Source organism: Rhamphochromis longiceps, linkage group LG15 (assembly GCF_057381845.1).
Source record: "Rhamphochromis longiceps isolate RC_006_pf linkage group LG15, R_longiceps_female_GT1.1, whole genome shotgun sequence".
In the NCBI taxonomy this organism is placed as follows: domain Eukaryota; kingdom Metazoa; phylum Chordata; class Actinopteri; order Cichliformes; family Cichlidae; genus Rhamphochromis; species Rhamphochromis longiceps.
Genome location: NC_140571.1, coordinates 34,092,962 through 34,237,140, shown reverse-complemented (window position 1 = coordinate 34,237,140; position 144,179 = coordinate 34,092,962). Strand labels below are relative to the sequence as shown.

Below are 144,179 nucleotides of genomic sequence, written 5' to 3'. Positions count from 1 at the left end.
CCAAGCTTTTAACAAAAACTATATCTTAAAAATTAAATATATATGATAGGTTTGTGGCATAAACCCTATTCGCTGGAACGTTGAAGACAATATAATTACACTGCAAAGCAAGACTCTCCTAGGGAGTATGTGATTTATACCAAGGACACTCTAGAAGAACGGATGCACTCCCTAACACACAGAGCTGTTACTTTAGGATGAAACATCCTTTCAATCCACCAATGATTATATACACTTCTAAGCATATATGAGTAAATATTTCTAAGCATAAATGACAATCAACAATACAAATCTAACATTTCCCCCCTTTTTGACCTTTATGCTTGAAAAGTTCCCAGTTATGAATACCTCATGTCTGACAGTTTCAATGCAAACATTGTTATATTCAGCATATGTCAAATCACCCTAAATTACTGAAAAAATACACAGTTTAACAAATGTATTAGCAGTTATCTCATTCCTCATTGATCTCATCTCATGGCAAACTGCATCCTACAAGCAAACAAAGAAATTGTTAATTTAATAGTGAAAATAAGAAAGTAACATTTTCAAAAACATCTCAGCTTGGTGATGCTTCCTCCGGGTGTGCAAATCACATGTCTCTCTGCAGGGTGGTTTGAGCTCTGCAGGGCGTCATGAATGTCTCTTCCAGATGTTTCCATCATTGTCCATAGGACCAGAGTCCAAACGTATGTAGAATAAACATTCAAACATACCAGTTGGTTTTGTTGTTTGTCAACATGGGTCTCAGCTATTTCCAAAGCTGCAGACCTCTCAGCACTCTAGTTTTATGGCCTCTCATTACCCCATTCAAGCCTTCGTCCTGCGAGGGGGATATTTATGACTCCTTAATTGTCCACGCTCTGCAGAGAAACACCTCTGTGGAAAGGGTGCAGGGTTGTCTTACTGCTGTTATGATCCCAGCAGCCTTCAGAGTGTCATCGTATGCACAGTACAGTGGCACATTAGGTGATGTTCATAGTAAACTGCTGTCATCACCACCATAGTTTCTGGTTCCTGTGCTTTCACAGAATCATGATGTCATCCTCGAACTCCTTCTGCGCTGTCGGTGGAGCTTGGCACGCTCCTCATCCCTCGAGTTTTCGTGTTCCAACGCTGCTGAAGGTTTAAGGCAGAGCACGTCGTACACCTTAGTTGTCTTCCTCAGCGTCAATATTGAATCTTTCATTTTATTTAAAATCTTGCTGTGGGAAGTCTCCTCTTGATCTCCTGGAAGCTTAGTAGCACAGCTCTCTGTGTCCTGTCTGCTGTGCTGAAGATGATCTCTGATCCTCCTGAAGTCTCTCTCCCATCTTGTGGACGATCCTCTCCTCTATTTTGCAGGCAGTTTCATGGTCCTTGCTGTGGCTCCAAGGTCTGATTTCATGATGGGCCCCAACCAGCTTGATCTTTGACCTCAACCACTGCCTGGGCTGTCCGCTATGCCTGGAATGTTTCTCCTCACTGCTGCACCACTATATTTCAAAAAAACTTCTATTTGGAGAGCATGTCAACAATCATCAAACCACATTCTTTAGTTCAGTGAACTTCACTTATAGGCCATCGAAGCCTCATCTGAACATGGATGCACCACTTGCATAGATTTAATACTTGTAAATAAACAGCTAATCACACAAATCACTGCAACAATAATAGTAAACATTGTTTAATATTAATTCTGGACCCCACCTCTTGACGCATGGACACGCTCATGCGTCAACTCACCAAACCTGGATCCCTGTCTTAAAAACTGGCTCCACCAGGAGCCTGCATACACAAGATCTGGAAATAAAATCAACCTTCACACGTATAAACAATTATATCAAAAGAGTAGTAAGCATTCAGCACGGGCAAGACAAGTGTCATGTGCATGTTTTCTCAAATCATTAAATCACTATCATTACCATAATTCGCCCCAAACATGGATCATCCCATGTGCTCAGTTAACATTAACGTAATCGGTGACTTCTCTTAAGCAAAGTCACTCCACTCACATATTATTATTATGGGCTCAAAGTGGCCAGCAAAGAGCCCATAATAAACTATTCCATAAATACCGCAATCTCTTATTTGTTTTACTCATGTCACTTGTCCGTTTCAGCTGAATCCTCCACAGCATTCTCAAAGAAACAAACATTAGCAATACACATTGACTGTGGGCAGACGGAGGTCAGACACAGGTCAACAGGTTCCAGAGGTGCCATAAAAAAAAGACCATAAAATCAACCCTAGCTGTGGAAAGAATGTCAGTCACATGTAAACCCAGAAATCCTATAGTAGAAAAACATCAACCAGTTGTCCTGGTATAAATCATGTGATCAAACCACATGAAAAACTGTAATGCTGTAGAAAAAAAAAAATGCAATGTTAGCGCTGCGCAGATGTATACAATTTCTCACAGTTTCTTTTACCAATCAGTCAGCTTCCCTTTTTATTTCCATTCATTCATGCTTTCTTTGCTGATAGTGGAATCGATTGTCGCATTTAGTTTCCACTCTCAGCAAAATGACGTCATTTCAAAAAGAAAAAGAACTTTTGATAGGATTACATCGCTGAATCCGGTTTTGGACAGGGACTTTCATTTAATAATTGTCCCAAATGAGTGGCTTTCTCGATCGGTCGCATAGCACTTTCAATTCCCGACGTGCAGATCTGCTTTAAAGAAAAGAAATAAACAAACAAAATCAGTGCCTGTTCAAAAGATAAAAATGAAAAATAACAAATTATCAAACCAAACTTTCAGTGCACTGTAAAAGTATCAAAATAAAAAGGCCTTGTTAAGTCATGACACAAACTCCTCACCTCAGGTAAATCATACCATTAGCATGGTTCATGGCATCATACCATCATACTAATCGGCAGGCTCGACTTCACAACAGAAGAAAAATCATCAGCTAGATTCACTCCAAATCAATCATCAGCTGCACAAAACACAACATAACCCTAATGTCATATTAGCTATGAGTTTAATCACCAAGTCTGTGCTCGTCACTCATTTAGGCCACAGATCTATTCTATTCAATTTTCCTTTTTCCTTCATCATAAAACATGTAACATGTTGTCATGCACTTCACAAAAAATGTTTGTTCTGACGTATTCAGAGTTGTATATCTAGATACAGAATTCACTCGCACATCAAACAGGAAACTCAGTGTTATAGGGTCTCCACTCAACACAACAAACTCCAACACATCTCATTCACTCGTGCTAAAATTCAGTCACCTTTCATTAATCTAAGAACCAATCAACTAATTTGCATATCAGTTATTAACCCACTAAGTTGACAGGACGACAGAAATGCATGTTCAAAATATTATCACAAAAGACAATTTCCCTCATACAGTAAATTACTTGCTGCATCAATCAAGCAGGAAGCTTCTCCCAATTTACCATTTTAACACTAAATTTATTGTCTGATCGCTGGTTAGTCAAACCAGGATTGTTTTCCACAAAAGTTAAATTGTTGTCCTGCAACTTGGACAGTCAATTTTTTTTAGGATAAATTCAGTATTTGATAACAAGTGTCTGCTAAATTGACACTATTTTACACTGATGAAAGATAACAAGCTAATTTTCATTGCATGTGTGTGGAGCTGTATATCCAGCAGAGCATGCAATGTGCTATGAGTTTCACTGGTCTTTACATCACACGAGGTGACTTGGACAAGATAATAAACAGACTCACACACTTAAAATGTTGTCTAATCTTCATAAGCTATTTTGTGTTTGGAATTGTTAGTAGGGTTAATATATGTTCTGTTTTTATGTATCTTCTGAAACAGGTTACCATCGGCAACCACACTGTGTGTTGTTAACCCCTTCTACAAATACCCTCTTTTAATGTGTAACACTTTGTGTATGGTCTTGTGTTATCTCTGGTGGATATTAGCTGCATGTGTGGTGTCACCTTTCCATTTTCTAACAGCACACTTGCATACCTCAGTGCTTGTCCCCTTCCCCCTTTTGTGGTGGTCTGGACACTGTGTCAATCCTCCACTTCCAGGCAGTCGCTTGTCTCCCCGAATTCCTTAACCTAATTTGATTGGCCACACTAAAACAGCAGCCTCAGTCCTCCTCTGCTCCTCTCCTTCTCTCCCACTTTTCAGTCCAATGGCAGTCAGCTTTTTTTCCAGCTTTGTCCCGTGTCTCTCTTTGTCCCACTGTCTCTTTCATTGCCATCTCACTCCAAACATGGCAAATGTCAAACTCAGACAGTCTTCTCAAAAGTCCTTCACACACAGTGAGGTTGCAGCTGGCTGGAAACGCATCTCCATCCATCCAATCTAGATGATGGTTCTTCTCTTTCTGATGCCGTTTGCCCACAGCGCTGCTGGACCTCTCTGCTCAGATTGTCTCTTGGACTCCTGTCCACTGTTAAATGTTCATGCTCGTGCTTCTGAAACTGCACTCGGTGTCTTCAGGGAGAGATTCGTTTCCTTGGATCTTGCTTGTTCAGGATGAGGACGGGAAGCTGCAAAACAATTCAGCCAAAAATTCTGGCTGAGTGTTTCTAATTTTTCTAATGATTTCAACCTATAATTTTCTTACGACTGCTGCCCGTGTAGGATTGATCCAGGTCCGTTCCCCACCTGTAAACGACAGACTGAGAGACTTTCATTATTATCATCACTGCTTAATCATCACACATCTCTCTGTCTGTGTTTGTGTGAACAATCCTTTCTTAAAAGCAGAAAATGACATTGTAGTTGTTTTTCGGCTGATCAACACAAAACCTTTTTCCTATGATTATTTTTCTTCGTCTACAATGTAATTTGTCTCTTTTTCACTCTTTTTTTTTTTCCCTTCACAATAGCTTGTGATCTGCAAAATCACTGCTCTCACTCACAATCAAAGGCAATTACTTTTGCACAGTGCACAAAAACACTGTGATGTCAGACACATTCACACTCACTTTTTCATCTACATAAATAAACCATATGGCTGGAGATATGCGCCATGGTGATCCATAGGCATGATCACCAGTTTATTTAATTATTTTTAATCCAACAAAACAAATAAACAAAAACTGATGCTACACACACACGAGTCAAGGTGCAGAAAAACTGCTCATGGAAACGCTGCACACTCTCTGTTTCCCTCTCTTTGAGCAGCTCTCAGACAGCTCTTGATCTGATAATGTGTAGCTTGCTCATCAGCTCAAAAAACAAAAACAAAACTGCAACGCGACATCACACAGTAGTTGCAGCATATTAGTTGTTTTCACAGGCGTGCTGTATATCTCAACAATGGCTCATAATAAGACGACAGTCTTTCACACAGGTCAAGTGCCTCTATGCACTTCATTAGTTTAAATATTTACCTATATCACTTCACCTCACATGTCATTGTACTGAATTTAAGCAACCACAAGCTTAATGTAGATTACTTTTAACAACTATCCACCTCAATTACGTCCATGGTCTGGCACACAGGCTGTTAACATTTTGTGTCAGGAAGGGGTGGGGGGAAAGCCACCCACCAGAGCACAGCTGCTGATGTGGGCTGGCCTTTTCCACACACTCTTCAAGGCTGGTGTGTTTTCTGAAAACTTCTAACATTTGAATCTCTTCCATTTATAAGCCTGCGATTAACCGCACGGCTCAGGTCCGCGTGAAACCCGCGCGACCGCATTCGCGTGCACCCACGCAGCTGTGGAGCCTTCGCTCTCTCTCTTTTATACATAAATACTTTGTGCTGCCAGGAGCAAAGTCCAGCACAAACGTCTTTCTCCCTCTAACTCACTCTTGGTTGCTTAGAAACCATAATAACAACAACAACTGCTGACGTCACACACCACGCGTTCTGCTCCGCACACACTCACACACAACAACAACAACGAGACGACGACGAAAATGACAATAACACAAAATAGGCCTACTCCGGACTCACACCGGACCGCTCGGGACCCTGACCCAGCTGTGGGACGCTCACCCACTCGCGCGACAAAACCCAATGAAGGGACGCTCGGGACACACACCCAGGGCGATTTCAAAACCGGACACACACCGGACGCTTGGGACCCTTGGGCGATTTAACCAAAACTTCTTTTTCGGGACACTAACCCAGTTATCGCTCCACAAAGCAGCGAACTTCTCAACGCCTCACAAAATGGCAGAGACTGCACAACGACACGGTTATAGAGTCGGCCTCTTTAAACTTACTTGGCGTTGCTTAGCGTGTAATATCAGCCTGAATCCCGCCGATCGCCATTCATCGAGGAGAAGGACAGACAGCGAATCCACAGGAACTTCCTGGCTGACGTCAGTCTTTCAGCGTGCCTCTCCCCCCCCCCCCTCGGTGAATGCGATCCCAGGGAGCCGGCATCGAAGGACCAATTAATGATAGGTTTGTGGCATAAACCCTATTCGCTGGAACGTTGAAGACAATATAATTACACTGCAAAGCAAGACACAAGGTTCTGGTTTACTCATGCATGAGGGAGGTGTCTGGCTGGAGCCAAGTGTCGTCCCACCACTTGACCTCCGTCAGAGACTCTCAGCCAGGCTCCCCATAGCACTCCTTTTATTGTGGTTACATGAATATGCATAGGTTCATTAACATATGACGTCTTACATAGGTATACATGTGAACAAAGAATACTGTGTGTGTGTGTGTGTGTGTGTGTGTGTGTATGTAGGTGTGTGTGTGTGTGTATGTAGGTCAAGATGTGACCCTGTGAAGCCTCCCTAAAGCTAGTGCCAGGATGTCTGAGTCCATCTAACAAAAGGCTCTTATACTTAAACAGATATACATGTGCTTGCTATACCATAAATCAACAAGAAAAGATAAACTCTCCTAGGGAGTATGTGATTTATACCAAGGACACTCTAGAAGAACGGATGCACTCCCTAACACACAGAGCTGTTACTTTAGGATGAAACATCCTTTCAATCCACCAATGATTATATACACTTCTAAGCATATATGAGTAAATATTTCTAAGCATAAATGACAATCAACAATACAAATCTAACAATATATCTGTAAATCTTAATCTTGTTTCTTCTGTGTACTTAATGCTCCTAAATAGAGTAAGGTGAAATAAATGCTGAGGCCATTTTTTCTAAAGCCTAACTAATGTAGGCCTGTTAGTGTAGGCCAGGGTTTTGGGTGAGCTCATTGTGAAACCTGGCCCCACCTTATCATGCGAATTCCTGAGGTCAGATGGCCCAGGATGTGAGTGGCTGGTTGGGACCCACACCCAGTTTCACACCTTGGCTCAGGCGATTAGAGGATAATCAGGGGTCCTTTTGTCCCTCTGTGGGGGGATACTCCCACTAGGTTTATATCTGGGACTCCCCACCATTTGACCTTAGAACTGAAGAAGCTTCTCGGATGAGAGGTGAAACGTCTTCAAGCAACTAAAGAAGTCCAGACGCTTTTCTTTGCAAGCTCCTTTGACTTTAAGGTCTCTCCTGTTTCTCCATGTAAAATAAACAGCTTTTGTTTTAATTGGCATTTGTGTTCCTCTGCCTTTTTTTGTCATGACTGTGTGGTCTGCTTTGTGACATCTAAATCTGCATTGGTTGTTTGTTTGTTTTTGTTTTTTTCTGTGTCCAGGGCCCTGTTTCAGGAAGCCGGTTTAGTGGAAAAACTGAGTAAGTATACCCTGAGTTAACGAAAACTCTGGGTTTTCGGTTTCACAAAGCGAGTTCAGATGAAGCCTCAGTGAGTCACTATGACGACACACTCCGTGAAGCTAACCTGCCCCCTAGCAGGTTTACTACAACTAACCCTGACTGTCTCCGCCCCTTTGTCGGAAACCTGACAGTAGGAAGTGTCGGACATGGCGTGCCCCTTCCTTGAAGAGCCAGTAGATCGTGAAGCCCAAATTCTCCGCAGAGCTCACCGCCGGGAGAGAGTGATTAGAGCGCGTTTGGACATTTTATCATTTCCTGATGATTTTCTGTGTGAACGTTACCGTTTCTCAGCACAATCTATAAGTTATTTGGATAACATCCTCAGGCCATATATTACGCATGTGACACATCGTGGACATTCTCTCAGTTCTGTACATATTATTTGTATTGCACTTCGGTTTTTTGCAAACGGGAGCTTTCTGTATAATATTGGTGACGCTGAGCACGTTTCCAAGGCTACCGTCTGTCGGGCAGTCAGGAATGTTACAGTTGCACTGAAACGTCTCCTGTACTGGTTTGTGGTGTTCCCCGGTCATAGACCCACAAGATTTATCAAAGAGGGATGCCACAAAATTGCAGGTATCAGGATGAACAAAACTTAATTCATGATGTGGTGATACTTGGACTACTACTTAAATTTTACATTTATTTTCACGGTTCCCAGGCATGATTGGCTATACAGATGGCACTCACATTCCAATCATTGCTCCTTCAGTAAATGAAGGAGACTATGTGAACAGGAAGTCTTTCCACAGCATTAATGTGCAGGTACATAGTTCCCTGTAGCATTTCAAACTAACAAATTATTTCATTATAGTAATGGATGCTAATTTGTGTTCTCTGCACTGTGAAGATCATATGTGATGCTGCCAACATTATCACAAATGTGGAAGCCAAGTGGCCAGGCTCTGTCCATGACTCACAAATATTCCGTGAATGTACACTGAGCACAAAATTTGGACATGGTGAGTTGAGAATACTGTAAAATATATAAAGACCAATTGCTTCAGGGACATTTGAACTGAAGTGTATCCTTCTGTCTTAGGAGAGTTCACTGGCTACTTGCTTGGTGATAGGGGGTATCCATGTTTACCCTATTTGCTTACCCCTAACCCTGACCCTGAACCGGGCCCACAGCAGCGATATAATCTGGCTAATTGCAGGACAAGAGCCAGAATTGAAATGACTATCGGAATGCTTAAGGCCCGGTTCCAGTGCCTGCAAAGACTCAGGGTCACCCCAGAAAGGGCATGTGACATTATTGTGGCATGTGTGATTCTTCACAACATTGCCACAATTAGAGGAGAACACTGTCCTTCTGAACCAAACATCAGCAGTGATCCAAACCATGAACATCCTGACCCTCCCACGGACATACAAGATGGAAGCGCAGTCAGAGACACCATATGTCACAATCATTTCCTTTGACCCATCACCTCAACATGTTGAAAGAAGATTAAACAGATTTTTTGTTCAACTGGCTTTATTGGTCGCCTGTGTTTCCTGTACACAAAGTATTAAAAGATGTAAACCTCATAAAGTGTCTCTGTTGCTTCCTCCTCTGTAACAGCTGTCAATGTTTCTTCATTATTTTTCCTGTAGTAAAGAAGTTAACAACATTGCTGTTCTACTGTAAACTCATATAATCTGTGGAGTATTACTCACAACTGCATGTTGGTCTGGCTCAACAGGAGGCTGCACCAGATGCAGTACACCACCACCATCAACTGATAGAATATGAGGTTTATACAGGTCACTTATAACTTACAAGGGACCAAATGGCAATTAACAAACATACCAATCACCTTACACTTCATTGTCATTATGCTCTCAAAGACAACCAAGACTGAGGGAAGGCAAAATCAGTAGGAAAATAACTTCACTACAAAATAATCCATTATGGTAAAGAGTTTATCAAATGAATGAGTAGCACTGCAAAGGTGACTGTGAAGAAAGGATGTATGCACATCATGTATTATTTTGAATTTACCCCCTATGTAGGCACTTGTGTCTTGCGGGGTTATTGACTCAGAGGATGTCCCCGCAGAGATGCCTTCGGCCACAGGGCGCCCACTGTTTTGGCTGAGGGCCAACTGCTCAGCCTCTGTGAGTGGTGGAGGACCCCCACCTGTTTTTCGGGCCTCCGCTTTTTTTCTGTTGGCTATAACGGGGTCACATTTGAGCATACAGAGTAAGCAAATATGTACTTGTAATGTGCTCAGATAATTTCAATAAGTGCTTACAGAAAGAAAATTAATGTAGCCTCTAACTGCAATTGATTTACATCGGACAAACAGACCAAGCACTATGGCTCATAATACAATTACACCTTACCTGTTTGGACTATATTTTTATATTTCATTTTTACTTGCTGCCAGGAACGTTTGGGGCCTGTTGGGTTGCACCTGCGCTCACATCACATCACAAAATAAAATGTATAAAATAACAAATAAAATAACATATGATAAAATAACATATGATAAAATAACGTGTTAAATGGGTGAAAATCCCTAGATCAATGTTTATATTAACACTCACGCATTGACTCTATCGGCTATGTTTTGCCATGCATGCTCCCTTTGTTTTGCAGCTGAGGCTGTGTTACTTTTTTTCTGAGAAATTTGCATGTTATCGGCATATGCTGCCATCAGAATTTCGGCCTCAAGCGCTGTGAAATACATTGACCGCGCCTTCTTTCCCTCCGTCTCCATGGTGACTCGCTTAATCTGTGCTCCGCTTATCAGGGCTTTATGTATCCTCGTGCGTGCGCTTCTCTTGGGGTTAAAGCAACTCCGCGTTGATTGAACTAATTGTTATCAGCCTTTCTGAAACCGAATATTCCGAGTTGGACAGTTCGGGGTTACTCAACCCTGCGTATCATTTTTAACTCTGAGTTTTCTAAACCGGCTTCCTGAAATAGGGCCCAGTTGTTGCCAGGGTATTAGGCTTTCTGAGAGGAATACAATGTGGAATATTTTTGCTGTAATCTGTGTCCAGGTTACAATTGTATTTTTGGATTTGTTTTGGTTAATGTAACAGAAAGGACTTGATGCACACAGTGTTGCCAGACAAGAAAATGTTTATTTGCAGTGTTTCTTTGATCTCTCTGCTTTTTTAGCTTTTGAGATCCCTTATTTCAGTGAGGTCCTCGGCATCCCACCCAGATAGGGGAGGCATGATTATATGATGAAGATTGATTGATTGATTGATTGATTGATTGATTGATATAGTGCCTCAAGGCACTTATATTGTAAGGTAGACCATACAATAATACAGCAGAGAAAACCCAACAATCATATGACCCCCCTATGAGCAAGTACTTTAGTGACAGTGGGAAGGAAAAACTCCCTTTTACCCAGAAGAAACCCTTCTACAGAACCAGGCTCGAGAGGGGTGGCCAAGTTTTAAGCCTTATCTTACAAGTATAGATAGTGTCTGTCTCCTGAATCCAAACTGGAAACTGGTTTTCACAGAAGAGGGGCCTGAAAACTGAAGGCTCTGCCTCCCATTCTACTTTTAAATACTCTAGGAACAACAAGGAAGCCTGGAGTGTAAGAGCGAAGTGCTTTAATGGGGTGATATGGTACTATAAGGCTATTAAGATAATATGCGGCCTGGTTATTTAAGACTTGTATGTGAGGAACAAGATTTTGAATTCTGGATTTAACAGGGAGCCAATGAAGGGAAGCCAATACAGGAGAAATCTGCTCTCTCTTTCTAGTCCCTGTCAGTACTCTTGCAGCAGCATTTTGGATTAACTGAAGTCTTTTCTGGTAGTTTTTAGGACATCCTGATAGTGGTCCAGCCTTGAAGTAATAAAAGCATGAAGTTTTTCAGCATCACTCTGAGACAGCATATTTCTAATTTTAGAGATATTGCGCAAATGGAAAAAAAAGCAATCCTACATATTTGTTTAATATGTGCATTGAAGGACATATCCTGGTCAAAAATGACTCCAAGGTTCCTCACAGTGTTACTGGAGGCCAAGGTACTGCCATCCAGAGTAAGAATCTGGTTAGTCAAAGGAGCTTGCAAAGAAAAGCGTCTGGACTTCTTTAAGTTACTTGAAGACGTTTCACCTCTCATCCGAGAAGCTTCTTCAGTTCTAAGGTCAAATGGTGGAGAGTCCCAGATATAAACCTAGTGGGAGTATCCCCCCACAGAGGGACAAAAGGACCCCTGATTATCCTCTAATCGCCTGAGCTAAGATGTGAAACTGGGTGTGGGTCCCAATCAGCCAGAGTTTTGGGTGAGTTCATTGTGAAACCTGGCCCCACCTTATCATGCGAATTCCTGAGGTCAGATGGCCCAGGATGTGAGTGGGCGTTAAGGCGTCTGGGGAGGGAACTCAAAACTGGATTATAGATGGCAGACAGTTGGTGTCGTAAACCACCGCCTCTGTTCAAAGATGGTCGCTCACAGTGGACATAGATGGCTTCTTTCACTCCTCTTTCAAACCATCTGTCCTCTCTGTTCAAAATGTGAACATTGGCATCCTCGAAAGAGTGTCCTTTATCCTTAAGATGCAGATGGACAGCTGAGTCTTGTCCTGTGGAGGTGGCTCTTCTATGTTGTGCCATGCGCTTGTGAAGTGGCTGTTTGGTCTCTCCAATGTGCATTCCTCGCTGGTCCAGACCAAAAAGGCTAGGCAGCACCTGTATCACCTACGACAACTGAGGAAGTTCAGGGTCTCTCCAAAGATCCTCAGGATTTTCTATACAGGCGCTGTGGAGAGCATCCTCACACAGAACATGACATCGTGGTTCGGGAACAGCTGTGTGAAGGACCAAAAAGCTCTCCAGAGAGTGATCCGTACAGCAGAACGCTGCTGCAGGATTGCTCTCCCCCCGCTTCAGGACACCTACACCAGGAGATACCGGACTAGAGCAGCGCAGATACTGAAGGACCCGTCCCATCCTGGCAACAAACTGTTCCAACTTCTGCAATCTGGTAGAAGGTTCCGCATCTTCCGGGCAAGGACAGAGAGACTCAAGAGGAGCTTCTATCCCCAAGCCATCCGTGCCCTAAACACACACACCCGCCCTCTCACATCATCTATAATTGACTGAGACAGGACTCTTCCAGACACTAAACCAAGGCACAATGTACATTTCAATTCCTTTAATTTTAAATATGTTTATATTGTCTATCCTGTAAAATAGTCAGATGTCTATTCATATTAATGTACAGAATTCACCTGCTTGCTGCACCCAGTGTATATATTATATATATATATATATATATATATATATATATATGTTCTTCCCCCCCCCCAATTTTTGCACATGTCGAGGAGCGTGTCAGGCTACATTTCACTGTGTGTTATACTTGTATAACTATGCATGTGACAAATAATAAAGAACCTAGAACCTGCACTGTACAGCATACACCACATTGTTAAGTCTGTGTTTTGGAGTTTTGTCTTTCGGGTGAACCAGTTTTTGTCTGAGCGTGTTGCTGGGTCTGAAATGCACCGGGATGTCATGCTTGGAGAAAACCCTCCTGAGTTTTTCTGATACACCGGCTACATAGGGGATGACAATGTTGTTGCGTCTGTCCTTCTTATCCTCCCTCGCTGGTGTCTGATCTTCTTTTCTGTGCCTCTTTGCTGACTTTAAGAATGCCCATTTAGGATAATCTGGTTAGATACCATATTACTAAGATTTTCTGGGCTGAGTACTATAACCTCAGTTTTATCTGAATTTAGAAACAGAAAATTAGAGGTCATCCAGGTCTTCCACCCTGCAGTTTAAGTAATTGGTGTGTGTTATCTGGCGTCATGGATAGATAAAGTTGTGTGTCATCTGTATATCTGTGAAAATTGATGCTATGCCTTCTGACGGTACTGGAAGCATGTATAATGTAAACAGAATTGGTCCTAGCACAGAACCCTGTTAACTCCATAATTAACCTTAGTGTGTGAAGAGGACTCTCCATTTGTCCTCATTTTTGTGCAATTAGCACTAGACATTAGGCCTTCAGTGTTACAACCGAGAGGGCCAGGCTGTGGGTGTGGACTCAAATGCAGACACAGCTTTATTTACAGTGCCTAGTTAACTTACAAAGCAGGAAACTATGAATGCTATGAACGGAGAATGCTATGAACCGTGGAAGCTATGAACTGAGAACTATGAGGTCAAACTATGAACATGAAACTCTGAGTGCTATGACTAGGTGATAGATTTCACGGGTGGATCCTGGGAATGGAAAAAGGTGCAGCGGCTTGGATGGAGGTACGCAGTCACTATAATGAGAGGAGAAGAGTAGTCAGTGGCAGTCTAGTGAATCACAGCTGAAGGATTAGACTATGGTAGTTAGGGCTTACGTGTTGCAGGTTAAAGAGTCATGCGAGGAGGGGGTGTCCAAGGGGTTCCGGGTGAGGAGTGTCCAGAGAGGGTCCAGAATATACTTGGAGTGAGGGACTTGGCAGGGAGGCAGGCAGGTGTAGTCCAATGATGGAAAGGAAGCAACCAGATGACAGAACCAGCGTCCAGGTTCTGGATGTGAGTAGTTTAGCTTGGGAAGTGCGACTGCCAGGTGGGTCCTATGACAAAGAAAACACGGTGAGGAGAAAAGCAGTAGTTAAGGGCTCTCACAAGGGCTTGGCGGCCTAGCACTAACGTGAGTTAGCAGAAGATCTGGCAGAGGTCTGTTGTGAATGCTTTTCTTATATGCTGGTGACTTGATTGGAACCAGGTGTGGAAGCTGATTGGAGTCTCTGCCTGAAGGTGGAGCCCAGCAGAGTGGAAAAACCCCGTACTCACCCGGACCATGACATTCAGACCACCATCATGAAGTCTTTTTCTGATTGAGATGGACCACTTGTACAGAATCTGTAGGGTACAGGTCTTGTCTCTGACTATCAGTTGTAACGCTGGTCATAGCCAAATCAAAAGACACGAGGGAAAAAGATGTCAGTGGCCTCTGTCCACATTTGCAATCTGTTCACTTTGCACTGTAATATGCCCTAAAATGTCCTGTTAACTGGGCCTCTCCTACTGTCTCAAGATGGTTTGAACTTATAATCACATTTGTATAGTTTACACAGAGCCCTGGGAGTCTACTGATTTATAAAGCTGTACTTAATGATAGTGCCATCCATTCATCCATCCATCTTCATCCGCTTTATCCGAGGCCGGGTCGCGGGGGCAGCAGCCTAAGCAAAGAGGCCCAGACCTCCCTCTCCCCAGCCACCTCCTCCAGCTTATCCGGGGGAATACCAAGGCCTTCCCAGGCCAGCCGAGAGATAGAATCTCTCCAGCGTGTCCTGGGTCTGCCCCGGGGCCTCCTCCTGGTGGGACATGCCTGGAACACCTCACCCAGGAGGTGCCCAGGGGGCATCCTTGTCAGATGCCCGAACCACCTCAGCTGGCTCCTTTCGATGTGGAGCAGCAGCTGCTCTACTCTGAGCCCCTCCCGGATGGCCGAACTTCTCACCCTATCTCTAAGGGAGAGGCCAGCCACCCTTCGGAGGAAGCTCATTTCTGCCGCTTGTATCCGCGATCTCGTTCTTTCGGTCACTACCCACAGCTCATGGCCATAGGTGAGGGTAGAGACGTAGATCGACCGGTAAATTGAGAGCTTCGCTTTTACACTCAGCTCCCTCTTCACCACGACGGACCGGTGCAGCGTCTGCATTACTGCAGCTGCAGCCCCAATCCGTCTGTCGATCTCCGACTCCCTTCTCCCATCACTCGCGAACAAGACCCCGAGATACTTGAACTCCTCCACTTGGGGCAGGAACTCATCCCCGACCCGGAGTGGGTACTCCACCCTTTTCCGGCTGAAAACCATGGCCTCAGATTTGGAGGTGCTGATCCTCATTTCCGCTGCTTCACACTCGGCTGCAAACCGTTCCAGTGCGAGCTGGAGGCCCTCACCCGATGAAGCCAACAGAACCACATCATCCGCAAAAATCAGAGATGAGATTCTGAGGCCACCAAAGCGAAAGCCCTCCGCCACTTGGCTGCGCCTAGAAATCCTGTCCATAAAAATTATGAACAGAACCGGAGACAAAGGACAGCCCTGGCGGAGCCCATCACCCACCGGAAACGAGTCCGACTTATTGCCGGCAATGCGAACCAAGCTCTTGCAACGGTTGTATAGGGATCGAATGGCCCGTAGCAATGGGCCAGACACCCCATACTCCCACAACACCTCCCACAGGACACCCCGAGGGACACGGTCGAATGCCTTCTCCGAGTCCACAAAACACATGTAGACTGGTTGGGCAGACCAGTCTACATGATAGTGCCAGTGTTGTCATATTATGTTTACCTGGGAATGATAACCGTAGTCATTGGACTAAGTAAGAATACTTGCATACTAATTCATGTAATGGTTGATAAAGTACTTTTCATTTATCGGTCAAAGAACCAGTAATGGCTTAAAACTAATGGTCCAACTCCAGTTTTTCAGATATGGCCTGCATTTCTATAGCGCTTTACTCAGTCCCTAAGAACCCCAAAGCGCTTTACACTACATTTAGTCATTCACCCATTCACACACACATTCACACACTGGTGACGGCAAGCTACATTGTAGCCACAGCTGCCCTGGGGCGCACTGACAGAGGCAAGGCTGCCGGACACTGGCGCCACCGGGCCCTCTGGCCACCACCAGTAGGCAAACACGGGGTTAGTATCTTGCCCAAGGATATTTGGCATGCAGCCAGGAGGCAGCCTGGGATCGAACCACTGACCTTCTGGTTAGTGGCTGACCTGCTCTGCCACCTGAGCTACAGCCACCCTAGTGGATATGGTTGAAACATACTTAGTTCATTTGTAAATTGCCACTAAGAATGGCAAGGGTTTTAAGGCTCTGAACAGCTAAAATGGACAATGTAGAATGAGTCATTTTTCCAGGCATAAAAAAAAAAAGATATTAGATAATTATTCACCTACAGGAGTGTTGGAATATTTTAACAATACCTTCTCAGGGATTATTTGACCAGGTCTCAGGTGTTCACTTATTACTTTTTTCTTGCGTTTCTGTGTATTCCATTCAGCCTGGCCTATTTCATCCCCACTTTAAGTTAAAATCAAACCACACACCGAGCACTCTTAATTATACTGAATATATCAACACAATAACTATTTAGTTTTTCTAACTGTCAGTGTCTTACTGCCATCCCGTAATCTGTGGAACTTTTCCAAATATTGCTCCATGGTACTACAAAAGTCAATTAGTCATTAAATCAGATCATTAATACAGACTGCTGCCATGCAAGCTGTTGGAAAAGAACAAAGATGAAAGCAGTCGACAAGGACTGGTGTACATGCTGACAATACATCTAGACTTAATGTTCAATTGGTCTCACTGCTAATTTGCACTAATGTCTTTGCCTTTAGAGGCCCTCAATATTGTTATTTTGTGGTGCTATTCCTCTGCTAAAACACTTTTGCTTTATTTCATGTGACTCCTTTTAGTGTTGCTTGAGTGGCCTCCAACAAAAAGAAACTTTGGTTTCCACAGAAGAAATTAAAGTTTCCTTTGTTTTCTTTTTGTTTTCTTTTTTAAGAATGAGCCTTTATGAATCTGGAAACAGAGTAGCTCTTTTGTAATTGTTGTAGTGGTGGCCTCTTATGACTAAGGGTTGAGATGAGGTTTTGAGCAGGAAATCAAGCTCACTGCTGCTCTCAGCAAACAGTGAGCAAATGGCAGTAGCACCATCACTCATTCTGCTCCACTGTGTCTTTGAAGAAACCATTGTATCTGCCAAATCCATCAACCTTTCCCACAAAGGCATTTGCCAGCCTGTGAAACTGATCATCTACCTAGGGGATTGCGGCCCACAGCTGGGGGAGCCATATTTTACTGCCTCCCTACTTAATGCAGGAAGGTGCCATAGGCCTGATTATAAAAAAAGAATTCCATGAATCCACAGGGCTAGGCCACTCTCAATCAGCCAAAAGTGTCTTGAGACACTCTCAATGCAGACATTTGATTAATCTGACTCCAAATGCAACACTTAATCAGGATCAGGATTTCTTTGGGTGTTTTTCTTTTTCATTTTTTTCAGTAGAAAAGTTGGGTACAAACTTAGTTTTCTTTAAGGTAAGAAGCTCAGAGTTGCAGTAGAAACACATTAACATTTGACTTGAGAGAAACAAATGTCATCAACTTGTCAACAACTTGTGAAATTTACTCATGGGAAACAATTGTGTTACTGTAGATGGATACACATAGACTTTATTTACATGATCATTATCATGACTTACATGTATTCACCAATCAATTCTTTACCAAATTCAAAAAGAGAAAAAAAGTTTCCCTGCAACTGAAATAGTTTAAGATAAATTAATGAAGACATTTTAAAAGTATACCTGGTCCTTAAACAAGAAACTTGCTGTATGTTGTTCTTATTTGTAATAGCAGTGCCAGAGGTTGTGTGTGGAGGCGTGGAAGAGATGACCCAAACGCAGGACTCACAGTGCAGAAATGAAGAGGATTTATTGGAGCGGGTGAATGAACAAAGCAGGAACGATGAAGTGGCTGGCTGGCTGAAAGACTGGATGAATGGCTGACTAACTGAACATACAGACGGAGAGACGACATTAACATCAATGACACGACCAAGAACTGGTGAAACCGAGGAACTTAAATACACAGGTTGAATGATGACAATGATTGGAAACAGGTGAGTACAGGGCTGAACATAATCTGACTAATGACACGAGAGACAAGCTGACACGGGGAAAAAACAGGAAGTGAAACATTAATGTGGCGAACTAAACTGAACATGAACAAACTGAAATCACTGGGTCAACGACCCAGGAACCCTGACAAAGGCCGGCACCTGATGGCCGAAAGAAAGGAAAACCAGACCAGGGCGGGCGGAGGGGGCCCAGGACGGAGGGACTGAGTTCAAACAGAGACAGTTCAGGTGGGCGGCCAGGCGGCCAGTGGCTGAGCCCAAACAGTTCAGGTGGGCGGCCAAGTGGCCGGCAGTGACGCTGAAGTCGATCCGGTGGGCAGCCATGAGGAAGACGGCGGCGGACGCTGAGCCGATCCGGTGGGCAGCCACGAGGAAGACGGCGGCGGCCGCTCAGCCGGTCCGGTGGTCAACCACGCCGGCGACGAGGAGAAGGCGGCTGAGGAGCAGCTGCAGGAGGCGGCGCGGGAACCTGCGGAGACTGAGGAGCAGCTGTAGGACGAGGCGAAGCAGAAGCCGAAGCTGAGTCTGAGGCCGGACCAGGCGAAGCAGAAGCCGAAGCTGAGTCTGAGGCCGAACCAGGCGAAGCAGAAGCTGAGGCTGGACCAGGCGAAGCAGAGGCTGAGGCTGGACCAGGCGAAGCAGAAGCTGAAGCGGAGGCTGGACCAGGCGAAGCAGAAGCTGAGGCTGGACCAGGCGAAGCAGAGGCTGAGGCTGGACCAGGCGAACTGAGGCTGAGGCTGCGGCTGGACCAGGCGAAGCTGAGGCTGGGTCTGATGCTGGACCAGGCGAGGCAGAGGCTGAGTCTGATGCTCGACCAGGCGACGGCAGGGGAGCCGGGGGTGACGGAGCCACAGCTGTAGGGCCAGTAGGCGCGGAAGCCTCTGGCTGGAGAGAGGCAGGGCCAGTAGGCGCGGAAACCCCTGGCTGAGGAGCGGCCGGGCCAGTGGAAGCAGAAACCCCTGGCTGAGGAGCGGCCGGGCCAGCGGGTGCGGAAACCACTGGCTGAGGAGCGGGAGAGCTCGCAGCCGGCCCTGGATGCTGTGGCTGCAGGTCCGGGAACTGAACAGGAGATTTGGCAACGGGCGACTGGACTACAGGGCACTGGACGACAGACTGGACTATGGGCAGGCTGGAGGACGGGCGACTGGGGGACAGGAGCAGGCTGGAAAGGAGCAGGCTGGACAGGAGCAGGCTGGACAGGAGCAGGCTGGACTGACTGGACAGGGGACTGAGCTACAGGAGACTGGAGGACAGTAGGAGACTGAACTACAGGTGACTGAAGTGACGGGGCTGGAAGCTGAACAGCAGGCGTGTGAGCTGACGGTGCTGTAAGCTGAACAGCAGGTGAGTGAACTGACTGGACTGAGGAGACTAATGGATAAGCAGAGGTCGGTGAGGCTAATGGCTGAGCTAAAGACTGAGCTAGTGAAGGGGACAAAACTGCAGCCTGGGCTAATAAAGCTGGTGCCTGAGCAGGGGACACCTCAGCTAGCTTTACCAGTGATAGTGCGAGGGCGTGAAAAACTGGATCAGGAGGTAGATGAAGGGGTGAAGTAGCAGATGGACCGGTTAGCTCCCAAGCCTCTAGGGAGGTCAGGCTGGGTTCTGGCTGCCCTCAGCCTGGGCGCTGGGACAGGCACGGAAGGTGGCTGTCAGTCACCCCCACCCGAGAAACAGGAGCGGATGTGGAGGTAGACTGGGTCGCAGCTGCCCTCCTCCTGGGAGCTGGCACTGGTGTGGGTGTAGGCTGGGCCCTAGTCATCTGAGGAGGTGAAACGGCTGAAGAGGAAGGCCGAATCTGGGCCGCTGCGCTGGTAGGAAAAGGCTGAGTGATGGGTGTGGAAATGGTGACTGGGTGTGTGATACTGGAAGGTTTCTCTGGGATTATTCTGGTCCTCCTGCCACCACTATTTACAGTCTTTAATTGAACGGTCTTCGAGGGTGTTGAAGTGCGGATATTGTCCTTAATAAATCCCAGCTCAGAGGGAGCAGAGCTGAAAAGTTCTTCCCAGTCCACATCCTCCTCCAGGAGGGAAACACCCCACGGATCAGAGATAAGTTTGTTATTTGTTTTAAGTGAAGAGTCGAATGTGGAGGGTGGAAGACAGTCACTGGAACTCACCACCTGAAAATAGTCCATGTTATGGTGGCGTGTGCGCCGCTTTCTCCGGGAAGAGACAGCGGGCGGGGTACACAGCCGAGCCTCTGGCACGGGAGCCTCCATTGAGCCGAGGTGGGAGGCAGAGCCGCTGGGCCATGGCGAGGTTGAAGGTCCGGTGAGTAAAACGGCTGGCGGGCGAGCGAGGAGCGGAGCAGCGGGAGAGCGAGTGGCCGAAGCTTGGCCTGTGACGCCCACTCTCTGTGGCGAATGCTCCGATGCAGGTGAGGCAGCAAGTGGAGGACCGCGGCGTCTCCGAGGCCCGCCCAGAGCCAGACGGGTCCCCTCAAAGACGTGCTCCCTCTCTGAGAAGAGCCGCTGTTTCCACCTGAGCTTCTCCGCCCAAATGGAGAGCGCTGCGTCCTGCCGCTCGAAAAGGTCCGAGTCCGCTGGGTCAAAAGCGTGTCTTCTTGGCACGGGTCGTGTCATTCTGTCAGAGGTTGTGTGTGGAGGCGTGGAAGAGATGACCCAAACGCAGGACTCACGGTGCAGAAATGAAGAGGATTTATTGGAGCGGGTGAATGAACAAAGCAGGAACGATGGAGTGGCTGGCTGGCTGAAAGACTGGATGAATGGCTGACTAACTGAACATACAGACGGAGAGACGACATTAACATCAATGACACGACCAAGAACTGGTGAAACCGAGGAACTTAAATACTCAGGTTGAATGATGACAATGACTGGAAACATGACACGAGAGACAAGCTGACACGGGGAAAAAACAGTAAGTGAAACATTAATGTGGCGAACTAAACTGAACATGAACAAACTGAAATCACTGGGTCAACGACCCAGGAACCCTGACAAGCAGCATAGTCAGGGCTGGACTGGGACAAAAAATCGGCCCGGGCATTTTGACTAGAGACTGGCCCACCAGGTATTATAGGAAAAAAACATAAAGCCTTTGAATGAAAACAAACACTGTTGTGACAGTGATGTACACTGTCTTGTTGGTATATGAATGATTTCTATACATTTTACATCAGATAAAAATTTTGGTTGTAAGATTCAGATAATTATTTAATAAAAGCTAGACATTTTAAATGAGAATAAGAAAGAAAAGTATTTCTTTGTGCCCCCCTTTCCCTGTTAATGCCCTACCTGGCCCCCTGGCAAAACTTTGCTAGACCCGCCCCTGCACAGTTACCAGCTGTCAGCTACATAGAAAAGGATCCTGGTGTTATTTGTCTCTCAGAAACAGTTCATAACTTCCCTTCAACTCATTCATGTCACTTAAAATGTAAACCTGTTTCTCCATCACCTGTTCAGCTTTGATGATTCAGTAAGGGCATCTCCTGGTTTCATCTTCATGTTTCCCTCTCACCACATATCCAAACCGGCATCATGACCAGCAGCTTTACAGCTGTGGCTCCAGCAAACACCAGCTGATACTAGAAATTAATAATAAATAAATTCTAACAACAGCTGATCAAGCTTAAACGTGCTGCTGTTGTTTAGCGTGACATTCACTGGTTTCCTCTTTCTGGTGCAAAGTGGGCAATAAAAAAACGAGAAAAGCCGATCAGCTGATCATTGATCAGTTTCATGATTGAATGAGAGAAGAAGAGGCAGCTGACAGTGTAAAGACACAGAATAAATCCACCTTTGTGTCTTTTTTTCCATTCTAGCTGAAGTACGGGACAAACTGTGCTCCTTTTCACCTCAATACGATTCCATTTTTTAGGGGATGGTTGGCATCTCTACTAACTAACCTTATGAATAAAATAAAGTTCACTATCAGTAACATCATAACAACCGAACAGCTGTATAGAAACTCCGTCATGCTAGCTAGTACGCAGTACGAGTTATTGTAACTGACGGTAAAAAGTCAGCACAACAAAAATAAACTCCACCTAAACTTGGTTTATATCTGACCCAGATAGACTGCAGGTCATAACTTCTTACCTGAAGTTCAGTTCACCTGACACTCGGACCGGTGGCTGCCTCGGGTCTCTGATCCTCCTGCCTCCCCTTTCCCTCATCCACCTGGCCTCTTGTGGCAGCTCTGCCAAAGCCACCACCAAACAACTGAGTTATTTTTACACATGGGCCAGCATCTGGCCAATCCACCACCTTTCATTGTTTATACTGTTATAAAAATAATAATAATAAAAAACAATCATCTGCCCATAAAAACGAAAAATCACCATCGGCCCACCGGGCAAATGCCCGGTATGCCCGATGGCCAGTCCAGCTATGAGCATAGTCGAAAAGGCATTATACTCAAGCCATGGGTTTAGTTAGTAAAAGGTAAGTCTTACCACACCTATCTGATTATCAGTCTAATCTAATCTAATCTAATTCCACGTAAAAATAAGAATAAATAAATAAAATAATTGGAAAATCTCAAAATACAGGTACTTTTTACCATATGATCCGTATAGTATTGGTTGTCCAGACAATAAAATATAGCAATTTTCTATTTATTAGAAATAATTTCATAGCTTATGTGGTAACTGATAACTTCTTTTTGCAAGACTGTATTTGATGATGTGTCTCCAATGCTCATTATTCACTCAGTTTTTCTTAATTTCAATTAAATTTATTTATACAGCGCCAAATCACAACAACAGTCACCTCAAGGTGCTTTATATAGTAAGGTAGACCCTACAATAATAAAAGCAGTTGCTGCTCAGGTGGTCTTCAAGCTGTTACTCAGGCTGGTTAGTCACCTCCAAAATAAATGTTTATCCCAATTTGTTGATCAGGAGCAGTTTCAGAGAGATACTCCTCAAAGTTTCAGAGAAATGTACTTTTTGATGAAACTGTTTACCCTTTAAATCAGGGTTCTCAAACTTAAATGAGCTGTGGGCCACTGCAAACACTGTCATCTCATTGGAGGGCCACTTTAGTGTTCAAGTAATACAAAACCAGAAAGAAGATTCAAATGAGACAGTATGTTTGCTTGTCAGACTATTTTTTGACATCTGATACTGAGTACTTGAGTAGCTCTTTAATCAGTATCACTTATACTGCCATTAAAAAGTATTCCTGATTTCTTAGTTTATCGCATATTTGTCACACAGATCATCAAACAATATATTATTTTAATATTTAATATTAGGCAACGGTAACCCGAGTAAATGCAAAATGCATTTTTAAATAATGATTTAATTTATTAAGGGAAAAAAGTTAACCAAAGCATCCTGGCCATGTGACAAAAAAAAGGTAATTACCCTGTAAGGTGTATAGCTTTTTTTTTTTTTTTTTTTTTTTTTTTTGCCTGTCCCGTTTGGCACTTTTGCCATCAGAATTATTGTCTAAAGGCAAAGAAAGATGCCCAACAGATTTACTTTACCAAATTGACCATCCCAGCCTTGCCGTAATGGTCCATTTGATTCACCTTTTATTGTTTATTTTATTTTCACTTGCTGAATACGGGACAGACTTGACTGGAGGAAAGAAGGGGAGAAAGAAAGAGGGAAAGAGAAACAGCTGAGAAGAGGGACGGGGGAGAAGGGCAAAAAACAAAAACCAACAGAATGGGCAGGAAAAAAAATGCATCTATCGATCACGTGGGGCCTGTTCTTCGTACCTCGCTAAGTAAGTTAGCTGGATTAGATTGTTGACGATTTTGCGTGATCCTGGATCGTTCGGTTCCCCGAAGCTCATCCGGGACTTGCTGTCATAGCAACAGAGCCGTAAGCGTAAACCTGCTCGGGAGCAGGTTTACTTTATGTAAACAGGATTAGATCGCGGCCACGCAGGTATGTCCGCTTCATTTATACGAAAGCAACAGCGATATTCCACCACTGTTTCACCATAAATAAATAACATCAATGTAACTAAAGATAATGCAGCACTTGATCCTTTTATTGATGTCACACAGATACATACAGGTCATTTCCTAAAAAAGGGAAATGTACTATTAACATTCTATTACATGTATGTGATTATTACAGATGTAATTCATATTTCAGAGTAGTAATTGTAAATTACTTCGTGTAATCAAGATGGGAGACCACGGCTATAAAAGCGAAGGTGGATTTGGGAAGCCTGTCGCAGCCATGTCCTGTCCGTATACGCGACCAACCCATTGCGGAAGGTGCAAGATTGATAAGGAGAGTCCTCAGAATTCAGCGTATATTGCGGGATAGACAGGATCCTTTAGCTCAGCGCGACAGTGTGCTCATTGAGAGATATCGATATTCCCGTGAGGGTATTATTTACTTAACCAACTTGTTGACGAGGGGGTGCAGGACCACCACCTGTCTTTTTTTCCTCTGCCCTTTTCTTGGTTGCTGTTATGAACAAACTAACAGAGTATTACAGGCCAGTATTACCTTGCCAAGAGACGAAAAGCAATCTAAGAGATAAATATTACCATTCTGTAGAATACTCCTGTATTCCACTTTTACTTGTTCCCATGTTCTTGTGGGTTCTGTTGTGGCTCTAATGTGAAAGGGGATATAATATAACATATTATAATATAATATAATGCCATATGATATTGGACAATATAGTGTCATATGATAGATCTACCCTACCGCCTACTGGTGTTGGCCAGAGGGGCCGATGGCGCGATATGGCAGCCTGGCTACAACCGTAGCTGCCTCCACCAGTGTGTGAATGTGGGAGTGAATGAATAGTGGTATCGTACAGCGCTTTGGGTGCCTTGGAAAGCGCTATATAAACCCAATCCATTATTATTATTATTATTAAATTACCTACGAGTTTGATTTGTCAGCAACTTTCTGCCAGCCCCTCTCTCCTTGCTTTTGCAGCCTTTGCAGTGTTCTCTTGCGTTTTAATTAAACTCTGAAACTCCTGAAATCCCTCAATCAAGAGTTCTTGCTCTGCTGCCGGAAAATACCGTGCACGCCCCTTCGACATTTTCGCCGACCAATCAGCGGGTTGCCGATCAATGTTTCTACTATCGATGCGTAGCCCCTTTTACGACACCCAGTGATGTCACATTACTGCGTCCAGCTGTACTAATCGTCAACAGCAGGTGTGTTCGGGGAACCGGATTAGCGAGCTCACGGTTAGCGCGATAGTTTGGTCTTGGATGTGTCATTTGATCTTGGATGTAGTAAGCGACGTACGAAGAACAGGCCCCTGGATCACCTGTTGAGAAAGAAAAAAGAAAACAAGCAGAAGAGAACAAGAGTTATAGAATAAACAACATCACAATGATATATGGGAATATGACAGTAAATACTAAATATTAAACATTATTGTGCAGCACATAAGATCAACAGAACACAGTGTGCTTTGAGGTAGGAGCCAAAAAGGATGTAGTTTGTGGGTGTGATCACCCGTGTGTACACCTGTGAGCAAGGATGCGCTTGTTTTTTTTTTTTTTTTAAAGGTTCCTTCATGTAATGATCTGCTAGAGGGTGTGGGGGGGCCACAGCCCCGTCCTCCAGGGCATGAAGCAGGTATGGAGGAGATCAAAACTCCAGACATCCAGAGGCCCCCAGAACACAAGAGACCAAGGAAGGTGTATAGCTGACCGTGCCAAAATCATTGTCCAGCTGCAAAACTCAAATGTGCTTGAGTCTCAAGCACATTTGAGTTTCATATTGTTTTGATTTGTTCTTTTTTTATATTTTACTATGTGCACTACATGATGTTGTGCTATACTATGATACCGTGACAAGTCCGATTTCTCTATATAGATTTGCTCTTAGAGTTGTATGGTGAGGATGGTGAGGATGCATTTTTCTTATCTGAAAAGTATTTCCAATGTGGTCTGATCAGCAAAATCACTTTCTACATAATACAAATGAACATAATGAGAATGGAGTGATCTTTTCCTAGTGCTAAGGTCATGAATAAACTTTGATGAAGTACTCACTTTTTTAGGAAACAGGGCACCTTTCCCAGAAATTACCTCAATTTTTCTTCAAGAAAAGAGCAGCAAATTAGGCATGAGAAGTCTATGTTGTTGCATCTGTAAATACCACATAATATTTCCCTAAAGGCTATACCTAAACTGTGAAAAGCAAAGCTTATGTTTTGCAAATGGTTTGTGATGTATTATCCTTGTGGAGTCCAGCAGGTAAACCATAAGGCAGGCCTGCACTTTCATCCTCTAATCAATTTATACAGTTTAAGACCATTCATCACCATATCCACGTTTGACTTCTATATTAGATGCAAAATGTCAGATACTGTAATAATGATGAAGCTGAGCTCAGGAATATTGCAGAATTGCCAAATACAAAACATTTCTTACGGTCTTATCTTTCTCTGGCTGTCTGCCAGTTTCCTCCATTTCTTTATGGCAGTATGTCAGTGTATTGAGAAATGTAGATAAAGACATTTTGTAGTCTGAAATATAAAGATTCAATATATCATGCATTATAGGGGTGACTATGATCTGAGTGGACCTCATCCCTCCCCCCATAAAGCACCAGGTTTAGCACAGCAGTGGCATTGGGAGTGTTGGTGACACAATAGCTCACCACCCCACACCAATGTCACAGTCACCATGAGCATATGGTTTCTTTGGTTAGTGCTATTCTTCAATTCTCATTTTTTTGGTTATTTGAATCTGTTTCTCATTGTACATTATTTTATGTCATTGATAACTTACAAGACAGATCCAAATTGGCTTCACCCAAGCTGTAGCTTGTCAGCCATTAAACTGTCCCTGAAAGTTTTAGACAGTGGAAAAAAATGAGAAGAGTGGGACTACTGACCAAAGTGACTCCCATTTGATCACAGATGATGAATACGTCTTTTATCCACTAAAGTATTCGTCTTTAGATTTTCTTCTCTCCACATTTCTAAAAATGACCTAAACACTGAAGCTGAATAACATTCATGGGAACTGAAAAATAGCCACACACAAAAAACACCAAGAGGCATGCTAAAATCATATGAAATCCAGACTTGTACCTCACAGACACAGGCGAGCAGGCTTGGAGACAGCATGGTGAGCCACTACTGGACTTAACAAAATAAATACTAGAACTGCTGAAGATGTGATCAGAAGAAAGCCATTCAATCTCCTTTAAAGAACTAGAATTTATGGAAGATTATGATACAAAAAAGGAATGTTTTCAGCAATGTTTGGAGAATTTTGCCTGTCTTATCATGTATGCATATACAAACGAGTTTGCAAGTGTGTCTACACTGTTTCTCAACCTATCTTACACACACAAATCAAAGTGGTTGATAAGTATGAACAGATTTGCTGTTTCTGACTTTTTGGACCAATAACAAGTATTTCTGTCTTGCCTCTGTTCATTTCTAAAATGTTTTGAGAGATCCAGCAGTTAATGTTATCAATACAGTTTATGATATAATCCGAGGAAAGAGATAAGTACGCCTGTGTACCATCTGCACAAGTATGCTAAGTTATATTATGATTCTTTATGACAGTATGTGGGAGCATGTTGATGTTATACAGGGAGTGCAGAATTATTAGGCAAATGAGTATTTTGTCCACATCATCCTCTTCATGCATGTTGTCTTACTCCAAGCTGTATAGGCTTGAAAGCCTACTACCAATTAAGCATATTAGGTGATGTGCATCTCTGTAATGAGAAGGGGTGGGGTCTAATGACATCAACACCCTATATCAGGTGTGCATAATTATTAGGCAACGTCCTTTCCTTTGGCAAAATGGGTCAAAATAAGGACTTGACAGGCTCAGAAAAGTCAAAAATAGTGAGATATCTTGCAGAGGGATGCAGCAGTCTCAAAATTGCAAAGCTTCTGAAGCGTGATCATAGAACAATCAAGCATTTCATTCAAAATAGTCAACAGGGTCGCAAGAAGCGTGTGGAAAAACCAAGGCGCAAAATAACTGCCCATGAACTGAGAAAAGTCAAGCGTGCAGCTGCCAAGATGCCACTTGCCACCAGTTTGGCCATATTTCAGAGCTGCAACATCACTGGAGTGCCCAAAAGCACAAGGTGTGCAATACTCAGAGACATGGCCAAGGTAAGAAAGGCTGAAAGACGACCACCACTGAACAAGACACACAAGCTGAAACGTCAAGACTGGGCCAAGAAATATCTCAAGACTGATTTTCTAAGGTTTTATGGACTGATGAAATGAGAGTGAGTCTTGATGGGCCAGATGGATGGGCCCGTGGCTGGATTGGTAAAGGGCTTAGAGCTCCAGTCCGACTCAGACGCCAGCAAGGTGGAGGTGGAGTACTGGTTTGGGCTGGTATCATCAAAGATGAGCTTGTGGGGCCTTTTCGGGTTGAGGATGGAGTCAAGCTCAACTCCCAGTCCTACTGCCAGTTTCTGGAAGACACCTTCTTCAAGCAGTGGTACAGGAAGAAGTCTGCATCCTTCAAGAAAAACATGATTTTCATGCAGGACAATGCTCCATCACACGCGTCCAAGTACTCCACAGCGTGGCTGGCAAGAAAGGGTATAAAAGAAGAAAAACTAATGACATGGCCACCTTGTTCACCTGATCTGAACCCCATTGAGAACCTGTGGTCCATCATCAAATGTGAGATTTACAAGGAGGGAAAACAGTACACCTCTCTGAACAGTGTCTGGGAGGCTGTGGTTGCTGCTGCACGCAATGTTGATGGTGAACAGATCAAAACACTGACAGAATCCATGGATGGCAGGCTTTTGAGTGTCCTTGCAAAGAAAGGTGGCTATATTGGTCGCTGATTTGTTTTTGTTTTGTTTTTGAATGTCAGAAACGTATATTTGTGAATGTGGAGATGTTATATTGGTTTCACTGGTAAAAATAAATAATTGAAATGGGTATATATTTGTTTTTTGTTAAGTTGCCTAATAATTATGCACAGTAATAGTCACCTGCACACACAGATATCCCCCTAAAATAGCTAAAACTAAAAACAAACTAAAAAGTACTTCCAAAAACATTCAGCTTTGATATTAATGAGTTTTTTGGGTTCATTGAGAACATGTCACGGCGAGTGAGATGAGCCGTATAAAAATAATAAATGAGGATCCAATTGCAGGCAGTAGTGGAGGAGTGAAGGTGGTTTATTGGACACGAAATAAATATAGACAAACAGCAAATGGAGCACGAACTAAACTAGACTGGAGACAACTAAACTACTGAATACAAACCGGAACTCAAACATGAAGCAAGGTGGACGACGGTACAAGATGGTGACGGCAGGGAAACACACAGATGACGCAGGGTGGAAACACAGACGGACCAGCAACAACAATGACGGAAGACATGACTTAAATACACAGAGAACCACAGGGGAATTACACACAGGTGGTGGACACAGCTGGGAATAATCAACAAGACGAGACAAAGGTAAAACTGAACACACTCACATGAGACGCAGACCTTCACAATAAAACAGGAAACAAAACACACTTTACTAAGACACAGACTAGACAGAGACAGACTTGAAATGACATATGAAACTAAACCCACATCTTAAACCCAGATAAACAGAAACATGGAACTCTAATAATAGACATAAACATTACCATAACACGACAAGAGAACAAGAACACAATCCCTGATGCAAACTTAAATCAAAACACAATAAACTCAAAATACTTGGTCCAACGGACCCAGAACCGTGACAGAACATGGTTGTTGTTCAATAATAAAATTATTCCTCAAAAATACAACTTGCCTAATAATTCTGCACTCCCTGTACAGTAATAGACCAAGGATTGACCCTTGAGGAACCCCGATTACATTTTTATTTGTGCAGATCTAAAACTGCTAATTGAAACATTCAAACTTCTACCCCTTAGATACAATGACAGCCGGTCAAGAATCTAACCTGTTGAACCAACTGTGTCACAAAGCCTTTGTATTAGAATGTCATGGTCAACAGTGTTAAAATCAGCAGTGAGGTCAAGCACTGAAACTCAAACTCTCTGTGGCTCACTGTTGGATGACTTTAGTAAGAGCTGTTTCTGTGCTATGGTTGGTTTTGAACCCTGACTGGTGTATATATATATCAGTGATTTATTAGTGATTTCTAAAACAAAGAGATACAGTTTAAATAGTTTGGTGGGGATCAGGGTTACAAGACTTTAACTGATAAATAACGTCTTCCAGATATTTTGAAATTACAGGTGAGAATATGGACATTGTAATTTGATCATTATGTGAGGTTATGTGCTAGATCGATTTCTAGTAGACTACTTAAGCTAAGATATTACATCCAATATTAGAAACTTTGCTCTTTTTGAAAGATGCTCATTCATTACACTTAGTTGCTCAGACTGAAATTCAAATTTTATGGTTTTGGAGAGATTAAATACTTTGTGAATGGATAAAAACAAAAAAGTTGAATTAGACTGGTTATTGTTGATCAGTTGGGAGATGTCTGGATGATTGCATTTTTGGACCAGTAAATGTACATGTTTATACATTTCAAAATGAATTTGTAGTTTATTTTTGTAGTGTCTTTTTGCCACCTTTACCATATTGCTGTTTCTCCAGAGTGCTTTTGGTGGACGGCGTACATTAATAGTTTTAACAGGAGCAATGTGATCAATAATTTCATCACATGATGACAATAATGGTAGTGTACACGTTGAAAACTTTATATTTTATCTTTATATTTTTATCTTCATGACTTTATAATGATAGTGGGGATCAATTAGGTCAAGGACCCAGGTGATGTCAGTAGTAGCTGAACTGATTTCACCTGCTGCAATGAGAGTAGCAGAATGGAAAATGGCATAGGAAATGTTTGTGGAAAGAAGTTTTGTTCCAAGTTCATTTGGATCTGATTAGTTGACTGTGTTCCCAATAGAATGAAATTGATGATGAAGGAGACACTGTGGGCAGAAGGGGAGGGATGAGACCAGACACGGAAATGTGACCCACAGGTCTATTTAGTGAGCAGAATAAGTGTTCAAAGTCTCTTTTGAGTTGCTCTGATTGGTGTTTCTGGACATCTTGAGCTCTTTTGTGATGTCTGGCTACTTACCAAGAAGTCCAGGATAATTTTCTTCCCCATCTCCTCTCCCCTTGGACAACAATCGAGGGTTTGGCAGGAGCTAGCAGGGAGCAGGCTTGTACTTTAGGCTTGGCTTTGAGCCTGGGCTTCAGAGGCTGGGTCCTCATCGTGGATCGAGGCTACCATGGCTGGCTGCGGGTGTAAGTTTGCCTTAGATCCAAGTCACAGGAGGCACAACCTCTGCTGGACTTTCTTCTAGACAGAATCTACATGTGAGCACCACTTGAAATCCTGTGAAAAGGTGGATCCCAGGAATCTAAAGTGATCTAGAGTAGGTACTGTATTGTTGAGGATAGTGGGAGGGGGATAGTGGGAGGGCATCTCCACAATCTTAAGCGGATTATGCTCCAGGTGATTCTTACTGCACCAGTGGACAAGTTGGTCAACCTCCTGTCTGTATGCAAACTCGTCATTGTTCTGTATCAGACTGTGGTGTCATCCGTGAACTTCAGGGATTTCATAGATGATTCTCCTGAGGTGCAGTCATTAGTGTAGAGGGAGGGGAGCAGCAAGGAGAACACAGATGTCAGAGTGACAGGCCTGTAATCATTTAATCCTGTGATGGGGGGCAGTTGGTCAGCACAGACTTTCAGGCAGGAGGGACACAGAATATAAATTTCTGAATTTACCTCTGCTTTTTAAATAGGGGACTATTATTAGACTAATAAATTAATCAAGTAATATTATGACTCCCAGTCTTGGAGTGGCTGTAGCTCAGGAGAAAGACTAGTCATCTACTAATCAGAAGGTTGGTGGTTTGGTCTGCATACCAAATATCCTTGGGCAAGACACTAACCCCAAGTTGCTCTCCAATGTATCTATTAGAGAGTGAATGTAGATAGAAAGCACTTACCTAGAGAAAGTACAGAAAAAGGGCACAGAGTGTGAATGGATGACTTAGGCAAGTTTTATAAAGCACTCTGAGTGCTCAAAGTAGAAAAGCGCTTTGTAAGAACCAGTCCATTCACCATTTACTTGGAGACACCAGGTACTCTGCATGTTGATAGCTATCTAGTAGGGGTGCAACGATATTTGTATCGATATTGAACCGTTCGATACAGTGCTTTCGGTTCGGTACGCATATGTATGAACAATACAACATTTGTAATTTATTTTATCAACTTTCCTTCTGACGATGCTGTCTGTGTTGAGCGCTCAGTGAATCTGCGTTCGACTAGGCTGCACTGTCAAGCGCAGATCCACTGAGCGCTCAACACAGACAGCATAGTCAGAAGGAAGAGCGCAGGGCAAGCTAGCAAGACAGAAGTTAAGCTCTCCTTGCAACATGGACCTCCCCCACTCTCATTCAGATCTGGCGTTTGGAATTATTTTGGTTTTCATGTGACGTATGACCCTGAAGGTAAGCGAGTCATGGACTAAAGTAAAACAGTATGTTGGATGTGCCATGCAATGCTCAATTACATAGGTGGGAACTAGTGTGTTAGCGCAGTTAGCTCGTTAACGTGTTGGCCGTCTAGCCCCATGCACAGGGCGATCGGCGGTAGCTCGTTAACGGAGATTTGCCGTGTTGTGGCGTTAAGGTCATTTCAACGAGATTAACCTGAAAGCACTAGTGGGAACACAACGAATATGACTGCACATTTACATCATCCTAGTGCAAAGACAAAAACAACAAGCATGCTACTAACTTTAGCCGAGTCATTTAGACAGCTGTTAGCACATGATTCTCCTTATGCTGCTGAGAATATAGCCCAGAAGAAGCGGATAGTATAGCTTTTATTTTGGAAAGAGGCATTTCTCTGTAATAAACTCTCTTTTCCAAAGATCATTGATTCCTCAATCAGATACAGGGCTCGCAAAATCGCTAGCCCGACGTCCTGGGGCTAGCGATTTTTTTCAGACAGGCTACCCTGCCCGTCGGGCTATTGTAGGAAGGAAAAATCTATGTCAATGCTTTTGCATTCTTTCAGAAATGTAGCTGGGTAATTATGTCATTGGCATCGGTGAGCCACTGCCAATATGTGACATATTGAAATCGCGTTTGAATTTGCGCTTGTTTTTTTGCTTTCACTTTGCAATCGCGCGAACTGTGTATAGAGAGCGACAGCACTGATTGGTGAGTGATGATAATTTGCGCACCAATTCCTCTGACGTTGTCTTATCAATCGTTAGCTTACTATGCAAACATGACAAGTGAAATCTCCCGCAGCAAGCTTAAACATGTGAGAGGTTGATCATGCAGAGAATCGCTGAGCATTATGTGAGTGCGTGTGTAAAAGCAGCAGGATATATATTGTAGCGGATCAGGGCTGTTCGGGGTTCTGTTTGTACAGTTATGTTTTGTTTATGTTGCCATAGTGACGGGTGACGCCCTCTCGCTGCGACGGTGTGTCCTTCCGGGGTCAGAGGGCGCCCTGTGTGGTGTTGTTGTTGTTGCTGTGCTGTTGCCGCGCTGAGCAGTTAGCTAGCGGCAGTGTTGTTCTGCAGATGTCAATAAACGGCTGTGCTCCCTGGCTAGCTCACGGGAAGCAAGACCAAACGATACCTCCGTCTCCTCCTTGTCTGAGCTCGCCACATTGGTGTCAGAAGTGGGATGATGGTGGCACCCCATGTTCTGACCCGAGTGACTTTTACCCCGCCGGTCGTGACCGGCCGGTGCGCCAAAAGAAGGCACCTGGACATTTGCAGGACTTTGTGTGGGGTAATGGGGTCGTCGGGGACGACTGACCCCTTAGGTGGGGGCTATGTAGCGGGTCAGGGCTGTTCGGGGTTCTGTTTGTACAGTTATGTTGTGTTTATGTTGCCATAGTGACGGGTGACGCCCTCTCGCTGCGACGGTGTGTCCTTCCGGGGTCAGAGGGCGCCCTGTATGGTGGTGGTGTTGTTGTTGTTGTTGCTGTGCTGTTGCCGCGCTGAGCAGTTAGCTAGCGGCAGTGTTGTTCTGCAGATGTCAATAAACGGCTGTGCTCCCTGGCTAGCTCACGGGAAGCAAGACCAAACGATACCTCCGTCTCCTCCTTGTCTGAGCTCGCCACAATATCTTAGTTCTGCTGAGCCAAATAAGACAGGTCAGGGTGAAGAAGTGACAGCCAAAGAAAAACTTACCACAAAACGGAAAAGTTATGACAAATCAGACTATAAGGCAAAAAGAAAGTGCAGCTTTATGGTTTCATGGACAAAAGAATTTCTGTGGCTGCAATATGACAAGCGAAATAACCAGGGCTGCACATAAGTGGTCCGCAGGTGCGCATTCGCTGTCAAAATAAAAAACGGGCACAAGATATGAAGTTGCAATGCGTGTTTGCATACATAAGATTTTCAGGAGGAGGACAGACATTTATTTAGAACTCTTAAAGATGTCGAAGAAGCTCCTTTAAGCAATTACTGTGATGTTCCTCCACCTCCAAAGAAATGTCAGAAGGAGTCCGAACCACAAAAGAAGCACGTATTCTCGGAAAAGTAGTTGCAGGAGGTGAGCTGGCTTCAAACAAATGATGAACGCACAGAGATGTGGTGCGGACCCAGATAGCAAGGAGACATTGAACAGATGTTGATTTTCCATCTGAACCATCAGAATCGTCAGGATTGAAATGTCAACACAAAACCAATATTGAAACAACATTGAAATACTGATGAAACCTTACACTGACATTGAAATAACATTGATTCACTGTTGTTCTGTCATCGTTGATTGTTGATCTATTTATAGTTGACAAGGTGACAACAATCACGTTGAAAAACCATCGATTTATGGTTGAGCGGGAAATTAAAGCTGCTACCACTTGGACTATTCCGCAGCACCCCTATCACATTGGTACATCCCTCCAGGTAACCATTGTCTTGTACAGTAGAGCAGGACATTAGATTTACTCTCAGCGGAATTGACCGGAGAAGAATGTGCCGTGAAAATTTAATAAATGACAAATTAAAAAGGCATGAACATTTTTTTTGTATCGAAAAAATATCGAACCGTGACACCAAAGTATCGAACCGAACCGTGAATTTTGTGTATTGTTGCACCCCTACTATCTAGCATAAAACTGGATGAGAATGTGCAAAGGAGATGGTAGTGGGCACATGAACCACAGAACATGCATAGAGAAGCTTCCCCTTTGTTTATTTGAGAAGTCCCGCAATTGTGATGATCACAACAATGGGCTACAGTGTTACTGCATCTATCCATCTATGATATTCAGGGATTTCTATTGATATATGACTGACTATTTTGCATGTGCCAACAAGCATTAATGATAAAAGGAGGGAACTAGTTTATTAAACTATGACTTCAAGTGGCCCATGTCAGATACTGTAATGTTTGATTTCAGCTTGATTTGATTCAATTTAATTAAATTCAGTTAAATAGGACCAATTCATAGGAACAATCTTGTCAAAGCATTTTATAGTGTTGGGTAAAGATACTCTATTATTAGAGAAAGAAACACAAATACAAAAAGTTTTCAAGTGAATTAAAAGTCAGTCTAGGTGTCACGGTTCTGGGTCCGTTGGACCCAGTTTTTTGAGTTTATTATGTTTTGGTTTATTTTTGCATTATGGATTGTTTTCTGATGTTCTGGTGCTTTGTTTATTATTATCATTATAGATCTGTTTCTGTTATTCTTGGTGAGGGATTAGTTCTTAGGTTTTGGGTTCTCATGTGTATTGCAGTTCTGTTCAGTGTCTAGTCTGTCTCTCAGTTTCATGTCTGCATCTTGTTTAGTAATTCTTGTTTCCTGTCTTATTGTGAAAGTCTTTGTCTTATGTTAGTGTGTGCAGCTTAGCTCCCCTGTCTCGTCAGTTCTGATTTCCCCCAGCTGTGCTCTCCTTCTGTGTCTCATTCCCCTCGTTACTTCCCAGTGTATTTAAACTCTGTGTTTCTCTGAGTCAGTGTCGTGTCATCCCTCATGCTGTGTGGATCTCCCTGTGAGTTTTAGTTTGTTGTTTCCCTAGTTTAGTTTGTATGTTTTTTCCCTGCCAGCAAATAAAGCCGTGATTTTGAGTTCACCCCCTGAGTCTGTGAGTCCTGCATTTTGGGTCCAACTCCTGCCTGCCGCACAACGATCCATGACACTAGGTCTTTCTTTAATTGACAAGCTAGAGAGTAAGATTGCAGGAACTCCTTGGCATGTGCTTCGAGTATTCTGATAGAGGGTGTTGATTCATTTAAAGTAATATATTCATCCTCCTCTAACCAGGCGAGGCAAACTAAACCATAATGCTGATCAGTTATTAAACTTGTTACTGAGACAGACCGACCTATTGTCCCAAATTTAACTGATTTGCTTGTATGTGCAGTTGAGAGTGTTATATTATGCTTTCTTTGTGAGTTTTTATAATTAAACCGTGTTTTATAGATTTTTATTTTTTATTTTATTTTTGTTATTTGGTTGTTGGTGGCATGGGAGCAGAAAGACTCTGGAAGGATGGAATTTTGGATGATCATCTGTAACCATGGTTTATATGCAACTACCACAAACTTTTTTTGTAACGGAATATTTAGTTTTCTGAACTAATATTAGGAAATGTAGACTAGTTGAACCTGAACACAAGATATTTCATAATGATACCCTTACCTTTGTCCTACTTCAAAGAGAAATATGCACAGATATTATAGTGAGAATTATCAAAAAAATAGCTTTGGATGGATCCAGAGTTTTGGAAAACTGATGCGTCTGTCAGAAGGGTTGCAATAACACACTTTTCAAGGCCTGTAACCAGCTGTACCCTCTGGCCTTTTTAGCGAAATCAGAGAAGGAAAAAGTTTGTGTTTAGACTCAGCGTGTAGTGTGCTGGACAAGACCTGTGTGGGAATGTAATTCTGAAGCAGGACTGGGAAGGTTCAATACCTGTTGCACTTAATTTCATATTGACAAATATAACTTTTCAAAAAGTTCAGAGAAGTCTTTCTATATATTCCGTGGAAAATTCGTGAGTGCCCCCCACCCGAACCCCTAAAAATCAGTAGATCTTTTTGAACAATATCTTTTGAAAATTTGTTCCCATCATTTTTGATCCTTGGAAACTGCAAGTGCAGGAACCATGTGACATTTTCAGAGCCAAAATACATACTTTTTTTTTTTATTACTAGATTAAATATTAGCTTTACACTTTTTTTTAAAGGCTCCCTATGGTCAATATGATGGCGTAGAGGTTAGCACTATAGACTAATAGTAAAGAGGTTCTGGGTTCAAACTTTACTGGGGTCATTGACTGTTGTCTCTTGATGTTGATCAAACGTCAATGAAATCTTGAGTGGTCTGTAAAATCACAGAGGAGATTGAAATAGTTTTCTTTCATTTTGTTATACTCTCTCTGTGTATACCCATGACAGGAGATATCCCTAATATTGTCATTTCAGGCTAACAGCTGTGGCTTTGGAGGAGAAGTTTGTGACTGGAAGTTTGAAGGAAGAACTAAAAAACACTGTCTTAGCCAGAGTACAAAGAGAAGAGCTGCACAAAGCCACTTTAAGATGAGATCCTTGTTCTTTAAGTAAAACAAGACTACAAATGCCTGGGCCCTATTTCAGGAAGCCGGTTTAGTGCAAACTCTGAGTAAGTATACCCTGAGTTAACGAAAACTCTGGGTTTTCGGTTTCACAAAGCGAGTTTAGATTAATTCTGAGCGAGTTACTATGACAACACACTCCGTGAAGCTAACCTGCCCCCTAGCAGGTTTACTTCAACTAACCCTGACGTTCTCCGCCTCTTTGTCAGAAACCTGACTGTAGGAAGTGTCAGACATGGCGTGTCCCTTCCTTGAAGAGCCAGTAGATGTTGAAGCCCAAATTCTCCGCAGAGCTCTCCGCCGGGAGAGAGTGATTAGAGCGCGTTTGGACATTTTATCATTTCCTGATGATTTCCTGTGTGAACGTTACCGTTTTTCAGCACAATCTACAATTTATTTGAAGAACATCCTCAGGCCTAATATTGCTCATGTGACACATCGTGGACATCCTCTCAGTTCTGTACATATTATTTGTATCGCACTTCGCTTTTTTGCAAACGGGAGCTTTCTGTATAATATTGGTGACGCTGAGCACGTTTCCAAGGCTACCGTCTGTCGGGCAGTCAGGAATGTTACAGTTGCACTGAAACGTCTCCTGTACTCGTCTGTGGTGTTCCCCGGTCATAGACCCACAAGATTTATCAAAGAGGGATGCCACAAAATTGCAGGTATCAGGATGAACGAAACTTAATTCATGATGTGGTGATATTTGAACTACTTAAATTTTACATTTATTTTCACGGTTCCCAGGCGTGATTGGCTGTATAGATGGCACTCACATTCCAATCATTGCTCCTTCAGTAAATGAAGGAGACTATGTGAACAGGAAGTCTTTCCACAGCATTAATGTACAGGTACATAGTTCCCTGTAGCATTTCAAACTAACAAATTATTTCATTATTAGTAATGGATGCTAATTTGTGTTCTCTGCACTGTGAAGATCATATGTGATGCTGCCAACATTATCACAAATGTGGAAGCCAAGTGGCCAGGCTCTGTGAGTGGTGGTGGTGGAGGACCCCCACCTGTTTTTCGGGCCTCCGCTTTTTTTCTAGTGGCCATAACGGGTCACATTTGAGCATACAGAGTAAGCAAATATGTACTTGTAATGCTCAGATAATTTCAATAAGTGCTTACAGAGGGGAAATTAATGTAGCCTCTAACTGCAATTGATTTACATCAGACAAACAGACCAAGCACTATGGCTCATAATACAATTACACCTTACCTGTTTGGACTATATTTTTATATTTCATTTTTACTTGCTGCCAGGAACGTTTGGGGCCTGTTGGGTTGCACCTGCGCTCACATCACATCACAAAATAAAATGTATGAAATAAAAAATAAAATAAAATATAATAAAATAACGTGTTAAATGGGTGGAAATCCCTAGATCAATGTTTAAATTAACACTCACGCATTGACTCTGTCGGCTATGTTTTGCCATGCATGCTCCCTTTCTTTTGCAGCTGAGGCTGTGTTACTTTTTTTTCTGCAAAATTTGCATGTTATCGGCATATACTGCCATCAGAATTTCGGCCTCAAGCGCTGTAAAATACATTGACCGCGCTTTCTTTCCCTCCGTCTCCATGGTGACTCGCTTAATCTGTGCTCCACTAATCAGGGCTTTATGTATCCTCGTGCGTGCGCTTAACTTGGGGTTAAAGCAACTCCGCGTTGATTGAACTAATTGTTATCAGCCTTTCTGAAACCGAATATTCCGAGTTGGACAGTTCGGGGTTACTCAACCCTGAGTATCGTTTTTCACTCTGAGTTTTCTAAACCGGCTTCCTGAAATAGGGCCCTGGTGTTTCCAATCAAATAAAGACTCAACAGAGAACACCCATATGGAAAAGAAATAGTAAAAACTTATGTGATTACTCATGAAAGTGGCCACTTTCTCATTACTTTCATACATTGTTTTAGTAAGTATCCAAAACATACAAGTTTTATTATATAATTTTTCAAGGGATCTTATATCTGTTTTCACTCTTATATGCTTTTCATACAAGTTTCACAAAAGACACATACAAAATTTATAAGATTTATATATATCTTTTCCATATGGGCAATGATGTTGAATACCTGTGTCCACAACTAAAAATGGCAAAAAAAACATAACACAGGATAGGATAAACGGCGTATAAAGAAAAAAAAAACACTGCAAAGGAGACTTGAAAATTATATAGATTGTATTATATTTCCAAAAATATATGTACAGTCTATTACAAAGGTTACAAAGCAAAAAGAATTGTCTATGTAACAAGAAACTGTCTAATTAAATGATCTTACAGTTCTGCTTTTGGGGAAAATACTTTTGACCAGTGAATATTCTCAGTACTCTGATCACAGAAAAATAAATAATGAATCAACATTTATATTACTGTACAATAAACTAGAAGGCAAAATCAAAACAGTCAAAGGAAAGATGGGAATCCTATTAGCTGTCTTTGGTCCTAAATGAACAAAATATGTACAACTGAAATCTTGTGGGTGACAATAGTTCATCTGTGAAATAGAAAAATATAGTGCATTTTCAATGTATCCAGAGCTCTCTACTGAGTAATATGTGTAAAAAAAAAAAAAAAAAAAAAAAAAAAACCCAAAGAAAATCAATATAAATAAAATGTACAAGTTTTACAATTAGACCATATACAAAGATGTCCTCAAACCCCAGCTCTTTCTCAAACAGTTGACAGTGCTGCACTCTTTGGAAGCATCCACCACCTTGCCAAAGTGGAGAAACAAATTTCCAACTGCTGAACCACAAGATTTAAAAAATATGTTTGTATTCTATCTGCTACTCCTAAATTTCAGCCAGCACTCTATACCCTGCAGGTTCCTTTTATTTTATTTTATTTTTTGCCTTTTTTCATTTAAACTTTTTTTTTCTCCATGAAACAGAGTCACAACTAAACTTTTTTTCTCCTGTTTTTTCCAGAGTTGAGCAACCTGAAGTTCAGCATGATTCAAGTTGAAACATTGTATTGATTGCATCCTGGCCTTAATCTCAGTTTGGCTCAAACTGCTGTCTTCCCAGAACAGAAAGAAAAGAGGGACAGAGGCATCCTACAGTAGGTGTGAGGGGCCTTCTCCAGGGGTCTGCTTTGAAAATCAGAGCAGGGTGTAGGGAGTTGATGGTGAGAGACAGAGCGCTGCCTGTGAACTGGGGAGTTTTGTGCTGACTGAATGACTTTATGCCAGTATTCAATTCAAAGGCCCAATTGCTGAGGTCTGCTGTATGGATAAAGGGAGGTTGTGTATGACATAATGGGCTGGTCAGGGCTAATTTTGGGCGTCTCATCCCAAGATGAATCCCACTGTGAAAATGGATTTAAACAGTGCATCCACACTAAGCCAGATGACGTTGTTCATTTTAGGACAAAACTGCATGTTTTTCAAACTGAGAAGGAATTTTTCATCCACACAAGCATGGTTTAAATATGTCAAACTAACAGGTGGCAATACAGCAAACGGTTGAGAAAGTACAGAAAAAATGTGACTTTGAAATGACTTAATTGATTACAGAAGCTGAAGTTCTAAACCCTGTGTGTTGTCCATTGTCAAGACTATATCTTAGCCTTTTTTGGTGAGGCTCAGGATTCAATAATGTCTGTGGAGGCCTTTTTTGTTGTCTTTTCTAGATTTTTGAACCAATTTCGGTCACAGGCTTAGGGTGGACAAAAGGTAAAAAAAGAACCCTTTTTTAGTGCTTGTGGCCCAATGTGGACATTTCAAAGATGACAGAGGAAAAAATGAAGAAAGCTTCAGTTGGTTTTACTGGCTGTTAGCGAGCTCCAGGTTGATTCCTGATTTGGTTGTACTTTTTTCTATGGTGAGAAAATAAGTAAAGCTTTGAAAACACAGAGTTATGTTTAAGGTCGCAGCAGCAGTGAGAGAAGAACACCACTTCCCTTTATGTGACAGCTGAATACCTACATTTTCGTATCAAAGGACAGTGCAGTAAAACAAATTCAACATTGAAACTTTTCCTTTTTTTGGGAGTCTTGTTTGTTTGTTTGTTTGTTTGTTTTTGAAGTGGAGACAGATGGCACCAAATAGGTTGATTGGCTTTTAGCACATCCTCTGCACAGCCCCCTCTTCTCTGTTCTCCATAGAAAGCCATATGGAAGAAAAGAAGAGGAATCTTAAGAAACACTTTAATGCATGTTCTGTCACATCTGCTCCTGTGAGTGATGAGCTGCAAAGACGCATGAATAAACAAGGAGGCTGCATGGCTGCCTGCAGAGCCGGGACGGAGGGATTTAACAACACAGTCCGTGTCTGAGAGGAGCTCCATGGTTTGGTCTGGCATTTTCATACCTAGACCCTGAAGGGGCTTGTTGATTTTTTTTTTTTTTTTTTTTGTTAGAAAATGATGTCAGCATGGCTAATTGGCACCATTTAAGTGTTTTATCTCTGCAGTCACTCAATTCAACATTTTCATGCCACGTTAGAGTCTCATCACATGTTTAACATATCATAGCGGCAAAATACAACATGATTATTTCATTTGATGAGTTGGCATGGTATTTTTTCCAAACCATTTCAGGTCAAAGAGGTACATTTGTTTCCTTTTGCAGCAGTGACTGAATCTTTCCAAAGGTTTTGTCTCAGAATAGCACACCCATGCTTTCTATGTCATCTAGCACCTTAAAAAGTCCCAGTCGAGGACAATTTCTACCTGGTAATTATTGCTCTTTTTAGTCCAACTCTTTCTCACTGACTGTGTCACTTGTGGCATAAAACAGAGTCTGTGCACACAAGTTCAAGATAAAAAGACATCATGCTAAAAACAAACACACAAAAAAAGGAAGTAGTACAACACTGAAATGAGCCACAGAAAGCAATGCCATTGAAGTGCCTAAAATAGTGGCAATACTTAAACACATTTTAAGGCAGTATTACGTCTCGTCAATTCTTGAACGCACTCGCAGCTAAACAATTCTTCAAAACAACCACTATGTAAAACATTTTAGGCAAAATGATGGCAAAGCACAGCTGCAACTCCAATACAATCTTTCAAACGTGCTGACACATCAACCATACACATACACATACAACCAAGTGTATCCCATAGTGAACACTAAGGGAAGGATAGATGAAGGATATTGCTACTCTGATAGAAAAAAATTCTGGTGATTTAAAGAACAGTTTGCTTCCTGCATCTCCATCTGTGCTGCACTCATCAGAAAATTGTTTGCTAAAAAATGCTGAAAATTTGAAACCAGGTCAAGAACCCACTCCAACAGGCTGCAAAACAAGCGTGTGAGGATAATATTTTCACTTCAACAGCACATGAAGGAAAACAAAAGTCATTGCAAACAGTCCAGTACAAAAAGTACTTTGAAATCTGCACCTAAAAAGTTCTGTCTCTGTTTGGATAAAAGAGTTACCCTGTTGTCACATCCAAAGAGGAGAGGAAAAAGAACTTTTATATGTGCCAAAACGTGTCATCGTGGCAGACACAAAGAAAAACGAAAAAAAACAAACAACTAAAACCGCTTCAAGGTGTTGTAGTTCGTATAAAGGAAATCCTTAGACAACGTGTGCACATAAAGAGAAATATAAGCGGCAAACTCCTTTCCAATGCGCTGTTTGATATGTGGTTTAGTTTGTACGCGCTTCTACAAAAAGAAGGGAAAAATACATTTGTCTCATCCAGGTAGTTTCTTTTTTGTTGCCGTTTTTTGCCCTTTTCCTCTCTTTAGTGCCCTTTAAAGAGGCGGACCACAATCATTCACTGAGAAACAAAGGAATGATTTCACTCCAGGCACAGCCAGAAGAGTCAGACATCATACGTCTGTTTGCTTTGACAATTATTCCATTTATGTCCCAAGTCAAGTTTTGTTCTCGCCCTCTCCGAAGGCAGCCTGTCAGAGATCGTCACACCTGGACACCTGTGCCGTGGAGGTGCAGCATCTGGGCTCTCATAGTCTGTATGCTGCTCATGATCTTTTTCTGATGGCCCACCAGAGTGATCCCCAAGCTCATCACATCCCTGGAAAAGAGGACAACATTATGAGTCAGTGCACCATCACAGCCTCAGCTTTTCCATTATTGTGAGTATACAGCTAAACACAGCAGGCTTGTTTATGAATCTTAATAATGAATTTTCACAAGGTGAGATAGCAAAACCCATAATCTAAAGTAGTCTTTTTTTTTCCCCCTTTGGGAAGTTTGGAGCTCTTTTTATCGAAATATACTTGGTAATGAGTTTATCAAGATCACAGGTAAACAATATGGAAACAAAAAAATAGGCTTATTCCCAAGACAATGTGGTTCAGAAAAAGAACTGTTTTTTCTTGGTGAAATAAAAGCTAGTATTAGCCACTTTATGGTGGGTTACAGAAACTCAAAACACATTCTAGCAACAATTCTACTTCTGAATACAGCTGAAGCTTTTACTCAAGGACAAGTAATAAAGTGTAGAGGAGAGCACAGTTTAAGCATAGTTGGTTTTAATGTTCCCTACTAATGCTTAAACCCCTTCGGGTTTCCTATCTACTCACTCGATTGACATCCTGGCCACAGATTCCAAGGAACTGTAGCCAGCTGCTGTGAAGTTGTCTCTGTATCGCTCCATCTTGATGGCTTCCAGCCACTCTCCCACTGAGCGGAAAGAAGTGAAGTCTGGTGTGCTCTGATCTAACAGGGGACTAATTGGTCTGTGGGATGAGCACAGAAAAATGGTTAAGTCTTATGCAAAAAGGAAACGTTAGGCTGAAAACACAATCAAACAAGAGATGAGACAGAGCGGTGACCAAAGGCATCCAGCAGTGCGGTAAATTATAAGCAGGGGAAAAACTTGCTGATTGGAGGCTTTGGTCGATAAGAATATCACAAATAGATGTTGCATTCCATGCTCTGCTTCTGAAAAATGTTTTTGTCAATATCCTTTCGATTTGAATACATTCCCAGGAACATACCCCGTACAGTCTCTGTACAGAAAATGCTTTTTAACCAGTTATAACCTCTGAGCCTCATCTCACAGTGGAAAGCATGTTCTGACTGCGAGAAGAATTCATTTGACAAACGTCAGAGTGAGCTCCGGAGTTCCCACTGCACTCCAAAGTACTAGAAACTCATTATAGAGATTGATTTAAAAGCCCTGCTATTGACCATAAAGGCATGAAAGCTGCTTTGGGCTATCGATCCCCTTGGATTTATCTTTCATCTTTGAACTTGAGAGGCTAAATCATCCACTGGACACTCTAGATCATCTACCAGTGTGATAAGTTGAAGTTCTATAGCTTATGAAGCCTACATTTTATAATAAATCATTAGGGGTCTTATTTCCATACCTTGTACACGTTCCCACTGGGGTTTTCAGTGTGTTAGGGTTACGTATCATCTTATCAAGGATGCCAACTATTTGATCAAATTTGGGGCGTTCGGCTCGGTCTTTCTGCCAGCAGTCCAGCATTAGCTGATGTAAACCCGGCGGACAGTCCATGGGGGCTGGAAGACGGTATCCTTCCTCTATTGCCTTAATGACCTGTAAAATTTAAAACAGACGAAGAAAGTAGCATCAGCCTTTGGTATCATCCTAAATCCAAACAAAAAACAAAAAACCTCTAACCCATACCTCAAACCCTTCAGTCTCAGCCTAGCTTTTTGCCATTTAACACCAGCTTTTAGCATCAACCTAATCCCAACCTCCTGCCCTGTACTCTCACTAACAGCGTTGACTATCATTTGAAACCCTTCAGAGTCCAGTTTTAGTTTCACGTTAACTCTAAACCCTAACCCACAACCCTTTAGCATTAGTCTATAGTATAATATTACCACAAGCCAAGCTCACTAAGCTCTTGGTATATAGCAGTATTGTACCTTAATTATGTCATGGTTACCTAAAACACTTAGACCTGAGAAAAAATTGTCTATCATGTGCCAGCTTTGTTACAGTCAATGGGATCATGAGGATTTAATGCAGAACAATTTAGAGTAGCTATAAGCAGCATCATTCTGCTATATAACCTCTTTCTGGAATGGTTAATGATCTCAAATTCTATCTGTGGCCAAGTGTTTTCAATTTATGTGCAGAAGATTGTCACCCAGCTTGAGAGCTAAGATACCGTAAACTTAAAGCAAAGATTTTTAAAGCAATGGGCATCTTGTAGATAGACTTGACCTTTACCAAATTTGCTACATAATTAGTATGTGTATTACTAAGAGATATTTGCATGTAACTTTTTGTAGGACCTGGGATATCTTGGCCTTTAAAGCATCAATGAAGATTATCTTTATTTCAGTCTGTCTCCCCCTCGACTTTATGGAAGTGTAATACTAAACTCACTAATTACCCACTGAATAAAGTTGGCCTTATCTTGGTCACATTTTTCACCAGTTTGAACTGTGGACACAATGGCACCCATACTAAACAACTATTTAATGTATAATTCAAGCACACACACAGATTGGGTTTAGATTAGGGTGGGTGGGGAGTGCTGGATAATTTTATTCAACTCATGAGTACTATTCCTCATATGTCTAAACAAAGACCTCTTGTACAGTATATACCAATAAACAGAAAAGAACTTCTGCAACGTTTTTTGACCTAATTTACACATATCGTTTTATGCAGAGTTAATAAAAATTCAAGGTTTTTAAAAATTGTAGGTGCAACAGGAACATTATGCAACAAGCTCTCCTTCCTTTAATGTGTTGAGATGTTTATATCTCTGCATATATTCATCAGCTATTCTTGTCAGGACTGCTTAGACAAGAATGAGTCATGGAGGGAACCAGTGTCAAAACACTGAAACCGTTGGGAAAAATGCAAATAATGTTCTTCCTGTATCCCTGGAGGATGTTTGCTGACATCTTGACAAAGTGAAAAAATTTCTGACATTGATGTCTGTCAAGCAGCAGACGGTCAAAACACCACATATCCCACTTTCACGCCCAACCATCTTGTTTAGCATTTCTAACATCTGATTGTTCAATCAGCAGGCCTCTGCTTTGGAACGCAGGAGAATATTAATCATATTTAGCTACGATGCTGTGGGTGCTAAAACAGGAAGCCATATAGGAATCTTAAAGCCAGAACTCACTCGCCTTTCACTATCAATCAAAATGTGTCAAGTGTCTGAGAATAAGGAACAGCTTCAAATGGTCTGGCACTGTTGGATTATCTCAGTGGGAGTTGGCAGGAAAGAAGGCAACAGCACTCAGAGAGCTGCGGGTGAGTCAGTCATTATAGCAATTTGTGACATTTGTAAAGTGAAGAGCGGGATTGAAAAAACCCCCACATTTGTTCATAAAGGTAGAAAAATGTGGGTAATGTCCAGAGTCAGGAAGATGACTTTGAATTTACTTGATGGTGAGGCTGCAAGATGGGTAAAAGAATGAATCATGATTACAAGTCTGTGGTTCATGAGTCAAGTAAGTGGTATTCCTCTGCACTTTAACCTCTGGGTGGTCTTGGGTCGATTTGTGCCATTTTTCATTGTTCGTATACACGCCATTTGCACTGTGTTGAACGGAATATAGCCAACTTTTCCAAAAAAAAGTCTGGTTACATATATTTCAAAATTCCAGTCTGACTCCCTTAAATTAGCTTCAGTGGCTGAGCTACAGATAAACTTACACTATTGGTCCTAGTGGTCGATTTGTGCCCCATTGAAACCCATTATAAACGCTATTTCCCATTCCACGGTCATTACAACCAAATAATGGGCCATCTTCCGAATGTTGGTGGTACTCGGGAGTCCGGGCCTTGGAATTGTATCTTTTGGGAAATATTTGATTTCTTTGTTTTTTGGGGCTAAAAAAAACAGTGCGGCCATGTGACGAAACCGGGATATAAAGGGTTAAAATCCGCGAAATGTAATTAAAACTTGATATGAATATTTCAAGGTCTAAAAGATTGGCTAATTTAAAGTGGAAAAAAATATTAATATATAGATATTTTATGGCACTTTTCATGGCGTGGTCGATTTGTGGCTCTAAGCCCAATAGTGTATGCATTTTTCTAGGACCCCCCCAGAGGTTAAAAACACATGTGTTAGGAGTACCCTACAGAGCTTTGCGATCTTTAGCTCTGAGACACTGAGTTGAATTACATTAGCCTTTGTTTTAGACTGCAGTTCTTGTGGCTTCAGCACAGGGAAATCTTTTTACTCTACTTCCTCTTTTACTTTGGGATGCTTACAAATGTGTTTATGTTCACATTTATTTGATTTAAAAAAAGGTACAGTGATCATTTAGTAATTAATGAGGACACTAGTGCATCATATAAATGTGCTTTGATTTAACCTTATAGGTTAATTTTCATCAGTTTTTCCTGGTTGCTCCATAACATTTGAAACATTCAAAGGAAACTTAGATGGGAAAGTATTTCTGCTTGGATTAAAAAACTTAAACAAATAAGGGTCAAAAATAATTACATAACATAACATAACAATTACAAACAAACATTAACTACATTACAAAGTTCAGAAGAACAGTCAAAACCACATTATTAGAATACGAAGTGATTGATAAACAGGCACTACTTCAGGTTATGAAAGCACACTTGACTGTCCAGCAGCAGCTGTTTTACGCATTTGATGTTGCTGTTCCTTAGTTCCTTTTGTCACCGTGTTCTAGGCATACACTGATCTACGAAGCTTGGAAAGAAAAGCGTCCGGACTTCTTTAGGTTTCTTGAAGACGTTTGATGTTTCATCTGAGAACAGTCTTCAGTTCTAAGAGCAAATGATGGAGAGTCCCAGATTTTAAGCCCTATGGGAGTGTCCGCCAAGAAGGTCACGGACCCCCCCCCCTCCCGTCTTCAAGAAACTTAAAGAAGTCCAGACGCTTTTCTTTCCAAGCTCCTTAGACTACGATGACCTGGATGACTGAGAACCTTCATAGACATAGGCATGCACTGCTTGATGAGAAAAGGCCGGCTTAGTGGTTGTTATATTCCATTGCATTAACTTTTTATCTAAAAATCATGGCGTCAATAGATAAATTGATCCTTAATTGATCTTGTGTAAGTGTATTCACAAGTTTTAAAACTTGTGTAGTATTGACTGCCAGAGTCACAGACACTCAATGTCTGGGGTGACAAGGTACTAAACCCTGAGTTGCTCATGACTGGAGTGTGAGCAGGTGATAGATGTAGAAAGACCATGCTTACTTGAATGAGACATGTTATATAAAGCACATTGAGTGCTTAAGTCGAGTAGAAAAGTGCTATATAAGAATCAGTGTGTGTTGTGAATTTATTATTATGCCAATATTTTTCTATTCACTCACTAATAAGTCATCATCTTACTACAAAAACTAACTTACAGAGTTTGCAGTATAATATAACCAGGGGACTTAGGAAAGCTAGACAGATAACTGATTGTATAACTTCCACCAGGTCACCAGCAAACCACTTAGTTGGTTGGTTCTATTTTAGCCACACACTTCTCAAGTACAGAAGATATTACATTTCAGCTCAGCTCTCTTACTTGAAATTACTTGTTGGCACCTACAAGGCACAAACTACCCGAGTATTGCTGCAAAGAGAATACAACAGTTTTCACAGTAGTTGCAATACTGCTGAGATGCATAGGCATTAGGGGTGCAACGATACACAAAATTCACAGTTCGGTTCGGTTCGATACTTTGGTGTCACGGTTCGATATTTTTTCGATACAAAAAAAATGTTCATGCCTTTTTAATTTGTCATTTATTAAAATTATAAATATATATTTTAACTCAAAAGTACAGTTTTTAAATTTAACCCTAACCCTTGTGCGTGTTTTTTATTTTGACAGCGAATGCGCACCTGCGGACCACTTATGTGCAGCCCTGGTTATTTAGCTCGTCATATTGCAGCCACAGAAATTATTTTGTCCATGAAACCATAAAGCTGCACTTTCTTTTTGCCTTATAGTCTGATTTGTCATAACTTCTCCGTTTTGTGGTAAGCTTTTCTTTGGCTGTCACTTCTTCACCCTGACCTGTCTTATTTGGCTCAGCAGAACTAAAATATATATCGTGCTGCTTTTACACACACACTCACATAAGCTCAGCAATTCTCTGCACGATCAACCTCTCACATGTTTAAGCTGCGGGAGATTTCACTTGTCATGTTTGCATAGTAAGCTAACGATTAATAAGACGATGTCAGAGGAATTGGTGCACAAATTATCATCACTCACAGATCAGTGCTGTCGCTCTCTATACACAGTTAGCACGATTGCAAAGTGAAAGCAAAAAAACAAGCGCAAATTCAAACTGATTTCAATATGTCACATATTGACAGTGGCTCACCGATGCCAATGACATAATTACCCAGCTACATTTCCGAAAGAATGCAAAAGCATTGACATATATTTTTCCTTCCTACAATAGCCCGACGGGCAGGGAAGAGATAGATTTTGGTAGCCCGACTGAAAAAATTGCTAGCCCCGGGACGTCGGGCTAGCGATATTGCAAGCCCTGTATCTGATTGAGGAATCACTCATCTTTGGAAAAGAGAGTTTATTACAGAGAAATGTCTCTTTCCAAAATAAAAGCTATACTATCCGCTTCTTCTGGGCTATATTCTCAGCAGCATAAGGAGAATCATGTGCTAACAGCTGTCTAAATGACTCGGCTAAAGTTAGTAGCATGCTTGTTGTTTTTGTCTTTGCACTAGGATGATGTCGGCGTAAATGTGCAGTCATATTCGTTGTGTTCCCACTAGTGCTTTCAGGTTGATCTCGTTGAAATGACCTTAACGCCACAACACGGCAAATCTCCGTTAACGAGCTACCGCCGATCGCCCCGTGCATGGGGCTAGACGGCCTACACGTTAACGAGCTAACTGCGCTAACACACTAGTTCCCACCCATGTAATTGAGCATTGCATGGCACATCCAACATACTGTTTTACTTTAGTTCATGACTCGCTTACCTTCAGGGTCATACGTCACATGAAAACCAAAATAATTCCAAACGCCAGATCTGAATGTTGCAAGGAGAGCTTAACTTCTGTCTTGCTAGCTTGCCCTGCGCTCTTCCTTCTGACTATGCTGTCTGTGTTGAGCGCTCAGTGGATCTGCGCTCGACAGTGCAGCCTAGGCGGAGTAGTCGAACGCAGATTCACTGAGCGCTCAACACAGACAGCATCGTCAGAAGGAAAGTTGATAAAATAAATTACAAATTTTGTATTGTTCAATACATATGCGTACCGAACCGAAAGCACTGTATCGAACGGTTCAATATCGATACGAATATCGTTGCACCCCTAATAGGCATTTATGTTTTTGCAGGAGTTCTTTAAAATTTAAGCAAAGCAAATGTCTTTGCTCTCATTGCTGACTTGTTTGCAGTGTAATTGGTTCAACACTGCTAGTCACATTGGTTCCCATTACCATAAGTCATTATAAACTTTTAAAGACGTTTGAATCAAAAGCATTCTGCATGACAAGTGTTTTCCACTCCTGTTATTTATATTAATAACACTACCAAATCCATGCTCTCAGGGCTTCATTTCAATGCATGTCCCACTTCAGGCTTGTTTCTCCTTCAAATGGATTCAAGCAGCATGATTATAGCAAGACTTCTTGAACTAATTAAGCCCAAGGTTACTGTCATCGCAGAGCTGCTCTCATGAGGATCTTGTAAGAAACCTCAAAAAAGAATTGCGAACCAGAATTTCTGTCTGTGATTTTTTTCAATGTTTTAATGGGAGGACTTTATTAGTCATAATTAAGGGTGAACTTCTGGGGAAATTGTCATACTCTGACAACTCGTGTCTGGCTTCAGATAATATTTTGTGAAATAGTAGTTTTCATTCAAGAATCTGATTGGAAGTAATGCACAGACTTCAGTGCACTGAGACCCTTAACACTGGTTTATAATTTGGGTCACTTACATTAATAAGATCTAATTGTGACTATCATTATTATTGTTATTACAAGTGTTGAAACCAGTGAATGTGTTTTCCTGTCAGTCATGTTATGAACGTACATCCAGAAGTAACTTACATCTTGGTTGGACATGTCCCAGTAAGGCCGTTCTCCATACGACATAACCTCCCACATGACAACACCGTAACTCCACACGTCACTTGCAGAGGTGAATTTACGGTACTGAATAGCTTCTGGTGCAGTCCACCGGACAGGGATTTTTCCACCCTGTTCAGTAAAACAGTATCAAACGATTTTTATGCATTTTTCAGTTATATGCAAAAATACACATAAGACACAAAACAGCTTTAGCAGACTTTTACCGACTTTTAGTTATTAGCTATAAGATTTAATAGCTACTAAATCCTTTATCAATGTCATAAAGCTTAGTGTAAATAGTTGGCTGGTCTTGCTCTTTTGCTTCTGAGAACCTTGACGAAAGTGCATCCATTCTTCTTTTTACAATGTAAAAAAATGTAATGCAAACTTAATGTTTTACCATTTTTACTGTTTTGCTGCTCACAAAACCGATATCAGCTGAAAGACTACACACTTGAAGTACTGGCTTGGTATTTTGTGGAGTTGCAATTGAATGTCCATCATATATTCGAACCACCCTAAATATTACATTACACATTTTTATCTTTTTCTTGAGGACATTTCCAGTCCTTCCCTTCACCATAATGCTAATGAGTAAAATCCATTTTTAGTGTTGCCATTTTACAATTTTACAAATTAATCTGATTCACTTTAAGGGTCTCTTGATTATTGAAGAATTCAGGTTGTTCCCTGTTGTGAATTCGCCAGATGGCCACTAATAACAGCATTTAAAATTCCAGACATTTTAATGATTTTCATTTATATAACAATTATAATTGAACTCTAAAGCATTATTAAATATTCGATTTTAATGACTTACACCTTTAAAGCATTCCAAAAGACCGTCCTGTTAGGAAGTTGTGGTAAAATACACAGTTTCACATACTAAAAATGGTGTAGAGTAGGCTGGTGCTCACTCTAACATTCACAAGCAGTGACTTGATTAGAGAATTCAGACAGGGCTCTTGGTGGGGAGAGCAAGTGCTTTAATTGACTCACGGTTGTTGTGTAGACAGCCTCGGGATCGTCGTCTATCACCCTCGACAGGCCGAAGTCAGACACTTTACACACGAGATTGCAGTTGACCAGGATATTCCGTGCAGCCAGATCACGATGGACATATCCCATATCGGAAAGGTATCTCATTCCCGCTGCTATACCCCGCAACATTCCCACCAGCTGGATGACTGTGAACTGGCCATCGTGTTTCTGCATGGCACAGTAAAACACAGACAGGTCAGCCATTTTCACTGACCATGATGGAAATGTAGGTCACAGCACTGCAGCAGCTTCAGCACAAGATTTATGATATTTATGCACTGCACAAATTCTGCTGCAGACTCCCCACTCTCTGAGACATTTTCCAGCAAACTGCAGGGAAAAGTTACAAAAGATGCCGCTCAGAGCCTCCTGCACATCGAAGGTTATACTTACCCTGAGGAAAGCATCTAATGAGCCGTTCTCCATGTACTCGATGACAATCATGACTGGTTTTCCTGGAGAAATAAAAAAGAAAGGGGATTATTAATTAACACCTACATTTTATTTGCTCACAAAGTACTCCCTAATAAAAAGCAGTTATTTTTAACCATACATTTCATTGCATTTAATTAAAGCTCACCATCTGCTCCTTTTATTACTGCATCTAAATGAGGAAATGCGACTAATTTCATGTGGTACGTCAGTCGAACTTTGCCAGCTAAATCTATTCTGATAATGCAGGTCTTACAGAATGTTTGAACTCCTTCATTTAGAGTTTTAAACATTGTGTTTACCTCTCGTCACGACTCCCTCCAGATGAACGACATTAGGATGGTCAAATTGTCCCATAATGCTGGCTTCACACAGGAAGTCACGCCTCTGCTTCTCAGTGTATCCCACTTTGAGTGTCTTGATGGCAACTGACACATCCCGTTTTCCAGGCAGCTTCAGTCGGCCACTGCACACCTCTCCAAACTCTCCTGCGTGAGGTGAAACTTCATGAGTGAGGTGGAGAGTGGGTACAAAAAAACGAAGAAGCAGCACTTCAAGATGACAAATTTATTAGTGTATTTTGAGACAAAGCAGCTGTGCAGAGCAGGAATACAAATTGGAGTGTGACACCTTGTTATACTCAGGGGAATGCAGCCCACACCTATAATAAGACATGCTAGAGATGCATAGATACTGTCATTGACCGCCTCTGTAAAACCCATGTGGCAGCAATTTTTCAGCTGTGGGTAGCGCTGTGATTGCCTCTACCAAATGTAGCCCACACATTAATTGCAATGAACTTTTTTCCCCTCTTTGCAATTGCTCCATCAATACACGATGCATAAAGCTGTGTCCCCATTCAAGGTGTAAATATTTGGTTGTCAGTGTGATATACGAGAGCACCGACTGACTAAACACAAAGAGCTGAGAGACATGGGATGGGCTCACCTGCTCCAATAACCCGCTCGATTTTAATGCAAGAGGCATCCAGCTCCTTGGCAAATTGATGGACAGCCCTGTTCGGGTCCTCGTAGGTTTCGGGGTCAATGTAGGTTTTGGTGCCTGGAAATTTAACTGTAGAAAGGTAAGAGGATTACTGTTAATGATTAAATATGCACACTGCGCACCAGCGGGTGCTTGACAGGCAAACGATTGGTAAGGCCAGTGAGTCAGAGGGAATTGCTGAGCAGTCAGCGGCTGGTGTCAAAAAAGGGAAGCTAAGATTTGAGTAACCTGTGCGTTGTGCTTTTTATGAGGTTGTTGGTTACATTTCACCTCTTTGCAGAGACCGGCTGTATTCAACTCGGTGCTTTTCTATCCATGATATCATTCTATGGATAGCGGGGTATTTTTATGTGTGATTGAGTGGGTGCGGGGCTATCCCACTCTTAAATCTCCTATCAGTTTGCTCATAACAATAAGCTTTATAGCCAACAGTGAGCACGTTTTGTTTTGGGGGGTTTTGCATGTATTTGAATTTTTTGACTCATTTTTGAAGTTCTGCAGTTGCTAAATGACATTGGTTTTCAGGGTTCAGGAATTTATCAAAGAAATTTAAGTGTCTTTATTTTGGACTGTATAATTTTCAGACTGATAAGCAAAGGTGTTTATTTATGTATTTATTTTATTTATAAGGAACCCCATTAGCTTCCACAATAGTGGTCTTTCTGGGGCCCAAGCGATGAAGTATGATCTAATACAGCATTACACAGTAAAAAAGTAGATTAAAAAAATATCCACATCATTTGGCTCTTACAGCCACAGTGAGGTTTTGTAATTGTAAAAATATATGTTACAATGTTATTGATATTAGGCACAATACACAAGAATAAAAAACAGGTCACAACACTGGCCTCTTACAATATTTACAATAATTAAAAACTGTGTAAATAGACTTTATTTTATTTTTTTACATTAGGAATAGTAGCTTGTTCTCTAATTGCATAAGCCAGTTTATTCCACGTAAAAGATGCTCTAAATATCACAGTTTTTCAAAACGTTACTTTTGGCTTGAGGAATTACTATATTGCGCTTTTGTTAAAAATCATATATTTCATCTGGATACTGCAGCTGAGCAGAGAAAAAATGTGGTGTGTTTAACAGTGTTGCTTTCTTTATAAATAAAAGTAAGCCGTAGTGTAATTTAGCTTGTACTGGAAGCAAAAAAAGTTTATTATGCATTTGATCCAATACTGGTATAGCATGAACATCCTAACACTAATCTGGCTGCCTTACTCTGGACTAACTGAAGTCTGTTAAAGTCGGTCTTATTAGCTGCTGACACTTCTGTTTAGACCTATCACAGTCCTAATGCTGATATCCATGTTAAAACGTTTAATCTTTAATTATGATGGATCTCAATTTTGTAAATTTTTGAACGACATCTTATTGACTTTACCCACGACCAAATGGATTTAAAACTGAGGTCTAGATTTAGCACTACATATCTCTATTATAGCCCTAATCCCTAAACACCCTTAAAGGCCAAAAACTGCATATTCTAACACAAGTTAAGGATTTGGGATTAGGGCCATCATTGATAATTAGAGTAACAGTAAACTTACCAAACCATATGTTAGAAATGTAAAGGATGTTTTGTAAACAAATGTAAATAAATTTGTTTTTGTGGTAAATTTATTAAACAATTTTTTAGAGAAGTACTTCGGTTTAGAGGTACGTCAGGTGATTAAGGAACTTGGATGATATCCCAAATCTAAACCCTTACCACCAGGACTTAAAGAATATACTTAGGTAAGTTACTGAAACTGGACCACTTGAAATAAATATCTGGGTCTTCAAGTAGGTCAAATCAAACTACATATAATGTGTTGTTTCAAACTAGCTTGCTATGAGCTGCCTAATTTCATATAAAGTTCCCATTTCAAATGCAACTATACCATATAAAGGTCACCCAAACCAAAAATAGACATACAAAGACGTATTAATATTCTGGAATGAGTCTGCCCACCTGTAGAGATCTTCTAACAGTATGAAAATTGTTGAAATATATATATTTTTAAAATGCTCATCACCTTTTGCTTACATAGTCTCTCCCTATAACAGTCTTAATGAATTTTTGCTGCTACCCTGACAACTTGTCTCTAGGCTGGAAAATCAGTCGATCAATTTTTTTTTGATTTGACAATGCACAATGACATGCTTTGAAAAAGACAATAGAAAAGAACATCAAGGAAAGATGAGATGGTAAAGAACTGATGCAAATGAAACATTTTCCATCATAAGAAATGAATGAAGCTAAATGAGATTTTGAGACAGGTTTGCTACTTTTGTTAGACTCTGGCACCCTAGGCATTTGGGAACGTCTTAAAATTAACTCTGTGCAATTCCCAACATCAGTGATAAGGGAACGGTTCATGAATATCCATTACGTAAGACCAAAAACAGTTTGTTGGAAATAAATCAAACAAAACAAGGTTAGGGAGAGGACGGGGGCAGGGAGGGGGTTACTATTTCAAACAGCTCTCCAAATTAACAGTAAATTACAATATTATGCACTATTAGGTTAACAGACCACTTTTGGGGGTTGTTACAGTGTGTATTTGAAATTTATGCTGATAACAACATAACCTGTCAACTTAAAAAATTTAATGAGACACTACAGCTATAAGACTCTGGTCAAAAACAACACAACAGCACAACGAGCACATTCAATCGGAGAGACAATTATTCTCTGAAAAGCAGTCTATTCAATGCACCAGTGTAAATACAGCTAAAGCATTGTGCTCCGGCAAGGGGACACCAGCAGCTGAGATTTCCCTCGACTTGCTCGGATAATTGCTTCGTCCATCCAAGACGTCTGGGATCTGATAGGAGATGTCTTATCATGACTTCCTCGCCTCTTCATGGCAGACAAATTGGGTCTACATGTTGGATTTATGTGCTATCTAGCTTCTCTGTCACCCTGGAAGTCTCCCGTCATTTGATATTGCACAGATCTTGTCCATTAAGCCCAAATCTAGCATTGTTTGTATTTTCTCCCAGTGCTTTTTCCCCTGGCAGGTTGGGTTGAGCTGTGATCTGTTCAGGTGGATCTATCAGATACTTAGCAGTAGCCAACCTAGAACTGCTTCTGCTCTAGCAATGCACTTAGTGACACCCCTGACCCTTTGTTTCCAAATCAGCAGTTTGCCTACAGCGCAGATCATTATGGTTCCACTTGGGAAAGCTGTCTGCAGCTGGAGCTCCAGGGTTATTATTAGGGGTGGTGTATCAGTTTTAAAAAAAATACCTAAATGATAAAAGCAGCAGCTACAACTGTATGCACACCAAAAACCCTGTCAACCACTAAAACCACCTGCCTTATGGTTACATTTTTAAAGGACTCCCTTTTGTATGCTTGTCAGTCCTTTTATCCCTGCCTGGCAGCTGTCAGATTCATGTGTTTTTGGCCCCTGACTTCTTTATCTCAACAGGCTGAGTCTGGCAAATCAGCAACAGATTTTGCTTGATAGATGAGTTGGGATGAAACAGACATGCCTCGAAGTGCTAAAAGATTTTAAGGCCTAGACATTGATGCAATATTTGTACGTGCGTGTGTGTATACCATCTACATACAGGTGCTGTAAGTGTGTTTGCGGATAAGGAATGCAGGCACTCACACTGGAAGTAGAGCTCCTCATCTCCCTCCTGATCAGCTTTGCTGTACCCGCAGTGCCTGTACAAGCGGAAGACGAAGAGAGCAGCAGAATCAACTGATTGTGCAGAGGAAATAAATGCCCTAATTTACAAGAATTTTAATGCAAGACAAATCCCTCAAGAAACCCAGCTGAGCAGCAGGAGCTGTGAACCCAACAGCCTCAACTAGGAAAAGTAGCTCAAGCATCTAATCATGTAAGATATCCAATAATACATGCACTGTAAAGTACTTTTCAACACGTCTTGCAATATTAACGTGTTGAAGGTTCCCTTAAGCAAGTGATTTGCTGGACAAGGCTGGTCTTTGTGAAAAAAGGTGAATGACATAGGAAGATTAAATAAGCCACAAATGATGGACATGCACTTACTGTGGATGAAAATGCTCACGTATGTAGCAAAGCATGTCTCCTTTGTTTCTACTACATGTTTTAAGATTCGAGAATTTTTTTCTGTCTAAAGTGAAGTATTTTGGTTCGTCCGTCTCCAAATTCAAGGAAGACTTCTGATCTTTTTGACATGCTTTATCCAGAAATGGAGTATGCTACTCAGAAATGGTGTTAGATGGTCTTATTCACGTTATGTATGTTGTGAGTAGGTTTAAGTGGAAATTATTTGTCACACATACATAGTAGGACATATGTTGATGGGACATTCTGAGCCTTAGCAGTCTCATAAAGCTTGTATTGTTTGTTGCTTTTTTGAGACAAGAGATATTGAAGGAGCTTACACAGAACATCCCAAAGTAAAAGTACCAATTTATGTTGTGCACATGCCATGTTCAGCAGAATCCTGTGGAGACTTCACTACTTAACATTCCACATCCACATCATGTCTTTTATCCTGCCTTCCTTCTCTCTCCCTAACTGGGCATGGCAGATAGCTGCCCCTCTCTGAGCCTGGTTCTGCCGGAGGTTTCTTCCTGTTAAAAGGGAGTTTTTCCTTCCCACTGCCGCCAAAGGGCTTGCTCATTGGGGGTCATATGATCGCTTGAGGCGACTGTTGTTGTGATTTGGCGCTGTATAAATAAAATTGAATTGAATTGAATTGAATTAGCATTTAACAGCAAACCTCTTAGGCCTAGCGGTCAGGCTGCATTTCAGGCAACTACTAAAAAAATCAACACAATTTCCAAAACAACAGTTACAGCTCCAACACATAAACATTGGTACCTTTTAAATCAAGTTTCAGAGACTTGGAGGTAGGGACCTATGTTACTATCTGCTCCTCAAATAGTTCAAAATTTAAATAATTCATTAATTGCAACAACTCTATAATGATATTTTAGGTAGCATGTGGCAAAGACACAACTCTGAAGATGGTGTTTTATACAGTGACCTGAAGCAGCGATTATTTATGTATTTATTTTATTTTTTATGCTTTTTCTTATACAAGCAAAAGGAAAAAATAATTATGCTCTGTATCTTGTAAAACACATATTTCTAACAATGTGACTTACTCATCGGTATGTTTTCATATATTGTATATAGTTAAAATAATGACATATGACTCGACTGAAGATGTATGAACTAACTAACTTCATTAGTACTTAATAGTATGACCAACAAAGTTATAATAATTAAAAAAATATTTTAAAAAGAAACCTTTAGTTTTGCAAGCAATGGGGGATGCTCTCATGAATATCATTTAACGGTTTAATTCATTTGCATCACTAATGTGATGCACACAGAAAGGGTGATGTTACCACAGTCAGAGCTCACTTTATTAATGTCATGTAAAATCATGCTGATTCTACCTGTGAGCGCTGAGCCACTTTTTTTTTGACACAAAAAGCCCACCTTGGATTAGAATGCTCCAATTCTGATGAATCCATCATGAATCATGGATGAAATTCCACTTGTATAGATGAAAACAGATAAAATGTGTGAGGGAATGGTGATAATGACAGTGGACTGGGTGCTTTGTGATGGTGGAAAAAAACATCAGCACCATACTTCATTTTGCCCTCAGGATTTTTCATACACTCACACACAGGAATGCAGAGCCAAAGCTTTCTCATTGTTGAGTGCTTGTTTCATAATGGTACTGCAAAAAATAGCTTAAATTTTGTTTAGAGTGGAAAAAAAAGAAAAATGATGCCTCATAGCCCATTAGCACAGCATGCCACAAGATGACGGGTGGATGTGTGTGTATGCGTGTGCACTGTGTGTGCGTGCGTGAGTGAGTGACGACTCCACTGGCGTGGAGGTCTTGTGAGTGACAGAAAAGCTAATTGACAAGCGCAGACTCACAGGAGCGGAGAGTCAATGGGGCCCGCGAGAGCGTACCTTCTCCCGATGATGAAGCCAAACACCATGAACACCAGTATGATGGTCCCCGCCACGGCCACCACTGCAATGATGATGACGGGGTTCTGCTCACTAGAGACGATTGCAGCTGATGAAATGGACACACACACCAAAGAAAAACGGAAACACTTTGAGTGAACTTCAGCACATCAGACTACAATCTGCAGGACATTTGGTAATTGAGCCCATTGAGTAGCATGGAGATTGATAACGTGCCCCACCCCCCACCCTTTTCCTAACCTCTGAGAGAGTGGAAGAGGGACGTTTCTATTTTTGAGCTGTCCTTATACACACGGCTCTACTGTTTCAGAAAGTGGGCTTAATAGTCCCAGACGGCGACAGCGATGCCCTTCATCTCAAACAAAGACACATTCAGGTTGAATTGTTTCCCATGCACAGCTCTCACTGTGCTCAGACAGTTTGCACTGACAAACTGGTGAGTGCAATCGTAAAAAGAGGATACTTGTGCATTTCAGATCAAGTGGGTCCGCACTGTGTAAATACTGAGAAATGCAGTATCAGGAAAAAAGTGGAAGCTATAAAAAAAATCTGTCATGTGCCTTTTGTCCAATCAAAAATCAATATTAGCAATCATCTATTTGGAGAAGAATTTTACTGTCATATTACACACTTGCAGGTTTTCCTCTGGAAGCTGTGGTTCACTGTCTCGGTCAAGGACATTATCACAACCATGCCTAGACTGCAAACTTCTAACCTTGATACAGGACACACTCGGCATGTGGTTATGAGTAATTAACGTGTCCTTTTATGCAGAAATGTTGGATGTAAAATGGGCAAGGGTGTAATTTTGGGTGAACAGGCTGGATGGTAGATCTCAAAACTAAAGAGAAATTAATGCAAACAGAGGATTAAATGCGGAAAAAACTGAAACTTTGTTTTTGGGTACTTTTTAAAAAAAAAGAAAAAAAAAAGGAAAAAAAAGAAGAAGAAACAATTCAAGCTTTATTAATGCTAAAAAAAATAAAATAAATATTTACATACTCCAACATTTTGGGTTGCCAAGAAAATCCCTTTGGCAGTTACAGAAAGAGCAGTGTGCCTGCTTAATTTCGGAAAACACGTTAAAGATCCAATATCCATTTATTGTGTTATTCCGTAACAACTCCTTCATTAAAGATTTATTCAAATTCATAACCGCTAATAACTTCCAAACTATTGCTGCTGCTGTTTAAAAAGCATATCATTTGTTCTTTAATATTATAGTAAATTTATAAATATCACAAAAAAAAAAAAAAGGGCATTAACAGTAACCCGGCAATGTTTCTATGTCAACAGAAGGGATTGCGACCTTACCTCGTGTATGTCTTTCACAAAATTGTATAACGCCAGACTTTCAATAACACACTTTAAAACTCAGGGCTGAGCTAATGTAATGTGTTTATCCTCTCGACACTACAGCAGTTTGTCCTTGTGCTTAGCGATTTTTCCCACGATGTGTTGTCAGCATAAAGTCAAAGCAATTTGTGTTTGCATTGCTTGAAAGCAACTAATTTCCCTGGGCTATTACTACAGTAGAAGGAAATATTAACAAGTTGTGCCTAAATATTTGAGTGGGGAAAACTGTGTTACAGCCACAGAGTCCCATCTTATAAAGCTCATGCTGAATATTTTCGTCATTAGGTGTTTTGAAATAGGTTTGTTCGACACACCCAAAACATCTTTTTTGACTCTAATACGGATCTCAGACTTAATCAGAGAAAATCATAAACTCACCATGAAACTAGAGATTAAAGGGTGCTGGGGGTCATTTTTACTATAGAATTCCATACAATCTGTATAACATTACCAAAACAAAAAGACAGGAGTTGCCCCCTGCTGGCCGTTAGAGAGAATGCAGGTTTCACACACTTCCGTAGCGCCTTCACTTCAGACTGAAAATCTATCTTTTGTTTACAGTTAGTGCACTGCTGTGGCCCAGCATCAGTTAAACTGGAGTCATACTGCTGCGCCTAACTAAACCACATACTGCTTCCGCCCACATGGATCGATGCTTAACCACAATTAAGTGTAAATTTATTAATTAATTATTTTTAATATTTGATTTTTTTTTACCTTTGTTATACAGGAAAGGAGGGCTGACAGAGAAAGAATGTGGGTGACTGACACATGCTTAAACCCAGGCCTCTGCAGTAATTGTTGGTATGTAGGTCACCTAATCAACCAGGTGAGCTACTGTGGCACCCTATGTGGTTCATTTTGATCTAAAATAAAGTAATAAATTGTGCAAACCTAATTGCCATTTATCACATTCTTATATCACCCTATAAATGTTGCTAAAGTAACACAGAGAAGATGAGAGTCCTCATTGGTGAGGGCCCTAAAGCTAAATCTATGCTATCAGAATATGTAGTTTTTGTGTTTTTTATTGTATAATTGCTCTTCCAACTCTTGGCAATCAGGGAAAAATAGCCAGTGATACAAACATCACCAACTATTTAAATCAGGGGTGTCAAACTCAAATACACAGTGGGCCAAAATTCAAAACTGGAACAAAGTCGCAGGCTAACATTAATATTTATTGAAATATATTTATTCCTCCAGATATAAGAATGAATCTTTTCTTATGGACTCAAACACGTTTTGCTGAAAAACTGAATATGGAACAAGCAAAGCTTAATACTAAACAATATATATATTAGCTGTATAATACCAGTAGGCCAGCTCTAATAGTAATTTGGTATGGCTTCATGGGCCAAATGTAATTAGTCTGTGGGCCAAATTTGGCCCGCGGGCCAGAGTTTGACACCTATGATTTAAATTGTTTCCAAAAGGAAAAAAGTCATGTTTACTTGTCTCCAAAATATTGGTGTAGTCTTATAGTGAGGATTTATCCTTCAGGGTGAAAACTTCACCATAGCTTTATCATAATCGCAAACTCCACCACAACTTAACGTGATGTGCACCCCCCGATTAATGTACTAACTAACTAACTACGACATAAACAATCATAAACAAAGATTGGGGACCCAGGCAGGAAAAAAGTCCAAGCATTATATTTGTTTCAGTACATAAAATACCAGGACAAGACCATGACTAGGCCGCTTACATAAATTAGGTCATAGACTCTATAAAGATTCACTGCCTTGGAGTGTTAGTCCTTGTGATGACTTGATTAAGCAATGGGCAGTCTTACCAACTAGAAAAAAAAGTTATCAACTGCCAGAAAGTTTTATTCTAAGTTTTAAAGTCAGGTACTCTAAATTGCTACACTTGAGTATCGCAAAAAGTGAAATATGGTCAGCATTAATACTTCAGGAATATGGTGAAATCTAAGGAAGTTATAGAGGACAGGCTTTATTTCTACTTGCAATGATTATTACAACAATGCATAAAACTGTAAAGCATGGTGACAGAAACACTAAGCCCTACCTGTGGCCTCTTCCTTGGTGGTTATCTCTAGTCTAGGCCCAAAGGTGCCATATCCTGCTTCTGTGAAAGCCCTAATCTGGAACACATAGGCTGTGCTGGGCTTTAGGTTGTTCACCGTAGCTGATGTGGACTTTGACCTCACAGTAGAGTAAATCCGGTCCTTCTGATCCTGCACAGGAAAAAAAAAGGTAATTTTACCCATTTTATATAGTATAAGTTGTCTTTATTAGCATTTTGAAATGCTTTCACATTACTGCTGATGACATTTACATTCAAATTTACGTGAGTCACAACTTTTTAAAATGACAAAGTTAAGGCAAATGAAGCTTATTAATAAGAATAATCAGTGACTGAGTTATATCACTGTAGTTTTAGCCTGGCCTTTGTTACGACTTTCAGAATTTATGTCACGAAAATGGTGAACATCACATTTTTCTGATTGTAGATTCTAGAAGACAAAAAGTTCTAACTGAAATCATTATCTACCATTAGGCAGCATGCCTCGAGGAGAACATAAAGGCATCTGAAAATATCTTTTCCATCAAGGAATACATTTGGATTCACAGGCTGCACGCGCTGTGTGCTTTGCTGAGCAAAACATTTACAGATCAACAGCAAAAGCCCAAATGGAATGCCAGGCTCTGTTACGGGTGCGGTCATTTCTTCCAACTTTCCACTTTTACAGCTGGGCAGACCACAGCCATAGTACGTGACACAGAAGACTGATTCGTCAGTGTACACAAGAGACTGCGGCCAGCAGGACTGACATCAGCACTCTGCTACTCTGCCTTTGATTTGCTGGGTTAAATTCGCTTCGTTAAACCTCGCAGCAAAAAGCTGATGCGCTCAGACTTGAAACACAGTGAAACAGTAGCATAATCTATGCAGAACGGGAAAGGAGATAACAGTAACAGATTACTAATTCTAGCAGAGCAGCAGCCATGGATTGCGCGTGTGCTAACATGTGTGTGGGGGTGGCTGTGAAGGACTATAGCCTGATTAAAATCTTATGAGCATCTCATTCATTATTGCAATTATGAGACAAAGAAGGTACTTGCAGAATCTTGTGCATTCCACTCACAGCCACGTGCAAACAGAATGCAAAATGAGTTGGAGTGGGCAAAAAAAGAAATGGTGCTTCGGGAAGAGACACAGACAAACAAATGTAGCGCAAACTTACTTTTTCATAATATTTGATCTCATATTCTGTGATGACACCGTTGGGTTGCTGGGGCTCCTGCCAGGAGAGGTGGACGCTGTGCTGCTGCACTCTCTCTTTGATGACCTCGCTGACCTGGGACGGAGCTGTTTAGAGAAGAACATGTCAATAAGTGCAGGGCAAACCCTCTCAGCATGCACAGGCATAAGGCCAGCCGCAAATGAGCCGCACCAGCTCCTCCACCAACACTCGCAGGCCCTCTGTACATGATGAATATTCACATGGACGCTTCTAAATGTTTACACCTCATGATCAAAATTTCAATTACACCACCAACAGCAGAAGGTGGCATTATTCCAGCCAGGAGAAAACCAAGATTTGTAGCTTGTGAATGACAGTTTAGTTCAATTACTCCCAACATTTCTAGTGGAACAAGCAGACACTTACTATCCCTCATGACAGAGCTGTTCAGAAAGCCTCTCAGAGGGAGAGGGGTGTACCTGTAACCTCCTGACACCAGTCATATGCACACCAATTATCTCGGGCTCTTTGCATGACTTATTTTAAGTGTCTGGCTGTCACTTACTGCTGCTACATTTAGTTTTGCTAAACAGTGCACAGAGATTTTTTCAGTTGTTCATGCCAGTAACAAAGGATAAATGATACACACATATGTAGACAGATTTTAAGCTAACTTTTGGGCCGTGTATTTGCTGTACTCCTGCTCTTTCTATATAGTAATGCTGTGGCCTCATCTACAGCTATTGTCCTTCAGGTTTAAAATTCATAAAACCATAGCTCAAACCAGTCAGCTGAAATGTAGCATAAAAAACCAAAAGGGTTTGGGTCAGGTTTTGGAACCGTCATTTCATTAGATCTGTTGATGGGTAAAATATGCTGTGCAAGATGTATCAACACACGCTGACCACTTCACCTTTTCCTTGTCTGGTATTAAAGTGCAGTAGAATCAGCTTTTGAACAAAGTTTTCTGTAACGCCGAACGTCTTCTAGCTCAGCAGCTGTGTTTGCAGCTTCTCCTACAGCTTCCATTACCTTTACAGTACATCATTATCATCATTTTGATTATAATCACCGTAATTTTACAGCACTTTTCATAAAGACCCCAGTGAGGAAAAAAGAGGGCAAGCTTTTTGGATTAGCAAGCTTCACCCGGAGGAGATGATGCTTTCAAAAAATATGCTTTCTGCAAATCTGCACTCTAAACAGCCCCAAAATCCTTTCTGTAAACATACGGTAAAATCTTGATGACTCACACTCCTCTAGGGGCAAAACATATTAATTAACACATCTTTTCAAGTTTGAGAAAGCTGCCCTGGGGAAGATTTGAACTGTAAGGTAAAAGCCACCTGTCAAAAGCTGTGGTTGGATTTCTTTGCCTGGTCTTTAGATCAGCAACAAGCTTTGAAATGAAGGAAAAGTGTATGAATGAAGAACAAAGATACAAACTGAAATGTACTTATTGACTTAATTTTTTATTTATGTACAAATGTAACGAAAAACAACAACTGCCTTGCCTTTTGGCTGTTTGTAATATGTAAAAAATGCGTCAACCCAGTAGAGACAGTCTCTTCCTGTGAACAAACAGAAGCTGCTAAGTGTCTCTGTCATGCTCAGTGACCCCATGGGAGTTGAACCTCTCTACCTTTAATACAGTCTGACCTTAGATTGTTTTAAGATGACCTGCCACTAATGACTCTTGGTGGATTAAAACCTCATTAGGCCTCATCAGTGCTCCTAACAGTAATGCACAAGACAGCAAACACCCGAGACCTTGTCAAAAACCTGCTGTTGTGACATGTTCCCTCATAATCCACCCAAAACAGAGAAACGATGTGTCTTTTCTCAGCACAGTTAGCCAGTCAAAGGGATGACTGAGCTCTCTCTTACAAGTCACAACAAGCAGTTACTGCTGCCTTGGCTGCTTTCTCTCCCCCCATTCCAATTCTGGTTCAGGTGTATAGGTCTAAAACTATGTTTCTTGCCTGTTTGATTCATCCCCAAGTGTTTTAAGTCTTTATTTTTGACATATTTCAAGTGCCTCTAGTAGCGCTTATTTCTTTCTATGATATTTTGAAATGTAACACTATCTGTGACTTTTGTTTTACTTTTATGTTTAAATGCAATCAATAACAAAGAAAAAATGCAATTTGGAGAAATAAACTGGAAAATGAGCAATGATCCATGACTGTATTGCAGGTGGCATGCTGCTGTATGGCTTCCAAATATAGAGAAAACTTTTTGTTGGATGATAATACATCCATCACTCTACAGTGATAAAAATTGGAGAGGCAAAAGAATGTTATTCTTTTGAAAAGAATGTTAAAAGGTTGTTATTCCCTAAACCTCTGTCCAAAGACGTCAGACCTAATAACTCCCATGATACACTAGTTACACCACAGAGACCGGGTGTCTTAAATGTTTAAACTCTGTGCTTTGAATATCCTGAGATATCCTTTTGAGGTAAACTTAAAAATAAATTGGAATCCCTTAATTCCCAGTGTTTATTACACAACTTCACTTGAAAGGGCCAAACAGATGTGCTATTGCAGAGTTTCTTCACTCGTATTCTACAAGTTGGTTGGACTTATGAAATGTCAAAAGGTCAGGAAAGGTCAGGAAAATGGTGACAAGCTGGATCTAATTGGTTGCCTGCAAAGGATATCACCTATAAAGACTCACATGTGACTCGGGTTAGGGTTAACCACAAATGACCTTATTAATACATACACTCTGCGCATTAATTCCTGTCCTAGTTACATCCATCATCAACACCCATTTGTGTGGATCTTTTTCGTCCATCGTTTGGTAGGAGGAGCTAAAATGGCTCTTTTGATGTTGAAGGTTGTCGACCCCTGGGATAGTTCAACCGTGTGCAAAACTCAGATTTGTTCCAAGGATAGACTGGGCCTCTCTTAATATCAGATGTTATTTACTTTCCCTCTTCTAAAGGGATATTCTCTAAAATGCACTTTTCCTTATGCAGCTTTATAATGGTTTTGGTTATGCAAACCAGGCTCTTGTCCGAGGGTACAAAATATGTAATATGTAACCAAAATATCAAACATGTGCTTAAGTTTTTAAAATATACAGTTCTTGCTGAGAGACAAAGCATTCTTCTCTTCTTCAACTGTGTACTTGTATGAGAGCTGTTATTCTCATGCAAAGGCAGTAATACTGCCTGATCTACAAAGTTAACATAAAGCATGATGAGCTACTTTCCCTCACAGCTTCTTCTCCCTCCAGTATGTGATGTGAGCTCAGGCACTAGATCTGCCCCATTTAGCCCTGTTGGCCTGTGGATGTATTAGCAATTGCTCAGGTCAAGCCCACCTCCTCCTTTACCCTTTCATGGGTGACAGAGAGCTGGGGCCTTATGTTTCCTGAGAGATCATGAGATCAGTGAACAGTATTAGCAAATGTGATGTTCCATGGGCTAAAGGTAATCATTCCACCAGGGTGATTTTCTGAATGATAAAAGAAGTCATTCTGCATTTCTCAGGGATATGAATCCAGACCACAGTTGAACGTTAATTCTAAAGGAAAAAAACATGTTCCTCGGGCTCTGTCTGCCTCCCCCGCGAATCAGTCAGGCGGCACTGTGTGACAGCCATTAATGACTGACTTGATGTCATGGAGACTCAAACCAGCCAGCCACTCTCACACTTTTAGCCTACCTGTGCTGCTTAGCACAGTGGAAAATTGTATAATTGTCATGCCAGTCTTAAAGAGACCATTTTGAAAAGCATTTGTGCATTTATTTTGCAATATTAGAAAATGTGTTAGTGACCCTGAACACCTTCTGAGAAGGTAACTGAACCAGAAGCCAGTCACCACCATGCTCTGAATTTGAATCATCTTATGAATACATTAGACATTGCATTTCTAATATCCTCTTCTTTCATTCCACTATCTAACTTTGAATCTGATGCAAAGAGCAGAGTGGAGGTAGTTCATTACATAAGCGTCTTTATCTGCCTCTATGCTTGCCTCATGGACCATAGCAATCCTAAAAACTCATATATTAATTACTGCCATTTTCAAGATGTGCTTGTGTATCTTAACGCCTACGGCACCATCTGTGTTGAAATGCAAGAGATTGTTGGTGTTTAGCAGTGTTTAAAAGTTTACAGCAGGTTTTTCTTTTTTTTTAACTGGATATTCTAATGTTGTCTGAAGGGAAAAAGTATTTTCCTGATTCCACAGAAGACAGGGCAGCACGGTGGCACGGTGGTTAGCACTGTTGCCTCACAGCAAGAAGGTCCTGAGTTCAATTCCGCCATCAGGCCGGGGTCTTTCTGTGTGGAGTTTGCATGTTCTCCCCGTGTTTGCGTGGGTTCCCTCCGGGTACTCCGGCTTCCTCCCACCGTCCAAAGACATGAGCTTGTGGGGATAGGTTAATTGGAAAATCCAAATTGTCACTAGGTGTGAATGTGCGAGTGAATGTGAGTGTGAATGGTTGTCTGTCTCTGTGTGTTAGCCCTGCGACAGACTGGCGACCTGTCCAGGGTGTACCCCGCCTTTCGCCCTATGACAGCTGGGATAGGCTCCAGCGCCCCCCGCGACCCTGAAAAGGATAAGCGGATGGATGGATGGATGGACTTTTTTTTTTTTTAACTTTGTGCACCAACTAATGCTAAATAAAAGCATTTACACATGGGTAAAGTTATTTTTTCATCCTTGAAATCTTAGGAAATCTTAGGAATCAATGTCTCCCCCTTCCTCTTCACCCTCTACACCACAGACTTCAGCCACTGCACAGAGACCTGCCATCTTCAGAAGTTTTCTGATGACTCTGCGGTGGTTGGATGCATCAGCAGGGATGATGAGACAGAGTACCGGGCTGTGGTCGACTCCTTTGTCACGTGGTGTGAGCAGAATCATCTGCAGCTCAACGTGGCAAAGACCAAGGAACTGATCGTGGACTTCAGGAAGACCAGGAAACACTTGACCCCTGTTTCAATCCAGGGGGTCAGTGTTGACATTGTGGAGGACTATAAATACCTTGGAGTACACATTGACAATAAACTGGACTGGGCTAAAAACACCACAGCACTTTACAGGAAGGGCCAGAGTCGTCTCTATTTTTTGAGGCGACTGAGGTCCTTCAACATCTGCCAGAAAATGCTGAGGATTTTCTATGAGTCTGTTGTGGCCAGTGCGATCCTCTATGCTGTTGCATGCTGGGGGAGCAGGCTGAGGGTCGCAGATGCCAACAGACTTAATAAACTGATCCGTAAGGCCAGCAATGTTGTGGGGATGGAGCTGGACTCCCTCAAGGTGGTGTCGGAGAGGCGGATGCTGTCCAAGATAAAGACAATGTTGGATAACACCTCCCACCCACTCCATGACATGTTGGTCAGTCACAGGAGCACGTTCAGTGAGAGACTGAGATTACCGAAAAGCACCACTGAACGACACAGGAAATCATTCCTGCCTGTGGCCATCTCCCTGTACAACGCATCCACTTAACATTGATCTCCACTGATTTTTTTAATGCAGCAACTTGAAAAAGTTAAGTTGGACTTAAAGTCCAAAGAGTAAGCTCATCAGAAACAGCCTGTCAGTGCTAAGCTCAGCTGAAGGAATGTTATTCTGATGTTAGTATGACATTCTTATTTTTACAAACTTACAACCAAAGCCAATTTATATGGACTCTCCATCAGTCTATTCTCAGTCTATTCTTAATTTGGACTTTTTAGACAAATCTTAAGTATTTGATTGGTTGACTTGTCTGACTTTTTCCCCTCTGTACTTAACTAACAGTCTTCAACATATCACTCAGTACAACTCATAGGTCTTCATGTGTTATTTTGTCTGTTTGTAACTAAACAAACTAAGATCAATCTGATCCCTATAAACAGTTAGCTGTTTATGAATATCTGTGGGTAAGTTAGTTTTTACCAGATGTCAACATACTAGTTAGAATGAGATAGGAGCCTTTTTTAAAAATATAGTGGAATTCTCCTTGAAGGTCAGAGCTAAACCTTCTGGTCAAGTTGTCTTCTTGGTTAAATCTGGCATCTGGCTGCACAAAAAATGGTTGCATCGATTGAGAATAGTACGCGGGTCACTGAAAGAGGGCCCCAATTTCTGCCGATCTGTTTTTCCATCAGCCTTCTGCCACTTGCTCCTGGCTGTGTCCTCTCCTGGTGGACAATGTCTGCCTCTCCCTGAGAAAAGTTCACAATTTGAATTTTGCCTAATTTCATGCGACCCCAGCTGATGACATCGTCAGCTACCCAATGTTGTAATGTTGCAACTGCCTACAGACTTGCCCTGCTGTAGTACTTTCTACAGCGCCTCCATCTTACAACAAAACTCACTGCAGACGCAGTCCCTGGTGTGGCGTGGACAGCACCACCTCTGGTCCACCATAGGAGTCAGTTTCACCAGCTGCTGCCAAGTCACTTCTCCATAGACTAACTTATCAGATGATTTTCCTGTTTCTGTTTTTTGCAACTGCTTAGCATACACAAGACCACAGATAAACCACATAGTGGTGGAGTTAGAATACTCTACAGATTTAGGGGAGAATAATGTGGTTTAGAGGTAGTGCCAACAATAACTTCAGAAACTCAAGTTGAATGAATGGTATGCCAAAAAAGCCCACAAAAAACAAATGAAATCATCAGCATCTAAATCAAATCACACTGCTGAGCACCTTATTGATGTTTAAAGGTTAAATGGTAACTGGAATCTTTTATTCCATCTCATTATCCTAATTTCGGCTCCCTATCATCGATCATCTGGATTTTGGTCTGACATAATTAAAGTTGCAGCATGGTTACTCATCACTGGCTAACCATAATATTTCGGGAACATGTTGATGGTCCAATCATTCCTATTCACTGCAGATGGTAAGGTGTAAAAATGTACCCTTCAATCGAATGCGTTTGAAAGCACTTTTAAAGAGGACGGAGTGTTCCCTGCATAACAATGCTGGCTGACGTAGGGACACCTTTTAGTGACCATGCTGGGAGGTCAAAGGATGCTCCGTTTGAAAGCAGTTAGTTTGGCCTGATGTGAAAGAGACCTAGGCTCTGACAGCTCTGACAGAGAGGGATTATTAGCAATGGGAACATCAGATGAATTCCCTGCTGATAGTCCAAGTAACCATCGTGATATTGACCTGCACAATTATTTCCCAGTTCAAGGAGCCACTATCATATTCACAGCTATGTTTTTTCTTAAAAGTAACAGACAGAGCTGATGTGAAATGATGTTGGGTGTGTTTGACCATCAAGTGAGCACTTTTGTTTTAAATGAGAAGTTATTCACTTAATAGAATCCCTCCTTGAATTCTCTCTGCACTCAGGCATTTTTCTTTCTTTTTTTTTTTAAGTGTGTGAGTCACTGAGTGCATCACACACCCCTAACAGCTTAAGTATAGCCCTATGTGCTGCTGTGAAGCCAAGAATCGGAATTGCAGTGGAAGGTCAGTGGGGGAAATTGCATTCATGCTACACTGACATGCACACACAAGGCACACTGTGCATGATTACCCCTCCAGTGCCTCCTGACAGGGAGTTCATTTTTACCCACAGTGGAGTTTCATGCTGCTCACTCTCATATAATATCAAAATGCCATTCAGTAGTGTAACAGATGCAGAAATCATTGGTCAGCTTTGTTACATAATTGTTAAACCAGCAGGGACCCCGCTTATTGAAGAAGCACTCAGCTTCCCTGTGTCAGTGTCCAAATTAGGGAGCAAGGCTGGCAGCCTATCATCAGCAGCTCACAGCACTTGATGATTTCTTCAAGTCAGCTAGAATCCGGTTTGCAAGAGCCATATTTATTTTTGCTCATGCAAGGCAAAAATAGTGTCATTTTCACTCCAGTGTGTTGTGTATGGAATTTGCATGAGCGTACATTTGCAATGGTGAAATGGCAAACTTAGCCACATGGTGTGATCCTTTTACAAGCCCACATACACACTGGGCTTAAATCGTACTGTAAATAAGACTAGATAAGATCATTGTTTTAAAAGAATATTTTGCATTACAGCCAGAACCCAATCAATATTTAAGTCTAAAAAAACCTTAGCTACTAATAATGAGACTGTTATTTAATATGATGCATGGGCCTGATAATTACAGCTAAAAAACGACAAGTCCTGCCATCCTCAGTGGTTTGACTACATTTTGGTGGTAAAAGTCAATACATAATGGAATCTGCACTGCACTGCACTGCACTGCACTGTTCACAATACACACACACACACACACACACACACACACACACATATATATATATATATATATATATATATATATACACACACACACACACACACACACACACACAGACACACACACACACATACACAGGGAGTGCAGAATTATTAGGCAAGTTGTATTTTTGAGGAATAATTTTATTATTGAACAACAACCATGTTCTCAATGAACCCAAAAAACTCATTAATATCAAAGCTGAATGTTTTTGGAAGTAGTTTTTAGTTTGTTTTTAGTTTTAGCTATTTTAGGGGGATATCTGTGTGTGCAGGTGACTATTGCTGTGCATAATTATTAGGCAACTTAACAAAAAACAAATATATACCCATTTCAATTATTTATTTTTACCAGTGAAACCAATATAACATCTCCACATTCACAAATATACATTTCTGACATTCAAAAACAAAACAAAAACAAATCAGCGACCAATATAGCCACCTTTCTTTGCAAGGACACTCAAAAGCCTGCCATCCATGGATTCTGTCAGTGTTTTGATCTGTTCACCATCAACATTGCGTGCAGCAGCAACCACAGCCTCCCAGACACTGTTCAGAGAGGTGTACTGTTTTCCCTCCTTGTAAATCTCACATTTGATGATGGACCACAGGTTCTCAATGGGGTTCAGATCAGGTGAACAAGGTGGCCATGTCATTCGTTTTTCTTCTTTTATACCCTTTCTTGCCAGCCACGCTGTGGAGTACTTGGACACGTGTGATGGAGCATTGTCCTGAATGAAAATCATGTTTCTTGAAGGATGCAGACTTCTTCCTGTACCACTGCTTGAAGAAGGTGTCTTCCAGAAACTGGCAGTAGGACTGGGAGTTGAGCTTGACTCCATCCCACACAAGCTCATCTTTGATGATACCAGCCCAAACCAGTACTCCACCTCCACCTTGCTGGCGTCTGAGTCGGACTGGAGCTCTCTGCCCTTTACCAATCCAGCCACGGGCCCATCCATCTGGCCCATCAAGACTCACTCTCATTTCATCAGTCCATAAAACCTTAGAAAATCAGTCTTGAGATATTTCTTGGCCCAGTCTTGATGTTTCAGCTTGTGTGTCTTGTTCAGTGGTGGTCGTCTTTCAGCCTTTCTTACCTTGGCCATGTCTCTGAGTATTGCACACCTTGTGCTTTTGGGCACTCCAGTGATGTTGCAGCTCTGAAATATGGCCAAACTGGTGGCAAGTGGCATCTTGGCAGCTGCACGCTTGACTTTTCTCAGTTCATGGGCAGTTATTTTGCGCCTTGGTTTTTCCACACGCTTCTTGCGACCCTGTTGACTATTTTGAATGAAACGCTTGATTGTTCGATGATCACGCTTCAGAAGCTTTGCAATTTTGAGACTGCTGCATCCCTCTGCAAGATATCTCACTGTTTTTGACTTTTCTGAGCCTGTCAAGTCCTTCTTTTGACCCATTTTGTCAAAGGAAAGGACGTTGCCTAATAATTATGCACACCTGATATAGGGTGTTGATGTCATTAGACCACACCCCTTCTCATTACAGAGATGCACATCACCTAATATGCTTAATTGGTAGTAGGCTTTCGAGCCTATACAGCTTGGAGTAAGACAACATGCATGAAGAGGATGATGTGGACAAAATACTCATTTGCCTAACAATTCTGCACTCCCTGTATGTATGTATGTATGTATGTATGTATGTGTGTATATATATATATATATATATATATATATATATATATATATATATATATATATATATATATATATATATATATGACATGTATAATATAATAATATAATTAATATAGCTATTAAACAGCTAACTATAAACAGAGCTTTAAACTCTGTAAAGATGACAGGTTTTGATTGTCAAAGTGGAAGTAGCCTCAGCTTGTTTCTGGTGTTTACATGAGGGTCAAGAAAACTTCAAACGGTACTTCGAGTGGCAGTGGCAGAAAATAAAGTTCAAAGTGAAAAACAAACCAGTGAGTCAGAAACCTCTCCTCTCATGCCTCATAGCTGTAATCTCACTGGACTAATTCAGATTCAAAGGCTGAGGCCAAATTCTCAGGGACACATATGACCAGATTTAGCAAAGCCAAAGCAATCCTCTCTGCAACTACAAGTGTGCATTTCCTTTCTTTTTCCCCATAAGTTCCTATATAAAATATAGGCAGTGAAGCAGATATGATCGCATGCAATCAAATCAAGACTTGTTTTAATAATGCCAGGTGTGAACAGTAATTTCCTCCTCTGCCTCACAGAAATCAGGTCATGTTTAGAAAGCCATAACGATTAGCTGGAAAGAAAAAAAACGGCAGTGTGACTCAGAGAACACTGACATGGAACATAAACTAAATGTGTACTGCAGCTTGATTGTGCCAAAACCATGTATTTACCACAGGCATAAAACTGTGCTGCTTGATTTCAAATCCTTAGCCGCTCACATGAGAATCACAGGGACCGGTCGTTTGTAATAACTGTCCCCGGCTGCCAAATACGAATGTTTGTTGACTTATTTTGGCAATTGCAATTATCGTGACATTACACAACAGGCTCGCATGTGTGTGCTGGATGTAATGTGACGTAACGTGAGGTGGCGAGGAGTGTTAGGATGCAAACGAACACTCAAGATACGCAGGCTTGTTTCTCGGAGGATGCTGGAAAGACACGACACGGTCAAAAACAGAAGGAAACGCTCAGAGTTTTGTTTCCATCTGAAACCACTTAATCAGTACAAATCCCCAGGAACTGCCTGGCTGCGTGATGTAGAGCCTGATATTCTCATTCTTAATTGTTGAATTTCCTGAGATCAGCAGAATTCATTGCCCAGACAGCCTGATGAAGTCATGAAAATATGCCACGCTTGTCTAAATCCCTTTTTGCTGGTAAGCTGTGTTATAATGATGCTATCTAACTCCAGCCCAGTACATGGACTGTCAGTGAGAATATACGGTAAAACAAACAGGCACAGGCCAGATGAGAAATGAAAGCACTGGTACTCGTTATAATGTACAAGCTTGGCTTTGCTTTTCCGCTGCCTCGCTGACCTTTCTGCTACAAGCGGCTGGAAGGCATGTCTTTTCAAATACATGACCAGGCTAAACAGAAATCCACGTTAGCATACGCAGTATTTTTATCATTTATCTTAATGAAACAAAGGCTACTGAGGGAAAAAGACAGCGTGGTGAATCTGGATGCTTACTGGAGCTGCTAAGCAGCCAAACGGCCTTCCACCTCTTTGCCTTGCTTAAATGTCAAAGCACAGCCTGAGGGCCCTGCGCTCCAATCTGAAAGCCTGATTGGACATCTGAGCTCCACAGGAATTGATAAGTGAGATAAATTACAAAAAAAAGTGGTGCTGTGGACTGATGGCACTCACCGGGTCAGAATCCTGAGGCTGTGCTATTATTTTGAGGTTGCAACCCCTATAGTCACTTATCAGTGGTTTCACACAGAGGCAGCTGCTCCTAACGCTGCTTTCATTTCCTTATCATCTACAAATAAACCAAATGTTTGGCATCCAGAATGAGAAATATTAAAATTTCAAATTAGACCCACAGCTGCTGTTTTGCAAAATGGGGGGGACATATGATCGCTCAGGGCTGGCACCATAAACATCCATCTATTATAGAAATACATCTGTCATTAGGAAAATGATCATATTAATCAGTGCTCATGTGCTCTTTAATCACAGTCTTGGACAGGCACCATCTGAGGGAAATCACATCCAAGGCCCCTCCAGCCACCTCTGTAATTTTTATATGGCGCTCTCTCACCCTACACACTGCTGATTGCCAGTGGAGCTAGTCCAGGTCTGCAGTTCCTCAAGACACCACACAATTAAATTAGCATGCAGCGCAATAGAAGTGAAAATGATCCTGCTCCCCTGTTATGGACAGCGATGGAGGGTGTATGTGTGCTCCCCTGGTGCAAGAACCTTAAGTTCAGCACTCCACGAGATGAAGTGACAGATGCATAGTTTATGTCTGGGTATTTCAGCACTGGACTTCTGTTTGGATATTTCATTTTGCAAGAGTACAGAAAAACAATGTGCCACACAGCAAGTGGAACAAATCTACATGAGTGCTAATGCATGTCATTCAAAGGGGATCACCTTCATTGTGAGAAAAAAACCCAAAAAACAACCAGGACAAATAGAAAAAATAGGCAAATCCTAAATTCTTTAACTCCACCAACGCCTCAGCTCAAGCTCTGCAATCAAGCTTATACAAATGTCTCATATTTTCTTTGAATATCTCAATGATACCATATATTACAGTGTGGATATAAAGGGAATGTGTCTGCACATTTCCATTTAATTGAATGTTTTTTTGTTGTCAACCAAGTAACTATGACATATCTAGCTTTGAGACTTATCTTTCTAAATTATTAAGTGTTGTTCAGTAAACATGAAATATTGATGCTTTTAGTTTACATTTTCAGGCTTTTTGCTCTTAATTTAAAAGGCAGGAGCACGACAGGCATCAAGTCCTCATCTGGGATCAGCTGCTCATCCCACACTGTCCCAAATGTGACTATGCGCACCCCTCCCAAAAATCTAACCACTGGTTCCAGCTTTGAAAAAGATGAAACTGCCATTGCTCACCCAATCCACAAAGCAGAGAGAGAGAGGTGAAGCAATACGAGGAGAAACGGTAATGCAAAGCCAAGCTGGACTGCCCATAGATGTTTTGTTAAAGACAGTGTTAAAGGGTATCAAAGTACAGTAACTGCCAAGTCGCCAATGATGGTGCGAAGTGAAGTACGACAAGCACTGCTGTTGTCAGGTCTTGCTGATAAGCTAAGGTTTGTATTGCAAGGAGAGAAAATAATAATAGTAGTAGTAATAATAATAGTAAATGGTTGAATATTTCAGTACAGATTGGAAAAACACAAAAACAGAGCTTTAGGTTCTTAAAACAACACAAACTATGTAAAAGCTGCGGAGCTCTGCAGCTTATTTCTCAGTTCTTTTTTCATGTGAAGGTGAAAATAGGGCTTAGATTATTTGATAGATACTGATGTATACATATATGATCAATATGTTGGAGATGATCTGAATTTCCGGTTCTTATGTATATATGACTCCCAGGTCTACAAGCTGTTCCTTCTCGTTTTTGGGCTCCACCCTCCCTCCCTTTTTGCAATTCTTACACTTCTTCCCTTTTCATTACTACATGGGGATCTGCCAGGCCCAGGACCCGGCGCCAATCCCCTCCGAGGCCTTCCCCAAACCGCAGCTCAATTCATGCTTAAGGCATTCGCCTTTATCTGTCAAACCTAAAACGAGGATGTGAGCCCAGCTAGTGAGTACACATATACATATTGATCCATATATGCAACCCTCCAAAGTATGTATTCCATTTCACACACTGTGCTCACAAGGATATGGAATATATTTGAATTAGCCAGTCAATGTGGAGCAGAATTATTGAAAAGCCTTGAGGGTAAAAAAAAAAAAGTAGATCCTAAATGATAACAAATTAGTAGAAACTGACATTTCTAACGATGCAGTGACTCCTGATGCCCGTGTCACTGACGTCTCTATTTTAGAACTACCTTGTGTCTGAAGTTATTTCTGCATAGATGCCACATTTAATATGCCAGTAGGTGCATTTAATGTTAACGTAATCCAGTCTACATCTGCCGTGTCTGTGTAGCGCCATCTAATTCTGTGTGAGCAACCAGACACTGGATGCTGGCAACAACCTTACGTGGAAAATGCAGAACTCATTTGCCTGCACACGCAGTTTCAGTCAAGCAAGTGCATCTAAAGGAAACCGAGTGGTGCAAAGCCTGCATAAATGCACCTGGTGATAAAGGGATAAGACTGGAACACCCAACCGAGTCAGCAGCAGCCCTGTAATCAAGGGGACGGCCTGATGCTGGCAGCTACACTCATGATGAGTAACCCCCGGGCCAGACACTCTACACAGGCCTCCAGCCAGACAGCATGTGGGAGAAAGAAAAAAATAAGATTGCACAAAGGCCTACTTAGCAGTTGACTACAGTTTTAGGGACTGGCTTTTTGTGTCTGTCATCGGGATGAGCTGTTCTATCACTCAACTGTCTGCTATGAGCTCACTTGATGTCTTCTTTATGCTCAGACAAAAACCAAATGACAGGATGTTAAGGGAACCAGACGGCAGCGCACGAATCCTTACAGCTGGGCGTGTCACTTTGTGCTCAACAAAAATGCATGCCAAGTATATTTGTCCAGAAAGAGTCATTTCTGAACCAATTGCTCATGTGCAACAGCGCACAGAACGAGCTGATCTTTTCAATGGCTGACCTCCTGAGCAACTTTTCTTTTACATTTTATGTTATCTTATGAAAACGGCCAATTCATTATGATTGATGACTTCTAAGAACAGAGACAGACACTATATGTGGGTGTGTTTTCATGCTTTTAAAGCAATTTAAAAGTTTGTTTTAATCAAATTTATAACTGTGATTTATCATCAAGTGTCATGTTAAAGCCATTCATGCTACTAAAAGGTTGCAAAGTCTAAGAAGAGCTGAATATTCCCAGACTGCCCTCTACCCTGAACATTCGAACAGCTTTCAACCAAAACTGCGCTGAGTGATCGGCTGCTTGTGGAAACAAAGCCAGCTCTCAGGTTGCCCAGCTGAACTGGGCACAGATCTGCCCCCAGCTTCTCTGTCTTTGCCTTTCAAAGGCATGGACACTGTCCTTTGTCCCATCTACATCAGCCTTATGTGCAGGAGAGACTGCTTATGCAAAGGGGCCCCAGCTATTTTGATAAATTGCAAGCCATACTATATCAAAATCCTTACAGGCAAATTTTGTGATACTGTAGTCCTTTTGATGAGACCATGCACCTTTATAAAAACTGAGAAAGACCCTAACCAATGAATGTATAACCAGTCAAGTGTGTTTTAAAGATGTGTTTTATTTGTGTTCTTTACCAAGGATAAAATTTAAAAAGCTTTTTTAATCCCATAGGATTATTGCTACTACATATGAGCAATGTTTCACAACACTAACAAGCTCGCATTAAGTAGCTGCATATCGCGCTTGCTCTAGTCCCACAAACTGTGACAGATCAACATCATGACCTTGGGGTGGGAGGGGAAACCGAGGAGACTTCACGCTTATTAGAGCAGCACAACTGATCAAATTTTAATCGCAATCATGATTTTGGCTTCTCATAATAAACGAACACGATCAACCAATACTGAAAACGTGTGCTTCGCCAATGGAATGAAAAGCAAAAGTAAATCAAGTGCTCCCTAAATCACTGCCTTGCATCCCTCAGTGTGAAGATTACTTAATGTAGTCTGAACCACACAAAGATTATTTATATGAATTGTCCACCATCAATTCAGACATCCATAAAAGTAATCCTGTACAGGACACAGATATGTCTGATAACGACGGTGAACAGAAGTGGGAAGTCCAAATAGTTTGTTACTGTACCTAAGTGGAATTTTCAGCTATCTGTACTTGAGTATGTACTAGTGCTGTCAGCGTTAATCTCGTTAAAATGACGTTAATACCATAACCTTATTAACACGGCAAATCTCCGTTAGCGAGTTAACGCGGAACGCCTGTGCAAGGGGCTGCACAGCGCTAACGCATTAATGAGCTCATATCTATATATATATACACAAATACACAAATATATATATATATATATATATATATATAACATTACATTACAAACTGGCAATGAGACTGTAAACAAAAAAGCAAACCGTTTACTTAGAAAAATTTCTTGTTTCATGTCAAGTTTCATAAATGTGGATCTAGAAGTCATGTCCAACTCTAATACAGTTTATGGTCAGTGAATATGGGGGTTAAGGGGGGACATATTAGAACAAATTCCATTTCCCCATTTATTTCTTTTCAGGACACTTCAAGTGGCTTGTCTCTAGGAAAATTTGTGTTCCGGTAGTTCCATGGCTTATTTTCTTATTCAAACAGAATACAGTGGTCTAGTATGCACCTTACCAAATAACTGTTTCACTATTCCGCAATGGAATAGGCAGTGGATGCCAGTCTCCCCAGCCACAAAAGAATACAAGAATCTTTCAGTCACTTTTCAGTTGCGGTCGTGACTCTTACGTTGTCTTGACTTTCTTTCCACCTGTGCACAAAACCTGCAGCTGACAACAAAAAAGTTCTCACAAGCTCTCAGTGAGCTGTCAAAAAGTCTGGGAAGTGAAGTTAACTACTAGTCTGAGCCATGTCCAAAAAACCAAAAAGTGGTGAATATTTTCTAATGTCAAAATTTAGAAATCAGTTTTTTTTTCAGTCATTATCTGTTTAATGATATGGTTTCAGCAGACTAAATCTCTTGTGCATGGAAGTATGAGTAAGTATTGTGCGAGCAAAGCTCCATTCTTCAACAGCCTGAGCCCTGGCTTCCCATCATTTTAATGATGTCATTATTGCAAGATAATTAGCCTTGAAAATGTATCTTGGGAAACAATCTCATAGTTTGTACTTTCTCCTTCAAGCAAAGTCTCCCTGTTTGCTGCCAACTGTATATTGGACTTGATAATGACTCTCTTCTTCTTTGGATGGTTACAGAAATTTAATTCACAATTTCCACCACAATTTCTCAGTGAGGGTAATACAAATAACAGACAATCTAATGGGATGTCAGAGATCATCAGTGAAGCTGGGAAGAAAATAACAGTGATATTGAAAAGGACTTCAAAACACTACGATGAGCTAAGCAACATAATGCTCCCAGTGCACTCAAGGTGGCACCTCATGGCATTAAGCAATCCAGCGAGGTAGTTTTTCCAACAGCTCTATTAGCTGTATAATGTTTTCTCAATTTGGCTGTTCCGTGGCTTTGTGGTAAGCTCAGCTGCTTAAGACGATAGAAGCAGGGAATGGCCACATAAAAACTGAGAGCAGACAAATTGCTCTCCCTACTGGGTGGAGAAGTCTGCGTGGAAAGCACTGTACCTCCTTGAAGTCGGCGCACTGATTAAGGTTTGAAGATTGGCCAGACACAAAGAAAAAAAAGAGCTCAGTCTGCACCCTAACTGCTTTCTTTCTTTTGCTGGTAATCTTATTTCTGTTTTAGTTGAAAGGGAGAAAAGAAACAGGTACAGGGTAAAGAGATGCTGTCAGAGCAGATCTATGCACAAAAGAAAAAGAAAGGTATTTCTTAATCTGTCCCCGCAGTAAAAAAAAAAAAAAAAGTGCGCCGGTCACATAAATATCTCAGCCTCCACATGGAAATAATCAGCAGTCAATTCCATGAACGCACTGTGTTGTCTCTCAAAATGCCTGGCCTAATACAACTCCTATTAGTCACACAGAGACAATTAAAGAAGCTGGCCCAGCTTTGTAATCTGCCTGAATTGCCTTAATCCTTCACTATTAAACTCAAGAATAAATGGTGAGATCATTTATATCTATATGGGGCGGCTGAGCCGTGCCGTAGCTTAGTGGAGACGTGTGGATTCAAACTCAGAAAGCAGCAGCAGGGGGCGGTGGGGGTGGTGGGAGTGGGGGTGCGGCATGCTTGCTGTTTGTGATGCAGATTCCCTGCTAGAGAAGGACCACCGGCAGTGTAGAGCGCAAACACGCAGACAACACGCCACAGCTCATACAGTATGCCGTTTTATCCCGTGGCCTTGTACTATAAGTCGTACATCAGCCAGCCGATGTGATGGAAGGAGGTTTAGTGTTTTAGCGAACTGCAGAGATGCCAATCTGCCTCAGCCTGCATTAACAAAGTTATGAGAGGGCTGAGTGAATCTTGCTGTAAATTTAGATGGGCCATCGGTGCTCAGAATGGAATCTGTACAAAATGAATCTATCATTTCCTGGTCAAATTCATAAGCCTCCATTCTTTCTTTGACCAACTGAAATAATACGTTTAACAATTTTGGACAGTTTAACTGAGACAACGTCTGACATGTGACACGTACTGCACATCTTGATAAATGATAAGTCGTTTAAATTAGACCCAATCCTCTGTTTTTGGTCCATTCAAGGCCATTATCACTTAAAACCCATCAGCTGCCAAGCCTGTATGATTTAGAGAGAAACCAAAAACCTTTTTATGGAAAAACTGTCAATACTTTTTTGATGTCAGTTCAGTTGCTTATTGTATGCATGTATAAAAGTTCTATTTAAACTATATTTTCACCCTAAAATGTTATGAATTTCATTACACTAAACCTCACTCACCCTATACCCTAATCCTTAATATACCTTAACCTAGGACCTGGCGTCCACATATGTGGACATCACATTTTGGGTTATTTAGACCAAAACACTCAATTTTGCTCTACAAGGGCCTGATAGTCACTTACGAGGATATTATAGAAACTAAAATTAGGTTAAAAAAAACCCCTCCTAATTCTTTGTTTTTACATTTATCAGGCCCCAATCAGCCCAAATATCAAAAAGAAATTAAAAATGCATGCTGTGGAAGAGTTCGGGCCTTAGGAGGTTAAAATACTTTCCCCAAAGTATTTAACATTAAGCCCAATAATAATAATACTAATAATAATACTTGGCAGCAAACTTAGGAACAAAAGTGTCAAGAGAAAAAAAAAGTTTTTAACATGACACGTACACAATCAGAGTTAATAGCTGTGAATACACAAAGCCATACTGTCTTTAGGGCAGTTTCTCTCTTAACAAAGCCCAGAGAAGATAATAGGTCCATGTGAAATTGGGCCAAAGCAGCTTAAAGTCACACAGGAAAGCAAGTGGCAGAGGCCCTGCAAATTGAGAGATGAAGCCTGACATGTTGATTAAGGCCAGCAAGGTGTCACATCATTGTCAGCTTTTGTGTATCGGCTGCTGGATTTGCCATTACTGTAATTGGTGATTTCTGTGTGATAGGGAGGCCAGGGAGACGAGGCTTAAGACTTAGTGGGAGGGTCTGGTAAGAGTTTGCTTTTCAGGGTGCCGAGCTTCTCCCAGACCCCCAACCCAATTACTCCTGGGACAATGCGAGACTGCAAAGGCTTTTGCCTCTTTGTCTCAGACATCCGGCATGTTTACTTAGGGATCCTCCACCCACGCTGTCCACAGTTAATTGGAGAGTTAATGAGTTATTCCAAAATAGATGCCATCGCGTTCATACAATTAAAAGCGAGCCACCTTTAGCTAGCTTAAGGTGGCCAAAAAAAACTGTGTTAGCAGTGTTGGGAATAAGTCTTCCCCTACAGCAGCACACAATGCGTGTACTCGCTCGGTACGTGGGGTGCTTGCACTTGTCTACAGTGGCTGTCAGATGCTGTACACTTTCAGAGCTTCCAGACTGAATTCATCTCATGTTATCAACAGCGATTTCATTTCAGCTAGAAAGCAGAGGATGTTATCTGTAATATGTCAGATTAACAACCCCATACAGCTGAAATACATCAACTCAATGCATTAAATCAGTGGATCTCACAAGCTCGATGTAATTTAATTTTGCAAAGCAGGCTAAATCAAATAATGCCATGACATTAATAAGCGAGTATCTCTCTTCTTAAGGAGTCGTTTTATAAAAGCCAAACCTGCTGAAAAAACAGGGGTCTCTGCAGGCCGTTAATTTCATCTCTCATCTAAATATCTTCTGCCAGTATACTGGTCTTAACACATTGTGACACGCTTTTTGGCAGCATCGAGTTACCAGCGTGATAGGGAGATGATTTGGGAGGAATTTACAAATTTAATTAGCTCAGTCTCTGAGGATACAGGCTCTTCGAACTTTCATTTAGATGTAATCTTTCTTCTGAGAATACACTTCAGCACACAGTTGTCACAGAAGAAGAGCTCTTCTCTGTCTTTACTACCCGATGACAAGAAATAGAACGTGGCTTCTCACTTCCTGAGAGTGTAAATGCAACATAAAGAAAGCTTTCTGCCAGGCGGGCTGTCGAGGCATGTGTGCATTGTTGAAAGGGTGTATTTTAACCCAGTGCATCTTCAAAACCCCTAAACAAGTGGATGTTGGAGTGTGAATGTAACTTAAATAAGATAAAACAATAAAAAGGAAATGTTACAGAATACGTTTCGTGATGATATTCAACATTTATGGTTTGTGGAGAGCGTGCTAACAGAATGGGCAACACTCTTCATTTTTCACAGACAGTTGTTATTTCACCAAAAACTTCAGTTAATTGGCAAAAAAAAGACAAGAAAAAAAACAGAGTGTTGCATGATTAAAACACATGGCTTTCTAATATACATTTATCAGTGATTTTCTTTATTTTGCTCTTCTGTACAACAAAAAAGCCAAATACATTCAGTTTACTATGAAATCAAAAGAAAATAGCAGATGATTGCATTTTGCAGATTTAGAGAAAAGGACTTGACGACAATGAATCCATTTTTCAATTTATTGCCTAATTATTTTCTGTCGATTGACTAATCTGTTCATTAACTAATAACTGCAGCTCTACTGTGTTCTACAAGTGCTAAGAAATTGGCCTAATTAGAGTGTATTGGGCTCACTTGACAGTAATTATTTGCTTCAGAGGGTGTAGTGAACCAAGAAAAAGTCTGCCACACTGAATGTCTTGCACTGACGAATGCTTACACCGTTCCACCCCTAAATAAATCTTCATTAAAAGATAAATATACTTCTGAAGGTTTAACATGGTTAAAAACAGGCCTGGCTGCCCTCGTCCCTTTTTATTTAGTGCTCTATTTTTCTTATCCTTAAAAATAAATAACCAACCATACAATTACACAAGAAAATGCTTCAGTAATCTCAAACATAAACCCTAAAAACCAAATTATGATCAACAAAAGGTGCGCGGGGGGTTTCTAGACTCGTCATTCAATTTTATGGGAAGAAATCCAAGAACAGCAGAAACTAGAATCTATTTCTACACTCATTATAGCCTTAATAGATCATTAAACTACACACCAAATTAAGTGTGGTGGGAAGATAGGAATACATTAAATGAGGTAAAAGTAAAAAAGCAGGTTAAAGAAAAGAGCCAATAAGTATTACAAATAGCAAAGATGTAGCCCTGGGAAAATGTCCAAATGTATTATAAGCAAATATTCTGCCTAAACACCTGCCCGTGTGCTGTTTCTCTGAAGGTGACTGATCTGTTTCAATCTCTGAAATCACAAGGCTGAATGAGCAATTATTTTCTCCCAGCACTATGACTTCTGTCTCAGGCAGAGCCAAAGACTTCTCACAAAGTCTTTGTCTCAGCTGTCCAAGGAAGTAGGAAATCATCTGAGTCAAAGGCACTGGGAAGCTCTTGGACACAACATCCCTCTTGCCCTCGCTTACTTCCCATAGCCCAGATGTGAAGCCCAAGCATCCTTTCAAATCCTCAGCTGCCATAATCTTTTTTCCTGTTGTTTTATATAAATAATTAAAAGCAGCCTGCCAGATGGCTGTCACACACTTCCTCTGCTTTGATAACAAAAAGGTTTTGGTACAGCTCTGGTTTAAAGGCGTACGACCGCAGACAAGGAAGCTAGCAGGTGTGCAGGTCCACAACTTTTTTGGTCGGGGCCTGAAAGAATTCGAGACGACAGCTTCGGAGGGTTGAAAGGTTGCCTGTAATTGCCGGCAGCTTGTTTGAGCGAAGGCAAATGGACTTTTCGGAATTTTCCCCCTCTTCCTTTCTAAAAGGCAAAGTGGTCTGACACAAACTCATTATGATTTCCAAGTGTGATGATCTGAATAAAAGGGGAGGGGGGTGAAGCAGGGGTTGAAGACATAATTAGTTTTCCTCACTGCAGGAGACAGTATGCTGATGAGACAATGAAAGACGGAAAAAAGCCGAGCTGTCAGTCTCCCACCATTCTTTTTTTATCTCACAAAGCACCAGTGAGCAATGCTCACAGACCCCCCAAAAAAGTCCTCACACACCCACCCTGCAACCACAATGCACGACTGTGTTACACAATGCCGACCTCTGCCAGCACTGCAACCGCAAACTATTTCATAGACTTTATGAAAGAAGGAAAAACAAGCATGTTGAAGGGAGTCAACACAAATATAAATGCATCTCAAAATAATATCAACTGATTCTACAAAGGTTATGTTTATTCATTCCTACTTACAGACCCAAACGAGTGCTCCACTATTTATTCCTATCCTATTGTCTCTTTCATTGTTTCAGTGACATATTATTCTTCAGCTATTCACATAACATTTATTTTTAACATATTCCAAAATGTTTCCGAATGCTCTATAGCTGGATTATTACTGTAACGCCATACTTTGAAAATAAATGTAAAAATATGCTCAAGTGGATTCTCTATTATTGTTATGGAACCCAAAACACTGACATTTACAGAGGTTCTTGTTTCTCTGCCACAGCTGTGATGCCTACAGGTGATAAATAACTCTGTTCAAAGTAAGCCAGACAAACGACAAACTGCATGCTTTGTTCAGCAACACATCTTGGTAATAAATATATCACTCTTCAGGTGTTAAATGTGCCATCTTCTTCTGCCAGCCTTTATAGTAGGGGGATAATGTACAGTAGAGAATCAAAAGAATGATTATGATCAAAGTTTAGCTGTTGATGAAAGATTCCTGCTGTGTGTTTGTCCAGTAAGGAGAATTCTCTGCTATGGGCACCTACGGCATGCAATCCCACTTGGCTTTTATTACCCTTGGAAGTCCTTTTAACTCCTTCGGCAGGAAATGAAACACTCAAATGGCTCTATCGCAAAGTGCCGAAGCCATTTGCAGCCAGGGCTGTGACATTCCTGAGCATGTGTTCCATATAAAGAGAGGCTCGAGGAGTCACAGGTGCACGCTGACTGGGTGTGTGTGATAGGTTTGTGCACTTCAGCAAGAATACATATGAGAGAACAGACAGAGTGCAAGCAAGTGAGTAGATAAAGAAAGACAAAGAGGGAAAGTTGGGAAGTTACCGAGGCATTACGGCAACCCACGGGCACTAAACAGAGGGCAGCTGCATTCCACAGTCAAAGCAGGCTGCCTTCACTGGCTGATCAGCACTCGAAAACACAGACGCTTTAAATATAGAAACTCCAGTTCACATTTTTAAAACTGGTTGGCTGCACCATTGCCAGTAACCAATCAAATTCTTTCCTGATTACTTGATGAACTGTTTAGTCTATAAAGCCTCAATCATAGGTTGATTCAGCCTAGAGTGAGCTACAAATTGATTGCTGCATGCGGCCGTGGGGTAAACACTGAAGATATGCTTCACTATAAAATCAAAGAGAAGGAAAGCAGTGAATCAACACGTCTTCCAGAACTAGGCTTTGCTCAAATGTTTAATATGTTATCAGAATTAATTTAAAATATTGTTAGAACTGTAATGTTAGAACTTGCAGTATCTGTAACTTTCTATAAAAAATAATGCACACAGCAACCGGCCAGCGCTGCAACCGCAGCCAGCATTGTCTGAAAGTGAATTTCCATGAATTTCCCATCTCTTTTCTTTAATTCCGATGTGTCAGCATCTCAGATTTGAAACCACATTAAAGCAGCTAAATCTCATCACAATAAAGGAAATAACAGTAACACGTGGTAGCAATACAACTCTTTAATAAGAGAGGAAAAACAATAATGGTCGTAAAAAATGAAAACATCTAACAAAGACCGACGTTTTAAGACAGATTATGAATATCAGGTGTGTTGCTCCACCACAGGAAAAGGCTTTTTTTGTCAGCCTGAACACTGTGCTCTGGGTGCTTCATAGCTCTGCTAAATATGTATAGTCTCATCACAGCTCTTTTGTTCTCAGGTCACACTGTTATTTGTCCCACGCCTCATCTGCTGCACCAGACTGACTGCCTTAATTAGTTGCACTCACTGAGAGACATTAATAAGTGTCCAACAAACCTGTGATGGAATATATTAGAGTTCCATTTTTGTCGACAGTGACATTTCTCATCAGCTGCCCCTCAGGTCTGTAATTTCACAGAGAGAATACTCTGCTCGTGATCTGTCACCACAGAGGTGGAGGTGGCACAGACAGGGCCGAGGTGACTTAATCTGGAAAATTCAGGCTGAAACATATTTCTGTTGCTCTTATATAAGCTTAAAGAAGCCTTATTTAGATAAGGCTTCTTTAAGCTTGTTTAAATGAATTACTTACTTTACACTTTAATGAAGCATTATATTAAAAATCAGTTTTCTTATGCATCCCCAAAAAAGGTGAACTGGATATTGTCATCCTCACAGCCTTAACAGTAACATAGTCCCCCATAAATTCAGAGTTTTCTAAGGCTACTTCCAGTGATGGTACGACCGGTCTGTACAATCTCTCAGTATGGCTGCTATCACTCCCATGTACCATGTACTTTCATTTGATAAAAATGCCCGGCAAACACTGAATTCAACAAGAAATCATAGCTTCCATGTCATATGCCAAATCTGCCTCTTCCCTGGAATAAATATATATAAACAGATAGTTTTCCCACAAATAAGGTAATATTATCAACTTCCTTTATCAACTAATTGTTTGCAATTAAAATACCAAAAACGTCGCATCTCACATGCAAAAACAAAGCCAAAGAATCTTTCTTTTCCCATGAGAAGATTAGATTTGCTTGACATAAAGACAGAGCTACTGACACAGCGACCATAACAATCTGAGCCTTGCTGACACTTTGAATACTTTGCCTCAATTATCCACAGCAAGAGAGCAGATTAACCGTTAAAGACACTTCAAGAGAATATTCTGCGACTTGGATTCACAACCTTTAACTTTGGGGCCTGTCATTTGGCCAGCCCGTCGCCAGAATATAAATGTGCAGCCGAGTCTAGTCAAACACGTCCACGTCCAAACTTCCTGCTTTATGCAGCCAGATAAATCTTTGTTTGCACAAGAGTTTAAGATATCATAGACTACAGAAGCAAAAACGTAATGCTCCCTAAATATTGATAAGTGCGAGTGTACAGAAAGTTGTTTAGTGGCCAAGAAAGACCTGTCAAATGTTTCAGCGGATAAATGAGAGCAGCCGCCATCTGTGAGAAGAAAAGAAGTGATTCCAGAAAGGTGAGGGTCTAACTGAAAGTCGTGGAAGGTAAACGCAGATAGACTGCCAAAAAATAAACACAAAAACATTGCCTCAATCTCTTTCTGGTGCCTTGCATAGCCCTGAATAATTTAAGGTGTTTCTGTGTCTGCTCCAGGGGAAAGGACCCTATAGGATGAAAATGAATGTGAATCAGCACTCCAGCTAAACCTAAAACATCAGAATTTTCAGGATGAAGTCATTGCTCTCCCTGCAAATGTACCAAATTAATAATGCTGCATTCAAAAGTAGACAGAAAAGCAGACAGAGCATGTATGGAAACAAAATCGATAGAAAGTAATAACATTTCAAAGAAAAACATACTGAAATTTCCTTTCTGTATAGAAAGGAAATTTCAGTATGTTTTTCTTTGAAATGTTATTATAACAGAGAATGTAGAAAATGATAGGACATTAGCCAGGAATAGAAGCGGACACCTAGAACTTATATTTAAGTTCTAGTCACTCCCCAAAATTCAGCGTTTCTCTAAAATTCACTAATGTTCCCCAAGGAATAAAGCCTCTCTATTTCAGACTCTCTGTGACCTTTCCTCTAATGATGCTGTCAAACCAAAACATCCACTTTAACTGGGAAGACTTTTTCTAACTCGGGGTAAAGTTTTGAGAAAAAAGCATTAAAAGACAACCACTGCATGCCAGGCCTCACCTCCAATAATCTGAGACCCATGAGCCAGCTTTTATAGAGAGATTTCTATATATTCAGCTGATTCCTTGTTTTAGCCTTGCTCTCAATGCATTACATTTCCTGAGTCCACCATTGCTTTAAATGCCTGGGTACCACCAATAGAAGAAAAACATTGCAGGAACTACTTTTGGCTGCACAAGAATCTATATTTGGTGATTAAGTGGATACTTAAAGCTGTGTGAGACATAGTCCATATCGAGTGCAATTTGTGCATTCGAGGTAATGTAGAAAGATGCTGCCATGATTTGGTTTTATTCGTTTTAGACAAAAGTGAAATTCTGTCACACACAGAAGGAAGATTTAGGAGACTTGTTAAAAGGGTATATTCATTGTTGGGAGTTTTCACGCAATTTGTTGACGGATCCTGAATACCAACATAAAATTGAATCGGCTCACTAAATCCGTTGTGACTGTGGCCAGTTCTTTCCTGCAGCCCTGCATGGATGTGTCTGTTTGTGTCCTTTCCAAGGTGGCGAAACAGCCAGTTGCTCTGACAGGCCGCCTGCACCGAAAGAAAGAACTGTCCAATGCTTCCGATAGGGACCAAGTGAAGGGGAAAGAGGCGACGCCAGCTTCTGTGAGGGAGGGCTCATTCAAGCACAGCAGATTCGGGGGGGATTTAGGGAGCTCGTCTGCCAGCAATAAAAGGCTGAAACAGGATACTCGGTGAGATTAATTACGTAGATAGGCCACGATAATGCCATTTAAAATGGGAAAGTAATTAAAGTGCACCTTCCATGAAAATTATTCATTGCTGACGGATTGGGTGACAGACAAATCAGGAGGCATTTACAGAAAAGCTACAGGTTAAGTGCTCTGAGCTGCTGCATTGAGACCACCGCAGTTTTATTGCAGCTGTTGAATCTTAGTGCTTTGCCTGGCTCTCATCAAATTACTGCAAGCATGTTGGATGCTGGGGGGCGGGGGCAGGGGCCGTGTTTAAAAAGAATGGGTTCCCAGGTAACGTAAAACCGGGGACAAATGCTACAAAGGGGGATCCGCTTAACTAGAAAATTACACTGGCTGGCACTGGTCAGTGGGGACTCCTCAGAATCAATCAATCCTTCTGTTTAAGGCCACCACGGCAGATTAGAACACAGAAAGGGATAAATCAATGCTCTTATTGTTCCCCAAGTGTTACTTTCTCAAATGCGCTGAACAATATCCTTTTAGTGATGATTGAATGCATATAAAATGGACATATAGGTTACCATTGAGTATCGATTCCTTGCACACGAAGCATCCCTCGTAGCTGTAAACAATTATCAAACCATGTATAAAACAACGCTATCGTCCTTTCTAAACTGCTGGAGGACAGTGAATCAGAAAACGGCCAAACTAAATGGGAATATTTGCTTCTCACGCAGTGCAAAGGCACAAAGCCTTTTCAGATCAAAGTAAAATGCTCTGCTTACATTCTTATGTGCCTCTTTGCAATTCTTCTTCTTTTTCCTTCTGTGCTGAGAGACTGTACTAAAGGGAATAGCCTGTTGTTCTCTCTGAATGTTTAAGTAGGTTTGTACATGAGGGGGACTATAACATCATCCTACATTCACACAGTGTTGCACAACAAATGAACTGAAGAATGGCTAAAAATAAACAGAAGATAACCCAGCTTCTCGTGTAATGAGAAAAGTGTGATTGTTGTAAAAGTTAAGAGTCAGTCTCATCCGATGTCTTGCAATGATGATCATAATATTCTAGGGATTTAAAGTCAATCTCAAAGTTCCTTTAAGGCATTCAAGCAACAACAACAGCAATAATAATAATAATAATAATTATTATTATTATTATTATTATTGATTACAAAACAGAAAAATAAGCACAGTTAAAACAAATTAAAAACAATGAGTCAAGCATGGCGAGCGGAAAGTCAAAATCCTCAGTGTCACAAAGCCTTCAGTCCCTTCACCCTGCTATATCACTGTGGCAACCCATGCTTAATGCACAGCCGAACCAGGCCAGGCTCCGAGCCACAGCCCCAAAAAGTGTCATCCACCCATCAATTCTTCCACTTACTGGAGCAAATCCCATGCATTGTGCCCAGCTGCAAAGCTATAACAGTGCAAATTGTGCACTGCACAGTCACTAGAATTCACATTTAGTTTGTATTTAGTTCGTAATGTAGAAAACACCCAGATGTTTTCATGCTTCGTCCCAATGCTGCCAGAACTACAGTCACTAGAGCACAGAGCAGAAATCCCATCACCTGCACCTCATTACAGGCCATTTTTGACATGGAATTAGTAGCATTGCTTAGTACACCAATTCGTAAGTATCGGTTTTTATTCATTGAGAAAACATAAAGTCTGATAATCAATGTGAAACATTCTGAGTGGTCTTCTTTTATCTTTATCTGGACAGTTGGCAGAAAGAGTAATCGGGACCCCAAGGGATGCCTCGTTTTGTTGAACTCTTTCAGTTAAAGTTGTATGCAACATAAGATTTCAAGCATCCAGTTCAATTTGATTTAAACTGAATTTTAATATCTTTTATAAAATGCTAATTCTTAGCAGTTGCTTCCAGAGGTGTGTACTACAAAGCAGGACTTTGGTTTATTCAGGTAAATACAAAGTTAAAGTTAACCCTAATAAAAATTAAGTGCTATTATTTACAAGCCTGTGCTTGCTTTTCCCATCTAAAGATAAGGACAAAATTATGAATCCCCATATGAAATATTAAGTGTTTTTTTTTTAACATAGCTTTTTGAAACACACATTTTTCAGAAGGCATACACACAATAGCAGAATTTTTTTCCGAAAGAAAATATTATTAGCCCCCCTAATAAGCTGACCTTTGTACTGAGCTGTAGAACAAAACACTGCTGTATAATGATGTGATTCAACTTTAGCGGTTTACCTTGAAGGGACTGCATCCGAGCTGACTGACCTGGAGCAGCATATAGCTGTGTCTGAAGTAAAATAGGATTATCTTACTACTTCCATCTCATTCTGTATACAATACTGGCGCACATTTTTTGAATTACAAGCACACTTGTTGCCAAATGCAGTAATCTGATTGGTTATATCTGTTAATTCTACTGTCCAGTAAAATTACGAAGTTGGTGTAAATGGCTGCATTAAGAGCAGGGGAGTCCGAAAAAAATATTTTCAATTTTCTGTAAAGGCCTTAACAGTCAGGCTTTAAAAACTGTCCAGGTCTTTGGCTGACTGATAAGCTAGAGTAAAAGATTGCAGCCACTCCTCATCCTCAACCTGTGATTCAGGGATTTTGACAGAATGACTTGAAGGTGTTGATTCATTTAAACTAATGCATTAATACTGCTGGGACCTGGTTTCTGTAAGCATTGGGCCCCGTATATAGAAAAGGTAAACTGTTACTTTGCTTTCTGTGCAGTTTACTTCAAAGTAAAGATTCTGTTGTTAAGGAGGTATGCTAAAAACAAAACCCTTCTAAATCTGCATTAATACCAAATACTTATGTCTAAATAAAATGTTATCAAGCATCAAAATAACATGTCTTAATCATTATGTTTGTCTGTATCTGCACCAGATATTTGAAATGTCTCTTATTAGATGGCATTAAAGGATTTCTAGGTAAACTCATGGCAGTCAAGATTACAGCATTAAGTAGCATTCCCTGTTCCCTGCTATGAATAAACCTGTGAATAGTTTAGAGCACTATTGTAACAGCTTCTGTAGGAGGGTAACAGGCTTTGTGCTGCTGGCAAGCATTCGACATTAAAATCAATTTCCACGGGCTCTTCCTTCCACTCCATAGTGTTTATACAAGTAACTGATTGCACCTAAACCCCATTACACTGGTCTTGTGCTGAACAGGTGTACACATCATGTACACACAAACGCAGGTCCTGCAGCCGTTCCCATAACCAATTTTCGATCCTATTTCTGTGCCCCTCTCTACTGTGGATTTTTCTAGCTCAGACATGCGAACACCTCGCTTGAATAAATATTAATGGTAATTCTATGAACAGGGCCAACTTACAAGTGGCTGGTAGAACAAAAGGCCTTGTTTATAAGTGTGCTCGAGGAAAGCTAAGGCACGAAGGACCTCTGCGGGCCTCTGAGGTTGGCTGTGCAGCACAGTCAGCTCACAATGGAGTGCTGATTGAATCACACTCTTAACTTTCAGCATAAAGCAGGCAGCAACGATAGCAAAAATCCTCAACTTGAAGAATTTCTATTGAAACTACAAAGACGGAGCTGAAGAAATCAAGCTTACTAACTTACAGCCTCTACTTAAACTCATTTAAGACAAATCTGAGAGGCAATTAGGTTTCTGGGAACAATAAGCAGTCAGAATCTTATGTAGCTCCAGCCTTGCTCCAGACACTTCCTTTGGTATAATTACGGGAGGTGTGAATTCCTCATCAGATGGATCACCATCTGTATTCACAGACTCGTTCATTTCCCCAGTCCCTAGCTACGAGTCTATGTGCTTGCTGATTATCATTTAGCAGAAGGCAATGGGAGGGATGGAGAGAGGGCCGTTTCCTTTTCAAGGTTCTTTCACTGATATGGTCCTTCTCTAAAGTTTAGTCGACTCTGAATGATGATTCAGACTCTAATGACTCTAATATCGCAGTGATTCTCTAATAAGTGGCCATGTCTGCTTGCCAGTTATTTTAAGAAGTTCTGAAATCTTAAGCATTTCCCAATAGTCCAGAGAGCAGTGGAACTGCGAGTCTGGCAAAAAGGAGCTAACATCTGCTGAAGAGTGTAAATGAGAACGTTCACATCTATATAAGGCCTCCCAGTTAAAGCAAGTGCTGACAGGATGGGCTTAAACTAATGCAAGTTTTGACCCTCTTTCTATTAAACCAAGCAAAAATAGAGCTTCCATTAAACATCCCAGAGACAATAAATCTCATAGAGGATCTAATTTCTACATGAACTTTACTCATGTCCTTAATTAATACTGATTAAGAGAATAAATACTATTTTCTTACCCCAATCTTCACAAAATGGCCAGACAAGAGTTAAATAGTTGGGTTTCAATGGTAAAATGAAGTCACGTGACACAAACAAACTTCAGTCTCAGTCATTCTATCACTCTGGCACACTTGTTGAAAAAAAAGTCATCTGGGGTTAGATAAATGTTGGACAAATACTGACTTCTTATTAAATATATCACTCAGTTATGCTGTGAATGAAAAAAAAAAACATATTAAACCAGTGCTGATTTTTCCTCTGCACACTTAATTTATTCTTTTCAGTGCAGTCTTCTGTAATTCCAGCCTTCATATTAAAGGTATTATTCTGTCCTGCTGTCCTACCATTGAACAGATGGAGAGGGTCGTCTTGCCATGAAGAACTGCTAACCCTGAATGAATTTGATTAGTCTGGGTTTCAAAGAAGACTTTTAGTATTGCGTCATGGCTGAAATAAAATTTCAGAGACTTTTCCAAACCCAAGCCATAAAACAAAGGCAAAAAAAGCATTTAATATTGAAACATCAAGGAATTAACCAACAAAAGTCGATTCATATAGCCCAAATGCTGTGTTTATAGAGTTAAGGCATGTTAAATGCTGCTACTTACTCAAAATTATGAACATGACAACATCTTGGCAAAGAACACTGCTCTTTTTCACAATAGCTAATGGCCTAATATTCCACCAGGTTAACTGAGTAATTGTGTGTTGTCAACATGCCACGTATAATTACGGGCAAGTCCAAAGGAGCATGTGATTATCCTCCTCCTGGTGTCCTTGTGTCCTTGGCCATTCAACACCCTGGCACATTCTAGCTTAGGTCTCTTTGACAAACCTGGGCACATGCATTCAGCTGATCACCTCTGTCACTAGAGCTTGTATACGAGAAAAGATTCTGCTTTTGATAGCAGACAACAGCAGGCAGGCATTTACAAAGAGAGAAGTGATAAATATGCAGCATTCCTAACGACTAAAATGATGGTGATTTAAAAGCAGCAGGTGTAGTTATCCAGAGAAAGACGTTATATTGGCAGCTAAAGCATCAACACTGTCTTTGCAGTCTTATTTTTTTATTACTACAGTCTTTTGGGCCAACTGTGTTTCACGGATGCTCGAGCATGAAAGAGGAATCTTGTTGAGTGGATCCATAAAAATAATGAATAAAAAAGGCTTAAGAGTTTGTCACTACAAAACACAGCATTTTAATTACGGCTGATTCCCTTGAGAATGAGCTGCAAAGACACGACTAGCTCTTTAGGTACCGCTGGGAGACAGCATCCTTGCTAAGCTAATAGCGTTTGCCACTGTAGTGCTGATATACACATTAAATTAATCTTGGTAATATGCATACTGAAAAATATTATGGATTATATCAGACTGGGACCATTAATGTTAATGGGGAATCATTAACGTAGTTAGCATTTGAGAGGTTTTCAGAATTAATACTGTCAATCGTCACGGTGCTAATGTCAAATGCACTCTTAGTAGGAGCAAAGGCTGAGCTCCGTGCTAGTGGAAGACAAACACTTTTAACTTGAGTTTAAAAGAAATTGTTTCCACATTTTGGGAAAATAATCAGACCATTTGTAAAACAAAGATTTTTCAGAGTTTCTACTTGTTATTGTGTGTGTCAACAGACTATAAACAAACAGGATACAATATTTAAGCGTTAGGTGCTTGATGAGTGTATCTTTAAATAAAGGAAACACTACAAATTTTTTTCCACAGCATTTCCATAAAATTTTAACCAATTAAAACTCACAGTTCAAAGTTGTTTAAATGCAAGACAGCATTATTAAAAATAAATAATAAAATTCTTTACCTGCTTGGCCAGTAGCAATGCTAACTGCAGCAAACAGCCTCTGCGTGCGGCTGAGGTCAGACACCCCGTTGACAGCCTCCACCTCAAAAGTGTAGTTGGCGTGAGCGAGCAGATCCACAGCGGTCACGTAAGTGTCCACTAATCCTGACTGCGCGGGAGAGTATCCCACATTTAGCCCACACGGAACACACTCCTCGGGTTCCCAGCTGCAGCGGCGACATATAACCCTGTAGGTGACGTCGTTGCGACCGCCGGTGTCAGCCGGTGGGCTCCACTCCAGGCTAACTGTGGTCTGGTTGATGTTGTAGACCAGGTTCTGTGGTGCAGAGGGAGGTCCTGTCAGAGGTGGACGCCAAGAAAGCAAGTGAGTGCCAAGGAAAGTGACAGTCAAGCATTTGTACTCGCTGGATATGTACTTTAATTGTTCTCTGAAAAAATAGCTAATAGAGGACGGCCAGCTCCAGCCCCAGATCCAAACACTGACACTCAATTATAATAAGACTCAGATCTAGAAAAAGTCATTCAGGTATAATGAAAGGAAGTGAAGGTCAGGTCAGTGAGAATCCAAGCAGCAGACGATCATTTGACAGATTTCTATGTCTTCCTTTTTTCCTTACTACACCGGCAGCAGCGCACACCTACTTCACTTTTATTTCATTATTTCATTAGCATTGTTGACTCTGTGAAGTGGCAAGTCCAATCCTGATCAATCCAAATAGATCAGGATATAGTACAGCACTGGGTTTTTCTTGGGTTTGTTTGCTTGTTGTTTATTTTGTGGGATTGTGAGGGGGTTTCAAGTCTCCTCTTCCTTTTGTGTTCTCCAGCAATCAAATAAAAATGGCAATATCAGAAGTTCAAACTATCAGTGTTTTATCTCAGAATATTCAGGAGAATATGCATTTTAAGTGCCAACGATTTTGTGACTGCGCTTTAACCAGTTCTGTTTAAATAACTGCTAGCAAATCTGATTATAATTAATCAAGGTATTCACCACTTTCCATTGTTAAAAGCTACAAACATTCTGAAGTTGCCAATGTGTTCACAATGAACAAATTGTCCTATTTTAAATTTGAATCAACCTAAAGTCGTATGGCTGCATTAGCTGTATTAGCTGTAAAACACACATTCATAGCTGGTGATTTGTCCCTGTTAATGCTTTGATTACACAATGATTGTTGGTGACAGCATAAACCTGCTGCTGACATGATTGATGATTGATGCATGGTTTACTCCTCAGACTCAGCAGCAAATCAGAAGCCGTGGAGCCAATATCCCAGCCGCAGACAGTGGCTTTCCAGGGTTTCCTTTGAAAAACTATATCACATAGACAGCAGCACAATAAAACGTAGTGGCTTTCAAGAAGCCTGACTCACCCACAACGTTTATTAACGAGATTTAAACCTGGATTATTACCACCCTGTAACTGTCGCATACCAATCAAATTGATATACTAGAATAACGACTACCTCTGCAGCACTCACAGACCATTTCCCCATAAATATTAACATAACAAGCGAAAAGATTAGCTCATCTTGTAAAACAATGAATAACAAACGGCTGCTTTCATCCTCTCACATTCCAGACTATTGGGTTTTATGGCCCAGGTGCTGACATAAATAAATCCCCCCTGACATAGTAAAGATGATATAACTTGTATTCTTTGTTTATGAATGTTTTAGTGAACATCTTCATTCTGTGCTGTTTTCTTAGGTGACGCTTCGATTCATTCAATTTGTGACATTACCTAACAAAATGGATACGTTCAGTGCAAAACCTATGGACCATCACAAGATTCAAGCTTATTAAATCGGCACTGGGTTGTTTTTCTTTTTTCTACCCATTAGAATCAACAGCTCGACTGAGACGTCTATATTCATGATTACCAGGCGAGATAAGAACCAGGCTATGGGCTGGGAAGATGAAAGAGCCACCTGTGGCAGGTGAAGTGGAGAGGAGTGACTGCCAATAGTGCCACTCGACTTCAGCCTTGGCGCTGACACTCGACCCACACTCTCAATCTTCCTTGTGCACAAAAGGAGGGGGTGTGACTCACGCACGCACACCCCCTCACATGTGCATGCAAACACACTTCCCCAACCTTCCTCCAGACCAGTCCTCAGGGATCTTTTATTCTACCATGATAACATCTCATTTTGCTCGTGCCACTCTCTTTCAGGTCTCAGGTGAAAGTGATGATTTTTTCAGCAACAACAAGCAAAAGGAAATTAGATCAGACTCGCCCTGGATGTGTGTGACCTTTCTGTTTTGTCGTCTTGTTCAGATGCACACTACACTAAGAGCTTTGTCTTTCCCTTATAAACACCTTGCTATATTTCAAATCGAGTAGCAGTGACTAAAACTGTCCTTTCAATGGCTACATTCTGTAAATCTTTTGTAACAGCCAGCCTGTGCGGAGCTACGGAACCAAGCATGCCTTCTATGGGGAGACCCAGTGATAACTTCCTTTGGCTGGCCTGGAAACAGCTCTACTTCATCTGCCCTGCCGTCTCTTTGTTTCTCTGAGTGTACTCTGTCTGCACTCAGAAATACCAAACTCTTCTGGCCTCAGCTTCACCTGCAGCACAGAGCCCACCACTGTCAGCCTGTCTGCTCATCCTTACAGCTCATGGGTTTGTCACTCTCCCTCTTCTTTTTACTCTTTTTTTCTGTCTCTCACTCCCCCACTCTGTCTTATCTTTTCATGTTCTCTCCTCTCACCCCTCCTCCCAGTCAAGTTTCATTTCACGGATTAGCCTGCCACAGCCCCCACAGCCTGAAATGTCTCAATCACTTGCTAGCTGCCCTCCAACTCTGACCAAGCAGCGGTGAGAGTGTTTGTGTAAGTGCGTGCATGTGTCTTGTTCTGTTGCTGGGTTTTTTTTCTGTTTTGGGAGGGTGGGGAGGGGGGTTCTACATAAATATGTACAAGCACACTTTAAATTTCCTCCTACAACATTTGCATGTCAACATGGCACAGATTTTAAAGCAGAAGTTGACATTTTATAGGATAAACAAAAGCCGCTCACTCTAAAAAGCTGTAAGAGGAAAAAGGCTTCGGTTGTGCAAATGCGTCTACAACAGCTATTAAACTACCATATAGAAAGCACAGGATAGTATTAGATGAATTTAGGTCATGTTTCATCTCCACTCGGAGAGAGTTGTAAGACCCAAGTAAATCTGGGCTTAGGAGAGAAGAATCTTCCGCTTATCAGCCTTGAGAGGTGCTCTGGGCTAACTTAACCCTCAACAGCTAATAGCACAGCCTATTACCTGGCTGTGCTCTAATTGGGGAGCTGAGGAGAGAGGAACGGCAGGGGTGAGTGGTATTCAAATCACCCATGAGGTATTCGTCACTCTACAAATGTGCGCTATGACCTTCTGACCTTCCATCTAATGATGCGGCTGCAGTAGAACCTGTTTGAGGGAAGACTAGCATGTAGCAAGAGGAAAAGAGAAGAGGGTTTTTTGGGGCCTCCGACTTCCACTGCCAAGATTTCAATATTGGATTTGCTCCTTTTTGGCTCAAGTATCTGGAGTGTATGATGGCATGTCAACATGAATGACAAATGACTAAGTCTACGTTATAACAATTTATGTTTTGGTGTGTCTCAGATGTACAAATGCAGGGCTCGTGGATTTCACTGTTCAGTTGCTAAAAAGCTTGAACATTTTGTGAGACTACAATGGTGACAAACCTTTCTCTTAGATGTCCTTACACGTGGTAGCGTTTGAGAATATTATTTTATGGAAACAGGCTGTATTTACATAGCCTCCTCTAATTACAGCATGGACCCAAACACATACAGAGATTTACATTGAATTTACATGTGCAGGGCCAGGATGAGAAAAGTGAATAATGGCACGGAATTTAGACGTGCGTCTCGGTCCGAGTTATCGGTTCAGTGAAGTAGATCCAACTCCAATCCTACACATTTTTTTTTAAATCATCCTCTCTGTTCTAACGGCATTAAATGAAAAGTGTAGTTCATTATCTCTCACCTTTTGTTCTTTGAGTAATGACAAAATTGCACACATGACAATGAAGGGCATTTTACCAAAGCCCCATGCCACTAAATGCCTTTATGCCAGGTTTATATCAGGTAACAGCTCTTTCTCTGTCCCCTAGCAACTCTATTTAGAATGGATCCTCAGATGGAATCAACTTGTTGAGGTGTCACATTTAAGAGGAGTGGGTGGGGGGTAAGGGTGGGAGAAGGAAACGAGTCACAAATGCTCCTTTCAGTCCCTGCTTGCACCAGCACCGCTCACAGCTGTTGCATGATTGATGCCCAGTACTCTGACCTGTCAACAACTCCACTGTGTGCTATGCCTCTGGAGAAAAAGGCTCCTGATGGTCTTCCACACACGCACACACACACACACACACACACACACACACACACACACACACACATATGTATGTATGTATGTATATATATATATATATAATGTATACACACACACATATATGTATGTATATATATATATAATGTATATATATATATACACACACGTATATGTATATTTGCATATGAATAGCGTGGACAAATATTCAACAAACAAAAGCATGTCTTTATACCACCCCCCTCTTAGCAAATACCACATGGGAAACAGTGTTTTTGAGGCTGTGTTTTTGGAACTTGTTCCCTCATCTTTATTCAACATGGATTTGGCTTTTCATGTCCCCATATTACATCTTTATCTCATTTCCTCTCAAATCCTCATAGACACATCCTTAATCTCTGTGTGCCAGAGATCCATCTCACTGTTTTACCAAGGCCTACAATACGATAGCTTATTATAAGCAAACTCTTATTATAAAAAAAAAAAAAATCTGTCAATCAAGCTATTTATTCAGGCAGTGCAAATTCATTTTCAATTACTATTCACTCGTGGTCTGGATAAGGCTTAAAAAAAGAAAATCATAGTGACTATTGGTCACAGTGACTTAATCCAACAATGAATGAGGAAATGCACGTACAAAGCTGTAAAAAAATTGTGCTGCGTAAATGAGGAGGAGGAAGTCAAAAATACATATTTACATATAATGGTATGGGGTCACTAAGTGTAGACCCAAAGTTAATGAAAATGAATAATGGAAAGTGTGCAATAGGCAACTTCAGTAATTACTTCGGTACTTGGCCAAGGTGATTGCCCAAATGGGAACAGCCAGAGGACACTCAAAAAAAGTAGGAACTTTCCCCTGTTCTGTGTGTCCTGCTCTCGATCGGTTCAGTCGGGGATGTTAGAGTGAAACATTAACGTCCGATTAGGATGGTTGGAGAATAGAGTAATGGACCTGTCTTTTAGAACAAGATCTATATGGTTGCCTCCGTGCTACATGGAAAGATTGGTGGTTTGTGGTCTGGAGTTAAGTCCTTGTCTTTACAGTGCATTTACAGTGACATGCCTAGTTTAGTTTAGTTCTCAAGCTCCACCAACACCATACTTCAGATTTGGCCATTATTAGGTTAATATTGTGCAGTCTTAACCTTACATTTTACTTGACAGCAGGTAGGTAGGTCAGCAGCAGATTTTAGGTGCATTTTGCCTCATATTCTGTAGCAGTTAGCCTCTTGTATCCAATTCTTTTTGAGAATCAAGCTGTGATTGTTATTTCCCTTTTTGAACAAATAGGAAATGACAATTCCCATTTTTACACGGGAATAAGGGAAAAATTTGCTTGTGGCTCTTATTAACCTCGTGTTCCCACCACCCCTGTCGTTGGATTTGGATGTGTGTACTCAAAAACAAATTTGCTATTCATTGTTTGACATCCAAGACACTGAGAGCGGAGATTTATGGGGGGTCTCTAGGAGTTCTGGGGTCCTGAGGCAATTGCAGTAAATCATCCTTGGAAATGACATGAGCCACATACTAATAAAACCAGCAACTTTAAAAGCAGCCATTTATAATTTAAGTGCGTCAAATACTTTTATCAATGACTCAGTATCATTTGTTGTTGATGTTGTAGCTTGTGTCACACCAATTTAGTGTGCAAGAGTAAGAGTGGTATGCAGCAGCTGTAGCCAGTAATATCTAACATATGATTTTTTTGAGTATTCTAGCTTTTGAAAGTGCACTTAATTACCACTATATTACTATATGGACTGCATACTCAGACACACCCTCTTGGCAATGTAAATACAGTACTGTATGTTGAAATAGATGGAAAGGCTTTCGCGGCAGGCAGAGACAGAGGCTCTGCTCAATGAGCCTGAGCTTTTAAAGACGCCCATAAATAACAAAGAATCCTTTTGTCATATGGAATTTGCAACATTAAATCTTAACTCCAATCCCTTAAATCCCTGTTTTGATTCTCTGATTTAATGCGTAGAGAAGCCAATGCAATGGTATAAAATTCTTTGTATTTGCATAATAACTATCTCTCTCTCTCTCTCGCTCGCTCTCTCTCTCTCTCTCTCTCTCTCTCTCTCTCTCTCTCTCTCTCTCTCTCTCTCTCTCTCTCTCTCTCACACACACACACACACACACACACACACACACACACACACACACACACACAGACACACACACACACACACACTTAGATATTAGATATTCTGACTTGGCCTACTTTAGGTGCGCAGCAAAAATGCAATGCTGTTCAGGATGTTGACTGGGCATGCAAATTGTCCAACACATGCACAAAGCATTTTAAAATGTTAACTTATCAGGTCTCCTTAATAGAAACAGCAAAGGAAGAACAGCACAAGTGTAAATCTAACAGCCAGAAGACTGTGAACCTGTGCAGTGATACATTATCAGCAGAAAGAAGGCACACAGATAAGGTGCACAGATTATGTTTAGGGATCCAGTTTACCTCCAGAGATAAAGCACAGTGCTAACATGGCCTTCTCCCATGCACAGTAGCTCAAAGCAAAGGAGAAAAAATAAGAAAATAAATACACATCCAGTAGTAGCACTTTGAAAAAAAAACATGTTTGAGAACAGCTCTGGAAGCAAATGAGCCCCACCCATTCAAACTGCATCCCCCAGCCTGTGTAAATAAGCCATCGATGGCTGTCACAGAGCTGTTACACTGGCCAGGACAAATGAAGATGCAGGTTGCTGCATGGGCTGCCACTGCCGACCGTAATTGCAATCTTTCAGACGGGAAATGGCAAATTGCTCCTGTCATCATTAGCAACCAGCTAAGACACAAAACAGACACGCAAGCTTGCAAACATAATTTGCAGAGGAACTGCTATGGAACACATCTGGGGCTTTCATGAGGCCACTGCAGGCTGACTGAACAGGACTAAATCAGGCTCTGGAGTGTGTTGTTTTTCCACTTGCATTAGTAGCTGTTTAAATGCATGTGATCTGTGCTGCGTTTATACAGCAGCATGGCAGACTTACTTGTGCACGCCACAGACGGAGGGTCAGAGAGTGCTCGGTAGTAGCCGTCCTCACAGTCACAGCGCCAGGAGCCTTCGCGGTCATTGAAGCTATGCACCGGACAGCGAGAGCACTGAAGGTCCTGCGAGGAAGACTTGTAGAAACCCCGACCACATGCTGTGCGGAAGGAAGCGAAAAAAACACTGAATCAAAAACACAGTGTGAAGTGTAGAAGTCTGGCGATCTGCAGGTTATTTTCTTCATAAACTAATGAATACATTTCCTGTACAGAATGTCAGGAAACGCTCAGAAAGGTCTTAATAATGCTCTGCTGCCCAGGGCAACAGCTGCAGTGCTTCAGGTGTTTTATTTTGTCCAACCAGCAGTAAAAACAGAGAACAGACCGTATTGTTATCACATTTAAATAGATAGCAAATATGTGGCTTTAAAAATAACGAGTAATCTAAACAGCTGACAGTTAATAATGTTTAACTCTTTCAAACAAACTAAAACAGGTGACTGGATGGAGACTGACTCATCAGTAAGATTAGAAAAGTGTTATATAAATGCAAGTACAGCCTGTGCCTATCTGTTTGTGCCTGTGCTTTGCACATGCAAGCAGATGATGTAAGAAAATGTAACAATAAACAATTTATAATCCATTTCCTTCGGAACTAATTGAGATTAAACCAGAGATTTTTAGGTTTGGGAGGGGTAGTGATAATTGCACCTGAGATGTCTCACACAAATCCCACGCATGCAATGTTTCCTACCTTTGCTTTGAATGCACAGACTAGTTTGTAATAAGTATGTTTTGTGAACAGTATAAGTATACTGCATCTTTGCTCACTTGGCTACAAAAATCAGCCTTTTTTCATAATCTTTTCAGTCTTTGTCATTGGATTGGAAGAGCTCTCTCACTCTCTCTCTATACATCTCTGCTGTGTGAGCAAACAGTAAAGCTTCAGAGTGTGACAGAGTGGACAGTGGGAGAAGAAAAAGTGAAATGTTTTCTGCTGCTTCCAACTTTTTTCTCTGAATGATCATTTTACATAGAAACACCCTTCCCCTCCTCTTCGTCCTTCCTCACTTGCAGGTTTGATTATTCGTTGTAGATTACTATTGAAGCTCCAAAGCCTATAAAATTGTATTTCAAGGCAGTACTAGATATATGATATCTAATATCCAAGACTGGAAAGCAAAGGTAGCTACACATTAATTTAAAAGACTGGGCTTTGCTCTCTGATCTCCTCAGCGGACTGATTTCCAACTATATTTGCAGTTCAAAAACTTCCATATGAATCACAGATACCAGTTTAGAGTTATGTCCGGGATTAGGTGATTGATTTTTACCCGTCATCACCAAGGTTGTGTGATCAGTTGTAATATCAGATATAGAATAATTATTCAAACTTGACAGTACTGAGCTATATTACCACCAGACAAGACATTAAAATGACCATCTGCGACAAGTAACTATAATTCTGCATTGTGCTAATATAGACAGGCAGACAGGCAGACAGATAGACAGATAGATAGATAGATAGATAGATAGATAGATAGATAGATAGATAGATAGATAGATAGATAGATAGATAGATAGATAGATAGATAGATACTACTTTTTATACAGCACTATATACATATTAAGGTTAGGGGGACTTAGGCCTCTGAGAGTTAACATAATCAATTATATGTCTGACAATGCAAACAACTCCTGAGTAACATACTGCATAATCCATTAAAGACAAGGTATGAGATATAACCTGTCACCATCCCCAACCATAAAGTCGACAGCTCTCTGAAATTCTCAGAATTTGATTTGCTATGTCCCAGCTGAGCCAGGTTCACACAGGATCATATTCACTGATGATCTCAGCAGTCATTACAAATCACTGAATGTCTCGAGGTGATATTAGTCCTGTGCAAACAGAGCCTCAAAGAGTCTTAGCTTCATAGCTGAATTCCCATCATGGAGGGGGCATGACAGAACAAACCACTGCGTTCACATCTCGATGCAGCCAGAATTTGAGCGAGCCTGCCCCCTCGGGCTTCATCAAGCAGGCTTAGCTGTGAAACGGCACTGCAAATCTCAAGTTGAAGCTTTTGCCCAGAGATGAACTCCTACCTGAGAGGGAAATAACAAGACCATTTTTATTCCGATGAATCCACAGGTCAGCGAAGGGGTTTCACTTGTTTACAACAGCTCATATTTGTAAGAGGAAATATTCTTCAGTAGACAGATAAGAACATGTACTGTATCAAGCTCGAGCAAATTGATCATTTCAGTGCTTCACCTCTGACCGAGCAGGTAAGCAAAGAAGGCTGCTGATATGACTGATCGCTATTTGTGTTGTGGGGTATTAAGAATGATGCGCCTAACCCTAACTAATTCACACATACAAAATGATTTTCTGGTTCCAAGTAATGCCACCAGTTATAGTGACTCATACCAACCCAGTGAGAAACACACAGGTGGTGTCGGAGAGGCGGATGCTGTCCAAGATAAAGACAATGTTGGATAACACCTCCCGCCCACTCCATGACATGTTGGTCAGTCACAGGAGCTCGTTCAGTGAGAGACTGAGATTACCGAAAAGCACCACTGAACGACACAGGAAATCATTCCTGCCTGTGGCCATCTCCCTGTACAACGCATCCACTTAACACACTGTTTGCTGCTACAACTACACATGTTTCTTTTCCAAATATTTATTTATAAGTGACTTATGTATGTATGTATGTATATATATGTATATATTGTACTATTCTTAGTTAGCGTATTGTCTGTCTTGTCTTAATGTTGGTTTAAAATGGAGCACTGTAACAAAAAATAATTTCCCCCAGGGATCAATAAAGTATTCTGATTCTGATTCTGATTCATGAGCCACGGGGGGAAATGAGCGATGATTTTCATGCTTGCTGCCCCTATTCCAAATCTTGATTCTGTTCCGCTAGCTTTTTCTTTCTTTCTTTCTTTCTTTTAATTTCCTTTGGCCAACGTCTCTTGAGACAGATTTGTAATAAGGAAGACAGATAAATCAGAGTTTTCTGGTTTTAACACTTCCAATGCAGCATGAAAAAGAGGCCAAGGCTCAGGGTATCCCCATTTCAGCTACATGAAAGCCCTGTCATTCTCTATTTATCAAGGTGCCACAGTTTTGTGAAACAAAGGTTTTTTTTTGTTGTTTTCCCAAGATGAAAAACAACATGATTTTATCTTTAATCTTTTTTTCTTTACCTTTTTTGGCCAGTAATTGAAAACAGAACCATGAAAAGGCTGGCAGCAGTGGGCCTTTAATGCTGACCAGGCAAAACATATCAATGGAAGTGTTTAATCTTCATATGTAAGTTCTTCATTGTTGTTGATGTTGTTTTAATGTACTGTTCTCATGACAACACTTGACTTACAGCAGAATAAACCGTGTCTAGTACCTGATCCTCAGTGTAAACACTCCCCATAAATGCTGATAATGATGCTTTCTACAGCAGATTCAAAACTGCTAGATCTCAGCGCCTTTGCTCAGCATGCTGGGATTTTTAACATTCTGATAAGCCAGCGTGTCTGTTTGCCTTTGGTTTCTGAGAGCTCAACTGCTGGGTGGCCTGTGTGCAGAGGGGGAAACACCCAGCTTGGACTGAGACCCCCACAGCCACCTCCCTCCCCTCCAGAGTACAGAATAACAATGCGGGCCTTCAAAGAGGACAGTTTTCAAAATTAAACACTGGATAACTCGTTTATTGTAACGTGACTCACATGTTAATGTTACAGTGTTTCTTATCAGTTAGAATTTATTACTGATTCTAGTTCCCAAATTCAAGGTGTTGGTAGTTGAACATGTTCTGAGGTTATAACAGTATTTTTACACATTTTCTGACATATATATTTATATACTGACAGAGTAATACGTAATGCCCATTGTAAAAGTAATCCCTGACTCTTCAGTCTGTGTGATTTCATAGAGAGGCGCTATCGTAAATATAGTCATGTGAAGCGCAGAGCTCTGTCTGTGAGCGCAGCAGTCTCACTCAGCTGCTGTAACTGTTAGAGGCAAACAAGCACAAAAAGGTGAGAGGAGCTCAAATGTGAGCAAAAATCATAATGTGTTCCCTCTATACTTACATCTAAACATTTAACTATATTTAACCTCATTATGAGATTTTATATAAACTTACTAACCACTTAACCTGTTTGGGTTTCTTCCAAAACTCACAGCAAAATGCCTCACAATACACTCCAAACATTTTCCTGAACCACCGTATAAAAATGTCAGCCCATGTTTATAATCCATCAAAGCTGAAAGTTTTGTTTTAAAAGTCTGTTTCTTAATATTCTTTGAATGGTTTATTAATGTTTTATCAAGGCCTCTAAGTAAATGCCATGGTCAACACACTGGCACTTTTCCAACTGTATCATAGAAATTCCCATAGAGACTGACCTGAGCGCTTGTGCCTCCAGTCCATCTGCACTGCGTATGCCAGGTTACAAAAAACTGTGAGGTGCATCACAAGGCAAAACAATACCAAGGGACACTGCACCACACTGCACTGATGACAACAGCAAGCATAAACTGCCTGTTAAGCTAGATCTAGACTTCTGGAGGAAATCTATGGCGTAACTGGAAACACCTTTTTAACCCTATGCTGCAGCTACACTGTACGCCATTCAAGTCATTGCGGGCAGCATCGACCTGACAAGTGGTTACATTTTTCAAGAGGTGCATGTCAGGTTATGTGGAAGGCTATGGCATAGGGTTAAAAGGACTTCCCGGGTACAATTTAAGTCGTAATGTAGACACCGACAGATGTCCAAATCATGCATCAATGTATCTCTAAATTCTCTGGATTTAATTTTTATTTCTTTTTGCTTCATGTTGAAGTCCATTGCAATAACCCCCTCCCTTTAGTAGCACTGTGTACAATGCAGCATTGCCCAACTTGACCTTAACAGAAACTAGAAAATAGAGACTTAATGCTCAAGAAAAAGTTTCTCTTCTCCCTTACTCGTTGGGAGTATATTTCTACCCGTACCTAATGGACTACCTAACCAAGGAAGCAAATCAAGACTCTAAAAATAGCAACTACAGGATGTGAAGAGGACATTAACATTTTAGGTGGACACTACGGTCCTAATGTGGGCTTTTACCAGTCTTCAACAAGTAATTCTGTAGCGCTATCCTCCACATGAAAAAGTAACAGTAAAAGGGTTTAAGTATGTCAAATGTGGACAGAGGAGATCCTGATCAAACTACAAAAATAATTCCCAATTTTTTTCTTTTTTGTAATAACCTCAACTTGCATTTTGTGCTCGGGACTTGGTTCGGTTTCTCTGCTTTTGTTTCTTTTCAGTGACAACCCGTGTGTTTACCAGTGTGCCTGATCAGGTTTGGCACCCATAAGCATTTACAGAAGCAACAAGGCAGCAAATGAGGCCTCAAAATCGAATGCCTGTATGACATGGGCAACTAAGTGGTTCTGCAGCTCTTCCCATCACTAGCAGCGAGATGAGTGACAAGTACAAACACAGCCATCCTATCCCAACTTTCCTGTCCCAGCAGCAGCACGGTGACTCATTGCTGGCAAGTTCCCTTTTTCCTGGCACCAGATGCCAAAGAGAGACATTCTTATTTGGGAAGATAGTGAGTGAGACATTCTTTCTCCACTGACCCTCCAGCAACACTTTCTTTGGAAGGATATAGCTGTGAAGCAATTATACTGAGTCTGTTCACCAAGTAGCTTTCTTAACTGACAATGTGACTGACACCTTAGTGGCAAACACTGACACCCAAACATGTAAAAACACTGCACAAACTCTGGACTCTGTTCACTTTACAACTTGCAGTGACTTTGACAAGGCGACTCGCAGTCCGTCGTGTAATTACATTTGTAGGGATGAAGTGTTTTAGAGAGACTCTTTGGGGAAGGGCCCATTTATGTAAGTCTGATTTTCTTCTTGCGCAGATAAAGGCTGAGTGCCAGCTTGACACAGGGCCCGTTAAAGAAGCTGAGCAGCAGACACAACAGCAAGCCTATTTACGACTCTAAGAAATTAGCTAGTCCTTAGAGAACTGGGCTGAGGTTTAGCACAAAGAAAGAGCGAGAGAGAGAAAAGTCTTACATTCCAGTCGGTTCCTCGGGTGTATACAGAGCCAGCATCTGTAATTTCCTATCCAGTGGTCAAGAAGTTTCATTCAGTGATGTGATTTGGGGGGGGGGGGGGCAAGCTGCAGTCAGCAATTTTACACAGAGCAAGGAAGAGGGGCATGACAAAGGAAAGGTCCTCGGAGAGGTGGGGTGTAGATAATCAAACACTCTTGTGACTTTAGCGTCTCTATCAGGGCAGACACTGGCCCAGAGCGTAAACCAAAGTCTCCTTATCTTATTCAGACACACATATACAAGAGAAGACAGGGGAACAGATTTCTGTATTTTTCCAATTTCTCAGTTTATTCCTTTTCCCTTTAAGTTGAGCTTCTTAACATTCCTGAATTACATCCAATTTTTCTCAGGCTTCAGCAGTGTCATGACACTCTGGGTGACAGACGGGGGTGTGGGGGTGGTAGTGGCTCCTTATTCGGCAGCCTGACATATCCCTCTTTGGCCAAAATAGAAAATGGTTATTTTTCTCTCCACTTAATCTTCTGACTTTGATGACAAACTGAAATTGAAATTCGGCCCTTTAGTGCTTTTCCTGGGTTTGTTTTTTGTGCTGTGTTTGCATTGGCTGACTGGTAAAGTGCCAACTGAAATGAGTCTCTGAGATCAATAATTAAAAAGAGCAAAGTATCAACAGCTGGTCAAAATCTGACAGAGTTTTGTTTGAGGTAACTTTGGAAGTGCAGCATTATATACATGTTGTGTTACTATGCAGGCACTCGGAGTTTCATTTAGGATGAAGTACAAAAACCCATGTGATTGTTTAATTATTGATGCACAAAAAATATTCCGAGCAAAACAGATCTGAAATGAGGATTTATACAAGAAGACAGAGAGGCAGAGTGTGGTGCAAGAGTTCAAACACTGTTGCATATGATGGTTTGGGTGTGCCCTTAAACTGGACCAGACACCATGACAGGCCTAGACAGAGGCAGATCTTTAGTGCTGTATGTCCTTCTAAGGAATGAGGTAGGTGGCTCTGTGTGTTTGCCCAGATAAATGAGCTATAAATGTCATATTTTGTTTCTGATCCATGTATATATAGTATTTAGGACTTACTGTAAAGGTATTGATGACAACTAGTGTGGATATGGATAGAGGAAAAATGATAATTATACAGATTCGTGTGACAAAGCAGATCAATGTGAATAGATGGGATCTTTACATATAAGGTATGTATACCATACAATAATATGTGATATTTGATTGCTTTCAAAAATATCTTATATTTCCGCCAGTATTAGAAAAATCTGATAGTCTGTCTTAAAAGAATTGGAAACTGATCTTCATACTTGCTTACAACCCACAAATCCAATTAAGGTTACAATCCTTGTTCCTACTGAGCAAAGAGGGGACAACTTGGTCCAAACAGGGCAGCTGGGATATTGAGTTTCCCCCCCATCTGTCTCAATATTCCTGCAGACAGGTCTAAAAGTGAGCTGGAGTGTGGGAATGTGGGAGACTCTGTCTGTTTTTTGCACACTGCCAGAGCCAAAGTGAGAATGACTAGTGCGGGCCTTTCTGTCTCCACAGTCTTCGCATGATGAGTCCTGTCAGGGCCAGGCCTTCCCCCTTTCTTCTTCGACTGCCCTCCCGTCCGGCCTGATTATGTGTTAAATCCGCCCGTGTGTCAGGATGGATGTGGAAAGAATGTATGCTGAAGTGAGCCGAGCTGGGCTGCAGAGACCCGGAGAGAGCAGCCTGGAGATAGCACCCCATTAGAGTGATAAAAGACCCAGAGGGAGGAAAGCAGCCGACAGGACCAACATGCACAGCCACTGATGAATGCCAGGTGGAACGGGTCAAGTGTGATAAGGGAAACTGTTTATTTTCTTATTTTTTAAAAAAAACCACTGTTTTCTGTGGCCGAAGCCACAGCGATAGGGAAATGTCTTTATAAATATCAACTCTAAACACAGGCACGGTATGGTACCATATGTGGCGCCTTTCGCCTCTGGTTTATGACTCTGTTTCCTCCGAGTGTCTTTTCCATTGTCTGCATGATTCTGACATTCACTGTCAGTTGGCACACAAGGCTGTGTATTGCTGGAAGTTTGATTTATATTCTGCAGCTGATTACAGAGTTTGGGGGATAATTGTAAACCTAACCCTAACCCTAAATAGGTGGTCTGTTCACACCTTCTTTCTTAAGGATATGGCTTGAAATCTGTTTTCAAGGCCCTTATTTCATAAGAGTTGTGGATATAAGATTTGTACTCCTAAATGGGTGTGCTAAAATATTTAAGGACAGAAACACCAGACAGTTTTCCCAGATAGTGCGAGGAACTGGCTTTAATATAGGACTGACTGCTCATTTTTTTCTCCATGGCAGTTTAATCTACCCATGCTTACATGTTAAATGTTCCCTAAACACAATATATTTGCTGATGAAAAACTACCAACTCTACAAGTAATGTAATAAAATTTTTTAAGTAAAAGACATTTTTCCGGCACTGAATCCCCTGACTAACCTTGTCCTACCGCCATATTTTGGGTGGTGCAATGCCAAGAGCCACCTGTAAAACAAATTCTTCTTCTCTCTCTCTCTCGATCGCTTCTGTTATGCTGCACTACTGTTGCTAACATTAATACTGTCAGAAACATGGTCTGTCAGCTATTTCAGCTGCATATTCAGGGAACCATAAAATGCTATTTAAAAACCCAAATCCAACTACACGTTTTTAAGTTTTACTTTCGAGGCATGCAATTAGGATGATGACATGTTCGGAAAACCGAGCGGGCCGATGACGTCCTTCTCTGAGCTTATTTCTTATGCATTGATATAGCTCAGGGTCTACGTGCATTGTTGTGATTAGATGTGACTTATGTTCCTTGCCTCAATAAATAGTAGGCCTCGACGTGGAATTCATCAGGCTCTGTTTTTCATCAGGCGCTTTATGCATGCTGAACTATGGCTGCATCTCTTTTATGGACTAAAGCCTGTGGTGTTTTCCGCCGCAATGTAAGAGGCAGTATATCTTTAGAGTAATCTGAGAGCTACGCAGACATGCAGACCTGGAAAAATCCAAGCCAAGTATATTTCGTCTACTTTAAAAGCTAAAGGACAGTTCAATTGATCTCATTGCAGAGGTGATGTGTGGATTTTTTTAGCTGCAAAGATTTTGGAAAAATCGAGTGCACCTTCAAGGATGACATACGTTATTTATTAGGTATGAGGTATCCAAAGTCCTCTAATAAAACACTGTCAATTTTTTTTGGTCTGTAATTTTATTGTATTTTTCCCAGTTCAAACATGATTTTGGTTTTGAGTGTGATCACAGGAATAACAAGCAGAGCAGCAAGCATTTCTTGAATTTTTTCTTCTTTCCTCTGAGTCCAGTGCACCACTCTACACCTCAGTGATTTATAAGTTAAAAAGAGACGCTCAGCAGCTGGGTTTTGCCCACAGACATGTTAATCTCACACCTATGAGAGGCAAGGCAGTTGCCCAGCCTGGGGAAACAGTGGCAGAAATACACAGAAAAGGATGAGAACAAAGTCTTTTGTAAAAAAAAAAAAAAATCTCTTCATGGGGCAGAGATAGAGTTTCAATGTCAAACCCTTTTCAAACAAGCTCATTTTGAACAGTGACACCTCCCAAAGGCTTTGGAAGAAGCAGGGAAGCAAGGGCATTCAACAATCGGAGCCAAAAAAGAATGAATAGGAGCCACATAAAAACACATACAAAATGGTTAAAGAATATGATGTCATGTTATGATGGTTCTCCCCCACCAACCCTTCCCACCCCAACATACTTGGAATGATTATGTCTGGCTGCTGCTGCTCTCAACACATCTGCACAACCAGCCCATTCATCGGAGGTACCTGTGCTTAGTGGGAGATAAGTAGCTTTCCACGAGAAACAAAAAGAAGATTAGCTCTGCCGTACGCTGTGTTGGAGGGCATGCAGCTTTGCCCTCCAAAAGCAGAGAAAACCTGAAGAAAGTGCCTGCTTTGGTTGTTCACATCAAAGATCAAAGCCAGATGCTGATTAAGTCACAAAAATCAAAGTTAAAAAGTGCAGGAGACATCTAAGCCAATTCTCCTACAGTGGCAATTAAAGGAATGCTTTTACAAAGTTTAAACTCATTAATATTTGTTTTAGATCACTCTCAGTAAAATTCCCCCTTTGAGCAGCTGAGCACGAGAAATAACATTCATTTGTTGTCATATTATAGGACAGGGCACGTCTATTTTTTATCCCCAAAATAGAAAGCATGTAGTTGGTTTTGTCTTGCTGAAAAGGAAACATAGAATTACATTTTCAGATTAACTCTAAGCTGAACCTCACAGAGGAATTGACTTCATCAGAGCCCTCACCGACAGCTATACAAATGGCAAACAACAAACTCAATCACCTGTTTTCTCCTTCATTGCAACTGCTAATTTATTTCGTGGTCTTGGTAGAAAAAAAAGTATTTGAAGATTAAACGCATTACATCAGTGAATGGTCTCTCAAACTGCCTGGCCTGCATCGTGAGTCTGCACACAGACCTCCTAAGAGGCCTCTGCTTCTTTAAGTTATCATGCGGAGTGAGCTTTTGAAATGGATTCTCAGTGACATGGAAAATGTCCCTGCCTAATCGTCTTTTGTTTAGTTCATTTAACTCACATGGAAACAAGAGAGTGGGTCCTTAAGCCCAGCCGTGCAGGCTACCTTTACGAAGGAGGCGGCCACCTCTAAAAAGGAGCCTTGCTAAAAGACACTGCAGATGAGACCAAGACTTTGCATTCTCAGGATGAATACATGGGGTCCAGAGGTCTGACCGATCGAAAGCCCCCCAGGAGCCCAAGCGAAATCAGCCCTGAAAATGTCCCCAGTCAGCAACTGAGCATTATCTACCGTTCTAACCTGCCCCCACCCACCCCTCTCCAATTCCAGAGCTATGACAGAAAGGAATGAAACACTAGTCTGTGGCCAAAGCGTTCCCTTGAAACAAAGGGAGTAGCTTGGCCTCAGATGAGTGCTTGTACAGATCTGCTCCTACAGGGCTGGTTCACTTTTGTATCAACAGTTGGAAAATGAATCACGACTATTTTCTGACTCTTTTTGTAAACCGCACAATTAATCAGGTAATCTGAGTAATTATCAGATAATTTAATAATGAACATAATTAGCAGTTGCATTCCTAAACATGTCAACTCCTGTTTCACAGAGAATGGTTTATTTTCAGACAACGATCCAAAAGAAACAGCTGAATTTCCTGAAACAGAGCCATCCTCAGCACATCTTAAGTTCTTCTTCCTCTGGGTGTAAGTGGGGGAAAAAGTGAGAAGTTATGTAATAAGTTATTGATTTTCCTCTTAAAGGGAGACTGAACCAAAGAGCCAGTGGTCTGAAGCCTCCCAGAGGAGCAGCCCCACTGATAACACTACCCTCCCTGCTGCCTCTTAAGATGGCAAGACCCCAGGCCTCGTCACATATCACTTTCACCCTCATGCCACGGGGACACAACAGAGAACAACAAAGACAATGTCTTCTGACATGGACTTCTCCTGTCTGACCACATCCCTCTCTAGCAGTCAGCACCAAGCAATTACAAAAAAAAAGACATCTGTGCCACAGTTTGGGTAGATAAGCAGGACAACAGCATGGAAGAGCGAGAAAAGATGAAGGCCGCTGCACTGCGAGGGGGGCTCTTTTGCCATGCAGGGGGGAGGGAAGCCAGAGAGGTGACTCTGCTGGTGAGCAGAGGTCAACTGTGCAAACATCCATCTTCTTCTTGACAGGATCCTGTCAGCCTGGGTGCTCACGTTACTAAACACAACAGGCAGGCCTCCATTGTGGTGCTGTGCTGGTCTGCAGCCATGTGTAAATGAAGTTAATATTCCCTGACCTCACGCATGGCCAAATGTGGACCCCAGTGTCACCTTGGAAATAACGCTATCTGTCGCAAAATCACAAAGCGTTCCCTTTCTGGTGGTTACAAAGTCTTTAACTGACCATATGCTTTTGTTTGTGTGAGAATGAGGAATGTTTACTCGGATTCTATTCATGCAGTGCAACGCAGGGTCTCAAATTTGAACTGGCAGGTCAGATTTTTTTTTTTCCCATGCTGACATGAAATAGCCGGTTGGTCCAATTTGCACTTATAATCACACATGTCTTCCATTCAGAATGGTGAGCCAGTAAAACTAGAAATCCATCTTGTTTGCATCAAAGCTAGAGGTAAATACAAAAAAGAAGTATCAAAAGGGATCCAGCTGCATCCATTTTAAATGAAACAATGTGATCTAATTAATTAATTAATTAATTCCTTGTTCTTGTGTCAATCTATCACTTTCCCACAGTTGTTTGCCTGCCAAGTGTTGATAACCTTTACATGTTCTAGGATGAGCAGTTCATGAAAAATGTCTGAATTTCTGTGGTAGAGTACAACTGGCATTCCATCTGGTCCTGTGTCTACAGAGACTAAATTAGGCTAAAAATGTATGGCATGTCTAGCTAAGACAAGCCGTGAAAATGGCATGAACCTGAGCTGAGAATAATGGAAACGAAACAAAAACTGCCCAGGGCATCTACAGGGCGTGCAGAATTATTAGGCAAATGAGTATTTTGTCCACATCATCCTCTTCATGCATGTTGTCTTACTCCAAGCTGTATAGGCTCGAAAGCCTACTACCAATTAAGCATATTAGGTGATGTGCATCTCTGTAATGAGAAGGGGTGTGGTCTAATGACATCAACACCCTATATCAGGTGTGCATAATTATTAGGCAACGTCCTTTCCTTTGGCAAAATGGGTCAAAAGAAGGACTTGATAGGCCCAGAAAAGTCAAAAATAGTGAGATATCTTGCAGAGGGATGCAGCAGTCTCAAAATTGCAAAGCTTCTGAAGCGTGATCATCGAACAATCAAGCGTTTCATTCAAAATAGTCAACAGGGTCGCAAGAAGCGTGTGGAAAAACCAAGGCGCAAAATAACTGCCCATGAACTGAGAAAAGTCAAGCGTGCAGCTGCCAAGATGCCACTTGCCACCAGTTTGGCCATATTTCAGAGCTGCAACATCACTGGAGTGCCCAAAAGCACAAGGTGTGCAATACTCAGAGACATGGCCAAGGTAAGAAAGGCTGAAAGACGACCACCACTGAACAAGACACACAAGCTGAAACGTCAAGACTGGGCCAAGAAATATCTCAAGACTGATTTTTCTAAGGTTTTATGGACTGATGAAATGAGAGTGAGTCTTGATGGGCCAGATGGATGGGCCCATGGCTGGATTGGTAAAGGGCAGAGAGCTCCAGTCCGACTCAGACGCCAGCAAGGTGGAGGTGGAGTACTGGTTTGGGCTGGTATCATCAAAGATGAGCTTGTGGGGCCTTTTCGGGTTGAGGATGGAGTCAAGCTCAACTCCCAGTCCTACTGCCAGTTTCTGGAAGACACCTTCTTCAAGCAGTGGTACAGGAAGAAGTCTGCATCCTTCAAGAAAAACATGATTTTCATGCAGGACAATGCTCCATCACACGCGTCCAAGTACTCCACAGCGTGGCTGGCAAGAAAGGGTATAAAAGAAGAAAAACGAATGACATGGCCACCTTGTTCACCTGATCTGAACCCCATTGAGAACCTGTGGTCCATCATCAAATGTGAGATTTACAAGGAGGGAAAACAGTACACCTCTCTGAACAGTGTCTGGGAGGCTGTGGTTGGTGCTGCACGCAATGTTGATGGTGAACAGATCAAAACACTGACAGAATCCATGGATGGCAGGCTTTTGAGTGTCCTTGCAAAGAAAGGTGGCTATATTGGTCGCTGATTTGTTTTTGTTTTGTTTTTGAATGTCAGAAATGTATATTTGTGAATGTGGAGATGTTATATTGGTTTCACTGGTAAAAATAAATAATTGAAATGGGTATATATTTGTTTTTGTTAAGTTGCCTAATAATTATGCACAGTAATAGTCACCTGCACACACAGATATCCCCCTAAAATAGCTAAAACTAAAAACAAACTAAAAACTACTTCCAAAAACATTCAGCTTTGATATTAATGAGTTTTTTGGGTTCATTGAGAACATGGTTGTTGTTCAATAATAAAATTATTCCTCAAAAATACAACTTGCCTAATAATTCTGTACTCCCTGTATAAAGCTTAAATATCTTCATGAAACTTGTTTTTAATGCTGCTCAAAGAGTCTAATGCATGCACTCAGTTTTCAGGATGTGTGAATAAGTTAAGTAATCGGAATATTAATGTTCAAACTAATATTTACTAACCCAGGCTCTCACTTCTCATGCTGTAGTGGATATTTAAAAATGAGGCTCTGGATATGAACGTTATACAAGTACCATTTATTCCAGCTTGGCAAATCACGATTTTCAAACATAGTTTCCTTACTCATGCCTTAACTGTGGTTTAGTCTCTACTAATGAGCAGGAATTAAAGCAGAACATCTGGATAGGAATTGTCAGGAAGTAAATTCTACATCTGTTTTCAGCAGTGTAACTTTAGCTGAAATGTAGCACAATATTGCCCTTTTTATTGACCTAAAGCACTGTTTTCTTTTCTACGGAACCTGCAATTCCTATTTGTATAATTTTCTCCACCTATATAAAGCACAGAGAAGCAGAGTTTGGAGGTAATACTGAAGAGCCTCAAAATGCTAGAAAATAGAAATGAGGAGTAGCGTGTTCATGCAAAAAAACAAAAAACAAAAATTTGGTTAAAGTAAGAAGCACAACACCTCCAGACATGGTCTAATTTAATTATTAGATCATTTTTCAAAATTACCTTGCATTAAAAAAAAATATTTTCTTTTTCAATCAAAAGTTCAGAAATGGCTCCATCTGCGATTGTATGAAATCAGCTATTCTATCGATGTCTAGCTTTTTACTTGATAAATGACTTTAATTATTACGTTATTATTGGGCACAGCGCTGAATGCTTTTGTTTTTGTCTCGGGGTCCTTCCCTAAGTGATCACTTTTAAGGTAGTGCCAACAGGATTGGTGGAAACATTGTGAGCAGAAAATAATACATCTTATCCCAGACTGCTACCTGCCAGGCCAAAACAACAAGTAGGAAAAAGCCCGAGGCTGAGAAAGAATGCTACTATTCACAGGAAACAGGCACTGGCAGTGACAGCATGCAATCCCATCCATCACCAATTTATTTCAATCTTGAGTGATTTGGGTCCATTTGGGTCTCTTGTGATATTCGACACATACCTATCATTTGCATAATTAAGCTCCAGAGCAGTGGCAAAAGACAGCCATTTGGTGTATTAAATTCACACCTTATCAATCAAGGGAGCATCAAGATGTATGAGGACCTCCTGACTTCTTGGCCTCATTTGAAATGCTAAATACAGCCTTTTCTTCAAGCCTGGAGCTAGACCTGGCTGCCTGGTGGCTTCCATACACGTAAGCTGTCGCGGTCAGATCCCAGCCCTTTCCCTCAGGGGGTTTAATCATCAATCAGTCTCCTACTAACTTCTGTCTAACTCCCTGACAGTCAAGATGGATGGTGCCAGCATTTACAGGATGCTGTATCCTCTCATTAGTTCTCTAGTTAGCATGCACCGATAGCAGTGAGATATGGCCCGTTTTATCTGTTTTCCACCAGACAGCAGTCTCTCCCTTTTCTGGGACAGGGTCAACAGTTAATCATTTCTCAGGCACTGGTTACTTAGTACCACAATGATGCGATGTGTCAAAATTGGACAACATACATTCCCGGGATTGAGTGAAACAAAGACACCAGTGTCCTCCCACAAGAGCCCTCTTTCTGTTTAAACGACTCAGTGGCTCCATTGCCACCAGTGGCCAGCGCTAAACAGAACCAGCAGATGAATGGGCGCTTTTTTCCCAACACGCACTTCTTTGCAAAATGAAGCCTTCGCAGGCTGCGGGGACACTTCAACTGGCCTTTTTCAACAGCCATTACGCTGAGATCACTGAACGAACACGGCGCAGATTGCCACAAAAGAGTTAACAACGGACCGAGGGGGGGGGGGGGATTTTGTGTGTGTATGTGTGTGGGTGAGGGTGGGGTGGGATGGGGGTGGGGGCAGAGATGATGAATGAGTGGATCACAACAACTTTTGGAGAAGGCCTTTGCATCCACACAGAGGCTCCTCAAATTACATGAGTGACAGCTCAACTCGCTTACTCCACCCCCACCCTCCCAGTGCCCGCTTTATAATCATAGCACAGTTGCTCATTCTAAAACAGGCCAGTTAAGAAGTGTGTTAAGGAGTCAGTTTTCTTTACAATAAGTGCTTGTCAGATAACTACAAACCAAAGTCACCTTTTGGTTGTCATTATTCAAGGCAACACATGCTCAGCAAAGATTGAATGTAATGGAAATTATTTTCACGTGTTTACAAGACCACTGTAATCCTGGCTAGATCCTTAAGTGGCTTTAACCTGTTAGGAACAACTAGAATGTCAACAACCCATTAACGGTTAGGTGTAGTGTCAGTCACTTTTTATGCAATCTGTCCCTATCTAACATACCCAAATGAAAAGATTATAGCAGACTAAAAGGAAAGCCAAAATACATGTATGAGACTTTAATTGAAGGATAACATTATTTCAAACATGTATCCTTTTCACAAATAGGGCTTTATCTCAGCCAAAAACAATAACTAGAAAGATCTTCAGAGATCACAGGGTTCGGGATTAGGACTGGTTGACCTTGACAGGCAAAGTGTATTTCACTAAACAGCAGAATCATTTAGATTTGCAAAAATCATTAAAACTTTCCAAACCACTAAAATGAACGAGCACTCAGATGTTTGCTCTGTCAGGAGTTGGGAAAGCAAAAACTGAACCTATTAGTAGTACAACACAGAAAATACTAAACTTCCCTGTGCTTTGCCCCTCTGTATAATAAATTTTTCCAATGTACCAAATGTATAAACAGACATATGTTGGCAATGCTTCATTTTAACTCTTCACATTAAAAGCCCAGGAGTTAACATATCAACAGAAAAAGATAAAGTCACAAGATAAAGTAGGCTACTTTTACGGCACTAAGACAAACTGGTTCAAGGATCTCCCTTATTCTTCCTACGGTCACAGATACTTGGACTTATTGCTCTGCTGTTCAGCTGATAGAAATACTTTGAATAGCTTTTAGATTGTTCTATGTGGAAACTACTGAATGGACAATTTGATGTCAGTGGAGCAACTGGAAGAAGTGCTGATGGTGCACTGTGATTCTCATTTTATTTAGATTAACTACCCCTTAATACAAAAGCATCTCATGCCTCAGTAGAGATAAAGCTCATAAAGGTGCAGTGTCAAGACTGGAATCTTGATCGGCACACGCATTAAGGTGCCTCCATCCCTCGGGTTTTTAACGACTAAAGGATAGACTCATTGTGCTGTTGCCCACATCTGCAGGTTATTTGTTGTAGTTGACACTTTAACAGATTAATTAATAGAGACATGCAACCATCTTTTGTTGTGAGGACTCTGTACCAAGATGTAATAAAAGGTAGTTAAAATGACTCTGACAACCCAGAGCAGCTGGTTGTTCTGCTGCACCACACTCCCCATGGAAATAAATTGTGTGCTTTCTTTCAACCTGAGTGCACAATCGGATCTTATGTGTGCGTATAAGAACAAAAGAACAATAAGAAGGGGTTTTGTGGGGTCGGATAAGCGATAGCCTCCTAACATTAGCACAACTTGAGGCAGGCTGTGTTGCTCTAAATTACATGGTCTAATATATTTCATTAGCACACCTCCCTCAGAGGGGTCCCTAATGGATGACAGCATGGCATAAAAGCTTGTCTGCCAGGGACACTAATTTGTTCTTAGACGCATTCCGTTCAATTATTACTGGCTGCTGCTCCTTATAAGCTGCTTAGATTGAGGTTGCTCGCTTTGCAAAAAAGAAAAAGTTTGGCTAATAAGGGGCGCTGCTTAGGTTCCGTGACCCAAGTACCTAAGTCGCCCTTCTTTTAATCTGCAGTGATTTCTATCGCTCAAGTCAGGTGTCTACTGGAAGTAATCCTCTGGGAGTTCAGAGTGACAGAAAGCACATTATCGGTAATTGTAGTGGAACACTCGGCACCACAACAATCCAAAAACCAGCCTCCCTTCATAAATATCCCGAGGCCGAAATGCCACAGGACAGCGGCAATTTGTTTTCCCACTCTGTCTGGGTCATTTGGCCGGGTCACAGAGAATACTGAGTGACTGGATGGACTTCCTCTAGACCTGTATATTCTGCTAGTGATTGTCTTGGCTTCCAGCCAGTAACACAGAGGGAAGTGTTGGGAACTGCGGAGCTAAACTCAAGATATTATTTAATCCCAGTGTCAACAGAGTCATGTCAATAAATTAAAACCCTCATAATCGCTTAATACAAAATCAAATTATTAGACTTTATGCAAGTTTATTCCTGTCAAACCAGCTCATGTAATCCTACTATCACACACAACTATACGTCCACTGGTGCCTAAATTGTCATTCACCTGTTTTGCATAATCTAATCACAAATACTATTAAGTTCATTACCTTTTTTCCTTATTTTTTTCATTTATAAAATGAACTGAATTATTTATAAAATGTTGTTAAATAAAAAAAAGTCTGAGAATTTCTCCCAAAAATTACATAAAAAAATAAATCAATAAATGAGTGAAAGTGACTCACGTTCACATGCGTCTCCCTTCTGATGAAATCCAGCTTTGCATATACATTTCCCAATGGGCACTAGCCATTCCCCCTCAGCACTGCAGTGCATCTTAGGAGAGTTATCGGCTTCCTCCTCGGCATCGCTCACGCACATACCCTCGACCTCCACCAGTGAGGAGAACTCTGATCCCGTCACGGTGTCTGGGAACGTGGCCAGGTTCTCGATGATAGACCAACACTTCTTGTAATAAACTTTTACAGAGACCAGGGCGATGCACGCTCCTACATCCTGGAAGGCCAGGTAGAAGCCCCGCCTGGACAGGGGGCCAATTATGCGCACTTCGGTGTTCAGCTTCATCTTCCTCTCGCCTAGGTCACCCTGAGTGAAGCTTTCATCTGCTGCAATTGTGTCTATTTTCACGTACTGGTTCTCCCGTAAGCTTCGTCCTACCTCTGAATCTGTTTCCTGGTAATACAAGTTGAATGTCTCCTTGCAAGTGCCCACCACACCAGGTAGGCTGTTACAATCCCTCAAGGTGAATTTCAGCTCCACAAAAATTCTCTGGGCATCGCCCTTCTCTATCCAGTTAGTCCGAAGCCAGTTATTCTGATTGGGTTCCATGACTTGGCAAACCTGGTATGTTCGGATGGGTGTATAGTTCTCATCCAAGCCGCTTATCTCTTCCCACTGAAAGAACACAACACAGATTTGTACATGAATGCATCCACACAGAAACAAACTTGAATGTGAAAGCAATAACAGAGATAGGTGTCTAATGAAGAAACTTAAACTGCAGGTGATTACACTGTAACGAATACGACAAAGGTTTATGAAATATAGTCATTTCAGACAGCTTTATATACAAAAAACTGCAGAGAAGGTAGATTATCCGTTTATCGCACAAGCACATCTTTAAAGAATGATGGTGCTCAGTTTATCTGCTGGTGCTCACATTATTTATTTAAAAAGTCTCCCCCCCACACACACACACTTTAATCAGCAAGTTAGAAGTGGTTTGCTTGAGGCCTTTGTGCTCTGAATGCCAAAAGCCGGCAGAGTTTAGCTGCAGAAAACAGCCTCTTGCATGCTCCATCTTTCCTCAGGACAGACCTCTCTTGAGCAGAGGACTATAGCACATACATATTATTATTCCTATCACATATGTGAGACATCACAGATAGCAGGGGAAAAAATCCAGATATATGGAGCACATCCGCATGCACTCGATGCGGTTCTGCAGACTTACCCCATTGGGAGGATAGGAGATCCACTCCAGTTCTGTCTGCTGTGCCTTGGAGTCCAGTAGAATCACTAGTGACAGGAAACCAAGAAGCAGGTGGTTAAATCTCACCAGGGCATCGGGCCTTGGAATTACTGATAGGCCACACGTCTATACAGCACAAACCCGCGACCTAATTTCTGCCAGCAGAAAAATAGAAACGCAGAAGGAAGGTATACACTGCAGCAGACAGGTCCTCATGCTTGGAACTTTCTAGCTCACTATGAAAAACACTAACGAAACATATGTAATAGGAATCACTACAAAAAAAATAAGCATTTGTATCTAATTTATATATTTTCCTTTTTAAAATTAAAAGTAATTTTAGCATGAAAGTTGTTGCCTTACGAAGAAAGTAGCTCTTATTACCCTGGACTTACAAGTGCAAAAAGATGAAGGCTATTTTGAGCTCCAGACGGCCACAAAACTACAGCGAAACAATGTGTGACATGCGGCGTCTCCGCAATTTTAAAGGACGGCGGCGACGAAGAGGGCAGTGGGGACGCGTGCGAGAGCGCAGAGCGGCACCGCGGCGGCTTCCCGAAAAATGGAGGAAGTTGTTTCAATTGTATTTAATATTAGCAGACATTTACATCACGACGGGGAAGGGAAGCGGCCACGGTGCACCGCCGGGGGAAAAGTCAATCAATAAAATGAATATTTACTTATTTGTTTATTTTTTGCATATTTAAAAAAATAAATCACGTCTGATGGAGGTCTACGAAATCCCGCATTCACCTGTGATTTACAATTCCTCACACCATTCCAGCATCTACGGTTATTACACTGTACTTTCCGCTATGAACACCAGTTCCTGCGGCTGACTTTATGCTTTTACTAACACGATCGTAAAATGTCATTTAACTCAATTCTGGCTAAATGAAGGCGCCAATTATTAGCTGTTATCGTGTATCTGAATTCCCTTCCATTTTAGTCTTCGATTGCCTTGACTCTAGACGACTTGAAAGTCTAAGGCAGATCATGTCTCCGCATCGTTCCACTGGATTTTCCTTCCAGGAAACAAGAACAGACACGACTGTCAAAAGCCGAGGACACTTTGGAGGAAATAACGCTCCGAAACTGCGTCCTGATAGAAGGCTTACTCACTTCCAGCGAGGCGAGACTGCTGCTGAGATATAAACCCACTTACGCCTGACAGACCGTTAATCTATAACAAGCAGGTTATTTGTACCGATTACCCACTGATGCTGGAACAAAAAAAAAAAAAAAAAACTAGAGCCTCTGCGCCTATTCTACAGCGTTTAGTTGCCGTGCGTAAAAACACCAAGAGACCGCTTACACCAAAGCCTGGTAGCAGACAATTCTGTTATGCCTGCTCAGTTATCACCTGACATTAAAATTCCGAGTAACTAAAAGCAAAAAGAGATATTTTTCTTTCAATGTCAGGACGCGATGTGCTGATTTTTGACATATTTATGTTAATGTCGTCTCCAACTGCAGTGGGGTGGAAGAGAGGAAAACTTTAGGAACTTACCTTCCTTCGCATTCTGTGCTTCACCGCTGTCTACATAAAAGCATAAATGAAGGCAAAACGTAATCCACAGACACGGGAGAGACCTGGAGAGCATGGTGCAGCTGTGGATTTCAATCTAGACCGTAACTAGCTTTGCCACCGTCTCGCGTGCTTCCCATTGACGACACTGAATCTGCTCTATGTACAACAATCCACTGGTCTCCACTCAAATATCGTCTGCTGCCGCTGGGAGGAGACTAAAGCTCCACTCGTGTCAGTTAGACGGACGGACAGAGGCATTATCCAACAGCAGCGCGAAGAAGGGAACGCAACAGACATGGAGAGCCAATACGAAGATGGAGGTGGAGTTTAAGGGGGATGAGCAAACTGGAGGTCCACGGCTGTGGAAATGTTGTCAGGAAAAGGGCAAGGGATTTTTTAGTATAGTGGATGTCTCAGCTGAACTCTACACGCACTCACACAATACAGCTCTAGTGAAAAACACAGACTTCCGCGGCGTTTGGTGATTTAAACTTTTATTAATTTTTCGGATGATGTCACGGTTGATTTTGTTTTTAATTAAAGGTCCTCTGGAAATCAGTTCAGACACTGTGGAGAGGAGACAGTCAAACATCTAATCTGTAAACTCGTAATAAATCTTCACCTTCAGTTAAAAACTGTTATTTTGTGTTGTTGTTTTTTTTTAGCTTCTGTGAAGCACTTGTCATTTTTATCTGGAACGGTGCTATAAAAACAAAATTTACTTACTTACTTTATTTCAATTATAAACAATAATATGCTTAAAAATGAATTTCATCGCTCCCCCTGGGTCTGAAGCAACCTCACCACAAAGAAATATCTGAAGCAACCACAGCCTCTGAACAAGTGCTGACACATAATGTGTTAAAGTACTAGTAATCCTTCATCATGATGTTATTCAAGTGAAGAAAAGATAAGTGGGCGAAGTCAAGAGTATTTATAATGTAGTTTAATTGTTATGTTACTGATTTTCAACAGATTGCCTTTCCCAGTGTGCTTTCATTTCCAGCTGTGTATATTGATTAGCCCATATATCCGAGTGCATGACTGTATGCCTTTTCCATGAGATAATGCAGTTAGAGTGTGTGTCTCTTTAAAGTTGGTTTTCCTGGTTTTTCCTAGTGTGTGACTTATATGTGATTGCAATGTTTTGTTTCAGCTCAGCTTCATTCAGTTAGAATTTTATTAGAGTCTAAAAGCACCACATTTGTGTTCAAACAAGATTTTGTCTGGCTATGTGGATGCTGGATGTATCACAAGCAACACAAAAAGGCTTCAGCATTGTGTGTGTGTGATTTGGCCAAATTTACATGTTAAACCAACAGCACTGTATATAGTGTCTGTTGTATATTACTGTGTTTTGTTAAATGCACCTCTGGCTGAATCACTATTTTATTTTTTGGCCATTTACTGTTTCGTACTGCTAAACTCAAAGAGGACGTCTGCTTCTTAACTCCAGATTTCTCATTATTGGACTTATCCAGACAAGCTTTGCATGATCCACAGTTCAAAATAGACCCTCTATGACTGTCTTATAGTAGGTCTGGGCACAGCTCCATCAGTTAACCCTCTGCCCCAAACATTTAGTTTTAATTCCATCTTCCACGTGTGACTAAGATGACCACCCATATGGAAAAGAAATAGAAAAAACTTATAAAAGACTTGCATCAGATTTGCTTCATATAGTGAATCATATAAGGCTTACATGATTTACTCATGAAAGTGGCCACTTTCTCATTACTTTCATATATATCTATATATTTTCATATATCCCACTTCTGACAGCGAAATTTTTTGGGGCAGGGATAGCTCAGTAGGTAAAGTGGTCGCCCCATGATCGGAAGGTCGGCGGTTTGAATCCACTTAACGGCTACCCTGAGGTACCCCTGAGCAAGGTACCGTCCCTACACACTGCTCCCCGGGCGCCTGCTTAGTGGGCTGCCCACTGCTTCACTGAGTGAATGGGTCAAATGCAGAGAAAAACAAGTAATTTCCCCATGGGGATCAATAAAGTATCCATTATTATATTGTTTTAGTAAGTATCCAAAACATACAAGTTTCATTTATATGATTCTTCAAGGGATCTTATATCCGTTTTCACTCTTGTATGCTTTTCATACAAGTTTCACACAAGACAGATACAAACTTTATAAGATTTATATATATCTTTTCCATATCTTTTCTCTGTGACATCATACACAGCCAAAAGTAGAAAAACGCTGTCTGAGCATTTCTGAACTTTTAGTTCATGTGTTTCCTTGTTCATGCTTTGACCCCATTATTTTAAACATTGGATAAGATTACTGAGAACATCCACAATTGTAATATAAATAAAAGAACAGAGGGAGGGTGGCTTTTCCAGGCTTTGATAAATGTGCTATGTACAGATGTGGAGAAGGAAAACAGAATGACTAGATTAAAAGAAAATCAAAGTATAATTAAAAAGTTGCGTTTCAGGCTGAGTGGAAGTGGGTTTCCATTGCTTCCTGGGTTCTTATAGGTAAAGGAGTCTTTAATGTTTGAGCCAAATATAGCATTTGATGGAGAGACATTAAATGGCGTTTTTAATCTGTGGAAGGTCACCTTAAGAAAGTCCCACAGAGACAGGCCACTCACACAACAGGACCTGTTTCATTACTGCTCCCGTGCTTCAGAGACTTTCAGCTTAAAGATGGACCCACCGGGGGTCTTTAAGTAACAAACAACCATAAACAAAGAATAAAACACAATTAAAAAGTCTAAAGTTAATTTCCCGCTTTCTCAGATGACTTGGCATATCACTTAAAAATTAAAGCATAAAGCGGCGCTCATTATCCCTTTATACATACAGCATTTGTTGCAGGTCACTTAATCTCCATTACCTCCCAAAAAGCAAAACAACTGTAATTATGCCCCACAAATATTGATTAATAAACTGTGTACATAAAAATGGACGGAAGCAGACAAGGACTCACTTCAAGGTTTATTTACTTTTGCTTTTTTTGTACGTTTGTTTTGTTTGTTTATTATGCAAATTGCACCTAATCCATTTTGTCCTTGATACACAAGGGAGTCCTGCATGTATGTATTTCATAGAAGATTGTTTGAATTCATCTGGATTAAAGTTACCTTTTTTTTATACACACACACACACACACACACACACACACACACACACACACACACACACACACACACACACACACACACACACACACACAGAGTTACATATATTAGCGGCTGAATCCTCATACTATATTTCAACATCTTTTGTGCCCATCTATTCATTCACAGCAGTTTTCAAAATAATCTTGACTGATGTTCAAGGAATGCAATCCCAATCAGGCATCTACCAGCCATAAGATGGATAACATGGACAGCATCACCACAGCCCTGCAAACAGCTCATTTCACAACAAGGTTCCTGAACCTTAGATGGGCAAGGATGAAAATCAAACCAGTCAGGCCTGTCAGTTAGGAAAGGGATCAGGACTGATAACAACTCCTTCTTCAGTGAAAAGAAAAAGATCCCACTGCTGATAGGGCAGCCAGTGAAGAGTCTTTGGAGCGCTCATCCAAGCACATGACTTCCTCAGTCATTACATAATTTTATGAAGGCCTGGAGAACATAGACTGAAGACCTTCACAGTTAAATTAAGCTCTGGTCCTACCTGCTTACCCTGATGCCAACAAATATGTCTGGAAGTAAGTTCTCCCTCCATGCCCTGTTTGGAAAACACATTCTCCAACTACAACTAGAATCAACCAACATACGCTATTATCAGGAGAAGTGTTGTGCTCAGCTGAGCACCAACTCCCCAAAAGTCAAAACAAATGAGAGGAAACAACTTGAGGTCTCAGAAGTCACTAGTATGGAGGACGAGATGTTCACAATTACAGTTGTAAGCCAGTGGCATTAGAAAAAATACATAAACCTGAGGTATATTTACTAGCAGGGCCATGCCATGGGCCAACATATGGAAGATTTAACAAGAAAGTCTGAGATTCCTTAATAGAGCAATGTATCTATTTATGTATCTTAAGTCCATGTAAATTTGATCTTTTGAGTGACTCAGAAATGAACTGCCACCATTAACTGCATCCATAACCCCAGTTTACTCTTATAATAGAGCACAAATCAGGTATGATACAGATGACATCATGATTGGTTCTGTGCAAGCTGGCAGAGGTTTTGGAGTCACATAGAGCACAACTAAATTACACGAGTGCATCAACATCCCAATCACAGAGTCACTTAATCAGGTAAGCTGTTGGGATACAGAAGCAGGGTGAAACGCCTTCTCCTATCCAATGGAAAGTGGCTACAGAGGTGTCACTGGAAAATCCATGCAACAACTAAGGCTCTTGGCATTAGCGGAGCCATGCAGAGTACGAAAGTGAAAGAATGGCTAAAGAGTCTGGACAAGGCAGTTTCTGGCTGTGGCTCAGGAATAAATGCAAAGTGGGACAGGAAAGGATCTATACAGCAAGCTGCAGGAAGTAGTAGAGCAAAAATCCCTATTGCTGCAAAAGGGGGCCAAACATCTGCAAGCATCTGCATCATGTGGCTCACAGCTGATGACCCTGTAGCTGACTTACCAGCATCAGTGGAGTTGCTTCATGATTATCCATTTTCATGTTCAGTCCAGGGTCATGAGTGGGCTGGAGTCTATCCCAGGTGACACTGGGCAACAATCCATCCATTTGTGCTTTTATAATAAGAGAAAATATATTTATATATACTGATGAATTCATTTGCATGGGAATCTCAATGATGTCCCATGTCCTATAGAATGCAGCGTGTCGATTCATGCTGCACTCCTGTTCATAGAAACAAGCTGTAGACACAGTACGTTATGAGACAAACACTGATCACATTACCACAGCTAACTTTTAATCTCTTTCACCTTGTGAGTCTAACTGAATCTTTCACTGTGGCCATCTTTCATCTGAGCCATCCCGGCATAGCACAGTGTGCGCCGTCAGTATCTTGGCATGTCCGCTGGAAGCAGTCAGTATCTGGGATAAGATTTCCTATAATTTCTAAATACACATAGAATTTTTTAAAAAGTTTTTCTTAAAATGAAATTAACATTACATCATGGCACTCACAGAGTGATTGATAAATTCCATTGGGAGTTCACATGGAAACTAAAAAACCTTGTGCCTTGCTTGTAGATACTGCAAAGCCATATGTTGATATCTGGCATCACATTCTTCTAGAAACTGATAGGTTCATAAACATGGCAGCTGTGGCCACCTGTGACAAAACATGAAGTGTGTAATATGTCCATTCACCAACCCAGGATTCTTTTTCTTACCTCCTGCGTGTAAGCCAATGCTTCTTTCTCTCCCTACAGTTTTTATACATAGATACAGACCCTATGCTGGTTTTACAGCGAAAGCAAAATTTTAACGCAATGCTTAAGATCCAACTGTATAATTGGGGTAGGTCTTGTGAATATCCTTAATTATCATGTAATTTAAATGATACTTTTAATTTGCATTCAGTTCTATTTTATTTATATAGCACCAAATAACAACAACAATTTCCTCAAGGCACTTGATATTGTAATGATTATGGGAAGGGAAAAGTCCCTTTTAACAGGAAGAAACCTCGAGCAGAATCAGGCTCAGGGAGGCGTGGCTATCTGCTTCACTAGTTGGGGGTGAGGGGAGGAAGACAGGAAGTCTTCTGATGCCCGTTCTGAGCATGAGACATTTGTGTTTTATTAAGTACTTTCATTATGTAATGTCCAGAAAAGTTTAGGGCTCTAAAATGACTGACATGATGGGAGCTCATTATCCTGCAGCTGCTTGTCATTCTTTCCACTTTCAAACTTTTATCATGAGATATTAAAGTATGATGCGAGTACACTCTCAGAAATAAAGTTAAAAGTCTTTGTACTTTTCTTGATCTTTTGAAGTTGCAGTTAAGGGGCATGTACACCACCTGATTGTGGGATAAGAATGTAAGTTATATTAAGTTGCATTAAAAATTGAAGGCATGCTTGAAGTGTAACAGTTAGAAATCAGATGCATGCATTTGTCTCGCTGTAACAGTCTGGCTATCTAGCTGCATGCAACACTGCAAGAGCCTGACTAATGAGATATATCTCCCTAAACTGGAAGGTGTCTGTTTCACCTCATTGTACATAACCTAAGAATGTTCACTGTTGCCATGGCATTTGTTAATTAAAAGGTTCCCGTTATCCTCAAGTGGAAGTGACACTATGCATCAGATGTATTATGTGACAGTAATGAAGCTGTTGTTGTCTGGCCTTGTTTCTGACAAAATCATAGTCTAACAGAAAATAAGTGAACGTCCGCGATGAATCAAAAGGTTATTCTGAGGCAGTTAGTGCTGTGAGACTTTGCATGACTGCATGCACCAGCTCTTTGTCAGCAGAGCCTTTTAAACTAATTTAGGTTCAGTAGGTGCTCTGCCACAACAGGCAACAATGACTTGTTGGAGGGAGTGGCTGCAAGAACACACAGCTGTTGCAACATGATGTACTGAGACAAACTGCTGCTGCAGACTGTGGACTGACGAATCTAATGAAGTCAGTGTTTTCTGTGATATAGTATTAACAGTTGTAAATATTTTAATGGCAATGAATACAACTTAAGGCATGGGAAGCAAACAGGTTTACCTTTTTTTGGCTACTGAACAACAACAACCTGTTGCAGAGTTCACATTGAGCTAAACCACAGTATGCTTCTTTGTTGTTTGTTTCCTCTGTGTTTGACTGGTTAGAGAAACACTATAATCCTAATTATCTTATCCTAATCAAGTTGCACAGGATGAGCCACTCTGTATCAGTGCTCCTTTGGAAAGAGTCTTAGGTACGTATATATTAGGACAATTCAATTACGTCTGCACACGGAAAAACACAAAACAATGTAACTTATGCAGTTAAATAGAAAAGATGTGCATAATATATTATATGATTCTGCTGGGTAGCATAACAAGACAGTGAACTGGTAACAGAAAACACATTAATATTACACAATGTGTCAGTGAAATCTACTGTGCTGGCTTAAATTTCTATCATTCAACAGTGCAGTCTGCTGATTGAGATCAGCTGGGCTAATGGATGTCTGAGTTTTTATCTCTGTGCACGATGTATTATTAGTAAAGTTAATACAGCTCATGTTCTGTTGGGCTCAACGTTTTACCATCTCTGCTCTTCATCTGACATTTCTGTCTTAAATCATATGATGTTAGTTACATAATGAGTAAATGGACTGGTTCTGATATAGTGCTTTTCTAATTTAATCCGATTCAATTCAGTTTTATTTATACAGCGCCAAATCACAACAACAGTCGCCTCAAGGTGCTTTATATTGTAAGGTAGGCCCTACAATAATACATACAGAGAAAAAACCCAACAATCATATGACTCCCTATGAGCAAGCACTTTGGCAACAGTGGGAAGGAAAAAAATCCCTTTTAACAGGAAGTAACTTTGGGCAGAACCAGGCTCAGGGAGGGGCGGCCATCTGCTGCGACCGGGTGGTGTGAGAGAAGGAAGACAGGATAAAAGACATGCTGTGGAAGAGAGCCAGAGATTAAAAACTAGTAAGTTCAATTTTCTACTCCACTTATGCACTCAGTGCTTACCTCATTCACCCATTCACACAAGCATTTTTTGTGTGTTTTCTCTGAAACTGGAAAACAGCTTGGGGTTCAGTATGTTGCCCAAGGATACTTTGCATCCCGAGTCATCTATTAACTTTCCGATTAGTAGATGACCTGATCTGCCTCCTGGGTTACGGTCAAATAGATGTCATTTCAAGGCAAATGTAAACATGTCTGTCTGAAAATAAATAAACATATATGTGTAAAAGTTGTGAAAAGTGTTCTGAATAAAAGGCAATGTCAGACAAAAGCCAACAAGTAGAAGTTCAGCGTCTGCATCACTCAGTAGATCTTAGGAGTAATTCAAATGGATAACTGGAGCTGGAAGGCTTTGAAGGATTATTGTGATTATTTACTGTGTTTACAGCAAAAAATGGGAAAATTCAAAGTGATGATATATACAATAATTAAGTTACATATGATATAATTCAGATTCAAATATCCTTCTAGATGCAGCCTTTGGAGGCATGCAGTCTTGGACTGCTTTCAACAGTTGATTTTTTTTATTTTTTTATTGAAGCATATAAACAAAAATTAAAAAGCTTATTTTTTCAGTGGGTGATTGCCCATTACTTCTCTCAGGGTGTGTGCAGTACACTGGTATTTGGATTTTTGACACACATATTTTCAAAATCTTGGCTCTAATCCCTCACACTGTACATCTGAAGTGCTACGGTACCAATAACCTGCTTCATGGTATTGTTAACCAACCATAAACAATGTTTTCACACCTGCGGTCAGTGGAAAGTTTTAGTGCCCCATATTGTTCCAAATTGTTTAAGGCTATTTTCATTCCCCAAATCACATTAGGCGAGGAAACGTGTATGAAGGATAAAAGCACAACCTGTATCCATTCCAGAGAAATCTGTTAAACATTCGCCAAGCGTCCTCATCAGCAGGCAGCACTTAACTCCTCTCCCAGTGTTTCCTCCCTCCAGGCTCGAATTACACATCTTACACAGACTGCTGAGATGTGTAAAGAAGTTGGTACTTCTGTACACTCTTGTTTCCGTGCACCTCTCAGGCTTTGTCAGTAAGTAGCAAACAAGCCTTCCAGATCCAGCAGCAGTCTGCTCCTGGCATTGAGAAAGCTGGGTGGGGGCAGTCTGAAGTCTGCCTGTCAGGACCCTAGAGGAAAACACCACCCAGAGCTTTAATAGCAACCATGAGAAGCAGCCCAGAGGCCCTGTCAAATGGCAGTTTGGTTGTGCAAGCAGGCAATTTGCTTCTTTTTATAGATCGGTAATATGGAATAGTTCTCTCGGAGGAAATCTCAAGTGTTGAAAATTCAGCTGGTATTGTTGTGGAGCAGCTCAAAACCATTTGCACCTGACACCTTTTTGTTGATATGATCACATTCCAGCTGGAGTCTGTCTGTGACTGTAGTCAACTTTTTGAAATGCAAACCACCAGAGAAAGTGCATCATCAAAAGCAAATCACTGCACACAAGCCCCCCACCCCCCAGAGGTGCCGTGGGTCACAATTATGAAAATGGGTTCATCAGGAAACAAGGAAGTACAATAGAAATCTGCATTTCTTTGTGATCCAATTAGGAGATTCAAAGAGAGAAGTTTGGACTTTTATTTGTTAAGCACATTTCTGTCTTGCTCTATTTTTTTGGTTGCATAGATAGAGCAGAAGTTTGAGGTGTTGCATCTTAGTTAGTGGGTTACAGCATGTGTGATATTGGAGCTTCAGAATGAACCAAGTACTCATTTTTTGCCACAGTACAGTGGCAAAAATGAGTTTTCTATAATTACAGGAAGAACAAGAGCCAGAGTGCAATATGAGAAACAAACAGGGCCAATGGAGCCTCAAATGACTCAATGTTCTCACTATTCATAAAACACAACTGTAGTAATTGAAATATCCACATTAAACGGAGCCACATGTAAAGACAACCCTTTTAAATTCAGTTTGGTATTATCATTGAAACTGAATTTAATTAAAGTGCTAATTAACAAGCCTGCTGACATAAGAAGCTGTTTTTATGGTCCAATTTCAAATTATCCCAAGATCACAGCTCTTTATTCACTTTAAATACAACGGCTTTACGCGAAAATTACTTTCAGCGAGTGAAATGTGAAAAAGACACCACAGTGTGCTGCTCTGATTACTGCCAGTGTCAGTGCTCTTTTCATTACAATTATGAGCTTGCTGAAATCGCCTTTGACAAATGAAGACATCCAGACGTCTGCATTCACGAGAAACATGTGGACGCTTTCACTCCGTATCATTCATGCACGTGTGACGAGACTGGTGCTTCCACTATCGTCATGTCATTTGTTTATTTAGGAGTGATTAAAAAGGCTTCCCTTTAGCTTCCTCGCAGTCCCGCAGTTGAGACGTCTGAAAATAAACAGAGAAACCTGAGCATTAGTGTTGGCGTGCACTGCTTGCCCATAATTTAAATATATATATATATTATATAGTTTCTTTGCAGTCCATGTCCATGCTTAATCCATGCCTACCAACCATTTATATATGGCACTATTTACTATTGTTTTTAATTGCTTTGAGTTTAACAGATGCAAATATGACCATGAACTCTCAACAGCACTTGATCAACTTTCGCTAATTTACTTATTATATCTAGACATGATTTTTGGTAACTAACTTAGCACAACCCCCACCCCTTCCCACTGGGCTCTGGCAGTTCTAATGTTAAATGTGACCTATTTGCTGTATTGGTCAAACACCCTGCTCCACTGCATTATGTCTGCATGCACAAACACAATTATAGATCCTTTGTGCAAATTGCAGGGTTTTTTTTCTATGCTCAAAAAGCCATTAGGTGTCCTAGAAATCCAGAGAACAGGCAGATTAAGTGATATATTGTTTTAAGGTATATCTTCCTTCAGGAGTTCTTACATAGTTGGTTTCAGATGGTAATAACAAAAGAAACCTCAATATAGTTTCTTTCAGTAATCACTTTTTACATTTTTTTTTTAGGTTTTAGATGGCCATTTTGGAATACTGGCTACACAGTTTAGCAAAAAGACTTTTTCAGCTGCTCATTCAGCTATAAATCTCTTTTTATGATGTGAAATAGGATTAACAGGGCCCCATAGGGCTGCTATCACCCTGCTCAGGTACTGAACACATTAGACTGTTAGGAATACTCTATATCACCGACATCCAAATGTAGCAGCAGTGTCAAGTTACTGAAGTGCCTACAGTAAATGAAGTCCAGCGTCAGGGTACAGGGTGTTGGAGCCAGTTAGGGTTTCCAGTGGTATGAAAGAGAAGAAGGTGGCCCCCATGATTCTGAAGGATGGGCAACAGAAAAGTGTTTTATTTCACTGTTTCTCCAGCTGCCTGTGCTGCAATGCTGACAGCATCCAGTTTGGCCCGCGTCTCCCCAGGGCAGTCTGTCGAACGGCTGTTCTCCACCAAGACACAGCCTTTAGCCATGCGCCATGCTGCCTGTCTGGCACTCACCACCCCTGAGAAATAGACATCCTCTTTTTTCCCCCCTACAATTGCTCTTTAATCAGCTGCCTGCACAATAGGCTGACCAGTTTAACATGCAGCTGAAGCTGTTGTTGGTATGGGAAAATTAAATTCTGTGTCCAAGTCTGTTGTCTAACGTCCAAGTGATTTTTTTTTTTTTTTTGCTCCAATTCTCCTCAGGATGAAAAGTTAATTTTAGTCTCTCCTCTGAAATATCTAGCAGACAAAGGCCATTTTGAAATGACTTCATTGTGCACAAAATTACCATAGCTGACGGCATGCAACTTTATTAATATCTCTGCAAATATCAAAAACACCTAAAGTTCACGCCTTGTGTTTGTTTGACTCTATACACATCTACAAATATTACCAAAAAAAAAAAATTTAAAAAAGAAAATGTAAGACTTTATCATTTTTAAGCATGGTAAGATAAACAGTAAAAACAGAGTAAAAACATCTATAAAGGCATAGGTCTGTTTAAGGATGTGCTTAAACTTAATCCTTATTCCAACAAGTCTGGGGTTTAAGCTAAAACTCTTTGGTACAATCTAGACAAAGGGTAGCTAATGGTTAGGACTGTAAGTATGTTCTTACATGTAACCAGAACCCAAAAAAGGTCATTGAGTCACTGGTGGATATTAACAGGATTAATTATATATCCTTTATATATATAATGGAAAAATCACTATATTCTAAGCTAGATATGAATACCTGGTTAAACAAGGCACGCACAAAAGAATAAACTCACTGAAGAGTTTTTACCATGATATTGGTATAAGCACTACGCCTGCATATTACTTTACATGCCTGTTAGTGGTATGTGAGGAATTTAGTCTTCTTCATCTTCTAAGTCAGAGAAAATGTGTGTAGTACTCAGCAGGTTTCTGCCAGGCCTACAGCTTTGCTGCAGCGAGGCAGGAGCCCTGGGAGGAAACCCACTATCATTATAACATCAATCGCCACTTGTCTCTTTCTACGCCTTCCTCATCACCACTCATTTCAGCTGCAGTACATCAAGACTGACTGAGGTGGAATATAGGAGCAGGTAGCCATCCTTTAACACTGACTCCAGCCTGTGTGTATATATTAATGAGATGCCACTGGCTAGCTCGAAAGTTTTCTGCTCCTCTCTGTCATTAAAACACCCAATGTGCACTTTTGACTCCACATGCATTTCTTTTTGCCCTTTAGGGAAACAAAGGGGATTATGTAAATTTTATAGGGATCAACCCACATCTTGCCCTAGACAGTCCACTTCTTCTCATCATCTGATTGGGGTAATTATTGGCCAGAGGAGGGAGAATTAGGATCATGGCTTTGAAGCATGGCAGCTCCCATACAAAGTTAAGAAGAGTACCTCACAATTTTAGGCGTTAAATATACACAGTTTGCAGTTGGTGACCTATTTTTGTCATACAGTGTTTTTTCTCTTAAACAATACATTATGTTACAGATTTTAATATTAATTAGTCATTGTCAATTGTTGATTTGTCCTGTTCTCATTGTATGACGAATTATGATGGCTGTTTGGTAGCCGTTCGCATACAATGCATACTCTCTCTCTCTTCATATGTGAGTGTGTGTGTGTTTCTCTGGTGAAGGACCACCACTGATTTGATTAATATAGGTCTATAAGTTAAGTGCAAAACTAGTGTCTGTTCTTTGTTAGCCTAGATTATTTCAATTTAGCTCAGTTTTATTTATGTAGCACCAAATAACAACAAGAGCTGCCTTAAGGTGCTTTCACCATAAACACTTAATGGACTTTTTTTTTTTTTTTCATTTTGGCTGAAAATGAAAAACAAAAAATTCTCATCTTTCAGGATTCAACTGAATTTTCTCTCTTGGTTGAAGAGGATGGTGATTTGACGCACACATGGTAGCACCTAGATGGAGCTGATTCTTTCTGTCCATGTTCGGACAGCAATACCTTCTCGTGCTACCATGCAATACCTCGTGATACCATGAAACACTAAATATCCCCATAAAGCTCACCTTCCTTCCAAAACCATTTGAATTTTGTCTTGAGCACAAACTGTAATGGAGTTTTGGTTATTTAAAAAGCGCCTGTAAAATGAATCCACTGACAGGCCTTGGTAAATAAAGGGAAATGTAAGGTAAAGAACCTGCAGTAATACAGAGAAAACCCCAACAATCCGATGAACCTCTTTGAAAAAGCACTTGGCGACAGTGGGAACAAAAATCTCCTTTTTAACAGAAAGAAGCCTGTAGTGGAGACAGTTTAAGGAAGGGACAGACATCCGAGGGGTAACAGAGCACAGATTAATAATAACTTTGCATAAAGCCCAAGAAAGCAGACAGAAGCAGCAAGATTGCTTACTTATTGAACTTTCTCCATTCCCTCTTTGATTTGTAGATGAAGATATGAGTTTGTGGTCTAGTTATGTGCCTTCTGTTAAAATTTAAACCTTGATTTTTAGCATATTCAACTATTTAACATAAGCACTTTTACTAACTGCTCCTACACGTTGGATCATTTTCCTGAGATTCAAAAGCTACCAAGCTAATATATGGGAAACCCATTGCTTATTTAATACTAAGCATAATTATAGTCATAATGGTAATAATTGGTATGGCATTGGCATAATGGTAATGCAACATTTGTACTCTGAGACTAGTACTTATAGAGCAATTTTCTACTCTAATTGAAAACTCAAAACATTCTATTTATTTGTTTGAACTTGAACTAAGTTCAAACCTCATTTATCCAGTCACAAACACTTTCATACAAGTACTTTTTTTGGTTTGCGAATGGATGTATGAAACACAGGGTTCAGTATCTTGATCAAGATCGGTGTCAGTTAGTGGTAGCATGAGGTGATACCTGGACCCTACAGAGGTTGTACAGCTAGTCCAACTCCTCCAGGAAGGCACATCAGTAAATGCCATAGCCATAGGTTTGCTATGTCTCCTGGCACAATCTGAAGAGCAAGGAGGAGATTTCAGCAGACAAGCAGTTATTGTAGGAGAGCTCGACTGGGCGGTAGACGACCCTTAATCCATCAGCAGGAGCTGTATCTGCTCTTTTGTGCAAAGAAGATATGACCTGAGAAACTAATATTGTCTAGAGTGTTCTGTGCTCACTGCTTGGCACCATGAAGCCTGACTGGTATTTGCCATAGAATACCAGAATTGGCAGGTCTACCACTGGTGCCCTGTGCTGTGAGCAGGTGAGCAGACGTCTGGAGGGTCTGGAGAAGCCATGGAAAACATTAGGCTTCTTGTAACATTGTTTGGATTGACTGGTTTGGTGGTGGTGATGGTCTGGGTAGGCTTGGTTCAAAAGTAGTATCCACAATAGATTGACAGAGGTGCCTCCAGCACTTTTTTTCATAGGGGTGGCCATATGGGGGCCACAAAAAATATTAGGGCGGCACACCAAAAACAGAACAGTGCAGGGGCGTAGAGGAGTGTGACTACTGGAAATCATAAGGGACATACAAAGTGACACAACATGAATGACAAAAACTGCATATGCATAAATAAATAACAAGTTAATGTTTCAACTCATTATAAGGAGTCTTCCTCTTTCTCTTGTGTCCATGTTTATTAAAATTATTACCAACATAGGTAACGTGCCCCCCCTTTTTCTGGTGTCTGAAGCCTCTGGGACTCCTGAGAGTCCTGCTAGGCACTGTTTCAGCAAATCAGCACCGAGTCTACAAGCCTACAATTAGCTTACTGAGCCTACAAATGTAACATTTGTTGCATGAATTAGAGAACTTTATTTTTTAGAAACCCTGACAGATAAGGAAATTTACTCTAGAGTTTATTATGAAATGATGACTTGAACTGACCACAGTGACCTTTAGAAACACTCATCCCTGAAAACAAATATAAAAATTGATCAGTGCATAATTTTGATTAAAATGTAGAGGATTCAGTTTCAGCACTGTTGGCCATGTTAACATCTGAATGGAAATAGCATGTAGAAACACGCCACTTGTTAACTTGGGTGGCTTTGGTTTCTGTATGGTCATCAGAAGCACAGAAGCAAGACTTGTTTGTTTTTCTGTGATGCTGATAAAGGAGGAGCAGATGTGTTCACACAGTCTTAAAGACACAATAAGGAGTTGGTCTGAGCTCAAGCTGATTAATGTTAGGAAAGGGTAAAACATTAAAGGTGATGAAATAGGACATGGCTTGCCCTTGGCTGACACAATAAAAGCTTAAGAGGCTGCAGTTTTCAGACAGAGTTGCAGGTCTTGACATAATGTTTCAGAAGTGAATTTTGTAATGGTAAATTACTTTTATACTGAGGCAAGAAGTCCCTAGTCACATATTGCAATGCAGAGGGGTCATAGGAATTAGCAGCTTTGCTTGTTTATTTCATTTGCAGTGGAGCAAAGAAATGAACACAGTGTGGGTGAGAAACAGAAACATGAATGGTCTTTTTGAGCTATAAACAAGAAAAAGCCAAGAGAAACATTAAAAATATGTGCATAATAATGTATTATTTTGGGGGATTGAAAAGAGGTAAGTGATAAGCACTTTATGAGTGGGGATGTGTGAATGGATGTTTTTATATAGTCAATAAAATATTGACAAAAGGATAAACTAACAGAAAGACTTGTTACACAAATGAACTTCATGACAGTAAAAGAGAAACTTTCTGATAAATATTAAAGTGTACCTGAAAAACCTGCAGCCACATTTTTAATGTGTTTTGTAGAAGGTGAGGATTGAAACTGCACATTTGTGATTATGTGAAATCTTACTTAGACAGAAATGTCTGTTCATCTGCCGGGGTCTGGAGCTGGGCCACACACACTCCCCCAGAAATAAGAGGCCAAGAAGTTTTATTACTACCATAAAGTAAATCCATATGGATTTGCACCTTTCAGTCCATTACAGCTTGCCGTCACCAAACATATCCAGTGTGAAATAGTGTGAACCACACAACCTTCCATGTTACATGCACAAATCCCTCCACTATCCCAATAAGCATTTCACGAGGAACCTGTAATGGGTTTATTAAAGGCTGTTATGCGATACTAAGGAGGAAGACTCCGTCAGACACTCAGGGAACAAGGAAAATGTTAGACTGAGACTGTTAATCTAAAATGCCAAATTCACTCTTTGTTTGATCCAGCATGGAAATGTGAGAATTTCATTTAAATGCTGAGTCCCTTGTAACCCCGTCTATTCATGGCACAGACAGAAAAAAACCACCTTATGTGAGAAGAAACCTCTCCAGCAAACAGCAGGGCTGTGACTGACTCACAAACTGAACATAATGCCTATTCTCATCTATGTGGTGAATTATATTGAATAGATACCTTTTAGACCATTTCCAAACTGCTGTGAATAACATTGGAAACTCATCATTTTATGTATCGGCTTCATCCATAGTATTGCAAAATGTCTCCAACAACTAAAATGTAGGTTTTGGGCAACACTTGGATATGTTTTAAGATTTTGTGCAAGTGCAACTAGTTTGTGTGCGTTACGCCTGCCAATGTGTTGTGCCTCGGCTTTTAAGTAAGAAGATAGAGATAGTAATGGATCTCTGGTTCTTTACTGTCATTTCTTTAATAAACAGGAATACAAAAAATACCATGAGCTATGTGTGCTGTGCGTCTGCCAAGGCTGGCTATTCCTTGGCCAGGCTGGAAGGAGCTGTGACCATTTTATAGCTTTGTAGAACATAATGTAATAAATGAAATGAATGAACTGATTGTTTTAAAGTATCAACTCAAGTTCTCAAAAGTCAACAAAAGGCTAAATAACAACAACAGTTGCCTCAAGGCACTTTTTATTGTAAGGTAGACCCTATACATACAGAGAAAAACCCAACAATCCTGACTCCCCATGAGCAAGCACTTTGGCAACAGTGGGAAGGAAAAACTCCCTGCTGCGACCGGTTTGGGTGAGAGAAGGAAGACAGGATTAAAGACATGCTGTGGAAGACAGCCAGAGATTAATAACAAGTATGATTCAATACAGAGAGGTCTATTAACATATTGTGAGTGAGAAAGGTGACTGAAGAAGAAATACAGTACTCAATGCATCATGGGAATCCCCCAGGACCCTGCGCCTATTCCAGCATAACTAAGGGAGGATTCAGACAAATCAGACAAACAAATACAAATTAAGAACCAGGATCCAAAGTTTTGGTCGTTTGAAATATCACAACAATTCAAAATTTAACCCTCATGTTCAAACTCAATAAAATTATATTAATAGGCACTATTTAACGGGTAATATAGGAAGTCATCCTATAGCACAAAAGCAAATAATGAGAAATCACATTTCCAGAACATAAAACTATCTCTATACCTATAATATATAGAAACAGCTGTTTGTGTTGTGTGGTAGGAAATTAAAATACAAAATAAAAAATTTTGGTGAAATTGAATGTTTTGGCCTTTAAAATGATGCACACGTACAGTAGCCATTGTGGCAACAAAAGCTCATTAACTTAACTGTCCTAAAGTTGCACTCTCAGCCTCTGTGTTAAGAATTACACATAAAAATGTATATCAGAGTGAAGGGCTCACAGCAGTTTTCCAAAAGTATTCATTTTCACATGACTGCAGGTAAACACCTTATTAAGCTGCCTGGAACAGCCAATAAGAGCATTAGGCATCTTAAGGGTCCATCATCCGTTAAATTCAGTGGTACAGTTTCCAGAAAGTCAGCAGCTTACAGGGTGAAGAAAAAGGTTTGGGTACAATCGTTGGACAAAATGTCTTTTGTTTTTTCTTTTTTTTTGCCACCTACAGTGGGGCAAAAAAGTATTTAGTCAGCCACCGATTGTGCAAGTTCCCCCACCTAAAATGATGACAGAGGTCAGTAATT

The 144,179-nt window shown here is 41.0% G+C and overlaps 1 protein-coding gene across 4 annotated transcripts; it reads right to left on the bottom strand.

The window, feature by feature from the left end:
• Positions 1-39,991: 39,991 nt before the first annotated feature.
• On the bottom strand, positions 39,992-126,490 carry epha7 (eph receptor A7). 4 transcript variants are annotated; one of them, XM_085382420.1, is made up of 17 exons: positions 126,266-126,490; positions 124,738-124,802; positions 123,509-124,178; positions 104,769-104,924; positions 97,404-97,739; positions 64,798-64,922; positions 63,618-63,786; positions 60,171-60,315; positions 57,885-57,940; positions 54,214-54,327; positions 53,568-53,753; positions 53,227-53,288; positions 52,792-53,001; positions 51,772-51,921; positions 45,122-45,315; positions 44,330-44,485; positions 39,992-43,818 (listed from the first exon to the last, which is right to left on the bottom strand). In XM_085382420.1, the coding sequence occupies exons 1-17, from the start codon at positions 126,357-126,359 to the stop codon at positions 43,704-43,706; spliced, it is 3,003 nt and encodes a 1,000-aa protein (XP_085238546.1). In that variant the 5' UTR covers positions 126,360-126,490; the 3' UTR covers positions 39,992-43,703. The 4 variants fall into 4 exon arrangements, with proteins under 4 accessions (XP_085238546.1, XP_085238545.1, XP_085238548.1 ...); XM_085382419.1 differs by having other exon boundaries at positions 54,214-54,339; positions 126,266-126,489; XM_085382422.1 differs by having other exon boundaries at positions 60,207-60,315; positions 126,266-126,489.
• Positions 126,491-144,179: the final 17,689 nt, after the last annotated feature.

Bases quoted from the DNA above. Each gene is read 5' to 3' on its own strand.
- epha7 (XM_085382419.1), bottom strand. From the start codon at position 126,359: ATGCTCTCCAGGTCTCTCCCGTGTCTGTGGATTACGTTTTGCCTTCAT. The intron at 97,740-104,768 runs GTAAGTCTGCCA...CACCTCTGACAG, and splicing joins TCCGTCTGTGGCGTGCACAA to GACCTCCCTCTGCACCACAG. The intron at 53,754-54,213 runs GTGAGCCCATCC...CACCTCACGCAG, and splicing joins CGAGCGGGTTATTGGAGCAG to GAGAGTTTGGAGAGGTGTGC.